Below are 144,179 nucleotides of genomic sequence, written 5' to 3'. Positions count from 1 at the left end.
CCTGATTCCCATCTTCGGGATATGCAGGCAATTTCATTTTGAAGTTCGACCGTAAACACCTCCAATTCAACTTTCCTGTCCATGTGTTGATCAGGTAATCTTTGTTCGTTCTTTATCTGAATGTTCGGTTGTAATCCTCTCTAAGAACCGGTTACAGTACTGAAGCAATGTTATTCAGTCAAGGGGCAATTTATTATCTTTGGATTCGGGGTTGTACATCTTGAGGATAGATTTCGTGTGTGTTAAGTGGTGATCCTTATCGAAAATGGTTTTGAAAAGTTTTGATAAAAGTTGATTTTTGTTCAAATTTTACCTTTTACAACTTAGACCACTTTTGAACCAAAAGGAAAACTTTTAGTGCTCATAACTTTAATTTCATTGATTTCAATACAAAGTTCTCCGACTCTCGATACAAACCAAAGTTGTATTTATTACATTCTTAAAACTTGAAAAAGTAAGATCAAAGCAATAAACTAGGGGCATAGATGAGTCAGGTGTTCTTACGTCCCTTACTTATGCTTGTGGAAGCCTCTGATGCTAAAGTGGGCCCCGTTTGTGCCTCATGTTTGAGCCAAGTTAGGCACTTGCCAGAAAGTGCACAGTTAAAACTAGGGGCAGGGGCCAGAAGTTCTCTCGTCCTCCAAGCAGTGAGGTACCTAGCCAAATATGAACCTCGGATGGGGAATAAAACCCGGTACTCTTCCCCCTCCTCTAGGCAAGTCTGATAATGTCCAAACTAATGTTTAAACCAGAACAGAAAGTAAAATACACAGTGTGTAAGGCCAATCACCTCAATGCTAGGTTGTCGTGTTATGCTGTAGCTCATTTTGGTCAGATAAAACCAGGGGCAACACCAAGCAATGTCAACAGCAGATTTGTTGCACATCCAGTGGCACCACTATCTTTCATTCGGGAAATCTACTAGCTTCTGGCGAAAAAAGTACCCTTAAGCTTAGTATGCGGGGCAAGAGTCCACCACCTTTAGCTTGCCCATTAACCACACCTGGGGAGGGATAAAAGAAATGAGAGATTAAAGAATAGAGAGATGTATCTTGAGCAAAAAGTGAGAAAAGGGCTTTGAGAGAAAAACAGAGCATGAATGCAGAGAGATATGAGAAACACATATTAAAGAGGGTGGGAAACATTACCTGAAGAAGTAGTGGATTCCCTGCGAATTTGTTTGTCTCTTGCCGATGGAAGGTGTCTAAGTCCATCAAAGTCTCGGCCAATGCCAAACCAATGCAACTCTTGCCCTTTTTCAAACCTTGGGCCACTTCAATTAGCCAAATGCTAGACCCTCCGAAACTAGGAGCAAGAAGGAAATGTGCTTGCATGCACAAACAAAAGGCGTGTTGCCGAAAACCTCACCAAAGAAGATTACCTCGGTCGCCAATTTCAGAAAATTGATGAATCAAACTGGGAATGTGCAGCTCTCCGTTGTAAATCAAAGATCGAGCCTCACGTAGAGTGAGCCCACACATCCTCCTCAAAGCTTGGATGTGGCCCGAACGGGGTTGAGGTATGATTTCCTCATCGCGCCGGGATTCCATTAGTGCCTCAAATTTTTCTATTGTCGGGCATATCTCTTGTCCCTCGAAGCTAAAGATGTGTGTACTCGGGTTCCAGTATCTAGCCGCGACATGAAGGAATGGAAAACAAAGCGAAGAACGGCTCAGCGGGAAAAGTGCATTTATGCCAAAACCCTAGAAATTCACCTTTTCCGAGCCATCCAAAGTCGCAATCCAATTTGAGAGTTTTTCAGTGAAAAAATGGCTTCATTTGTGAAGAATTTGCTGCTAAAATGAGGAAACTACGAGGTCCAACCTTTTGTAGCAGATAAGGCAGTGAGTGGAAGCCAAGTGTTAACAATTTGGAGGTTCTGTACATCGATGGTCGGCAAGGCTCATTGGTGGCCGGCAGGCCACCTCACATGGCCTGCAATCACCACTCATGGTCGGTAGTCTCTCACTTTAACCTTCTGTCCTCCTTGGTGCTGGAAAATGCTGAAAGCATGTGTTTTGTTCTGTTTTTTGTGTGTTTTAGAGTCTTGTTTTGAGTCCTTTTGGGCTTTAGCATGTTTGTTAAGGTCTATTCATTTTTGTTTTGCTTATCAAGTTGTATTTGTGTTGTTTTTGTTTATCGAGTTGTTGTTGTGTTGTATATTGAGTTATATATTGTTTTTATTTCAGTTGTTGGTCGGTTCATTACCTGATTAAGACTGTTGTGCCAATACAAGTATTCAATTTTCAGTATCGAGTTCAACCTCATTTTCGTGCAATGTAGTGCTCATGATACAAAGTATAACACTTTTTCAAAGAAAAACTGGTTTCCATTCCGATCATGGTTGTTTTACAAAAGTGCAGTACAAGTTTTTAAAGAAAATAAAATATGTCTAAAGCTGTACAATCTGCTAAAACTAAAAAACAAAAAAGAAGGTAAGCAAAAATACAAAAAAATCAGCGCTGGTTGCTTCAGGCCCGAGAAGCCCTCTTCGTCCTCTTCCTCGGAGGAGAGGACTCTGGGGCACTGTCTCCGTTGGCGCCACTGTCTAAATCTGGACCAAAGTTTGAACTGGAGCCATCTCCGCTCTTCGCCTCAGAGCTCGCCTCGGCATTGCCCTCGCTCTAAGAACTCGAGCTGCATCATCATCTCCCCTCTCAGATGACTCTGAATACTGACTCGCTGCCTTCTCAGAGTTGCTCGTCTTAGCATCATCATCACTCAGAATGGGCTCTAAAGGGCCTTTCCCGTCTCGGGTGCCTTTGGCTCTACCTCGGCCACGTGTCGGAATCTGTCTATCTCTCATCCCTGCTGCTGGAGGAGACACTGCTGGTGCAGGTGCTCCAGCTGCCGCTGGCGCCGTTGGCATGGGTGGGATTTGAAAAGACAATTGTTGCATATTAGTTATAACATGTGTATTAGATGCAAGTATAGTATGTAGCATGAGTATATGCAGAAGTCAGATACAGTGTGTGAATACAGTATGCAAGTGTAGTGTGTCAGATGTGGTCTATTGATGCAATGTATCAATGTAGTTTGGGAATTTTCAATGTCAGTGTCAGTGTGTCAGTGGAAAATTGATGCCTGGAATGGAAAACTGAAGAAATTGCCTTAGCACCATATAGGTTGCGTAGCGTCTCTCTCCTCTGTATCATTTCCATCAACAAGGTTATCAACTCGAGGGCACCTCCCATATACTTGATCGATGCGTGCAAATGTATTTAAATGATTAGTATATGCCGTAGATATAATTGAAATGAAATATGGAGTGCAAGTGCTAAAGTGTGGTTCATACCAAAGTCGGGCCTCGGATCTCGACAAGCTCATGACTAGTGGCTGCGAGCTCAATTGGGATCTAGTAGGCCTCCCCTGTGTGTTGCTAGTAAGTCAGCGTAGTGGGGAGCTCTGGCCAATCAGCCCTCCACCCTACTCGGGAAGCCCCTTTGCCGTAGGCCTTGCTCGCCCGGGTCACTCTGCGCCTCGCTCTCGCGGCAGGAGCCCCTGCATCCTCATCTCCACAGACACCCATTAGGGGTGGCATCAGGTGTGTCAAGATGAAATCCGCATAATCACCCTCTGCTCAAAAGAAGTCAATGTCGAGGCCTACCATGAAATGGATGATCTCTTCAACAGATAGGCTCTCTGTGGACCGCATGGACTCTGGTGGAGCCATCGGGACAACTGGGTCCGGTACACCCATAATCTGGCGCAAGAAGTGCTCACTCAAGAACCAGGCTTCGAAGACTGGACCCTCAAGAAGAGTATGATAACGAGAGACTGCCCAGGCGCTAGAAAACTGGTCCCGCACCCCCTTGGCATCAAGGCCTATGACTTCGATGTGATCTGCAAACAGAAGTTGTACAAATTATTAGTCATTGTCAATTGTTAATGAATAGTTCCAAATCAAAAATGAAATGACTTTGTTTCGGAGTACCTCATGGGCATCTACTGTGTCGAAGTACCACCTGAAAAATGTGAAAGGCTCGAAGGTTCTACGGCAAAGCAGACCGTTGTATATCTGCGAATAGGGTACCGTCAACAAAAGCACCACTACAAGCTCCGGGGCGAGAGTCAGGAAGTATGCGTATACCCATAGCTACAGGGAAAATGCAATGGTATGTGATCAAGTATAGTTTTTGAGCAGATACAGAAAATGCAAAATAGAAAGTACAGTGTATGAACAATTTTTGAGCAGATACAGAAATATGAAGCAGAAAGCATGTGTTGAAGTAGTTGTGCAGAAACAGTAAAGAAAATATAAAGTACAAAGAGGGAACTGAGATGTGTACCTCTCAAGCATGCCAGTAGCCTCTACTCAGGTCTCCCCGCAGACGAGAGGTAGAGCTCATATATCCATACAGAGTGGTAAGGCCAGCTTTGCCCTAGTCATAGAAAGAAACCCGTGGAAGGGTCACCAGGACACTCAACAAATATAGGCCAACGGTATTCCACCTGTTCAAAAACAAGGTGGTACCGAAGATAAACATCAGGAAGCCCCTGGCATACTGCTCAGTCTCCTCTACCGTCTCAGGCTCGGTTCCTCTAAATCGCTCTGTGAACCAAGTATATCTCATTATCCCCGTTCGGTATATGGATGGGTATGTCTCCAGCAACTCGAACCAGGCTACCTTCCACTCCTCCATATCTCTATCAATAAGGATCGGATTGCCCCATATGTCTATGCCGGTGATCATGGCAAAGTCGTAAGGAGTCATCGTCATCTCCCCTACGGTGGCAAAATGGAGGGAGTTGGTGGTATCCTACCACCTCTCCACCAGTGCTCCTAAGAGGGGACAACTCACGATGACCCGAGTCAAGTCAGAGCAAAAGAGGCCGAAGCTTGCCTCGTCGATGATGTCTCGAACTCTAGCTGGGAGCTCGTCGTACTAGTCTCTAGCGGTCGTATCACCATAGCCTCTGAAGACGCGAGACTCGCCCTGTGGCAGAAGACAACACATTAGATGTAAGGTAGTGCATAAAATGCATCAGATAAAGGCAGTGCATGAGATGCAGTTAGATACAGGGCAATGTATGAAATGCAGTTAGATAAAGGCAGTGAATAGTCAGATAAAGGTAGTGAATTGTCAGATGAAGGCAATGTATGAAATACAGTCAGGTGGATCCCAGTACAAGGCAGTGTAGAAATTATAAGTAACTAAAGGCAGAAATACATAAAAACAAAGTTCTTACCTCGATGGTAATGGCTGACAAGTGAGACTCTGGCTCCCTCAACAAAAGGTCCTCCAGTGCACCTCGGGCGAACTCGGTGAAGCGTCTGATGCCTCCGGAAGTGGGCAGTATATGTGTTTGTGGACGATATCTCGCCGGGTCGAAAGGCTGTACCCTCAGTGGTAACAGCTATAGATCGGCCTCGGGCTTGAACTCTGCCTCTAAGTTGGCCTCAAGATCAGCTATCTACTCCTCTACCCCCGGCACAAGTGGAACTACTGAGGGAATCTCCGGAGGACCCCCGTCATGAGGAACCTCGTTTGCCATCTGAAAATAGATGCGAGATGGGTAAAAAGTGAAGAAAAATGAAGAAAAAGGGTAAACTTGGAAAAACCCTAGGAGAGAGAAAATAAAGAAAATAGAGAAAAATGCCAAAGCCGGGAAAAATGCACAAACTCGAGAGAAACTCGAGGGGAACAAGCCTAGAATGGTGGAAATGAGGAAAGGAGCACCAAAATCATGTTTCAATCGGTTCAAAGTGAAGAGAACAAAGAGGGTTTAGCGAATTAACTTCGCGTGGGGCGTTGGAAAATGCGTAGAAAGTAAAAATGTAGAGAGAATGAGGGTTTAGAGAGAGAGGGAGATGATTTTCGGACAAGGGGAAGTGAGGAAATGAGCCATAGTGGCTCATACTTAAAGGCCCGAGCTGAATTGCCCACTTTGCCCTTGCTCTGCCATCAATGGCCGGCAAGGCTCATCAATGGCCGACAAGGTCTACCAATGGTCGGCACCTGGCCGGTGGCCTTCCCTCATGGCCGGCAGGTGGCCAGTAGCTCTCATTGGGTTCTTAATGCTGTTTTGTGTCCTTGTTTTCCAAGAGGTGAAGGGATTGTCCATTGTTTGGTTCAGAATGTCTCTGCGGAAGCTTAAAACAGTGTTTTCGGTGCGCGATGTTCATCACTTGTCAACATGAACGGAGTGTATCCTTTAAGTACACTATAATTCTTCCGAGAGGTGAATCGGAAGTTGCCTTTGAGTTTGTTTTCATCAAATCATGCTTTGATATTTTGCAAAGAACATGCATTTCTTATTCGTTGTTGCATAGAACATGCACTTCACTTTGTGGCATAGAATATGTATTTCACATACGTTGTTGTAATATGTGCATCTCGCGGGAATTGCATGCGCGTCTTGCGTTCGCTCTTGAATCATCCATGTAATATGCATACGCATAGAATATGCATTCGTCTTCATGCATGGAATCTACATCTGCTTTTACGTATAGAATATGCTCCTGTCACGAATCATGCATAGAATATGCTTATGCTTTTGTTCCTTGCATAAAACATGCCATTAACATTGTATCTCGATTGTTTATCTTGCATGGAACATGCATTCTTACTGTATCGCATTTGTTAAGTCTCTTTCTTTCACATGCACGATATTGCATGTACGGTTCATTCTACGGAGTTCCAGGTTAAATCATTCGTTCCATTCGAATCGCATCCTTTTACCTCTTCCTCTTCCCGCGTGAGACGCGTTAGGATTTTTTCTGTTAAAAACATTCGGGTACGCCTGGTGTTCACACCACCCTTCGATTAAAAACATTCGGGTACGCTCGGTGTTCACACTACTCTTCAGTTAAAAACATTTAAGTACGCCCGGTGTTCACGCCACTCTTCGGTTAAAAACATTCGGGTACACCCGGTGTTCACACTACCCTTCAGTTAAAAACATTTGGGTATGCTTGGTGTTCACACCACCCTTCGGTTAAAAGCATTCAGGTACGCCCGGTGTTCACACCACCCTTCGGTTAAAAACATTCGGGTACGCCCGCACCACCCTTCGATTAAAAACATTCGGGTATGCCCGCACCACCCTTCGGTTAAAAACATCCGGGTACGCCTGGTGTTCACACCACCCTTCAGTTAAAAACATTCGGGTACGCCCAGTGTTCACACCCCCCTCGGTTAAAAACATTCAGGTACGCCCGGTGTTGCCACCATCCTTTGGTTAAAAATATTCGGGTATGCCCAGTGTTCACCCCACCATTCGGTTAAAAACATTCGGGTACACCTGGTGTTCACACCACCCTTCGTTAAAAACATTCGGGTATGCCCCATGTTCACACCACCCTTCGGTTAAAAACATTCGGGTACGCCCGGTGTTCACACCACCCTTCAGTTGAAAACATTCAGGTACGCCTGGTGTTCACACCACCCTTCTGTTAAAACATTCGGGTATGCCTGATGTTCACACCACTCTTCGGTTAAAAACATTCGGGTACGCTTGGTGTTCACACCACCCTTCAGTTAAAAACATTCGGGTACGCCCGGTGTTCACACCACCCTTCGGTTAAAAACATTTGGGTACGCCCGGTGTTTACACCACCCCTTCAGTTAAAAACATTCAGGTACGCCCAGTGTTCACACCACTCTTTGGTTAAAAACATTTGGGTACGCCCAGTGTTCACAACACCCTTTGGTTAAAAACATTCGGGTACGCATGGTGTTTATACCACTCTTCAGTTAAAAACATTTAGGTGCATCCCGGTGTTCACACTGCCTCTTCGGTTAAAAACATTCGAGTGCGTCCCGGTGTTCACACCACCCCCTTCGGTTAAAAACATTCGGGTGTGTCCCGGTGTTTGCACCACTCTTCCTTTTTTCACGTGAGACGTGTTAGAATTGTTTGCATTGGTTAAAAACATGCGGATGCGCCCAATGTTCACACCATCCTTTCTATTTTCGCTTGCAACGCGGTAGAACCTAGGTTGAGACCTTGGGTGTACCCGACGGTTACTTCACCCTTCACCTTTCTCGCGTGTTGTGTAGTTAAGCTTGCATAATTTTCTTACATCATTTCTGCATGAAATGTAGTTTGGCTTGTGTTTCTCGTGCGTGGCCCATGGTTTTCTTTTTATGTTTGGAATTGCTATGCCTGGTTTCAGTTTGTTTAACTGTGGCATTTTCTTTTCTTTGCATAGCATTTGCATTTAAAATGTTTCATTGTGCAGCCTTATTGCATGATCATAAGTTATGTTCTTGTATCTTGCATATCATTTGCATTTTGTCCAAGAACTACGCTGTTTTGATTCCTTGCAAAGGGATATGTAGGCAACCTGCGGGCGCAACCGTTTATTTTTGTTTTGATTGTTTGTCCAAGTCCTACGGACTTGTCAAAATGGGTCGTTTCTAGGCTTTGACATTCACTTACGTCATTTCATGACTCCGAGTTTTGTCAAAGAGGGGCAACTGTAAAAATCCCATTTTTGACGGCCCTTCAAGACTTGGATGTTCTTGTAGGTACATCTGATGATGAGTCTGTTTGCTCAACAAGCGCTCGAAGTCCTTGGCATAACACCACAGGTTTGAGCCTTTCAAACCCTGCATCAATTTTGTCTCATTTTTGAGCCATGTCTTGGTCTTTCCCTCTTGTAGTCTCTGGTGGCCTGTCGGCCTTCTATGAAGGCTACCGGTCAGAGCTTCTGGTTTGTCGACCATTGATGTGCCTTGTTGGCCATCAATGATGCCTTGTCGACCATCACTGATCCTTGCCGACCATCACTAATGGTCGGGCGGCCACCAGTGTTTTTTGCAGATATTCTTGTGCCAGCTGTTTGCACAGATGCTTGCATCTAACCACACGTGGAGGGCTGGATCTCCTTGTATAGAATTCATGTTTTCTATATATATGGTGTATCCTCCCCTATTTTTGAGGGTTAGAAATTTTGGAACAAAATTCTCTCTCTCTCTCTCTCTCTCTCTCTCTCTTGAAATTTTATGCTTAGTCGCTTAGATACACTATACTTTTTCATATCAATTCTTAACCAAAGTGGTTTGTCTTGGAGTTGAGATTGCTTGAAGCTATCTTGGAGCTTCTTAAGTGGGTTTTGGCTTGGTTTGTTGCCTAGAATCACTCTTCTCTTCTAGAGGTATAACACTAGTCTATTAACTTGTTTTGATACATTTGTTTCTCTATCTTTTCCCACTGTTTTTGGGCTATTTTTGAGCTGTAAAACCCTTTGTTTTAATGGGCTAAAATTGGTGTTTTAAGCCATTTAAGGTTAGGGGGGTGTCTCACCCTTCTTTATTCCTTGCTCTTAAAGCTTTTGCACCTTTGTTTCCCACTTTCAAACCAACTTTTTTGGCCTTTTAACTATTGAATTTCAGAGTATTTTTAGTGACAAAAAATATGTTTTGAAGTCCAAAATTGAAGGGGTTAGCCTCCCCTCCTTGTGTCTTGTTTGCTAGCCTAGTTAACTCCATATGTTAGCATGATTTTCTAGCTTTTTGAAGCTATATTTCAGCATGTTATTGCTTTTGTTTTAGACTACTTTAGCTCTGTTTTGGACTGTTTAGGTCAGTTGAGTCTTGCTTTGCATGGTTGTAGTGTAATAGTCCTCACAGGTTTGGTGTTTTAGGCCATCAGGCACCACTTGTTTGAGTTGATTGCATGCTCTGGAGTTGTTTTGTACTTCATTTCAACACTAATCAGCTCTGCAACCTCCCTCCTTTCTTGGTTTTTCTTTTTGCTTTAAAAGTTGTTTCAAGTCATTTGTTTGCCTAAGTATGGAATTGAGGATTTATACTTAATGGTTTAATTCCTCTAGGGGTTCATTACCAAGGTATGAGACTTTTTTCATACCCAAAGCAACTTGTGTTTTGAGCCTTCTTTCTATTGGAGGACTCTAACTCACCTTTTGGACTTAATTGGACTAAGCAATGGTTGGTAAGTCAAAATGAGTAACTAACAACTTGGGACTAAAATTGAACAAGATAATAACTTGTGTGTTGTGTGTTCCATCGGACGTTAATTGAACACAAGGAAAATTAAGATATTTCATACTCGAAGTGATGAAATGTCTCAAGTTTCCTAGGTCTCCATTGCCCTTGATCATGCATGATAGGGTGATGGTTCTTGAGTGTTTTGTTTTGCATTCATTGAACTTGTACACCTTGAATCACAAGCCATCATGCAATGAAATTGCTTAGATTGGTGGTTTGTGATTTAAGTTCACAACTCCTTGGATTTGTCCATGAAAATGAGAGGTGAATTGTGCTGACAATCCTTGGAAAAACCCTCTTTTCACTCTATTTGTGCTCTGTTGCAGCATGGTGATCCAGTACATCAGTGACTGGTAGGCCACCATCCATGGCCGACAGTGCACTGTAGATGGCCGACAGATAGCAGCATTCATCCATGACCGGCAGCATTCATCCATGACCGGCTGGCCACTGATGTAAACCTCAGCAGAATTTTGGTACGGTGGAGCAAAAAGGCTCTGGAAATGTTCAACTCTGCAAATGGAGGCATTCGAGAGCAAAACGGAGGTCTTTTCGGGCGGAAACCGAGCATGTGCATCTTCCACTTCCCGAGGCGGAATAGTGGCACCATAATTAGGAATATTAATTGCTTAGTTTACTTACATGTGTATTGTAATTTAATTAGTTAGCTTACTAGTTAATTCATTCAAGTGTTGTAATAATTAATTAATTAGCTAGTTATTTATTCGGTTTGTAATAATTAGCTTAATTAGATTAGCTTAGCTTAATTAGTTAGTTAGCTTTATTCATTCGGACTCTCCTTTTCGAGAGCAAAATGTAATGATGTGTATGTCTTCTAACCCCACGTCTTTCTCCTTTTTACTTAATCGCTTTTGATGGTTAGATTAGGGACATGTTTCAATTAGCATACCTTATGCTTACATACATTCATCTTGTATTGCATGCACCGAGGCTCAGCGCATCATTCAAACTGCATTGTCATTTCAATTATTTTCTTTGAATATGTGCTTAGACCACATGTCTTAGATTGAATCATATGCCATATTAGTAGCCGAGCCTATTAATCGCATTTTTCGCGTGTGTTGCATTAGTCATTTCGCATAGTTAGGAAGCATGCATATTTTTCTAACTCATATTTTCCTAACTTTGAGTACTAGGTGAGTTTTAATACTTTAGCATACTTGCATGAGTGTGAGTGTTGCCATGACTAGCATACTTGCCATGACGCTAAATGCTTATTTGTTAAACTGTTTGAATGCCTGTGGATGATGGCGTGTTGTTTGAATTGAAATGATTCAAGGATTGTGCGTTTTAAGCCCACTTTATTGAGTGGCAAATCAGTTTTAAGCCCACTACGTTTGGTGGCAAATTCGCAAACTTTAAGCCCACTTGAGGTGGCAAATTCATACAATTTTCGCAAACAAACATGAATTGAATTATTCTAAATCTTCTAATTTTAGTCTATATTTGCTTGTGCGCAACACATAGTAAAGCTAGTCTAATAATCGAAATAAGAGCGCATAATGTATATAAAAAATCATATCATGATTAGTAGATGCCGTTCTTTGATCGGGCGAGCGAAGGTACTCAATTCATGACCTTCCCTTCTCGTACCTAAGTTCCCAAGCCAATGCAACTTTAGTGATGACGGACACGTGGCTTTTGGCATGAGTCATGAGTTTCCTAAATTTTTCCAAAAATAAAAAATATTTAGGTGGAGACTCTGTATTCGGCAAAACAGTCCAATTTTGGCATTTTTTTATTCAAAATCGATTTTCCAAAATGATTTGCTGAATTTGGACACTTTAATGTTTATCAATTTCACATTGCACTTGTGAGATTAGATTCAGAATCGCGGGAGTTCAAACTGTGGGGCTTTTTTTCAAAACTTCCGAAAAAGGGCGCGCGAAAAGACGAGCTACACCAATATTACTTTTTTTTAATTTATTTTTAATTCAATAAATTCACAAATTTATTATGAGGTTTTGGATCTTCCACAATACTCCTAACAAAAACCTCCTTTTGGGTGTGTGTCCTTTTGGGTGTGTGATTCATTAATTATTATTTTTTTAATTGGAAAACTTCTTTTTTGTTTCATTGTAAGGAAAGAATGATTTTAGGGAATGATTTTAGGAATGGAAGATGCCTTCTTTGTTTAATTTGAAAAATTGAAAATGAGAAATTATATATAAAATTGAGTGTGGGATTTATAAATTATTTTTTTTAATTGAAAAATTAAGAAATTGAAATTAAGCATGTGGAGTTCTTACATCCATTCTCATTAGAAATTTCATTTCCTTAATATATAAAATAGATGAATGGCTACTCTTAAAATTATAATTGTCGTTTATTTTTTTAAATCTATTGGGATTCAAACAAATAGTCACTACAACAAATAAGAGTTTTAAAGACCAAATTTTTTAGTCTCTAAAAGTAAAAATTTTGTTGTAAAAGACATTTAAGGATCAATTTTTATTGTCGTGAGGATAGTCGCTAAAAGGTTGTCTCGAAAAGTCAAAAACAAGGCTTTTAACGACAAAATTTTGAAAATGTCACTAATAAATAGACTTTTAGGGATAAAATAATTTGGTCTCAAATAGCTTATTTTTTTAGACAAAAAATTTGGTCCCAAAAAGATAATAATTCATTACTAATATTCAATTTGCGTTGTTAAAAATATAATAACAACACTTTTCGCAAGAAAAATATTTGGTCTCTAAAAAATAATTTTGTCCCTGAATTTTAGTCTCTAAAACCTTAATTTTTTGTAGTGAGCTATCGATATCAGATTATCAGAATTTTTAGTATGAATATTTCACTCAACAAAAGTGAAAAATTCAGATCATTAAAATCAACTCCAAAATGAACCAAGCTCGAATGCTCTATAAAGTTGGATGGCCAATTTAAGATAATCTAATCTCATATGGTAATACAATTTTTTGATAATAACGTTTATAATAGTGTCTTGGACGTGCATTTTTTTGCTTTATTCACAACACATTACTCGTTTTAAACATTATTCACATTTCTGCAATCTAAATCAATTATCACTAGGCACGTAAAATAAGCCCACACGTCCTTGGACTAAATTCAAATGCCTGTCTGGTAACTTTGAAGTTTGAATAATGCATCTTTTAAGGTTGTGTTTACACCATAAATTTGAGAAGAGATTTTGAAAAGAAAACAGAAAAAGTATACAAAATATAAGTGAAATATTGTTATATTTCATTTAGATTTCACTTATTTTTTTCCTTACTCTTTTCCTTTATCTTTTCAAATTCTTACTTAAATCTATGAACCAAAGGCAACATAAATAGTGACAAAGGTGCAATTTTGGTTATGTAGTTACGAAAATAATACCATCGTTTGATGAAAATATCTTCCTAGTTCTTTCACATGTGGCCAATGTGAATCCTTCCTTATCCTTCACCTACATTGGGCAAGGGGATGAGTGAACTTTCTCAATGAATGTTAATACTAAATATCCCCGATGACCAAGTCAGTCATGTCCTCTGTGCCGACTAAAAATTGGATATTTGTCAAATTAATATTTTATGGACAAAAATTTAGAAACATCAAATTAAGAATCAAATATTTTAATTGATAATAATAATGTCGTTATATTTTTAGCTCATATGTCTGATCAGTAACTTAAAGTTTGAATGCATACTTAAAAAGTGATTTTAATGTTGTGTTTGATTGGGAGATTTGAGAAGGAATTTGAAAGAAAAAATAGAAAAGGTAGGTGAAATTTGAATAATATCTATATTGTACTTAGTTTCACACACATTTTCTCTTCTTCTTTTTTCTAATTTTGCTCCCAAATTCTCCAACCGAACACAACATAAATGTGCAATTTTTTTATATGCGATTCGTTTGGGAATTAGCTAACGTGTAAGAATATAACTAGAAAAGTTGACTTTAATAATAACTTTTTGATTATTTTTTCACTTTCAAAATAATCCCGTGGTTACGAAAATAGAATGATGAAAATATCTTACTTGTTCTTCCATTTGTGGCCAATGTGAACCGTTCCTTGTCCTTCACATACAATGGACAAAGTGGAGATGAGTGAACTTTCAATGAATCGGAAGACTAAAATATCGCAGACGACCAGGTTAGTCATTTCCTCTATCCTGACTAAAAATTGGATATTTTTCAAAATTAATATTTTATAGGAAAAAAATTTAAAAAAGAACTTTTTTTTATGGATGAAATATTTTAATTGATAAAAATATTCTTATCATATTTTTAGTGACAAAATTATACATTTAGTAAATAATTATTATATTTTTTTAATCAAAATTTTCATTTCAAAAAGTAAACCTTTTTTATATGAAATTATTTTGTTACTAAGAGTGTATTTATTTATTAATGTATTTACTACAATCCCTAAAAATGCATTTAACTAGAGAGGTACTATTGGGCTTAGTGAGCTCACTTTTAAGCCTCATTTTGATGATCTGAACCGTTAATATTTTAGGATTCGTCGAGTACAAAAAATCAAGTGGATCAAATAACGACAACCACGTGTTCGAATCAGTTTTGTATTAAAAAATGGATAGTGAAGAAATAAACGGTTCATACAAATTTAATCCGAAAATGTGATTTTCGTTATCTGAGGGACTTATTTTTTGCAAGGATGTTGCACTCGACAAAACCTAAAATGTAAACATTTTGGATCATCGAGATGGGGCTCAAAATCAGCCTACTGGGCCAGACTGCGCCATCTAATCCAATGGAGGACAGAAGATAATCCAAACTCTTCCTCAAACTCTTATATTTTGTAGTGAAGACATCACATCATGATAACAATAAAATAAATTGTAAATTACAATTACCCCTGGAGATTTTCGATAAATACATTTGAATGCCTAAAGTTTCAAAAAAAAAAAACATGTTCCACCCCTTGAGATCTTAAATAACGTAATTGTGGTGGGTAAAAATTGCACCACTTGACTACGGTGCTACAGCAGTTTTGTATCGCTTTGGACCTGAAATCACTCACAAAATGATGAAGAGTCTGGCTGGGGAGTAGCATGGGGACACTCCGATGCCTAAGTTACTAAAACAATAGACAAAGGTGTAGAATATGTGAGTAAATGTTCAAAACACTACAAGAAAAGTGGGTATATGAGACGGGACTATTTGCGACGGCACACTTGCCGTCTCAAAAAGTCACTTTTTGCGACGGCAGAAAATGCCGTCTCAAAAAAGCAGAATATTTGCGACGGCACCATTTGCCGTCTCAAAAAAGCAGAGCATTTGCGACGGCACAATTTGCTGTCTCAAAAAATAAGAGCATTTGCGACGGTATTTTCTGCCGTCGCAAATACTCTAATTTTTTGAGACGGCAAATTGTGCCGTCGCAAATGCTCTGCTTTTTTGAGACGGCATTTGGTGCCGTCGCAAATACTCTACTTTTTTGAGACGGCATATTCTGCCGTCGCAAAAAGTGACTTTCGTGTTTTTTGTTAATTTTTAGTGAATATTTTTAAAATTTTGAATATTTTTTTTAGATGCACCTTAGATGTATCTAAAAAAAAAATTATGAAAAAATATTTTTAAAAATTAATAAATACATAAAAATATAAAAAAAAAAGTATTGAATTATTGTATTTTTGATATTTAGTGAATTTTTAAAAGATTTTTTTTACAATTTTTAAAATTTTTAGGTGTATTTATGTTAGGTGTGTCTAAAAATTAAAAAAAAATACTTAAAATATTAAAAAAATTCAGTAAAAACAATATAACACGGAAACACAAGAAAGTATAATTTTCTCAAAAGAGTTTTTGGAAAACTCTAACCTAGCATAGTGATTGTTGTTTTGAGACAGTTTCATATATATACAGTCACAAAATGGTTTGAATAAATTCTAGTACTTTTTTCTGTCGCAAAAAAAAATTAAAAAAACAATGTCTTCTTACTCTTTTGATATAACATTTCTCTTTTCATTCATTTTTTCATCTTCATGTCTCTCTGTCTCTATCTCTCTCTCTTCTCTTTATCTCTTTCACTTATCACTCTTTTTTCTCTGTCTGTCTGTTTCTCTCTCTCATTTTCTTTCTATGTCTCTCGCCTATCTCTCTTCTCTCTATCTCTCTCATCTGTCTTCTCTCTCTGTCTCTCTCGCTCATCTCTCTTCTCTCTATCTCTCTCATTTCTTTTCTCTCTCTCTTTTATCTTTCTATCTTTCTCGTCCATTTCTCTTCTCTCTCTGTCTTTCTCTTTTTCTGTGTCTCTCTCTCGCTCATCTCTTTTCGCTCTATTTCTCTCTCTTTTTGTCTATCTCTCGTTCATCTGTTGTTTCTCTCTCTTTTTCTATCTTTCCCTCTATCTCTATCTCTATCTCTCTCTCTCTCTCTCTCTCTTGCTCTCTCTATCTCTTTTTCTGTCTATCTCTCTCTCCCTGTCTCTTTCTTACTCGGCACTCTTCTCTCTCTCTCTCTCTACTTGTCTATTTGTCTATTTCTCCCTCACTATGTTTGCCTTGCTCACTCTCTTACTCCCATCTTCTCTATTTATCGAGCTCCTTCTCGATTTATCGATCCACTATAAACGACGTCGTCTTACTCTTTTGAACATTTCTCTTTTCACCCATTTTTTCATCTTCCTATCTCTCTGTCTCTGTCTCTCTTCTCTTTTCCTCTCTTACTCATCACTCTTCTCTGTCTGTCTATCTCTCCCTTTCTCTATGTGTCTCTGTCTCACTCATCTCTCTTCTCTGTCTGTTCGTCTCTCTCTTTCTCTCTGTGTCTTTGTCTCTCTTCTCTTTCTCTCTCTTACACATCACTCTTCTCTGTCTGTCTGTCTGTCTCTCTTTTTCTCTGTGTCTCTCGTCCATCTCTCTTCTCTCTATCTCTTTCATCTATCTTCTCTCTCTGTCTCTCTCTCTTTTTTTTTCTCTCTCGCTCATCTCTTTCTGTCTCTCTCTCGTTTATCTCTTTTCGCTCTTTTTTTTTTTCTCTTTCTGTCTCTCTATTTGTCTATATCTTTTCACCAATTTTTTTATCTTTTTCTCTCTATTTTCTTTCTCTCTCTCATTCATCACTCTCCTCTCTCTGTCTGTCTATTTGTCTCTCTCTCTCTGTGTCTTTCATTCATCTATCTCTTCTCTCATCTCTTTTCTCTCTCTCTTTGTGTGTGCCTCTCACTCATCTCTCTCTCTCACCACTCATCTCCTCTACCACCTTCACCACTACTGCAAACGCCATTTCACTACCACCACTACCACCACGGTCGCCATTTCACCTCTACGACTACCATTACTACTACCATCGCCAGCACTTCACTACCACCACTACCACTACTACTACTACCTTTACCTCTCTTTCACCCCTGCTACTCCATCTACTCTACTACTACCACAAATTTACCACTAATCTCCTTTGTCATCACCACCACCACCACCACCACCATCATCTCTTATCCACCACCTTCACCACTACTGTCGGTTCCTCTTCTCTACCACAAAATATTATCTCTCTTCTCTCTTTCACTCATCACTCTTCTCTGTCTGTCAGTCTTTGTCTTTGTCTCTTTCTCTTTCTCTCTCTCTCTTTGTCTCTCGCTCATCTCTCTTCTCTCTATCTCTCTCATCTCTCTATCTCTCTTCTCTCTTGCTCATTTATCTTCTCTCTATCTCTCTATCCGTCTCTCTCGCTCATCTTTCTTCTCTCTTCGTCTCTCTCTTTTTCTATGTCTTTCTCTCGATCATCTTTTTTTGCTCTCTTTCTCTCTCACTCTGTCTATCCCTCACTCATCTATTGTTTCTCTTATTTTTCTATATGTCTCTCTCTATCTGTTTCTCTCTCTGTCTCCCTATATCTTTCTCTATATCTCTTTCTCTTTGTCTCTCTCTCACTTATCACTCTTCTCTCTCTCTTTCTCTCTCTATGTTTGTTTGTCTGTCTTTCGCTCTTTTCTCTCTCTCTTTCTCTCTATGTGTCTGTCTGTCTGCTTGTCTCTCTCTCCCATTGTGTTCACCTTGCTCACTCTCTCCCTCATCTCTTCTCTATTTACCGAGCTCTCCACTACAAGAAAATGCACTTTTAGCGACCACTTTGTCTCTCTCTCACTCATCACTTTGTCTCTGTCTATCTGTCTGTCTCTCTTTCTCTCTCTCTATCTCTCTTCTCTATCTGTCTCTCACTCATCTCTCTCTCACCACCCATCAATATTATCCCTACTTCTACCAAATAAAAAAATAATAATAATTTTTTATTCATTAAAATAAATATGAAACAAATAAATTTTCAACCTTACAAAATGAAAAAATAAAAATAAAAATTCATTAACTATAAAAAAAATTATTTTAATAAAAAATAATTTTTTTAAGCAATGATATCTTTTGCTGCAAAAAAAAAAAAATCATTTTATTATTTAAATATTTATTTGTAATGAAAATAAAAAAAAAATCCAAAAAAATTTCCAAACCCCCCCCCTCTCTTCATTCCCGCCCGGTTCCCCCCTCCCTCTTTCCATTCCCGCTCCCCCCTCCCCCTCCCCCCCAAATCCCCAATCTGTTCAACCAAAATCCCCAATCGGGTTCTCGCCGAACCCATACGTTTCTCATCCGCCCCTTCCTTCTTCAGCTACCAAATCCACGGCCTTCTTAAACTCTCACAAATGGGTACGTCTCTCTCTCTCTCTCTCTCTTCCAAAACCCTAATCTTTTCATTTTTTATGGTTTATTTTTGTAAAATGAACTACTGTTTGGTTTGGATATGTTGATTTCAGGCAGGTTCCGGTGCGGTTCACTGCCAGTTGATGGATGCGGCTCATCCCGGAATCGTGCCAATGCACAAAGTCAACTTCGATGCCAAGAACGAGTACGAGATGATTCAGAACTACAAAGTTCTTCAAGATGTCTTTAACAAAATGAAGATTACCAAGGTTTCATTTTGTTCACCCCCAATTTCTCTTTGTTTTTATACTAGGGTTTCATATCTTTAATTTAATTATTATTATTATTTTTTTGATTGCTTGTGTAATGTGGGTACAGCACATTGAGGTGAACAAATTAGTGAAAGGAAGGCCCTTGGATAATCTGGAGTTTATGCAATGGATGAAGCGGTACTGTGATTCGGTTAGTGGAGGGGTTCTGTACAGGTACATTTCAACCCTGTTTCTTTCCTCTATGAATTTGTCTGAGCATTTTTGTGCTTTCTTGTTTATTCTGCAAAACCCATAGAGAAATGTAGTCCGTTTCTGGTGTAATTGGGTCTTTGAAGAAGATGGTTCATCGTACACAAATCTTTAATAGCAGTTTACATATTTCTACTGTGTAATCTGAAATCTGATCATATTTCTACAATGTACGAGTTTGTGGAGACAATGAATTTGGATTAATTGGCAGCCTGATACCAGTATCGACTCAACTGCTTGCTTTGAATTAATTGGCAGCCTAACTTGGTGTTTTGAGCCTCTTGACTAAACAAATTTGTTTCAAACAAAAAAAATTAGTTTGTATCCAGAATCCCTAGATTATAGGAGTCTCAATCTCAGTCTCGCTAAGGACCTTAAACAAGAATTGAGTAGGTTCTCATTTTTAGTGTCTATGATATGTGGCTTTGTTTTGTTTTAGCTAATTTATATACAAGGGGAAGAGGGAAAACTTGGCATGGTAGAACCAAGAGCAATGAGGAATAGTCCAAGCATAATGCTGATGATGAACCAAGAGCAATGAAAATTATCTCTTCCTGTTAATTACAATAAAACACAAATGAAAATTAATTACCAAGAGACAAGGGATGAGCATCATATGATTCTTTTAATGAAATTTTTGCTTATTTTTAAATTGCAGTTTGCAAAACATCCATTCCTGATCTCTTACACACATTTGAGAAACCAGACCCCTGCCACACTGCGAGGATTTTCAAGGTGAGTATAAGGCATTTACAAAGTTTGGTATTGCCTTATGCATCAAATTACAATGAAATCAGATTACAATGAAATCAGCTATTTGTGAATGGATTTAGAATGGATTAGATCATGTATTTTTATTATATATGTGGTGCATTTATGACTTTCGTTGTGGTCCAAAAGAGCCTTCACGTTTATAATAGACCAACACAGGTGATGTTTGGCAACAAATATATAAGGTACAATAGGACCTTTAGCCCACAAATTTGTATGAAACAAAAGTATGATTTCATACTTGATGATGCAGAGCCCAAATTCAACTTTGTTTTGTTTTAGTCGAGTAGTATTAACCCAAGATGTGGTTTGGACTTTCTTTTCTTGCGTTTACCTTTTTTTCCTTTTCTTTTCTTTTCTTTTCTCTATAATTTTCTTGTTTAAGTTAACAACATGAACATGATGGAGTTGTTGTGATGCTTCTTCCATGGCTTTGACTCAATTGGTAAACAGTGTTTAATTAAATAATCATAAGTGAACCTTTTTCTTCTATTAAAAAATCTAATGGAAAATGGAAAGTATAAGAATTATTTTTATTTTGTATTTCATAAATTTTTTTGTTTTGATTTTGATAATTAAAATGATACAAAATGGAAAGTATAAGAATTATACGAATTTGTATTAAACTTACATCTTTTTGTGAAACTACTTATGTAAGTTCATGAAAATTTATGTAATATTGTGTAAAGTTGTATGTGGTGTACAATGCACACTCAAGATTTTTCTGTATAGGTAATTTATCTATTTTTTAAATATATAATATAATGCTAAAATTATCTATCTAAATACAAAAGAAATAAAAAAAAGAAAACGACATCAAGAAAGGTTGTTTTGATGAAATAAAATCATTATTATTTTTTCCTACTTATCCAAACAAGAGGATTTCAAAAACAAATTTTGAGTTTTCAATGTATATTTTTTTTATTGAACATTTTTTATATTTTAATCATTTTTTTAACTTTTAAAATTCATCTAATTTAAATATACTTAAAAAGTACAAAATTTGTATTAAAACAAAATCTTTAAGCAATTCACTAAATACAAAAAATTAGAATATTTTTATATTTTTTTGTATTTATTATTTTTCAAAAAAGTTTCTTCACAAATATTTTAAATTTTAAGTACATTTAAATTAGATGTATCTAAAAATAAAAATAAAAATTGACCAAATATTAAAAAATTTACGAAAAACAAAAAAATACCAATTGAAAACTCAAAACCAGTTTTTGAAAAACTCAAAACCAAACAAAGTAATTTTTTTTTTTTTTTTCTCTTTCAACTTAAGAAATTCTTTCAAATCTCCCCTTATTTCCACAAAAAAATACCAATTGAATCACTAAGTTTTGTTACCAATAAATATGTGCATATACATCATTTACTGGTTGTGCCATGAGATTTATTGAAGGTAAGGAAGTTTTAAGTTTAGGTTCTTAGATGAGCTGATTTTTCCCATGTTATAATCAGTCTTTGCCTTCTTATTATATGAAGATCCACCAATGTGCTCTATAATGATGCTCTGTGGTATGGATCGGGTCTAGGTGTATGTGTAGCCTTACCTACGGATTTTGGTGGGGGATATTGTAGAAAATTCAGTAGAGCACCCAAGACCCTAGGCAAACCTAGGTGATTGTATTATTATTTTTCCTTTCATGTGCAAAATTTATATAATCGTTGCTCATGCATGAATTTACAACATATAACATATATTTGATGAGATCACATTGTTAGTTTAGTGCCTTGGAGCTGAATGATACATGAAACTAAGTATACCTTAATCTATAATTGAATGATAATAATTGATGATGATGTGATAGTGAAATATTGGTGTTAACTTTGGTTTGTTCTTTGTGATGTTCAGGAGATAGTGATGTCACAGAAAAATCAGTAGACCCGATTAAAGTTTACTCTGAGAGATATGCAGTTGTTCCTGATGACAACGTAAGTGTTCTTTCCACAGTTTTCATTGTCTTCATTACTGGTGTTTAAATAGTTGGTTTCTCCAAAAGATTATAATTTGCAACTGTTATCTATTTATTTGTAGGTCAAAAGGATAAATTTTGCCGAGGGGAAGATCTGATTCTAGAAGTAACTCAAAATTGAGATCTTGTTGGAAATTTTTTATTTTTTTATTTTTTGTAAGAGCATTTAAATATCCAATGTGCTGATTGGTGAATTTTAGATTTTATTTTATTATTTTATTTTTTTTAGGATTTGGGTGAATTTTATAATTTAAATATGCTTCTATGAACATGTACAGTTTAATTATTCTTTGTAAAATATTGAATTTGATGGTTTGATCAATTTTTATTTTTATTTTCTGTTATAATGTTTTTGTGAATGGAATGTAAATAATCAGCTCTTAGAGAGTGAGAGACGGCACCACCGTCGGAAAAAATAGAAATTTTTAATATTTTTATTAATTTTGTTATAGGTTTTATTTTTTGCGACGACATTATACTGTCGCAAAAAATAGAAATTTTATTATTTAAAATAAAAATTTTATTATTTTTTAATATTTTTTGCGACGGCATTACACTGTCGCAAAAAATAGAAAATTTCATATTTTTTATACTTTTTGCGACGGCACCACACCGTCGCAAAAACAGTATTTTTTTTAAAGAAAAAGACTATTAGCGACGGTATTTTATGCCGTCTCAAATAACATTTTTAGCGACGGTAAAAATAAGGCCGTCGCAAAAAAGTCAAGAAATTTCAAACGTTATTAGCGACTGCACGGTGCCGTCGCAAAAAGGTAAAAAATGCCGTCGCAAAACATTAGCGACGGCACTTACCGTCGCAAAAACTCTTTTGCAACCCCTGCAGTTGCGACCCCCCTCTTGCTGTCGCAAAAAGTCATTTTGCCGTCGCAAAAAGTATTAGCGACGGCATTAGGAGTATTAGCGACGGTATTTTACCGTCGCAAAAAGTCAATTTTTTTGTAGTGAAAGGAAGTGATTGTGTGCCTTAAACTTGGAAATTATCTTTATTTATAACCTGCTCCCACTAGCCGTTGTGGGTTGTTAGCCCTCTTCCCACTCCTCACATCAAGCCCTTTTCTCCAGGGATTGTGTTACACTAAGCGTGGATTTCTAGAAGTTTGTTGGGCCTAGAGTTTAGGAACACGTCTTGACTGAGTCTGCTCCCCTAAGGTATGCTTTATGCTCCTCTAATCTTAAACCTAAATGTCTGGACCTAAACCCCCAATTTTGATTCTGGACTTCTAGTTTTGAACTTTCACGCTAGATCTAGTCCACAAAGACCTGAATCTCTAAATTTCTGAATGCTTCTGGCTTGTCAAGAAGTTATCCTGACCATAACTTTTGGTCCTGCTCAATCACAGCTTCTTTTAGCCTTCCATAGTAACAAGTATTTTATTTTGGGTTAAGTAACAAATTTTGATGATTTAGTAATTATTTTTTTTTCAAAATATCCATTTTAACTCAAGAATAATATCATGCATTTATCATTAATTTACGTTATAATCTAATTAGAAAAAATAATGAAAAATGCTATAGGCCCCAAATTACAGACCCCACACCCATATGAGACATTTGGTCATTTATTTGGTAAAAAATTTGATATCCCTAACATTACCCAAAAATAATTTATCATTTGTGATTAGAGTAATTATTATGACTACTATGCTATTATTGAACTTCTCAAAATAATGTACAAGCCTCACCAGATTTAAGCAACTGTAAATTATTTTTCCAACAATTAAAAAAGAAAAAATCATATACAAATATGCTACTTAGACCTATTTTCTAAACTCAGAGATATGTCACGAAATTGATCAGTTGATAATTAGAGAATGTTTAATTATCAACCAATTATCTTCTTAACACATCACTAGGTTTAAAAAGTGAGTCTAATTTTTGAGTCTGATTAGCAACGCTCTTAAAAAAAATTAGATAAAAAAACCTAAAATTCTTGAGATTGTGATTTGTAATTATGATTCAATATCGACAATGAATAACAATCCTCAAACAATCAATGATAGATCTAATCCAATCAAGAGTGAATTGAATTAGATCTAATATCAACCAACAACCATGGACAGGGACAGAATCACAATTTTTATTACGGAGGGGCTGAGATCTGAATAAATTTTTTCCTTTATATATCAGTTGTTATGTATTTTTGTTATATTTCAATTCAAGAATGAGAAATAACTAAGATTTGATACTAAAATAATACGTATAAAAAATATATTGTATTTAGTCTTAACATGATCAAAAGCAAATTCATAAATATTTAACTTAAACATATAAATAAAAGAGAATTTAGAAGTTAATTATTTTTTGTATATGCCAATTAAATTGTCTATTAAAGTGAAAGTCAGTGGCTTTTTGTGAGTTCAAATTTCAAAACTTTTCAACAGGTCTCATGTGCATCTCATTACTTTGGTATTATCATTAAGGGTGCTGTTATGGTGTGCAACCCCTTAAGGTTGCACATCATATGCAACCAACACAAAAGGTGTAAGTGGAAGGTGTAAACATAAAACAGGACAGCAAACAGAAAGGCGTAAGTGTAAAGTGTAAGTTGCACACTTAAGAAAAGTCCTATCATTAAACCCGTGCTATATGTTGAAAGTCAAACTCAATTTGAGTTTGGACAAGAAGGTTGCAAAGAATTCCAAATTAAAGAAGAGGAATTCAATTTGAATTTGAAGAACAAAAGAAGAAGCTGGAGCTTTGGAGAATTCATGAAGTTTCTTCTTCATTCTAGACTCTCTTCTTCAACTTGAACTTTGGAGCCTCCAAATTCATGAAGTTTTTTTTTTTTTTTTTTTTTTTTTTTTCAATTGAATTGATTTAGTTGATATGGGGAACATAACACTAATTTAAATTTGAGTAATTCTATTTACACACCATCAATTCTCTCAGTACACACCATTTAACCAATAAATTTATATAATAATAATATTCTCAAATAAAATGACTATTAAGGACAATATGGGTGTGTATATACTCATTTCAACAATTTACATATGAAAACACAAATATCTCTATACGCACCATTACCTAGAACAAATCTCTTTTCTATTATTTTTCAAACTCAAAATATTATTGTTTTGGAAGATTTAGGGTTTTAAAACATTGAAATCAATTGATTTTAAAATTTTACATTCTATGGATGACATTGATTTGGAACAAAACAGTAATGAAAATGTCAGTTTACTTTGCTACTTATCTTGTTCGTATTAATTTGGAGCAAAAGGCTGCCGTTTATCTTTACAACAATAACTTATTCATTTTGTGTGCACATAGAGTTAAACATTTACAAAATGTTTAATTATTTATGTTTGAATAGAATCATTTTCTTCATATTATTAAAGCTAATCAAATGTTAAACTTTCATACATATATAAAAAATTGGACATTTTGATTTAGTTTGAATATAAATTTGTGAACTTATTAAGTTTTTTCAATACTCTATTTATGAACAATACTAAAACTATTTCTTTGTTTAAATTTTTGCAAAATACCACACTAATTGTTTCGTCTTCGTAAAATTTCGGCCCGCTGTTTGATTCTCCCTTTTGCTCTCACGTTGCTTTCATATATTCAACAAATATCGGGGAGAGATAGACACATAGCAATATAAAATTACCGTGAATTACATTTTAGACCATTTTGTCTTTTCAATATTGATGGTGTGTACATCATCTTGTGTTAGGGTGTGTATTGTGTTATGTGGGTTAAGCTAAAAGAGTAATATTATGGTGTGTACATTGAGTGAAAAATAAAAAATTCAAAACATTATTAATGTGAACTAAATGATGATATATACTGAGAAAATTAAAAGTGTGTAAATAGAATCACCCTTTAGATTTAGTTGAAAATTACATTTCATGGAGAAAAGTCGTGTGAGAATTTTGTATGTAACGTGAATTTTGTGTGTCTATGACATCTATTTTTGACATTTTTACAACATTGTTATGGTATATGTACATGAAAATGGAAAGACTATCGTGTATCAGTCACTCTTGTTCTTTCGGTGGGACCAATTCTAGGTTTTATTTTGATAACATGAATTGTTCTTTCGGTGCGACGAACTTTAGGTTCTATTTTGATAACATAAATTGTTATTTTTTAGAGTGTTATGTAAAAAATTAAATTGCACAGAAATTGATAACAATTGATCGAATCATATTTTTATTCAAGTTGACATTCAAACTCACATCTACGTTTCATTTTATTAGATACAAATGTGTTTTGATTAAAAGGTTACTAATATCCGATTAACTTAATTTTTTACAAAAATATTGTACTTGACGGACTCTAAAAATTTAACGGTTCGAATTATCAAAATAAGATCACTGAAAGCACAACCGTGATTGTTGTGATTGTTGTACTAGAAAATAACAATCACCTAACATCCTATATATACCGATATTTATAATGTATTATTTATGGTATTTATACACTTATCAATGTGAGACCATTTCACACATTAGATTTTGCACTTGAATGTCTGCACTGAATTATTCTTTCACAACAATGAAAGGTGAATCATTTTATGGGTTTGATTTACTGTAAATCTTAAAATTTGTGTATCTATATTGAATTGGATGTTGATTCGAATAATTGGAACAATGTACTATGTAAACATTCATAATAGATATCTTGTACACCTTCGATTTGGATCCTAAAATGTTTTGTGGTTTTTGAATGTAAATATCAACATTAAATCTGGATGCCCTATATCTACATTGAATCAGATGTTTGAAACATAATGTTGATGTTTGGTGTTCAAGGTTTGCTTTCTTTGTGGCTTTTGTGTTGGCTTATTTTTGTTTTTTAATGAATTTTTTAAAAATATTTTGAATAAAATTTTAAATTTTAAAATTCTATTCAACGAGATGAAATGAAATGTAACATACTTTCTGTGTGAGTGATTTTCTGACCACACTGCCCGCTTAGTAACCAGCTGGAGAGCACCGGCAGAATAGATGGCACCTGGCTGACCTGCAACAGAAAAAGAAGATTTCAGCGGTGGTTCGTCCACCCGGGGGCACTCCGACAATCAAGTCAGTATATCTCTCAAAGATAAATCAAGTGCTAAACTCACAAGCTTGAGTATCAAAAGCATACCTTAGACCCAAGGGGGTGCCTTTCTTTTATAGTCAACATAAACCTAGTCCCAATAGAAGCCTAACTTCTATAGACTCAGGATTACTGCTAATCTTGGACTCCCAGTAAGATTAGGATAAACTCTCTAAGAGTCTTATCTTAATACAAACTGAAGTCTTCTCTCATTCTAGGACTCTTGCCCCTCATCCGCTTATCTCAGATTCCAATATCTTCGGAGGTAACCTCGGCCTATCCGAGATGACCTTGGCATAACAACCAGGATATGTGGCACCTTGGCTGACACGTCGACATCACCTTGGCCACGTATGGGTACTCAGAAAATATATCCCCACAACTGCCCTCTAGATTCTATTACCTCGGCATTTTGATGTGATGGAACCTACACTGTTCGTTCATCTATGCCCCTCTGAGATAAAACTCGCCGACCTCAAAATTCCCTGGACTTTACTGTCCCCTTCTGTCAAGTATCAAGCTTTATGCTTTCCAAGCTGCTCGTGATCACACCTCCTAGCCGAGGTTCTTGTTCCATTAATTCGTAAACTCCAAGAGCTTTGCAACTGTTCCACTCACATTCTTCGGTAGGTTCCCGACTTCCAGTCATCTATTTGACTCCGGCGATTTTCATATCGACGTTCATTTCACTTGGTAATTCAGCTATTCTTTACTTGCTTTTATAACTCTTCTGTTTTACTTCGAATCTGTTTATTTGCCATCTGTTGCCTTCTGTTTTCGTCTGTCTTAAAGTTTTGAATTGTTTATTGTTTGAATGCCTGGCACTGTTCTTGCAATATCCGCTTTCTGTTGCTAGCATCGTGTCTGGGTCATTACTTTCTTGTTCTTCACATACTTACTTAGTGCCTGTGCACTTGGCTTTATTCTTGAACTTTGTAGTCTTCTTGACTCTGATTTTTCTCTTTTTTCATTCAATCTTCTGGCTTTTTGTCTTTCTAGCTCTTTTGCTTAAATCCGTCATTGTTCCAAGCTTTCAAGCTCTGCAACTGTTTTCGTTCCTCTCCTCCGGTGAAGCTTACGTCATTCTGTCATTTTCGCATCCATCGTCAGACTTCGGCAATTCTCATTCCGGCTTCCCTCTTTCTGGTAAGCCACTATTCCTCCTGGTTTTATTTCTTGTTGCTTTCCAAGAAGCTCTGCTTCATTGTTAATCACCATTGCTGTTTTACCCGTTGTTTCCAAATCATCTTCTTGAATACACACAGTTCACACATCTGTTGATTTCTGCCACTGTTCTTGGCTTGACGCACTTGTGCAATCTTTTTGTCTTGATTTCCTGATAGCTTTATCACCATTCTTGATTACGAATTACTTTCTTGTTTCTATTTTCTGTGTCTTTTTCCAGATTCTTGCTTTCAATCATTGCCTTCAAACTCCGAGGTGCCAATCGCCGAGAAGAGCTTTGATCAAACTTTTCGGGAGATCGATGCTGAGCTCGAGGCCGAGAAGGCAGCTGAGAAGTCTTCCCAACTGTCTTCTATATCCTGCCATTGATGCCAAGTAGTTTTGTTTCCTTCTTTTACTCCTTGTACCTTGTACCTTGTACTTTGTCCTTCTTTGTATGCTTTTAATCCGGTCGACGTGCCATTTTTGTAGTCTGAATAATTTATTTTTCAATATTCAGGCCGAAGTGCCTTCTTTCTTCTTTAAATGCATTTCTCTAATTTCTTCTTTGAATGAATGTCTTCTTTTTTCTGCTCTTGTATGATTCTACATTTAGAATAATGCATGTCTTCAAAGTACACATTGACTATGCAATCTCTTCGGGTAAAATACCTCTGTCACAACTTCTAATCTTGCTCATCTCGGCCTTGTCCTAACACTTGAAAATATTGTAACAAATATTTTCACAAGTGTTGCTTAGGACTTGTCACTTTCTCAATGTCTTCTATCAAGACTTTAGTTTTCCATATTTCAAGTTTTGACAACTACCATTTCAAGTTTTGACAACTTGGTAGTCTCGGCAAGTACGCAGATATTTCTTTGAGCTTGACTTTAACTTGTAAATTTTTCTCAAAAATTTCAACAAGTGTTTTATCCATCATCCCTTATCATAACCTCGACTTAACTTCAGCTTGTAAATTTTTCTCAAAATTTCAACAAGTGTTAAACCATCTTCCTTTCGATATGACCTCGGTTTAACTATAACTTGTAAATTCACACAGAATTTCAACAAGTGTTAAATATCACATCGGTTTAACTTCAACTTGTAAATTCACACAGAATTTCAACAAGTGTTAAATATCATCTCGGTTTAACTTCAACTTGTAAATTCACACAAAATTTCAACAAGTGTTAAATATCATCTCGATTTAACTTTAACTTTGTAAATTCACACAGAATTTCAACAAGTGTTAAATATCATCTCGATTTAACTATAACTTGTAAATTCACACAGAATTTTAACAAGTGTTAAATATCATCTCGATTTAACTTTAACTTTATAAATTCACACAGAATTTCAACAAGTGTTAAATATGACCTCGGTTTAACTTTAACTTGTAAATTTACACAGAATTTCAACAAGTGGTAAAACATCATATCGGTTTAACCAACTTGTAAATTGTCCACAAATTTCAACAAGTGTTAAATAATGATTTCAGTTTAACTTCAACTTGTAAATTCACACAGAATTTCAACAAGTGTTAAATATCACATCGGTTTAACTTCAACTTGTAAATTCACATAGAATTTCAACAAGTGTTAAATATGACCTCGGTTTAACTTTAACTTGTAAATTCACACAGAATTTCAACAAGTGGTAAAACATCATATCGGTTTAACCAACTTGTAAATTGTCTACAAATTTCAACAAGCGGTAAACATCATATCGGTTTAACCAACTTGTAAATTGCTACAAATTTCAACAAGTGGTAAACATCATCTCGGTTTAACCAACTTGTAAATTGCTACAAATTTTAACAACTGGTAAACATCATCTCGGTTTAACCAACTTGTAAATTGCTACAAATTTCAACAAGTGGTAAACATCATCTCGGTTTAACCAACTTGTAAATTGCTACAAATTTCAATAAGTGGTAAACATATTCTTCTTCTCTCTGCCCCCTGCATGGCTTCCACATACTCCTTTGCGAACCTTATAAAAGGTCTTCAACCTGGCTAACTGCAGTCCAACCTTGTGTGTTTTCTTTTTTATCTTCTGGGATCTGAGATTTGCTCACTGAGCTCTTCTCTTTTCGGACTTAAGTGCCGAGATCTTATTTGCTAGAATCTTGGATCTGCTCACTTAGGTTGAGCTCTTCTCTTCTTAGACCTACTCATCTAGGCCGAGATCATGTCTTCTAGGATCCGAGATCTGGAATCCGGGATCTGCTCACTTAGGTTGAGCTCTCGTCTTCTCGGGCCTACTTGTTTAGGTTGAGATCATGTCTTCTCGGATCCGGGATCCAGGATCAGGAATCTGGGATCTGCTCACTCAGGATGAGTTCTTCTATACTCAAATGCTATCTCCTTAGAAGCGCTCATGCCCCCTGTCTTTGCATCCCTTCTGGAAGGGTCTTCGTTCCTCCGCAGGTATCTATCCTTCCATACCTGGAGGTCATCTTCGTTGTAGTATCCGCTTCGATCTGTTGTCTTTGGTGCGTCACCTTCCTGGCCGGCGTCTTTCACTCCGTGACTTTGGTCACGAGTTTCTATGTTGCGGTTGTCCCCTTCAACGTCGAGGTTGATAGATCTCCTATTCCCAGTAGGAGCGTTGTCTCCAGTCTGATCCTTCTGTCCGTCATTGGCCATCTATTCTTCTTTCTTTTATTGGCCATCTATTCTTCTTTCGATTCCCACAGACGGCGCCAAATTGTGTGAGTGATTTTCTGACCACACTGCCCGCTTAGTAACTAGCTGGAGAGCACTGGCAGAATAGATGGCACCTGGCTGACCTGCAACAGAAAGAGAAGATTCTAGCGGTGGTTCGTCCACCCGGGGGCACTCTGACGATCAAGTCAGTATATCTCTCAAAGATAAATCAAGTGCTAAACTCACAAGCTTGAGTATCAAAAGCATACCTTAGACCCAAGGGGGTGCCTTTCTTTTATAGCCAACATAAACCTAGTCCCAATAGAAGCCTAACTTCTATAGACTCAGGATTACTGCTAATCTTGGACTCCCAGTAAGATTAGGATAAACTCTCTTAGAGTCTTATCTTAATACAAACTGAAGTCTTCTCTCATTCTAGGACTCTTGCCCCTCATCCGCTTATCTCGGATTCCGATATCTTCGGAGGTAACCTCGGCCTATCCGAGATGACCTCGGCATAACAACCAGGACACGTGGCACCTCGGTTGACACGTCGACATCACCTTGGCCACGTATGGGTTCTCAGAAAATATATCCCCACACTTTCCTTCTAAAATGATGCAGCAGATTGGTTTTTAATTACACTGCCAAAACAGGTGATACGGTTTGAATGGATTGTATTTGGTCCTTTTCTCTTGCGGAGAGAGACATTCTCAATATGGGATTTGTGGGTAAAAAAGCACATAAAATTATATAATTATAACTAATCAAATTACTCTAATACTTTCCAAAACTAACATTCAAAAGATAAACCAATTAAATGAAGAAGGGTCTTGCCATGGCGTCCGGATCCTCTAGAGTGATCCTCTGAAGTGATCCTCTAGAGTGGTCCCTTAGGGTGCAACACGTGTCCCATTAATGCATCCAACGGCTGAGATGATCCCTCACCAAAACGGCGTCGTTTTGGTGAGCTAGACCAAAAAAAAAAAAAAAATTGCAGAGCTGCAGATCGAGTCGAGAGAGAGGAGAAAGAAGAAGAAAATGGATTTGAAAGGAGGAGGAAGAAGAAAATGTAAGAAAACTGGAAGAAGAAAATGGATTAGAGGAAGAAAGAAAAGTTTTTTTGATGTGTTGGGTTAATGGGTTTGGTTTGATCGCTCAAGAAGTTCATCATCGTGGATGAACTTCCATTTTCTTCTGTGAGCCAGACCAAAAAAAAAAAAAAAATTGCAGAGCTGCAGATCGAGTCGAGAGGGAGAAGGAAGAAGAAGAAAATCTAATTTTCTTTCTTCCTCAAATCTATTTTCTTCCAATTTCTCTCAATTCCATTTTCTTCCAATTTCTCTTAAATAAACAAAACCCAAAAAATAAAAATAAAAATAAAAATGAAACCCTAATTGGCAAAATAAGTGTTGCAAATTTGTAATTTGTATACATTCTTTGCAGCAGCAGTAAAGGCGTCTCTGTGGCTAATATCTGGATTTCTTGCTTTAATGCGTTGAATTTCATCCCTGTAGATTGATACAACTTTGATTCAGTAGAGAGAGAGAGAGAGAGAGAGAGAGAGTGTGTGTGTGTGTGTGTTATTGAAGGTAGTGCTTGATGATTACTCACTTGATGAAGCGATTGTACGCAGAGGGAACTCTCTGCCTCTTCTCCGAAATAGATTTTGACCATTTGCGTCTTCCTCAAATCTATTTTCTTCCAATTTCTCTCAAATCCATTTTCTTCTTCTAGTTTTCTTACATTTTATTCTTCCTCCTCCTTTCAAATCCATTTTCTTTTTCTTCCTCCTCCCTCTCGACTCGATCTGCAGCTCTGCAATTTTTTTTTTTTTTTTTTTGGTCTGGCTCACCAAAACGACGCCGTTTTGGTGATGGATCATCTCATCCGTTAGATACATTAATGGGACACGTGTTGCACCCTAAGGGACCACTCTAGAGGATGACTTCAGAGGATCACTCTAGAGGATCCGGACGCCTTGCCATGAGCCACTGGCCACAAAGCTACCAAACGATCATGTCCATATAATCTGAATCCTTGCGGACCACACCTATTGATTTAATTGTTTATGATGACTAGTCTTTTTCATGAACACAGACGAAACGGTAGTGATACTGATGTACAAATAAAAAAATTAATATAAAATTTATATACATAATAATGTAATTTAATAGTGACTTTTCATTTTAAAATAAAATATTTATAAAGATAATTTATATTTACAACAATATTATTACAACATCATTTTTATAATATATTTTGTATAAATAGAATTTTCAAGTGTTGCTTGATTAGCAAGATTAATAGTGAAGTGATTAATAATTCATAAAATTAGTATAAAATTAATTATCTAATTGAATTAGTTGGATAAATAATTCAATTTTGCTCACGTTTATTCTGCAATAGATATAGAAATATATAATCCTAATTATACGTTAATGCTACATTATTAGTTGTACAAATTAAAAACTTCACTAATTTTATTAAATCGAATATCCATGGAAATCCCAAACATTCAAATATGTGTCACAAGATTAATAATCTCATCCACTCAATCAAACAGCCCTTACAGTCCAAAATGAATAATACTATTATACATTAATTAGTGTACTAATTAGTATATCAATTGATGATGTGACATAATTTAATATATTTTTTATATTTATAATTTGTATAATAAGTGAGATTAATAATAATGTCGCAACTAGTGTTGGTACACTAGTTAGTACACTAATTGTTGCATGTAGCACCACCAATCCAAAATGTGACAATCATCTCGATTGAAAAGTTGACTATTTTATTTTTTGATTATTTTAATAGATTAAAATTTGTGTGTTTGAGAGATGGTTAGATTTTTTATAATCGAATATGATATTTATGAGAAAAAAAAAATATGAGTTTGATATAATATTTTGACATATTGACTATTTTAATTTATTTTATTTTTTTCATGAATTTTAATAAATAAATAAAAAAAATCAAAAACCCATCCTGCCAAAGCATGTTTTATAATTGGGATTCGAATACTTTTCCGTGGACCAAACTTAGCAATGGCTGATCTCACCGACTACGTAATGTCTCGCTGATTTCATCGACTGCCCATTCCAGTCCTCAACTGGTATATATATCCACGGAACCCAAACGACAGACCCAACACATGTCACTGCTTTGCACTACTAGCCAATAGCATATCCCTCTTTTTGTTCTCTCTCTAGATTTCTTAACATTCTGTTCTCTTTCTCTCTTTGTCATGACAAAATTACCTGCTGAGCAACAACACCCAGTGGAGGCCTTGGGATGGGCAGCCAGAGACACATCTGGTGTCCTCTCTCCTTTCAAATTCTCCAGAAGGTATATTACTTTTTTTTTTTTTTTTTTTTTTTCTTTTCATTCGATTAATGTATAATATATGGTTGTGTTTAATTGGCAGTATGTTATTTTATTAATTGGGTTTTCGTGTGGTATAGGGCAACCGGAGAAAAAGACGTAACATTCAAAGTATTGTATTATGGAGTTTGTCCTTATGACCTTCACACAATCAAGAACGAATGGGGCAACACCAACTATCCTTCTCTCCCTGGGTACCACTTCATGCATCTTTCATTCTCTCTCTCTAAACATTTTAAAAAAATACAAGAACCAAACCAAATCAATCGGACCATTATCAGTTGGGTTGGTTGGGTTATGTCAATGCATTGCTCTGTTTTTGAGTCTAAAACCAGAAGCTATACAATTTCAACCCAAAACAAGAAGCTATAAAATTTGATTTTTATTGAGATGCCTTCATTCATATATTTGTATATTCGTTGTAACTAAAAAAGTTTGTTGTTTATATTAGCATTCGTGCATACATATATTTTACTTGTATAAATATCTTGACAATGCAATCTTCATTTTTAATTTATAATGTTGAAACATGTTACTTTGTATCTAAGTCCATTGAGTCTATTAGGTATTTCTTACTTCTTAAAATTAAAAATTGGTTCCAATTTTCAGAAAATTCTACTTTTTTATTTTTCGTATTTTAATGTTTTTGATGAATTTTTTTAATATTTTAAATTTTTTTTTTAATTTTTAAATACACCTAACATAAAAACACTTAAAAAGTATAATATTTGTGAAAAAAATATTTAAAAAATACACTAAATACCAAAAATTACAAAAAAAATACACAAAAAAATGAAAATTTAGTTCATTTTTTGTATTTTTTTTGTATTTATTAAATTTTTAAAATATTTTTTCACAAATATTTTACTATTTAGATACATGTCTAAAAAAGTAAAAAAATTTCTTAAAATTTAAAAAAATATTCACTAAAAACAAAAAAACACGAAAAATAAAAAATTCAATTTTCAAAAAACTAAAACCAAACACACTATATAGTCTTTTTTTTTTCCTTGTTCTTTGTGTTTTTTTATAATGATTAGGCTTGTTTATTGCACTTATTTATTTATTTATGTATTTCTTTTGATTATGTGGCGGTGACATTTTTATAATTAAATGTCATTTTAGTGGGCATTCTCTTTTAAAATAACAATTACAAATGAAATTATATCATTTAAATATATAGTTTTTATTGGTATATCAGTACTAAATTGTTCTTACATCCCATTAATAGAAATTGGTGGTTAGATGATGAAATTCTAACCACTTAACATATGAATGGATTTAAAATTGCCAACTCCTTAGTTAGTACGATATGACATGTTTCATTTGAATTGACAAATGCAGGCACGAGATAGTGGGTGTGGTAACAGAGGTAGGTAGCAAGGTGCAGAAAACTTGGAGACAAAGTTGGGGTGGGATGTTTGGTTGGATCTTGTCACTCTTGTGACAATTGTGCGAATGATCTAGAAAACTATTGTCCTAAAATGTTATTCACCTACAATTCCATCTACTATGATGGAACCCCAAACTATGGAGGTTACTCTAATATTATGGTGGCTGATGAGCACTTCGTGATTCGCATCCCTGACAGTCTTCCTCTTGATGGTTGTGCACCTCTTCTTTGTGCTGGGATCACTACTTATAGTCCTCTAAAACACTTTGGGCTTGACCAGCCTGGTATGCATGTGGGTGTGGTTGGTCTTGGTGGGCTTGGTCATGCAGCTGTAAAATTTGCCAAAGCTTTTGGTGTTAAAGTGACTGTGATTAGTACCTCTTCTGGCAAGAAGAAAGAAGCTATTGAACGGCTTGGTGCTGATTCTTTTTTGGTTAGCCGTGACCCAACTCAGATGCAGGTAACCATTTTTTTCCTTATTAGCTTTGAGTCTTGTTATGATCAAAAGTTCATGAGAATTCTTGATTGATAACTTTTTTTCTTCTTGTTATGATGTGTCGAATGTAATAGCTTGTTATGGGCACAATGGATGGTATCATTGATACGGTTTCTGCACCTCACCCTCTTCTACCATTGATTGGTTTGTTGAAATCTCATGGAAAGCTCATCTTGGTTGGTGCACCAGAGAAGCCACTTGAGCTTCCAGTCTTTCCTCTGCTCATGGGTAAGCATTTAATTTGTTTTGAGGAATGTATGTAAAAGCACACGACACTTCTATGTACACAAATTCTAAACATAGAAAAAATACAACAAACGTTCATACGGTTCAACCATAGAAAAATACTCCCAACGCTTACATACACCCGTGTGAGTGCTCGTATTTTTTGGGGTTGAATTAGCTACCTAACTGTTCTTGAGCAAAATATAATGAAAGGCTCCTTGGCTTTGTAAATTAGAAATTATATGTACGAAAGGCTCCAAACGCTTAATACACAATGTTTGAATGGCAGGGAGGAAAATTGTGGCTGGAAGTTGCATTGGAGGCATAAAAGAGACAAGAGATGATAGATTTTGCAGCAAAACACAACATAACGGCAGACATTGAGGTGATACCGATGGACTACGTGAATACTGCAATGGAGCGCCTCGTGAAAGCTGATGTTAGATATCGGTTTGTGATTGATATAGGGAATACATTAAAAATGGCTTAAAGTTTTTGCGTTGTGGATCCTGAATTTGGCTTTTCTTTTTGAACTGACTTGTGCTGTTGGATAGGGGTATCTCACAGATTGCAAGTCTTAGAAGTTCTGCACTTATTTTTCTTGTTTTGTTGCTACTGGTTATTTATTTCTTCTTGTCATTCAAATTTCCAACAGTGTATTCACTTTTTCATTTTGAATAAATGATAGTGGTCAATTTTGCTAGAATAAAACTGTCTGCAATTTATTCTCCAAAATAAAACTCATAGACGCTACATTGATAAGTTTATGTAGTTAATGAAAAATGTAAATATTAGTAAGTTAAGCATTGAAAGTATCCGAGAGGCATACTATCAGAAAAACTTCTTAACCAGTTGGGTAGTTTAAGAAAACAATAGTGCTAAAATGAAAAGGAAGGTGAAATGTGAATTAAATACAATTACATTTCACACATATTTTTCCTTCTCCCATTCCTTTTTCAAACGCGTCTCCAAATTTATAAACTAAATACAGCCTTGGAGTATCTATCTATATCTATACCAACTATAATTGCAAAACATTGTGTTGTTGCCTTTAACAAACCCTAGATCCAATTTTTTCATATTTTCAAATTTAAATAAAAAAATAAAAATACGCATGTCGCAATACTATAGTGTGTTTGGTTTGAGTTTTTTGGATTAAGTTTTTTGAAAATTGTGTTTTTTGATTTTTGTATTTTTTTGTTTTTAGTGAATATTTTTTAAATTTTAAATATTTTTTTTTTTACTTTTTTAGATGCACCTTAGTTAGATATATCTAAAAAGTAAAAAATTTGTGCAAAAATATTTTTAAAAATTAATAAATACATAAAAATACAAAAAATGTACTGAATTCTTGTGTTTTTTTTTATATTTTCGGTATTTAGTGAATTTTTAAAAGATTTTTTTTACAATTTTTTTACTTTTTAGGTGTATTTATGTTAGGTGTGTCTAAAAAGTAAAAAAATTGCTTAAAATATTAAAAAAGTTCAGTAAAAAAAAAACACGGAAAATAAGAATGCAGAATTTTCTGAAAAGTGTTTTCTGAAAAATGAAAACAAGCAATTTTTTTGAAATTCAATAGGTACTAGTTTTTCTTCATTTTTAATAATTTACTTCCCAAAAATATATGTTTGGAAATTAAGTCAAAATCTTAAATTTGGAAATTTAAAATTAATGTGTTATTATTAAATCTTTCTTTATATAACAATGATTCAATTATTATTATTTTTAATTGTAGCCCTCCAGAACATTTAAAATGAAAAATAAATAAATTTTAAATTTGGTATCTAGAATTATGTTTTTTCAAAAATATAAGGTAAGTTACACTTTGCCCCCTTTATGTTTGGTCACTTTTCCATTTTGGCTCTTGAAATTTGTTTTTTTTTTTTTTTTTCACTTTAGCTTTTCATGTTTCAAAATTTTCTCAATTTACTCTTAAAGTCAAACAGAAAATGACACATTAACAATTACATGACATAAAAATATTTTATTATATGCAACTCACATCTCTAACATAAACTTAAATTCTAATATAATAATATATATTTTTTTATGTTATGTGACAGTTATTATGGGCTTTTTTGTCTAATTTTGAATAGAAATTAGTTTTAAGAGTAAACCGAGAAAAACTTGAAAAATATAAAGGGCCAAAGTGAGAAAAAATAAAATTTAAGGACCAAAGTAGAAAAGTGGTCAAACATAAAAGGGACAAAGTGGGATGAACTGTGAAGGCAAAGAGGCTGAAGTAATTCAAAGAATAGTTCAGATGGAGCAACAAGATGAAGAACGATTGGTAAAGGAGATAGGGGGTGTGCTGGGTCAAACTTAATCGACTAAAAGCTTGGGGGTTTCTTTGGGGGATTAAATAGTTATAAATGAAGATAATGTCTTGGAATGTCAGAGGGTTGGGTAGAGCAGATAAACGGCGGAGAGTTAGACAGGTTATTCGGGATAGAAAGGTGGATGTCCTGCTTCTTCAAGAAACAAAAAAAAGTAGTATGGAAGAGATGTTTGTTCGCTCATTTTGGCCTTGGGAGAGGATGGCGTTTATGGCGGTTGATTCTGAAGGTAGTGCTGGAGGGCTATTGAGCATATGGAATCCAGAGGAGTTTCAACTACAGGAGTGTTGCGGTCATAGAAATTTCCTGCTCTTATCAGGTGTAACTCTTAATTCCTTTGAATGTGTCTTTTTAAATGTGTATAGGCCTAATGATGTGTCCAAAAGAGCAGAGTTATGGGACACCTTTGGTAATATTAGAACTAGTTTCCAAAGGCCCTGGTGTATGGGAGGGGATTTTAATGTTATTAGAAATATAGAGGATAGAAGAGGCTGTGTAAGGAGAGACAGAGGAATGGTAGAATTTAATACTTTCATTGACCAAATGGAGTTGGTGGAAATTCCTTTGTTAGGCAGAAGATTTACGTGGTGTAACTCCATGGCGGGAGAGCGGTGGAGTAAGATTGATAGGTTTTTGCTGGACGTAGTATGGTTGGAAAAGTTCAGGTTTCAGATGTGGGGTCTTCCCAGATTGGTATCTGATCACTGCCCACTTCTGTTGATGGGAGATGAGAGGAATTGGGGGCCTAGGTCATTTAGGTTCCTTAATGCTTGGACATTGCACCCTGGTTTCATTTCAGTTGCTCAAAAAGCTTGGTCGAAGAATCAAGTTCAAGGCTGGGCTGGTTATAGACTGCAAAGAAAGTTAGGTGGTATGAAAGTTGAATTGAAAAAATGGAATAGTGAAGTTTTTGGTCTGGTAGAGGAACAACTAAAAAAAGCAGAGGAGGAGTTGCATGAATTTGACCTGTTAGCAGAGTTCAGGGAATTGACCTCCGTTGAGATTGAATCTAGAAGGGAGACAAAACATTTGGTTTGGAAGCTTAGGGATAAGAACACAAGGTATTTTCACATTTGTGCCAGTAAGAGGCAAAGAAGAAATATGGTGGACTCAGTGGTAGTTAATGGGGTTAGAATTGAAGATCCTGAGCTTGTGCGGCTTGAAGTGGTCAGATATTTCTCAAAGGCTTTTGCTGAAGAGTGGCCATCCAGGCCTAAGATGTCTGGAAACTTTGCATCAATTAGTAATGCTCATAGGGAGGAGGTTCTTGAACCTGAGTTTACAATGGAAGAAGTCTGGGAAGCAGTGAAAGAATGTGATGGGAATAAAGCACCAGGGCCAGATGGATTCAACATGGCATGTATTCAGAAATGTTGGAAGCTGATGAAGAATGACTTGTTTGACTTTATGAAGGAATTCTACCATCATGGTAATCTGGTTAGAGGACTAAATAGTTCCTTCATCACATTTGTCCCAAAAAAAGAGTGTCCCAAAGGTTTGTCAGATTATCGACCTATTAGTTTGGTGGGGGTTGTCTATAAAATCTTAGCAAAGGTGCTTTCGCGAAGGTTGAAGAAGGTGTTACCAAAAGTCATCAGTGAAGTTCAGACAGCTTTTTTAGGTGGAAGAAACATTTTTGATGGAGTCATGATTGCTAATGAGGTTGTGGATTGGTGGAAGAAGTCAAATGGGAAGGGAGTCATTTTAAAGCTTGACTTTGAAAAAGCTTATGATTCAATTAATTGGGAGTATCTACTTTCCATGATGGCAAATTTAGGGTTCGGAGAAAGGTGGATTAGATGGATAAAAACTTGTGTTACCACAGCTAGAGTTTTTGTCTTAGTTAATGGTTCTCCTACGAATGAATTCTGCCCCCCAAAGGGGTTGAGACAGGGTGATCCGCTGTCACCCTTCCTGTTCAATGTTGCAGCAGAAGGGTTGAATCTGCTGTTGGAAAGGGCTAAGAGTTTGGGTGTAATAAAAGGAGCTACTGTTGGATCTACAGGGTTGAAATTATCTCACCTCCAGTTTGCAGATGATACTCTCTTATTTTGTGCAGTAGAGTGTGAGGAGATTGTTAATGTCAAAAGAATTCTTAGATGCTTTAAGGTGATGTCAGGGCTGACAATTAATTTTCATAAAAGTGTGATGTGTGGTGTAGGCATAAGTGATGATCAGGTTCAGGTATTTGCTTCGTCTATGCATTGTGTAACTCAGAAGTTGCCTATCAAGTATTTAGGTTTACCTCTTGGTGCAAATCCTAGAAGAACAAAAACTTGGCAACATGTGGTAGATAAGGTTAAGTCAAGATTAGCTCTTTGGAAAAGGAAGCTCTTGTCTTTTGCTGGTAGGCTAACACTGGTCAAATCAGTTATGGATAGTTTACCGGGGTACTATATCTCCATTTTCAAGTTGCCCAAAGGAATAACAAAGGAAATTGATAAGTTGAAGGCTGCTTTTTTATGGGGCAGTTCTGAGTTACGGAGGAAGATTCATATGGTAAAGTGGAAGGATGTAACACTTAGTAAAGATAAGGGAGGGCTGGGTATAAGGAAGGCTAAGGAATCAAATGACTGCTTGTTGCTAAAGTGGTGGTGGAGGTATGGGGTGGAGGATGAGTCACTATGGAAGAGGGTTATTGTCAGCAAGTACGGGGCTGATGGAGGCAGGTGGCTCCCAATACAGAATGGGGAAGGTAAGGAATCTGTTGTGTGGAGTGATATCCTAAGTGTGGCTGCATTAAATCCTGAGTTGTACCAATTTTTTGTTTCAAAACTACAGATTGTGGTAGGGAATGGGAGTAGGATTCTGTTTTGGCATGATAGGTGGTGCATGAATTTGAAGTTGAAAGAGGAATTTCCCAGGTTATTTAGGCTTTCTATGGAGAAAGAAGAAAAGCTCAGTTACTTTATGCAGAGGAGGGGTAGTGATGGTCCTTGGAGTCTACAGTTTAGAAGACCTCTGTTTTCTTGGGAGGTAGAGGAGGTAGAAAAGCTGCAAGAGTTAACTAAGGATGTCCCCAGGTTGGATGACAATCTGTGTGATGGTGTAAAGTGGACAGCATCCTCGTCTGGTGTGTTCACAGTGGCATCTGTGAGATCTTGGCTTCAGAAAAATTCTGGAACTAGCTTACAGGTTCCTAAGATGATATGGAATAATCTGACACCACCTGAAGCCCAATTCTTGTGTTGGCTGGCTTGGAGAGGAAGGGTAAAGTCTGCAGTTGTTCTGCAAAGACTAGGGGTGTTAGGGGGTAATGCAAATGTTGCCTGCCATTTCTGTCTTGCTGCAGAAGAATCAGTAGATCATCTGTTTGTGCAGTGTCCTGAAATATGGAAGGTTTGGGGAAGGTTGCTGCAGTGGTGGAATTTATACTGGGTCTCTCCTGCTACTGTGGATGGAGTTCTTTCCTGGTGGTTGGGAACTAAGCATAGGAAACTAGTAAAGAAAATCTGGGTGATGGTCCCAGTGGCAATGCTGTGGTCAACATGGAGGCTTAGGAATGAGATTGTGTTCAAGGGTCATCTACCAGATATGTTGGAGCTTGGTGAGTTAGTAAAAGTGAGGGTGGGGTTGTGGGTTCGAGCTTCATTGCCTTCTGTCCATTACTCAGTGCATCACATAGTGGAGAACCTGAGTCAGGTGCTGTTATGCATCTGAGATATGTGGAGAATCTACGGATCATGTATGCTGTATCCCCTTGCTGATATGATGGATGGTTGCTGTGTTCTGCCCCTTCTGTTATATGCTGCTTTGCTTGTGAGAGGATCTGCAGGGGGATGGCTGCTATTTTCTGGTGTAGGAATGGATTTCGGTGGTTGCTGTGGAATGCTGTATATTAAGCTTATTTTGCTGGACTGCCTTACGCAGTGGGTATGCACCAGTAGGTTTGTTTATGAGAGGTGCAGTGGGATGTTAGGTGTTATGCTGTTAAGTTCAAATTTTAGTTGCCTAGTTTGTTTATCAGTTAGGATCAAGCTCACTAGCCAGGTTTGTTTCTGATTTTGAGCCAGTTGAGGTTGGTCTGTTTTGGGGCGGTTGGTTTTCTTTGTTGTTCTCTTCTTTTGTTTCTTTTCTTCTTGGGTTTGATTCCTCACCAAACTCCTGGAGGAGCAAGCTTGCTGCTCTTCCCTCATTTTTTGATGTAATCCCTGCTTTTGTATGGTTTTTGCATCAATGAAGGTTCTCTTTGGCTAACCAAAAAAAATAAAATAAAAGGGACAAAGTGTAATTTACCCAAAATATAAATATTTATTTGTAAATACATTATTAAAATTGCCCTAAAATTTTAATGAACTAAAGATTAAATTACAAATACATTCCCTGAGTATACTTAAAATATGGATTGTCTCTTATAATTTAGAAAATTACAAATACCCCTTCTCAGAATTTTTTTATTTAACAGAATTAACTAGAAAAATGAAATTCCTAACTGCAATCCTATATAATAATAAAATTACCTGAACTATTAATTGAAATATATTTATGATATCATTAAAAATTGTTAATTGACTTGATAATTTATTGATAAAATGGTCCACTTGTTATAAAATTAGAAATTTCAAGGGATAGAATGTAATTTTTAAAATCACAAGGGATAATTTGTATTTTAAATAAATCTAAAGAGATGTATTTATAATTTATCTTTTTTAAAAAATATTATAATTGTCCCAAATAAATATGTCAATTTTTTAAGGTGCCTCTTCGAAATTATATATGCTAACTTTTTTTTTCAATACGATAATGTGGAATAGGTGTAAATGCGGCCTCATTTGAGCTTCTTAAGCATGCTTGAAAGTATGAAAGAATCAACCCCACACCAATAACTCTGGAATTTTTGAATAATTTCTACAATTTAGCCCAAGAAATAGCAGCTGTGATAGGAATAGTGGTCGAAGTTCTTATGCCCACCGAATAATGGAATTGGGGTGGCAGTTGTCCGAGTTGTTGTGCTGTTTATGGGGTTTGTTTTGAAGTTTATTTTGATATTTTAATTGTAGAATATATTTATAAAAATTTTAATTGATCGATCTCATATTCTTATTATTGAATTTTATTTGTATTTACAAAAGTAATAGTAAATGTGATTTAAAAAATAAAACTGAATACAAATATAATTTGACGAGTCGATTATCGATATTTAATCAATTTAGTTTTTACAATTATATTCTATTCAATATACCTTAAAAAGTGAACAATTTAAATTATAAAAATAATTCCGAAATCAGTGACTATGCAGCAGCGGGTAGTTATTCAGTAATCTCGGAATATGGATACCTAGTATTCCGTAGTATTATGATTGGTGGAGAAAGTGGGGAGGTGAAGTATTGTATTAGGTGATTGAAAAATATGAAAGAATATATTAAGCCATGGTTTGGCTAACATTTTAGAGCTAAACAATCACAAAAAAGACAAAATAGGCTATGTAAGTCAATAAGACAAAATACTACTTTTTTTTCATAATCATTACGCTTTTTCTCTCACAAAAATAAAAAAAAAATCCCAAAACAAAACCAAACGAGGCTAAAAACGTCACGCTAAAAAAGTCTCAAGATAAAAAAATTGGCTAAAAAAGCCAATATCAAACGAACCATAAATGACGATTGATTAGAAAATAAAGACACATTCTATTGGGAATATTGAATAATGAAAAAAAATTGGAAGCTCTAAATTAAGGGGGTATTTGCTTGGATTTTTTTGAGCCAACTTATAATTTTTAGCTTTGGAAAAGTTATTTTGGACTGCTTGGTTAAACTTATTTCAAACAATTTTTGATGCTAACAACTTATTTTAACTCAAAAAAACTGATTCTGAGAAACTGCTCACCCCTTACTTCTAATTATCAGCTTTTGCTGTGGACATCTTAATTTACGATTATACTCTTAGATTTTTTTTTATTTTTTATTTTTTAAAAAATAGAAAAAGACTCAAATGGATTGTAGATTATTATTATTATTTTTTATGAAAAATGTAGACAAGTAGTGAATAATAAAAAATAAAAGTTAATTGAAAAATTTACTTCATAGCTTATTTAACAAACACTACTCAGCAACTTAAATCTATAATCTAATAGTTACAGCAAACAGATTAACAGTCTTTGATTAAAATCATAATCTATAATCTGTTAAGTTATAATCTATAATTAAGTAATAATCAAACTAAATAAATCATACTGTGAGATGGCAACCGGTGGTGTGAAGGAAGTAAGAGGATGGCAACCAGTGGTGCATGGGAGAAGGAAGCAAGTATGAAGGTGTGAAGAGATTGACAGAAAGGATAATGATATTTACACAGTTTTTGTTGATAACATTCCATGGTCCATGACTCCAAAGGGTCTTTACTCTCTGTTTGGAAAGTTTGGGGTTGTAAGTGATGTGTTCATTCCAAACAAGATAAGTAAAGTTACAAAGACAAGATTTGGCTTTGTTAGATGCGATTGTCGTGTTGCAGTATCTATGGCGATCAAAAAAGGAAATGGTTTGTGGTGTGATGACAAGGCGTTGAAGGTCAAGGAAGCAGAGTTCGGGAAAGATCCAAGGGAAAAACTTAGGGGTACAATCCAAGTAGTCACCAATGGAGGAAGGGGAAGAAATACCGTAGGAAGCTTAAAAGAGTAAATGGATAAGACAGGGCTAAGGAGTACAGGATTTAAGTCCTATGCTGAGGTTGTGAACAATGACTCATGCAAAGTGTATAAAGAACACACAATTGTCGCTCATGAAGTGGGGAATGAGTGGCTGTTTGACAGCCTCTTTGTGAAGTTAAAGAGTTATCACGCTTTTTCCATTTTTCAGAAAGCAGTTCTTGAAAAAGAGACAAAAGGTGTCCTTGTCCAGAAAGGGAGGGGAAGGATGGTTGTAGTTTCATTTAGCTCACCGGAACACTTAAAGGAGAATCAAGTTTTACTCAAAGAATGCTTGCAGGAATGGTGTGAATCTGTCTTAGGATGGAGTGAGGGTGCCCACGTAGAGCAAGAAAGGGGAGTATGGCTTTGTTGTTATGGTGTGCCGTTTAACCTCTAGAGTACTGATAAGTTCACAAAGATTGGAAAACTTTGGGGCGAGGTAATCAAGCTTGACGAAAAAACATCTCGACAAATTTCCTTTAGGTGTGGAAGAGTCAAAGTGGCTACAAAATATATGGATTCCATCAATACAGTTATTCAGGTTTGTCGTAAGGATAGAATTTTTTCTGTCAGAGTTTGTGAAGAGCAAGTCATGGTACCTAAAGTGGTTAATGTGGCATATATGTGCACCATGCATGTTTGTTCTAGCTCATACAAACTGGAAAAGCTGGGAGGCAGCCATGGCAACAGCTCGGACGATGAGACTGATGGGGTGGTTGGAGTAGAGGTGAATGATGTGGCAAGATCACAATAGAATGAGGTGGAAATTGTTGACGAGGTGGCAATGATCGAGTTAGTACGGGAGAGAAGGAGAAGAACGGTTCTAATTCCTCTTTTGTGGGAGAAACTGTTAGTAATTGTTTCAGAAACATAATGGTTTCAGAGGCATGCAAAACTCAGACAGTTGAGGAGGCACCATTTACTAACCAGAGGAGTAATGATATTAAAGAAAGTTCAAGGATGGAGAAGGTTACCACGTCTGGGTTTATGAAAAGCCTAAGTGGGAATGGGTGTGAGGAGCCTGGAATAAATATTCAAATTCTATTGGGTAGGGTCCAATTAGCAAACAGACTGCCTAAGCCCAAGTCTACGCCAATAGTGATGTACCATAATCACAGTATTAAGAAAGGCAATCAGGCCCTATTAGGGTCTATTCTCTCATCACCTAAACCCCAGCCCACATCTATGCATGGGCTATTTGTGGAGGAATCAAGCAAGGCCAAACTCCAAAATAGCAAGATTTTTAGATCTAAGCAAGCTTTTGCTCCAGCAAAATGAAGCAGGGGAGGAAGGTATGCCCGGAATAAAGGGAAGGGATTAAGGGATGGAGGGATGTCAATGATGAATAATTTGTATAAAGGACCAGTGTTTAGAGTGACAGCATCAGCTTTTTCTCGTTCAAGTTCGAGTGAGTAGCGTTCAGCTAGAGTGATGAGCATATTAGCGGAGGCTAGAGAAACTATAAAACTGGGTAAAGATCTGGGCATCGATTTTGATAACAACAATGAAGAAGCTATAAAAAGAATTGTTGAGCTCGAAGAAGATGATGCTCTGAAAGTTGCGCAGGAGAATGATGTTATTCGTAATTGAATGGTATTATATGGTGGTCTCGGTGTTTTTCTCAAGTTTTAATGAAGCTATTGTCGTGGAATGTAAGGGGTTTAGGGAGACCGAAAAAAAGGAGGTCTGTAAAAAATCTGGTCAAAGAAAGAAGAATTGATGTTGTGTTTTTGCAAGAAACAAAGAAATCAGTACTGACGTCTGACATAGTTAAATTGCTATGGCTTAGTGATGATATGGAATACATGTCGGTAGATGCTGAAGGTTTGGCTGGGGGACTTTTGTGCATTTGGAAGTCTAGTGTATTTTCACTTTTACAATGTTGCAGCACAAGGAATTTCATTCTTTTATCTGGTACGTTTCATCCAGATTTTCAATGTGTTTTGATTAATATTTATGCTCCTAATGATGTTGTTAGAAGAAGTTATCTATGGAATGTACTAGTAAATTTGAAGTCACAGTTTAAAGAGCCTTGGTGTATAGGGGGGATTTCAATGAGATTAGAAAGTTGGGTGAAAGAAAGGGGTGTTCAAGGAAGGATAGAGGAATGAGGGCTTTCAATGATTTCATTGAAAGGCTTGAATTATCCGATTTACCAATGCAAGGTAGGCAATTTACATAGAGTAATTCAAGTGATGGAGGAAGGTGGAGTCGAATTAACAGAATTTTACTCTCAACAGAGTGGTTGGAAAAATACAATTTTAAACTTTGGGGCCTTCCGAGAGGGGTATCTGACCATAGTTACGGGCCAAGACCATTTTGTTTTATTAATGCATGGGTTTTACACCCTCAATTTTTGTTAGTTATGAAGAACTCCTGGTTGGATTCAGTTGTCTCAGGTTGGGCGGGGTATGTCATTCAAATAAAGCTTAGGAAGCTCAGATTGAATCTAAAGAAATGGAACACTGAGGTATATGAGAATACCACTCACTCTATCAAGGCCGCGAAGGAGGAACTACACAAGCTTGATTTATTGGCTGAGCTTAGGGATTTGTCTGTAGGTAAAGTTGAAAGAAGAAGAGAGATCAGAAAAGAATTATGGTCACTAAACAAAAAAATGAATGGATGTGGCTCCAAAAATCTAGAATGGATTGGGGTTTGAAAGGGGATAAAAATACGAGATTTTTTTCATATTGTGGCTTCCAGGCAGGCAAACACAGAAATCTATTAAATTCGATATCAGTGGGAGGGGTTCTATTTGAAGATCCACACAGGGTAAAGCATGAGATATTTAAGCATTTCAAGAATCTATTCTCACAAGATTAGAGGTCTAGGCCCAAACTGACTGGGCATTTCACTTCTATTGGTAGTGATTGTCTTGCTGAAAATCGTGAAGCCAGGTTCACTGAAGGGAAATATGGGATGTCGTCAAGAGTTGTGATGGTAATAAAGCTCCGAGTCCTGACGGGTTTAATTTATTGTTCTTTCAAAAATGTTGGAAGATTCTCAAAGATGATATCCTTCAATTCTTCAATGAGTTCCATGAAAATGGGAAGTTAGTAATGGGTATTAACAGTTCTTTTATCACTATTCTCCCTAAAGTGGATGGACCACCCAAAATTTCTGATTATAGACCAATCAGTCTAATTGGGTCTATGTATAAAATTCTAGCCAAAGTTCTTACTAATAGGTTGAAGCTAGTGGTCCATAGAGTGATTGGAGAGGCACAATCTGCTTTCCTTGGGGAAGGAATATTATGGATTGGGTATTAATAGCAAATGAAGTGGTTGATTGGTGGAAGAAAAATAGAAAACAGGGCTTGATTCTAAAACTTGATTTTGAAAAAACGTACGATTTTGTCAGTTGGGAGTGTTTGCTTTCTATGATGAACAAATTTGGTTTTGGGGGTAAATGACGAAATTGGATTAAGGAGTGCCTAACCTTATCCTGAATTTCAGTCCTTTTCAATGGGTCTCTAACTCTTGAATTCACTCCAGAAAAAGGTCTCAGGCAAGGGGATCCAATGTTTCCTTTCCTCTTTAATCTTGTAGCTGAAGGTTTAAATCTGTTGTTGCAAAAGGCAAGATCAAGAGACCTAATAACAGAGGCTGTGATAGGTCATGGTGAAGCCAAAACAACGGTAACCCATCTTCAATTTGCTGATGATACGATAATTTTTTGTGAAGGAGGTGGGGAGGAGGTGATGTTAATTAAAAGGATTTTAAGATGCTTTCAGTTAGTTTCAGGCCTGAAAATAAATTTCCATAAGAGTATTGTGTGTGATGTTGGAGTGCTTGAGCAAGTGGTGGAGGAGTGTGCAACTAGACTTCACTGCACAAGACATAAGTTACCTATTCTTTGTCTTGGGATGCCTCTAGGTGCCAATCCCAGAATGAAGAAAACATGGTGACCTGTCATTGATAAGATGAATGCTAGATTAGCCTCTTAGAAAAGGAAGTTGCTGTTTTTTGGTGGGCGGTTCACCCTCATTAAATTTGTTTTATCTAGCCTTCCTGTGTACTATTTATCTTTATTTAAGCTATCACAATCAGTAGTGAAGGAAATTGAGAGCATTCAAGTAGCTTTCCTTTGGGAAGGATCTGGTTTAAAGAGGAAGATCCATCTTATCAAATGGGAGGAGGTTACCAAACGAAAGGATCAAGGATGGCTGGGCATTAGAAGAATCAAAGATGTGAATGACTGTTTGTCAGTTAAATGGTGGTGTTGTTTTGGTTCTGAAGATAGTACTCTGTGGAAAAGAGTCCTATATAGTAGGTATCAGTCTATGTGTGGGTGTTGGCTTCCTTGTACAAACTATAGTGGCAGCTATTCATCATTATGGGGTGAGATTTTGAATATTGGTCAGTCAAACCCTTTTTACTGAGCCTTTTTCTGGATAATTCACAGATAGTTATGGGGAATGGGTGTAGAGTTCATTTTTGGGATGATCATTGGCTGGGGAATTATTGTATCAAGAGTGATTTTCCTAGGCTCTACTGTTTATCATCTCAGAAGGATTTGTCTTTGAGCATGATGATTAAAAGGAGAAGGAACTTGGGTAGTTGGAACCTCAATTTCAGAAAACCCTTATTTGTTTGGGAGTCTGAGGAGTTGGCAAGATTATACTCTGTTATGAATCAAGTGGAGTTGATGACTTCAAGTAAGGAGGATCATTTGAAGTGGATGGCATGTCAATCAGGTCAATTTAGTGGCTCTTCCCTCTATAATTTGTTAGTTCCTACAAATTCTGTGCTAGTTACTAAGCTGCTGTGGAATACTGTGGCTGCACCAAAAGCCCAATTCCTTAGTTGGTTGGCTTGGAAGGGGAGATTGAAGATTGCTGGGTTTTTACGTCACATTGGTGTGCTGAATCAGAATACTTCTGTCAATTGTGTGTTCTGTGGTCAAGCCGTGGAAATAGTAAACCATGTTCTTCTTTGGTGTCCTGTTGTTTGGAAAGTGTGGTCATGCCTCATGAATTGGTAGGGGATGCACTGGGTAATACCTGATAATGTTAATGGGCTACTGCAGTGGTGAAGGGGTTATAAATGGAGAAAGTTCGAAAATAAAATTTGGAAGGCCATTCCGATGGCTGTCATGTGGTCATTATGCGAATTATGCGAATTAGAAATGATGTGGTCTTTAACGGGAGAATCTTCCAGTTGGATGAATTATGCGAATTGATTAAGGTGAGAATTGCCTTTTGGGTTAAATCTCTATCAAAGGAGCCTCCGTATTCAGTTTAGGATATTATTATTAACTTGCAGCATATCAGAGCTATCGGTTACTAGACATTGTATCTGTATGTTGGGGGTGTGGGTGTTCTGCAAGGTAAGTATGCAGCTATCTGTCTATGCATTGTTCTGGTTTGGAAGTATTGCTGCTGTTTATTCTGAGTATGCTGGTTTTGCGATTTCAAGACCTATTTGTAGAGACTCATGAGCTGTGGGTGTTGAACCGAACTGTATTTGTTGTTTTATAAGGTTTGCTGGTAGCATATATATGCTATCTTTCCTTTGGCATGGATCTCCAATTACAAGCATATGCTCTTTTTATGTCTTTGTAATGTTAACAGAGGATGCATTGGTGGAGGTTAAGATGGTTTTGAGCTTGGGAGTGAGGCTGCTGTGCCTATGAGTAGGGTGAGCTGCAGTGGAGGTTAACACATTGATGGTCAGGTATAAATATGAAGGACAAGGTAATGGAGGAATTTGTGACATAGGGGAGTTAAGTTGCTGTTGTATTTGAGGCTACTGTATTTGTAAGCATTGATGCAGGCTTTGTTATCCTGTCTTCTTCCTCTCTTCTTTTTGGTTGCTCTTTATTGGTTCCCATCGGAGAGGTGCAGGTTCAGCTGTTGTTTAGCTCATTGGTTCTGGTGCTGGGATTGAGGTGTTGCTGATGCAAATATGTTGTTGAAGCTGTTGTACTGCTGTTGTTTTCTCTAGCAGTGTTGGTGTATTATTGCACTGCTGATGGTGTGTTGTTTATTTATCTCGTTTTGGTTGCTTTTGATTGGTTTCTCACCAATCTTGGGTTGCGCTAGCATATGATTGTGCTTCCTTTGCGGTGCCAACCTAGTTAGGATTGTTGAAGTTAGCTATGATGCTCTGTGCATTTCCCCGCTTTGTTGATGTAAACTTTGCGTGTATATTGTTTTTTATCAATAAAGCTTTTTTGCTGATAAAAAAAAAAAAGAGAAGTTATAATCTATAATCTATTTTAACAGCTACACTAAACGGGGCCTAAAAGTTCTAATAGCTCTAATTGGTGTGTGAGTCTCATATAATGTGATGTTTTTTTTTCTTTTTTTGCATCATTAGTACACTTTTAAAACTTTCAAATTAGAGGAATGTATTATTTCTGTTAAATAATTTCCCTGTAGCAGCACATGGTTGGCCTTGGACATCAGCATCAATCAGTGACTGTGCAGCAGGACATGGTTGACCTAATGGCCTTGGATATCATCATCAATTCAAATGGTATCAAATTGTATTGATAATTAAAGTTTCGTTTCACATTGGTTAATATAATTTATTTATTTTATATTGAGACTTTTTTAATTTAATTTTTTTTAATCTTATTTAGTTTGAATTTTTTAATTTTTATGAAAGAAAAAATATAATGATTGTAAGTTGAATGTGATATTTTATCTTATTAATTTATTTAACGTAAATTATTATTTTATACTTTTTTAACCCAAAATAATAGCCACACCAAGGTTCAAGTAACAAAGGACACATGCTTCAAGGATGTCATATTTCTAAAAATAAATAATAAAAAAATAAAAAAAGTAACTCAATAAAGTCTGGATGGAAGTTACGATTTGTTTTTTAATTTTTATTTTATGGAAATTATGAACAATGAAATTATAATGTATATTTTTAAACAATCCCGCTAGGTAGTTCAAAAAATTAGAGCTTTGAGTGGCCTGAAATCACAAAGCGACGTCATTTTGCCTTTTTCTTTTTTTCTTTTTTTATTTTCTTCTTTCTTTCCATAACTCGCAGAAGAAGAAGAAGAAGAGAAAGGAGAGAAGAGGAAAGAAATAGAGCAGAGAGATTTAAACCCAAAAATCAAAAATCAAAAATCAAAACCAATACAAATCAAATTCACAAATCCATGAAAGACACACACACACACACACATACATATACAGATCCGGAAAATCAAAAGCCAAATTCATGAAACACACACACGCATTTATACCTATATATACTTATCCATTTATACCTATATATAAGGAACATAAAATTATTAAAAATAAAAAAAAAATCCACACAAATTGGGTCATCCATCCCCTCTTTGAGCAAGAGCACAGAGATGACAAAACTCAAAAGAGAAAGAACATATTAATTTATAACACATACTAGTAGGAAGTTGTATAGTATTAGACATTCGGCATAGCATAGCAATATGTCCATAGCCTTCTCTCAGCAAAGCTTGCTAATCAATGCTCTCACTCCATCCCACAAACCCAACAACAAGAAGAACTTGATTCCTTTGAATTCCATACCCATCCATGAAACATACACACACACACACACACACACATATATATAGAAAAAGAGAAGAGAAGAGGAGAGAAGATCGCCGACAGTGTAGCAGTGACAGAAGAGGAAGAGGCGACGGCAGCGACGTGAGAAGATCAGCTCCCCCTCCCTCTTCTCTCTTCCTTTCTTCTTTCTTCCTCTCTCTTCTCTTTCACTCTCTCTTCCTCCCTCTCTCTGTTTCATAGATAAAAGAGAGAGGGGAAAAAAAAAATCAAAACGACGTCGTTTTGAATTTAGGCCACTCGAGCCTCAGAAATTTCGAGCTTTGAAACATTTTTCATTTTTAAAATTACGACGTTGGTAGATTAAAAAATAAAATTTCGATTTAATTAATCTAAACTAAAGGTTCCTATTAAATTATGAATGTTTAATTAATAATTTAATATTTAAAAATATGATAAAAGTACAATTTAAGGTAAAGCATCAATAAATTTTAAAAAGTGATTTTATGAACTGCTTAGTTATTCTTTTTTTCTTATGGATTCAAAAGTTTCATTCTAATGTGAATTACATAAATAGTCAAAATGTGAGTTTTTTCATAATATTGAAATTATTAAACGTAACACTTCAAAAAAACTTCATAGTATACTTTTTCCAAGCGTGGTACTCTAATGTAACACTCAAAAAATATAACACTCTAATATAACACACTAAAAAAATTTTAACATGCTTTTTCCAAATGTAACATTCCAATCAATGAAACACACAAAAACTGCTTACCCAAACGTAACACTCTAATATAACACACTAAAAAAACTCAATGCATTTTTTCCAAACGTAACACTCTAATTAATGTAATACTCAAAAACTCTTTAATATACTTTTCTCAAACATAATAACATAACATTTTTAAAAAAAAATTCTTAATATGTTTTTCCCAAACGTAATATTACAATCAATGTAATACACAAAAACTCTTTAGTGTATTTTTCCCAAAAGAAACACTCTAATGTAACACACTAAAAAATTCATTAGTATACTTTTTTCAAACGTAACACGTAACATTTGAAAAAATTTCTTATTATATTCCCAAACGTAACACTCCAATCAATGCAACACATAAAAACTTCTTAATGTACTTTTTCCAAATATAGCACCCTGATGTAACACTCCAATATAACACCATAAAATCACGCTACAGAAAATATAGATTTTCATGCTCGACAACCAATACTTCAACCAATAATTCCTCCAAAAAGAATCTTTTACACCGTACCTTCCCATTTCCATGCTAAAAATGAAAAAATTAGAAAAATGAATCATAAAAGGCATTCACTTAAAGTCAAATGGTACCAAATCAAATAAATATGGCTTTTCAAAACAAAAAAGACTAATTGATTCATAAAAAAAATTTCAAGACTAAATGGATCAACATTCTCCCATATAAAATTTATGAATAAATTTTCCTACTATTTAGTTAATGTGTTGCTGTGACTGGTTTAAATTTTATTTTGTATTTTAAGTTTAATTTTTTTTTAATTTTATTTTGTTGTAATCTAGATTTATTAAATCATAAAGCAATAACATGTATTTTTAGATTTTTTAATTATTATAATGCTTTCTTTATATCTTGATCTATATATAAATAAATTTAGTTTATAGGAGTAAAATACAAACATACCTCATAAGATTTGTTTAAAATACAAATTTTTTCCTATAATTTTGAAACTACACTAATCACCGGTTTTAATAAAAGGAGTATTAGTAATTTTAAAATTATAAGAAAAAATTTGTAGTTTAAGCAAATCTTATGAGGCATGTTTGTATTTTACTCCTAAAATTATACACTAAATTTATTTATATAAGATATAAAGAAAGCATTATAATAATTAAAAATCTAAAAATACGATGTTATTGCTTTAGATTTGTGGGACATTCAACAGAACCATCAACAAATTGCAGTAGATTTGTGGCTCTGAGTATATTTTGGAATTGATTCTTCCGAACAATATAATTCGATGAATCCAACTTGACAGTAACAAAAGAATTCAGATTCAAAATCAAGAGTGTGAGATTCAAAGGAAGAGGAATTGAAGAATCCTCCATGAACGCCATTGAAGCTAAGCTCGTTAGAGCACAAGCTCTGATATCATGAAGAAGATATGAAACTATTCATTCATTATTTCAAAAGAGTATACTCACTCTGTTTATATACATCAGTAAAGAATCAATAACCAACTATATCTATTCTATATCTAACACACTCTAATTAATTCAGTTACATAAACAGAATAGGGCTTTGATATGCTACAACACAGCCGTATCAGTTCTGATACTCATCTTGAGATGCACTTGATTTCATAATTCTATCAATTAGTACCTCTCCTGGCAAAAAGAAAAAAGCTACTGAACAGCTTGGTGTAGATTCATTTTTGGTCAGTCGTGACGCAGATCAGATGCAGGTAACAGATTTTTTTTTTTTAGTCACCTTTTTTTGTTATCACTTTTTTTTTTTTTTTTTTTTAGTCACATCCAAAAACAAAGGATAAAATTCTCGATTTATACTAATAAATGGGATTCTTGGTCACTTTTTATTCTATTTTTTACGATTGTTGTTATGATTAAAAGTTCATAGGTAATCATAATTACTTTGGGTAGAAGTTAAAAAAGCCAGTTTTTTAGCTTTTTAGTTTTTTAAGCCAAAAAAGTCAGTTTTTTTGCCAGAAAAGTCACCCAAAAGACTAAAAAATCAAAAGTCAGCTTTTTACTATTTTCCTAAAACATTACTAGGTGATTATTTTTTTTTTTGTTTTGTTTGGTTGAATTTAAATAGGCTGTTATGGCCACAATGGACTTTATCATTGATACTGTCTCTGCACCTCACCCTCTTGTACCATTGGTAAGCCTGTTGAAGTCCCATGGAAAACTCATCTTGGTTGTTGCACCAGAGAAGCCACTTGAGCTGCAGTCTTTCTTCTGCTCATGGGTAAGCATTCAACGTAACTAATTGGTTTTGAGGAATGTGGGTAGAAATAGCAGTTCTACGTACACAAAATATAACCATAGAAAAAAACTATGCGAGTATTCGTTGCAATTTTTTGTGTTAGAATTTCTTGTACCTAACTTTTCTTGAGCATAAATATATTGAAAGGCTTAATCGATGCCTTAATTTCTAGGATGTCATGCCCATGTTTTTAGTCTCTTTAATCTTTATTAGTTCTTCAAATCGCGAATGATATGTAATAACACAATGTTTCAATGATAGGGAGAAAGATAGCGGCTGAAAGTTGCATTGGAGGCATGAAGGAGACACAAGAGATGATAGATTTTGTGACAAAACACAATATAGCGGCAGATATTGAGCTGATACCGATGGATTACGTGAACACTGCAATGGAGCGCCTTGGGAAAGTCGATGTTAGTTATCGATTCGTGATTGATGTATGGAAATCTTCTAGCCTTGGCTTTTGAATTTCGCATTTTTTTTAGGTGTGTCTTGTCTTGTTAGATAGAGTCTTTTACACTTATTTCCCATCTTTCGTTCTTCCTGTGATTTAGCACTCCAAGTTTTAGTAGTTTATCTCATTTTGAATAAATCATATTATGCGGGTAAAAAATCATACCAAATTGAGAACTGTTTTTCTTGAGGTTGAGAAGTGACACTGAATATTTTTTTTTTTTTTGATAACTGAGTGTCCGGGCCAGCTTTCGCGCACCTCGACTAATCTCAGGGCCCTGAAGTTAACGACCGGGCAAACCTCCAGTGGCCCCAAGGTGTGACTCGAACTCGAGACCTGTGGATTTTATCCTCCAAGCTTTACCGCTCGGCCACCTGCCTTGGGGTTAAGTGACACTGAATATTAAGAACAATGATACATTTTTTAATTTTAAAATTTTAATTAAACTCTAATGATATGACAAGGAATAAAAAAAAATTAAAAAATAAGATCAAAATATCACATCACAATAAAATTTACTTCTATTAGAGTTTATTAAAACTTCCTTATTAGAGTTTTCAATCATTTATTTTTTATTTTTTTATTTTTTTATTTTTTTGTTGAATATTAAATATGAATGCGCAGAGCTCTTCACCAACAAAACCAAATTCCATAATTGCCTAAGTCAACAACTCACTCAAGAATATTTAGCATCCGTTTGGAAAGTAGGTTGACTTTTTAACTTTTTAATTTTTTTAATTATTTTATTCTGGGTTAAAAAATTTGACTTGAGAAGAGTTTTTTGACTTTTTTAACTTTTTTGTGAGAGAAGAGTATAATGATTATGAGTTAGATGTGATGTTTTGTTTGTTATGGTTAAAATAACATATTTTGTCTTTTGTAGCTAAAATAGCTACAAAAACCCTTGCCAATTGCTCTAATACTGAAAGCTATTGAGCCTTTATATTGGTTATTTTGGAAATATGTTTTATGATTTTTTTAAGTCATATTATTTTTTTATTTTTTATACTTTTTTTTAAAAAAAAATTTAAAAAAATTAAAAAATCAACTTTTAATTTAATTGTCAAAAGAAGTCATAGTAGTGTCATTCATCCATTTAGGTTTCGTCATTCATCCATTTTGGTTTCTTTTTCCATATAAGAATGTACTTGCCTAGAAACTATTCTCTATACGGGGCTCCTTTCTTAATTGGATTATGTTAGGTAGTTCCTTATCACATTGGGATTACTCAATCTAAAGCACCGTTAATCTCAGTGATTCATATCATTTCATTGACACCTTTGTTTGAGCTCTTGCCACATCAGCTGACATCATTAACCCATCTAGTCCTACTTAAAATTTTTCCAAGATAAAGCTTTGCAATTTATTCTCCAAAAAATAACTTGTTAGTGCTAGAATACTATTCTAGTTAGATTTGTTAATTCCTTAGACTCATGGAAAATTTAGCAAAAATTCTTCCATTGGACCATTGTTTAATGAAAAAGACAGCTTAATTTATTTTGTTTCATAAACTCCCTAAGAATAAAATACGTAGTGTTTTGCAAAGTTGGTAAAAAACTAACTTTTTAGATTTTTTGGTGGCTTTTTTGGCAAAAAGCTGGGTTGTTTTAGGTAAAAAAAACTGATTTTTTTGGCTTAAAAAACCAAGAGGAGTGATGGAGACCCCCTCCAATCACCACCCTCACCACCTCCCACACACATGTGGCAGGTAGTGATTGGAGGACAAGGGAAACAAAAAAAAAAAAAAGAAAATTCAACCAATGAGAGAGAGAGAGAGAGGGGGTCAAAGGGAGTGGGAAAAAAAAGGTGTCTTAGACATTTTTGAAAAACTAAAAAGCCAAGAAGCTAACTTTTTTGATGTGTTCCCAAAAGAGTAAAGATAAAATAAAATATCTTCTTTTTTTTTCTTGGACAATATTGTCAGAGTAACATGTTACTGTTGTTTACATCAATTTTGATGGTAATGATTTTTTTTTAAAAAAAATTTATAGTCAACATGAATCTTATTTGATAGATCTTGATAAGAAAATTTTAAAAATATTAATTTTATTAAAAACCGACATCTATATCAAAAGTTATATTATTTTAAAGTTTAATATTTTGATAATAATGATATGTTCAAGGAAAACTTTTTGTGATTATCCTTAATGCATTAAAATTTAATTATGAAGGAGTTTGGCCAAATCCCCTATATATTAGCTATAATTGACTATTTGAGTCGTAATTATTTTTAGAATCTATCTTAGTTGGGATCATCTTGGAAGAATGCAAGCTAATAAAATAAGAGCAAATCAAACAGATGTAAATGGATTTGTTGATATTTCAATTTGCACTTTTATAGAATACACAACCAAAAAAAAAATGTTAATAAATAAAAAATACATTTCGTGGTGTGTATAGCGTGGGTTCACTGCTACTAAAAGGAGAATGAGTAATTATGGTAAGTAATCTAACTTTATGATTTTCTTATAATAATTTTTTTTTTTTTTGCCATTTTTGGTGATACGTTTAAAAAGTAAGATTTTTGTTATTTTACATAATAAGTTAATATGTTACAACTTCTTAATGTTAACCCCAAAAAAATAAATAATAAAAAAAATGCATATGATTTTAAATTTTGAATTAAAAGTTAATTTATAATAGGAGTATTTTTATAATAAAAAAAATTATTTATAGTATTTATGTTCCAACTAGTGATCATTTATTCTTACGAGTCTCTCAAATCCGTTCAAATTCATAGCATAACTTGAAAAAAAATTCAATCTAAAATCCTGTGACTAGTTTGGGGGATGTTTGACCTGATTTGGCATTAAGCTTTGCTATTGTGGAAACAATTAGATCTTTATGAAAAATGATTTGAAGCTCTAATTTTTGAGTTCTAAAAGAAGCTCTAATGAGTTGACAGTTGGCTCCACCCACACTGATGTGATGTTTTGGTCTTGGTTTATTTTTATTTTATTTTATTTTTATTTATTGCCATGTCGTTAGTGCTCCATTAGAGCACCAAAATTAATGGTATGAATCATTGCTGGATCTTTATCTATCTAAAGACTTGTCTTAGTATCTTGAAGTCTTGCGTATACATATGCCAAGTGAAAATTTATATTCCTAAATTACCTTTTAATCTCACTTAGTAGTTATCACACATTAATAAAGGTTAATACAATTTTATTTTACACATAAATTAAATTATGAAAAAAATCTATATTAAACAAATATTTATATAATACATGCATTTACATATAGAAACACTAATTATCTATACTATTATCTAAAACAAAGTTTTAAACAGGTCTATTAAAGTCATATATCACGTTTTTTCGGTTGATTTGATACCTATTATGCTATTAATATCTATTAGTAAAAATTTAGTTTAACAAACACAAAAGATGAAACTTTAGTTGAGTTTTATATTTTAAACAGATTAAAGATTTCTTTAGAAGTAGTTAAATGAAGAAAAAAAATTAGAACAAAATAAAATATGTATCATTTAAACAAATTATCACTTGTTACAAGTTACATGAACTTAAACCAGAATAAAAACTAAAAAATACATCAATTTGATAGAAGAAAAGAAATAGGAGTTGAAAGAAGTTATCATTGATTCACTCTTATAATTACTAATTTGACTATTCCTAATAGAAACTAATATCACGATGTATAAATGATTTGATTTGATTGTTTTCTTTTTCTTATTTATATAGGCAAACTCTCTCAAAAACAGCTTTCTTAATTCATGTGCCATCTTCTACAATGTTTATCATAAACAGTCACCACTTTTGCCTATTGATCAAAGTCACGTATCCTTCAATGTAGTGTGTCTATTTGGTGCAGTTTAAAAGTTATTTATTTTAATTTTTAGTTTAATTTAAATTATTTTGATGTGTTTGATTTAATTTAACAATACAGCTTATAGCTTTTTGTAAGTCAAAAATCAACTTATTCTTTGAGTGGGACATGAAATGCTTAATTTATAAGTCAGAAATCCCCTTATGTTCATAGTTATAAGCTATAAGCTATTAAGACATAAGGTATAAGTACTTTCCCACAATTCTACTAAATAGGGCCAGTAACTTCCTCTACTTTTTCGGAAGATTATTTTCTCTAATTCCTTAAAATTTGCACATTATCAATTGACCATAACTGTGTCCTATTTGTGCTCCTTTTTTGCCATTCAATTTGAAACTCATGATTTGTCAAGACCACCATCATGTGTCACTCATGGCTTGCTTTGTTTATATTGACAGATAATTTACAAAATGTGTGCAAAAAATAGGTTATTGAGATGAGTTATGTTAGAGACCTCAATCAAATTATCAAATATTCTATCAAATCTTTCACATAGGTGTGGGACCCACATACATATGAAGTTTGTAGGTCCCACACCAATGTGAAAGATTTGATAAAATATTTGGTAATCCATTTAGGTCCATAACATTTTCCTATTAAGATATGACTTGTATAATAATTGTGTGAGTGATTTTCTGATCACACTGCCCGCTTAGTAATCAGCTAGAGAGCACTGACAGAATAGATGGCTTCAGTTATCCTGCAACAGAAAGAAGAGGCTCCGGCGGTGGCTCCTCCACCCAGAGGCACTCTGACGATCAAGTCAGTATATCTCTCAAAGATAATCAAGTGCTAAACTTACTGCTCAAAGCATAAATTGCGTACCTTAGACCCACGGGGGTGCCTTTCTTTTATAGTTTACTTAATCCTAGTCCTACTAGAAGCCTGACTTGTATGGACTCCTGTTCAATACTTACCCTGGACTCTTCAAGAGATAAAGATAAACTTTCTAAGAGTTTTATCCTTATCTTGGCTAAATCTCCTTTTTATTCTAGGACTTTTGTCCCTTATCTTTTATCCTCTTATTTCGGATTCCGATATCTTCGGAGATAATCTCAGCCTTGCCGAGATAACCTCGGCGTCACGACCAGGACACGTGGCACCTCGGCTGACACGTCGGCGTCACCTTGCCACGTGTTGGTACTCAGAAAATATATCCCCACAATTGCCCCCTAGGTTCTATTACCTCGGCATTCTGAGGTGATGGAACCTATATCATTCAGTTTTTCCAGTATGTCAGTTTCCAGTATCTCAGCCGAGATCATTATGTTGGCCGATATCCTTTTATTGAAGAACAAGAATTTCAAGAACCCTTCCACGCGTATGAGCTGTCATACACCATAATTCAACCGTTTTTAACCACGCGTTTCTTTCTTACTGGTTCGTACCTGTGACGCGTCCATAAGCCGTCTCTTTCTCACGCGCGCCGTCTGACGTATACATTCTTCTAGGCGTATTGATTATTTTTTGCCGCCGTTTTCATTTTTGACAAAATCTTTCTCCCTTTCTTCATTTTTCCACTTTTGCATCTGATTTCTCTTGTTTTCTCTCTCTCTAAACTCTTTCTTTCGAATCTGCCATTGCTTAAGCTCCAAGCTCTGCAGTTGTCTTCCGTTCTCCCTTCTTGTGAAGCTTTCGTCGTTCTCGTTACATCCGTAACTATCGTCTGACTCCGGCAATCTTCATACCGGCTTCACTTTTTTCTGGTAAGCTGTTGTTCCTTTCGTTTTCAATTCTGTTGATATTCTTCATTACTTGTTGCCTTTACTGCATCTGTTGGAACTTTTTATTTACGATTCATACACCTGAATGTATCCTTTCCATAATTTGCCTTTGCCCATATCTTGAACACACGCATTATTTCACTACTTCCCTGTATCTTTGTCACTAATCTTGGCCCTGTATTTCTTGTATTCTTTATGCTCTTGATAAACCATCTCTGTTCTTGATTCTGAAATTCCATTCTTGCTTTCGGTTTTTTATGTCTTTTCCAGATTTGTGCCTTTGATCTTCATCTCCATAGTTTTAGGTTTAGGATTTGTTTGTAGAACCCACGATTTACGGCAAAACTGAAACATTCCTTACAAATTTTTGTACCAGCTCAAACTTAGGTTTTTGCCGAGGTCCCATTAATAAGAAACATATTCTTTCTGAATTTCAACCCTTCTAATTCAGGCCGACATCATGGGTATGTGGAGACATAGGGTAGATACCCCAACCAAACTTGAGTACTTTAGGCAAGAGTTCTCCATCCCTGCCGATGTCCATCTGAGACTAGCTGGGGATGATGACTCCATCATGCCTACAGAAAACTCCATGCCCTTTCCCATTGTAGCTTTTACTGAGTGCGGACTCCGGCTCCCACTCAACATCCTTTTTCGCGAGATTCTTCACTATTATAAGTTGAACCCCATGCAACTGGCAATCAGCTCCTATCGAGTGATCTTTGGTGTCATAGCCTTAGCTAAACAGGAAAACGTTAGGATCACCGTAGCCGATATCCAGTATTACTATACCATGTGTGCCCTTAATTTGAAAGAAAAAGGCTACATTTATTACCTTAAGCCGAGGTCTACAGAATTCAAAATCGTAGCCGACCTCCCAAACTCCAACAAGGGGGCTGGAGATGACTATCTTATTACCTCGGGAAATTAGGAGTTTGCTCCAGATGAGGACATCCATCTTTACCCTCTTCTCCGATCAGTTTTAGAGGGCAAGGGTAAGAGCCCAATATTCAGTTTTTCCTGTTTTCTTTCAAAATCTTAAATACTTTGTCTGTTTTTGACGTTTGTTCTTCTTGCAGCTGTTCGTCAGCCACTGAAAAATTTTTGCCAATCCTTTGTTCCCAGCAAGGATTTGAAGAAACTTCTGGACTTGCCAATCCACAAAAGGAAAGTGCCTGTGCTTCTCAATTTTATTCCATCATACAAGTCAACTTTGCCCGACGTTCCCAAAAGGAAGAAAAAAGCCTTTCTCCACCCTCTGCTACAACCCTGTTGACTGCATCTACATCACGAACAGATCAAGGATCAACATTTGATCCAGCTGATCAGCCATCCACTTCGGCTCCATACCTGGTCCCAATATCAAAGCGAAAACGTCGGCAACGACTTGTCCTTACTGTCGAGATGGGTCGCCCTAAGCCAGTTGCAAAAGATCTTTTGGCCAGTATTCCATCATCTATTGATCAGCAGCCAGCACAAACCCTTCCTCCACCTAAGCCAAAAAGAATTAAGAAGGCCCAACCAAAGGTTAAAGTTACTCAGACTGAGTCTGAGGATACCCTGCCTATCTCAAGGTTGGCGGAGAGTGACAAACCTCAACCCTCTGCTGGGAAGAGGCGCTCAGAAACCTAGCCATCAGAGTCCCCAAAATCTAAAAAGCCAAGGTCTTTTTCCGCTACGACTTCAGGATCTAAGAAGAGCGATGCCCCCTGGTCCCCAAAAATTACTTTGGAGGATAAGCTAGTCTTGGCTACTGATAGTGCCGACGACATCAATGTCGGCGTAGCCTTAAGCACAGCTATGCTCCTTCCTGGCAACCTTGACCGCAACGCCGAGTTGAGCGAGTATGAGAATTATACGTTGATGCTTCAACGCTCCGTTCAAGTAAGTGTCTTCTTCTTGGTAATTTTATTTTTTCTGTTTTGTATTTAGAAAATTTTGTGCTAATTTTTGCCTTGTGTTCTTTCAGGCTATCCAGTATGCCCACTCATTTTCTGTTCAATCCTTTGAAAATCGGAAAAAGTTGGCCGACATGAAGAAGGAGTTCTCTTCTCTCCAAAATATTAATAAGGGCCTTGAATAAAAAATGAAGAAGCTGGAGGATCAAGCCGAGGCTGCAATTAAAGCTCAGAACAATGCCGAAGAGAAGGCTGAGGCTATCAGGAAAGTGGCTGAGTCCCAAAGAAAGGAGGCCGAGGAGAAGATGGCCCAAGCCAAGAAAGAGCTTCAAGAAGCCTTGGCCACCAAAGAGGCTGAAATAAAAGATGCTGATGAAAAGGCATATGCCCAAGGCATGGCCGACGTTACAGATGCTTACGAACAGCAAGTGAAGGAGGCATGCAACAAGGGTTTTACCCTTGGTTGGATGTCCCTTCTAAAGAAACTTAACGTCCCAGAGGACTCGCCGTTAAGAAAACCTGATGCCATTCATCTGCCATTTCTTCCATTTCAACCTCCAAATCAAGATGTCGGCGAATCCGAATCTGAGGAAAATGATGAGGATGAGGATCAGGCCTTGGTGAGAAAATCCAAGGATGCCGATGGGGCCAAGTCCCCTCCCCAGAATGAGCAAGTCCTAGACTTGACTCAGGATGAGGAAGGTGATGAGGTTCCCATAGAAGCTGTTCCCGAGAATGCACTAGCCGACATCTCTTCTGCGGACAAGAGTGTTGAAGAAACTCTGCAAGAAATTGATACCGAGATAACGGCAGATAAGGCTGCTGGGATGTCTTCTCAACCAGCATCTGATCTTCAAATTCAACCAACTGATGGAGAGGAGTCTTAGCTTCATGTTTTTCTTTTGCTTACTTGTATTTTGTTGCTTCTTTATCTTTTGGAACAATGTATGCTTTTTGTATGGCCGATATGCCCTTTTCTTGGTGAATGAATATAATTTTTCTTTTCTTGTCTTCTCTTTATTGCTTTGTGCATCATTCTATACTTAGAACATTTTGCATGCCTTATGTACTCTTCCTTCTTTGTGCAATCTTCTCAGGGTGACACACCTCGGTTATCTCACCTGACGATTTACCTCGGCAAGCACCTGTCCTGCAAGTTGCTTATAACTTTCAACAAGGATAAACATATACTGGTTTAATCTCAACTTTATAAACTTTTCTCAAGTTATAACAAGTGCTAAACAATGATCTATTTGTAAATTGTTACAAATTTCCACAAGCGTTAAACAATATATATTGGTTTAACTTCAATTTGTAAATTGCTACAAATTTCAACAAGCGTTAAGCATTACTTCGGTTTAATTTCAATTTGTAAATTGCTACAAATTTCAACAAGTGAAGATAAACAATTATCTCGGCTTAACTTCAACTTGTAAATTGCTACAAATTTCAACAAGTGAAGATAAACAATAATCTTGGCTTAACTTCAACTTGTAAATTGCTATAAATTTCAACAAGCGTTAAGCATTACTTCAGTTTAACTTCAACTTGTAAATTGTTACAAATTTCAACAAGTGAAGATAAACAATAATCTTGGCTTAACTTCAATTTGTAAATTGCTACAAATTTTAACAAGCGTTAAGCATTACTTCAGTTTAACTTCAACTTGTAAATTGCTACAAATTTCAACAAGTGAAGATAAACAATTATCTCGGCTTAACTTCAACTTGTAAATTGCTACAAATTTCAACAAGTGAAGATAAACAATTATCTCGGCTTAATTTCAACAAGTGAAGATAAACAATTATCTCGGCTTAACTTCAACTTGTAAATTGCTACAAATTTCAACAAGTGAAGATAAACAATAATCTCGGCTTAACTTCAACTTGTAAATTGCAACAAATTTCAACAAGCGTTAAGCATTAATTCAGTTTAACTTCAACTTGTAAATTGCTACAAATTTCAACAAGTGAAGATAAACAATAATCTCGACTTAAACTTCAACTTGTAAATTGCTACAAATTTCAACAAGCGTTAAGCATTTGTGTCTTCTCTCTGCTCCCAATGTGAACCTAAGTTCCACTTGGGTTCTCATTATTAGAAATAACATGATGTATCTTTTATCAATTCACAAGTCTTTGGAAAATTCTACTAAGATTTTATTGATGATGTCGGCAAAAAAATAACAACGAACATCTAATGATAGAAAATTTTCAAATTACAAGTGTTCCATGGTCTTGGCAATGCTTTGCCCTCATTGTCTTCAAGCCGGTATGCTCCATTGCCTAATACCGAAGTGATTCTGTAGGGTCCTTCCCAGTTTGGGTCAAGCTTGCCCTCTCTGGGGTCTTTCTTGTTGCCAACAACTTTTCTATGGACTAGGTCGCCGACCTGAAAATCCCTTGGATTGACCTTCTTATTATAAGCTCTAGCAAGCTGCTGCTGGTACGCTGCGAGTTGAATTGCAGCTTTCTCTCTTCTTTCTTCTAAGAGATCTAGATCTCGGGCTAGAAGTATGTCATTAGTCCCATTCTCTACTCCCTGGGTTCTAATCCCTGGGATGCCGATCTCCAGTGGGATGACTGCTTCTGTGCCGTAGGCCATGGGAAAGGGGGTTTCTCCTGTTGATCTTCTCGGCGTAGTCCGATATGCCCAAAGTACGTTGGGCAACTCGTCTACCCACTTTCCTTTTGCTGCCTGCAGTCTCTTCTTTATCCCATCCAAAATTACTTTGTTGGATGCTTCTACTTGCCCATTGCTTTGGGGAAAACTTGGTGTTGAAAAGTAATTCTTTATTTTGAATTTCGCACAGAAGTTCTTGATGAGTTTGCTGTCAAACTGCGTTCCGTTGTCGGCAACTATTGCTCTTGGAATGCCAAATCTGGTGATGATGTTTCTCCATATGAAGTTCTTGACGTCCACATCTCGGATTTTGGCAAGAGGTTCTATTTCTATCCACTTCATGAAGTAATCTGTTGCTGCCAGCAAGTACTTCCTTTGCCCAGTTGCTTGGGGCAACTGCCCAATGAGATCCATGCCCCATTGGGCAAATGGCCATGGACTGGATACAAGGTTCAGGTCAGCAACTGGCTAGTGTATCAAAGGTGCGAACCTTTGGCATTGTTCACACTTCTTCACGTAGGCTTTTGCATCTTTTTGCATGTAGGGCCACTAATACCCCTGGGTAATGGCCCTGTGAGCCAGTGATCTGCCCCCAGCATGGCTTCCACAAATCCCTTCATGGATTTCATATAGAAAATCTTCCACCTGCAAAGGATGTACGCACCTTAAAAAGGGGCCAGTGAAGGACCTTCTGTAAAGATGTCCGTCCGCTGTCAGATTGAATCTTACCGACTTCAATCTGACCTTGTGTGTTTCCTTATGGTCTTCTGGCAGCTTTTCCTCTTTTAGGAATGCAACAATTGCATCCATCAAGCTTGGTCCCAAGTCCACACACATTGCTTCTTGTTCTGTGATCGGTTGTTCTATGCTCGGGCTTGACAAATAGTCAATCATTATTGTCCTTGTTTTTCCAGTTTGCATTGAGCTTGCCAAGTTGGCCAACGCGTCGGCGTGGCTGTTATCATCTCGGCTAATTTGAAGAAGTCGGCAGTTGCAAAATAAGGCTGCCAGCCTGATGACTTCCTTTGCGTATGCCGACATTCTCTCATCTCGGGTTGCGAACTCTCCTGTTGTCTGATTTACTATAAGTTGTGAATCACAAAAAATTATTACCTCATCTACTTCTGCTGCCACTGCCAGCTTTAGTCCTACAATCAATGCTTCATATTCTGCCTTATTATTCGAGGCCTTGAACCCTAATCGAATAGACTGTTCCAATATCTCTCCATTAGGAGATATAAACACTACTCCTGCCCCTGCTCCTTGCCGGTTTGAGCTCCCATCAACAAACAGGCGAAAGGAGTCGCCGATGTAAATGCTACAGGGTCTGAGTTTTTCCTTTTTTTGTTTTTTTACCTTTGGCTGGGTTTCTCCTTGTTTGCTTAGACATTGTTCATCTTGGCTCAACGGAGCCCGATGTTTGATGGATTCTGGCGTGAATTCGGCCACGAAGTCGGCCAAAACTTGGCCCTTAATTGCTGTTCTCGGCTTGAACTCCAGGTCGTACTGGCCCAAGGCCACTGCCCATCTTGCTATTCTTCCTGTTAAGTCTCCTTGTTGTAACAAGGACTTCAGTGGGTGCTCTGTTAGCACTATAATCTTGTGCGCTTGAAAGTAATGGTTCAGTTTCTTTGAAGCCATTATTAAGGCCAGCATCAATTTCTCTAGTGGTAGGTACCTTATTTCTGCATCGGCCAAGGTTTTGCTTACATAATAAACAGCCTTTTGCTCCCATTTTTCCTCTCGGATTAGTACTGCGCTTACTGCGTGTTCTGAAATTGCTAAATACAAAAACAGTTCTTCTCCAGGTTCAGGTGTTGAGAGGGCTGGAGCCGTGGTCAGATATTTCTTTAGGTTGGACAAAGCGGCTTCACATTCCTCAGTCCATAGGAAGTCCGTGGCTTTTTTCACCAGGTTGAAAAAGGGTTTACATTTGTCTGAGCTTCTGTTGATGAACCTGTTTAGGGCAGCGGCCCTTCTAGTTAGCATCTGCACCTGTTTTGCCGATGTAACAAGCCCGCGGGGGACCTCGCTACAGCTCGGACTCGACTTTTGTAGTCACGGTTCTAAGTCTGAACCAAAGAGTCCAAATCCGGCAAATCGTTTTGAGAAAACAGATTTTTGAAAGAAGTGCCAAACATGGACTGCTTTGCCAGATACAGAGTCGCCACCTAAATGTTTTTTAATGGGAAATTTAGGAAACCCTGACTCGTTGCCAAAGGCCACGTGTCCGTCATCACCAAAGTTGCCTCGGCTCGGGAACTTGGGTACGATTGGGGAAGGTCACTTCGTGAGCACCCCCGCTCGCCCGGTCATAGACCGGCCTCTACTAACCATGACATCTATTTTTGAAAACATTGTGAGTTCTTATTCCGGTTATTAGCCTAGGTTACTATGTGATGCACACAGCATATAAGTATAGACTGGGTCGCCCGAATTGAAACAAAACATTTCATGTTTGTTTTTTGAAAGATGGCTTGCTACTCGCAAGTAGGCTTAAAATACAGATTTTGCCACCCTCGGGTGGGCTTAGAAAAGATGGTTTTGCCACTATCAAGTGGGCTTAGAAAAGATGGTTTTGCCACTATCAAGTGGGCTTAAAACTCACAGTCAATGATTTGTTCCAATTCAAACAACCCAACCTTCACCCACAGGCATTCAGGCAGTCATATCATATAAGCATATAGCCTCATGGTAAGCATGCTATTCATGGCAGTCACTCACACACATGCAAGGATGCTAAAGCATAAAACTTACCGAGTACTCCAAGCCAAAACAGAAACTTCATTAGAAATCATGCATGATCCTAATTATACAGAAATGCCTAATGCAACACATGTAAAATGCAACTATAGCAGGCTCGGCTATTCTAAGATGGTATATGAAATGCTACAACTAACATGTATTCAATTTAGAATTGAAAATACAATGCAGTTAGTATGATGCGCCGAGCCCGGTGCATGCAATACAGATGAATGATGCAAACATGTTATCATACTGTATGCTAATCGAAATATGCCCTAATCTAACCATCGTAAGCGGATAAATAAAAGGGAGAAAGACGTGGGGTTGGAAGACATACAACACACACACGCACACTTATTATAGTTATGCCCTCGTGCAGAGGGTCTGAATAAATATACAGTCCCGAATAAAAGAATATTACAATCCAAATATTACAGTCCGAATAATGTACAAATTCCTAATTAATTTACAAATTAACTAAGAAAGCTTAATAAAACTGGCATGCGAGCCAGGGACTGCCTTGCTTCTGATGGATGATGCATGTCCGGGTTGCTTGCGCGGAAATCCACCGGGATGCCCCAATTAGCCTCTGTTTAGCAGTTATTCTTGGAAAGCGTGCCGAGCTCCGAAAAGTTGTTGATTCTTCATTTTGCTGCAACAGAGAGCAGGAAATGGGCATAACAATGTATTTCACAAATATATGCATGCCTCGATCCTCGTGCCACCAATCACGCATATCGAGGCATGATGGCCGAGGAGTCGAATTGCACAACTCAATATAGAATGAATGCACGTATAAACACAATAAAACCTAACTCCATCATGGATAATCCGGAGTGTCGGTGACTGGAGAATTGAGATACGTTCCGTTACTCGGAGTACGAAATGCACCTCGTTTCCCGTGCCCGGGCTAACTCCTATCCCGGATACGATGCAATATGCATGACATGCATGAAATGCAACTAAGATACAATTCTAACATACACAATGCTATGAAAGTGAGATGCCTCGAAATGCGTGCACACGGGCATGCAAACTGAGAAAATGACAGAATGCAATCTAAGATACAACCTAGTATGCACTATGCTATGAAAATGAGATGCCTCGAAATGCGTGCACACAGGCACGCAAACCGAGAAAATGACAGAATGCAATCTAAGATACAACCTAGTATGCACTATGCTGTGAAAATGAGATGCCTCGAAATGCGTGCACACAGGCACACAAACCGAGAAAATGACAGAATGCAATCTAAGATACAACCTAGTATGCACTATGCTGTGAAAATGAGATGCCTCGAAATGCGTGCACACAGGCACGCAAACCGAGGCAATGGCATACGCAATGCAAGTGACTAAAATGGCATGGAAAATGTAACATGGACTTATACTAACATGAGAGAGCCTCAGCCACACTCACATAAGAAGCCGGTAGATGAAAATGAAGTGCCTCGAAGTGCGTGCACACGGGCACGCAAACCGAGGCAATGGCATATGCAATGCAATATGGCAAAAATGGCATATAGAATGCAATATGGACTTATACCAACATGAGTGAGCCTCAGCCACACTCACATAGGATGCCGGTGGTTGAAAACGAAGTGCCTCGAAATGCGTGCACACGGGCACGCAAACCGAGGCGATGACAAAATGCGATGCAATGACATAGAAATGGAAAGCAATCATTCTAATAGAATTTCAGCACTAAAATATGGGGGAAAACAGTCCCGAGATGAGGCGAAATGACACTAAATGCATGGAATTGTCCCGAAATACGAATTTAGGCACCCGAAATGGCCTATAGCTATGCCAAACATGCACAATATGGACATGTAATGCAAAGACAGAAGCTAGGCAGTCCCAAAAAAGGCACTTTCATAGTTATAAACATGGCCAAACATCAAGCATAGGTAGGGCAAAAATGGCATGCAAGAATAGGGGCCAAGAGAGGGGTAATGAAGCAAGTGATATAAGCAAAATCCAAACTGAAAAATTTCCTTCTACAACATTGAAGAGGGACCAAAAATATGAATATTTACAGTATATGGCGAGCCTCAAATCAATATACAAACATGCTAAAAAATGCAATGCAAAATGAGGCTAAAAAATGGCTATAACATGAAGTATGCAAAATAATCACCAAACAGCCAAAGACCTTAATAAAACATGTAGAATGGGACAAAATAGGACTATTTCCAGAACTGTAAAATGGCCAAAAACAAAAGCATGATAGGCTAACTAAACATGCAAGAATGGGGAATAAAAGAGAGATATAACATGAAGTGGCATATGGAGGTCCCAAACCATGAAAGGACCTAAATGAAACATGAAGAATGGACCAAAATAAGCACTTTTTCAGAACTGTAAAATGGCCAAAAATAAAAGCATGGTAGGCTGCCATTGCATGCAAAAATGGGACCAAAAGAGGAGTATAAAGGTAAGTACAACATGGAAGTCCCAAATGGTGTTGATCCCTTCTTCAATGTTGAAGAGGGGCTCAAAATAAACCTAATATCAGTTTACAACATGCTCAAAAACAGATTGCTCATGGGCAAAAAATAGCATGCAAGACTATGACATATAAGAGGATCAATGAAGCAAGTGCATCATGGAGGGCTCAAACAGGGTTGAGCCCTTAATGAAAAGTGAAGATGAGCTCAAAAGAGGGCCCCTTTCAGTTAGGGCCGGAGCTTGAAACAAAAATCACGTGGGGCTTACAAATAGATCAAGAAAAAGGGTCAAAGAGGAGAAGTGTTACTCACCCTTGAAGATCAAAGCTTTTGTTGCTTCTTGGATCAATTTGCAGCTCCTTTAGCCTTTGAGAAGCCTTCCTTGTTGCTGAAAATGAGGTGGTGGTGGTAGAGCTTGGTGGTGTAGAAGAAATGGTGCTTAGGGACTTAGGAATTTTCAAGGAAATGAGAGGTATAGAAAGGGATTTGTGTATGGAAGCTTGAAGAACAATTTTTCTAACCCCTACAAGTGAAGCCACCAGCTGGTTATAAGGGCCAAAAAGGGGGTGTAAAGGTGGGGGAAAAGGAGAGCAACTTTCCCCCACAAAATATCCCCCGGATAAAGATATTTTCTGGGGGATAAAGCTCCACAGCTGTAAAGTGCACAGTGCAAGGAACTCGGCCGGCCTGTTACTTTTGCTGCAGGTGGCCGGCCGGCCACACCCCCTAGCCGGCCGGCTAGGGGTCAAAAGGGTCAATCAGATTTAGTGGCCGGCCACCAACTGATGGTGTCTTCCTATCTGTGTACAACACAACCCTGTGGTTAAAAGTCCAAGAAAGTGGGTCCAAGGGGTTCAACATTAGCTCGGAAAGAGGGGTTCAAAAGGGTCAGGTGGAATTACTGGCCAGCCACCAACTTTTAGGGTCCTCTCATGTGTGTACATCACAAATATGTGGTTCAAAGTTCTAGAAAATGGGCCCAAGGTGTTCAACATTAGCCCGGAAGGAGGGGGTCAAAAGGGTCAAGTAACATTAATGGCCGGCCACCTTTTTTTAGGGCCCTCCCATGTGAGTACATCACAAATATGTGGTTTGGGTTTGAAGAAAATGGCTCCAAGGTGTTCAACATTGGCTCGGAAGTGCGAAAAACGGGCGTCGGAGGGCGCCGGAGGAGTAAAAAACTGGTTGCTGCAACAATTGCTGGCCTCCCACCCTTCTACGGCCTTCCTAGTGATAAAACAGAGGTACCTGCCAAAAATGAACGAAAACCAATGCAAAACGAATGTTCGGGGGCCAAAACACGCAGTTCGAGGTCTCGGAAACTGCCCGTTAAACACCGAAAGTGGCGTTCGGCCACGAAGTGGGTTTCTCAGACCCCAGTGTCCCTTGAAAGGGAGAAAATAAGATGTGTGCCAAAATTTAGAGCAAACGGAGATGGTTAGGCGGTCCCGAACCGAGGCACACGGCCAACAGTCCCGAAAAACCGGAAACCGGACTCCAAAATGGGCAAAATGGCCTGTGGCCACAAAATGTAGCCCACGGCCACTGAGAGATGGTCTACGGGACCTCTCCCTCCCCTCAGGAAAAGAAATAGAGAAAACCGAGTCTGGTTCGCAAACCGAGACAAGGCATAGAAGAGGGTTCGGAAGTCCGGAGGCAGGGCTCACGGCCGCGACTTTGAAACTTCTGAACGAGTACAATATGCAGCGTCACCGAGCGCTCAATCGGTGATGTCTGAGTCTTAAGGTCGGTCAAAAATGTGGTGTCTACAACCGATGTCGGGCTCTTCAACTCTAGGATGGCCTTGATTTGATCTGGGCTGGCCTCAATTCCCTTTCTTGTTACCAGGTTCCCCAGAAACTTACCTGATCTAACTCCAAACGCGCACTTCGATGCATTGAGTCGGAGCCGGTATGTTTTGAGTATATCAAAGACCTCTTTTAGGTCGGCAAGATGACCCTTAGGTTCCTTGGTCTTTACGACTAGGTCATCGATGTAGACTTCTACTGTTCGGCCAATCAGGTGTTTGAACATTTTGGTTACCAGCCTTTGGTAAGTTGCTCCTGCGTTTTTCAACCCGAAAGGCATTACCCTGTAACAGTACAGGCCTTTTGGGGTGATGAATGCGGTTTTTTCTTCGTCTGGGGGGTACATGGCGATCTGGTGGTACCCTCTGTAGGCGTCTAGAAAACTCATTCTTCCACGCCCTGAAGTGGCATCTACTAACTGGTCAATTTTGGGCAGGGGAAAACTGTCTTTGGGACAGGCTTTGTTGAGGCTGGTAAAGTCGACACAGACCTTCAATTTACCGTTTTTCTTCTTTTCTACCACTGTATTGGATAGTCATGTTGGGTAGTGTACTTCTCTAATGGCCCTGGCCTCCAGAAGTTTGTCTACTTCTTCTTCTACTGCTTCGACGTGTATCAAAGTCGGTCTTCTGGCTCGCTGAATTACAGGTTTGGCCGACCTATCAACATTCAGTTTGTGGCAAGTGACCTCGGGGTCAATGCCAGGCATTTTGTAAGGTGTCCAAGCGAACACCTCAATATTTGCTCTTAAAAAAGTCTCCAACTCTTTTTCCTCTTCTTTGGCTAAGCCCGAGCTGAGAAGAAAGAAGCGTTCTTCATCCCCATTCTGGACGAGGATTTTCTTTAGCGCCTCTTCACTCTTCTCGGCTGGTTTTTTGCCGACGTCTTCTAGGACTTCCAAGTCCTCATCTTCAATTTCTGCATTCTCTGGCTCTCGCACGCTACAGGTAGATTTCATTGCTGCCATGGAGCAACTCTTCGCCTGTAGCTGATCGCTTCTAACTTCCTCTATCCCATGCTCTGTTGGGAATCACAGTAGTTGATACAATGTTGAAGGAACTGCCCCCCATTGCATGCAACCATGGCCTTCCCAAGATGATGTTATATGGCGAAGGCGTGTCAATCACCATGAATTCTGTCCTGACCTTCTTAGTGCCGGCTTGTACTTCCAAGCTTGTTGCGCCCAGTGGCCACGTCAGCATTCCATCGAAGCCGACCATCGGGCCATTGGATTACTCCAAGTCATCAGGATGAAGGCCCAGCTCCTTGTAACATCTAACATACATGATGGCGCAAGAGCTACCTTGATCAATCAGGATGCGTTTCACTTGACACTCCCCAACCTGGAGGGATATTACCAAGGCATCATTATGTGGATGCTGGACTATCTCTAGGTCGGCTTCAGTAAAGGCTATCGTCGGTCCCTGGCATTCTTCAGGCCGAGGTCTTTTATGTCTGACTTGGTTTACATGTTGTAGGTGTTTTACCTTCTGGGTCTCCCCTCGTATGTCGTTTTCGTTCACTTTTGAGTGAATTACATTAACCACTCGTGGTTCTCCTGCCTGTGGTTGCTGTGCTGGGGGAGGCGGAGCTGCTGGTGCCTGAGGCAATCTTGCCTGTTCTTCCCTTGTCCTGGCCTCATCGACAAGGTCCCTCAGATGACCTTGCCTCACCAAGTCTTCTAGGTATGCTTTTAGGGCTCTGCAACCCTGAGTTGGGTGCCCTTCTTCATTGTGGTAAGCACAACGCCTACCGACGTTTCTTCTCATAAATTTCCCTGGTGTTCTTGTCGGTCCTCTCAAATAGGGTTGGTTTCGTATTTGATCCAGGACTTTGTGGATCGGGACTCGGAATACAGTCGTTACTGCCTGCTTAGCCCTCAATTCCGTTTCTTGTTTGATCGGTCCATTATTACCTCGGCTTCGCTTCGACGAGTCGTTTCCTTTCTCCTGCTTTGTCTCTTTGTTTCTCGACGTATCTTCCTCGGCTCTGGCGTACTTCTCGATTCTCGCCATGAGTTCTTCCATGCTTTTTGGCAATGTCTTTGCCAAAGACTTCTGTAGTGGGCAGTCATCTTTCAGGCCGTTCTTGAAAGACACGACTGCCACCTCTTGGTTGCATTCGGGTATTCAATTGAACACCTCGTAGTACCTTTTGCGTAGGCCCTAAGGCCTTCATCCTTGGTGATTTTTAAGGCCATCAGTGCGTTGACCCTTAAGGGTTGTAGTTTATTTGTCACAAACCTGGCCACAAACATCTCGGCCAGGCCTTCCCAAGTCTTTACGCTTCCCTTCGATAGTTTATGGAACTAATCTGATGCAATTTTCCTGAAGGATGAGGGGAATACTTTGCAGAGCAATGGCTCGTTCCCACTATATAATGCCATTGAATTTAGGTATAGTCCAACGTGAAAGTTAGGATCTGACTTACCATCATATATTTGGAACCTCGGCATACTGAATCTCTTTGGTGCTTCAAATTTGTCTAGTTCCACCGAGAATGGTGTCTTCGACTTAACCGGGGAAGTTACCTTGGCTTCAGCATTCTGTTGCTTCCTCTTGAGGTAATCTCTCAAGTCTTCTTTACTCCTTCCTGGAGCTCGGCTATATTTGGACTTCAATCTTTTCGGCACACTACTTTCGGCCTCGTGGTGAGCTCATTTTGATCTTTTTCCATGGGTTGTGTCAAAGTAGAGCGCCTGTCCTTGAACATGCCGATGTTCTTTGGGCTCTGGGTCCTTCGTGTGGTACGTCCTTTGGGACTCCTCTTGTCTCAGCTCCTCTCGCCCGACTTCCCTAGAAGGTCGGTGAAAGTGCCTTCCACTTCTGGTGTGCTGAGGGGCTTCGGGGATTGTTTTCCTTCCTCCCTTCTGGGTATTAGTTGCTGGAATCGGCGTGTCGTGCAGCGGGTATGGTGGCTGCATAACATTGTTTTGCCTCATGAAGTTGGCGACCGACTGCAGGTCTGCCAACTTATTTGCCAATTCTTTTACTTCCTCATCCCTCCGAAGGCACCTATCCCTCCATACCTGGAGGTTATCTTCGTTATAGTACTTGTTTTGGTCTGTCTTCTTCGAAGTGTCGCCCTCCTGGCCGACGTCTTTCTCTCCATGGCCCTGGTCATGAGTTTCTGCATTGTGGTTGTCTCATTCAACGTCAAGGTCAATTGGTCTGCCACTCTTAGTAGGAGTGTCGTCCCAAATCTTTTCCTTCTGTCCGTTACTGGCCATTTATTCTTCTAAGTTCCCACAGACGGCGCCAAATTGTGTGAGTGATTTTCTGATCACACTGCCTGCTTAGTAATCGGCCAGAGAGCACTGGCAGAATAGATGGCTTCAGTTATCCTGCAACAGAAAGAAAAGGCTCCGGCAGTGGCCCCTTCACCCGGGGGCACTCCAACGATCAAGTCAGTATATCTCTCAAAGATAATCAAGTGCTAAACTCACTGCTCAAAGCATAAATTGCGTACCTTAGACCCACGAGGGTGCCTTTCTTTTATAGTTTACTTAATCCTAGTCCTACTAGAAGCCTGACTTCTATGGACTCCTGTTCAATACTTACCCTTGACTTTTCAAGAGATAAAGATAAACTTTCTAAGAGCTTTATCCTTATCTTGGCTAAATCTCCTCTTTATTCTAGGACTCTTGTCCCTTATCTTTTATCCTCTTATCTCGGATTTCGATATCTTCGGAGATAATCTCGACCTTGCCGAGATAACCTCGGCGTCACGACCAGGACACGTGGCACCTCGGCTGACACGTCGGCGTCACCTTGCCACGTGTTGGTACTCAGAAAATATATCCCCACAATAATAATAATAATATGGTCATAATCACTTAAAAAAAAATAATTTATGATTTGTGTTATAATATCTAAGAGAGAGAAAGAGAATATTATATCGAATATTGTAATAATATATACAAAACTCTTTTATATAAGAGGAGAAAAATCTAAATATGATAATGAATATAATATAACATATATGATAGACAAAATATACAATTATTATATTTAACATTCCCTCAAATTCAAGTAAGGATACCAATTTAAGTTTGGAGAGACAAACTAAACATGAAACAAAACTAAAAAATAAATAAAACATGGATAGATCCGAGGTAAATAGATTGCAAAGTTCAAATGAGAGTGCAAGGGTGCTTGAGATAGATCAAATGTCAAAGTTAATGCTAGGAGACAGTGTATGGTCATGTTGGACCGTTGTAGAAGAAGAACGGGTGTCCAACCAGCAAATGTGACACACACATAACTTATTTGAAGTAAAAGGAAAGGCAGGGTGGAGCAAAAGCACACCCAAAAAAAAAAAAAAAATTGCGAGTAAAAAAAATATGATAGAGATATTTGAGATAGAAATAAACCGGCAAACAAAGGAGATCATCAAGAAATGAGACTGAAAGGAAAATATAGCAGTGGAATGTGTTGAGATTCGGCAGGCGGCCAAAGCAAAGTTGCCGCCCGCCAGTAAGGCAAAGAACATCAAGAGCTTAATCTATAACTCTGATACGATGTTACAATATGTAAGAGAGAGAAAGAGAATATTATATTGAATATTATAACAATGTATACAAGACTCCTTTATATAAAAGGAGAGAAATCTAAATATGTTAATAAATATAATATGACATGTATGACAGACAGAATATATAGTTATTATATTTAATAATTTGAATTGACAGACCACAATAAGATTAGATTTGATCACAATTAATTGGGCATAATCGACATGAAAATTAAAATATGACGTCAACAATACCTTTATTATTATTTTATTTTATTTTTATTTACTTGAATTGTACACGTTAGGCAACAACTTAATTATTAGAGTAACTCCAACGCTACCTTTTAGTTTTTATTGCTAAAGTATAAAAAATGAATGCTTTTTATTTTATCTAATTAAATTTTTTATTTATGTGCTTTAACACTGCTCTTTATTTTACTTATTTATTTACTTAAACTGTACAAAGAATCTTTTAAAACTCTCCAAATATAACTAATTTAAAAAACTTTTATTAAAATAGTTACTCCCTTCGTCCTAAAATATTAATCCTTTATTCTATTTTTTATTGTCCCAAAATATTAGTCTCTTTTCAAAAATTAAGGACTAAAATAATATGAATTTCTTATTTTGTTTTTTTTTTAAATTCATTAATAACACAAAAAATACAATTATAATAATTGATATTCTTAAAAAAATATACTATCAAAAAGTAATTTTAAAAGATTAAAATATTTTTAAGTACAATAATTGTACTAAAAAAAGTTAAGTCCTCAAAAAAAAAAAAAAAAAAAAAACTATTTTGATGGAGGAAATAATAAATAATAATCAACGTATCTATTTTAAAGAGCTTATTACAAATACTCTTTTAAAAACATAGAAATCACCATTTCATACCTTCTACTCTAGACTAGAGGAGAGGATTCCTGATCCTCCAAACGAGTCTGGATCCCCTCCTTGCAAGCCTTCTTTGCAATCCTCCTTGCAACGGCTAAGCAAAGGCCATAAAATAAATAAATAAATAAAAAATAAAGAAATTGAATTTTCATTTTCTTTCCGCCCAAAGACACAGAACAAAGCCTACATAGATTTTGGTTCTATAGATTTTGGTTTGGAATCACACTCACAAAAACACACTCATTCCTTCTTCTCCGTCGAATCCACCCTCACCGACGACCCAGTCTCAGCCGCTGTAGATCCGATGACGGGGAAACACTCTCGACGCCATTACAGATTCTGTCTACTTGGCAAACCAGAGCTGTCATGCTCTTCTCTTCCACCTCACCGGCAGACCCTCGCTACAGCGACCAAATGTTAGTCTTCATTGTCTCTGTCTCTGTAATTGGTTTGCCGTCACTCCCCAAACCGAATCCATTGATGTCTGTAATAACATTGATGTCTGAAGACTGACCTCATTGTCTCTGTCTGTAATTGCAATGAGGCTGAAGACTAACCTCATTGTAATTACACTGTATAGGCTGAAGACTAACCTCATTGTCTCTGTCTGCAATTACAGAGACAGAAATTGAAACAAAAAAAAAACGTAGTCTTCATTGTATGTCTGTAATAACAATGAAATACATTCAATTTACACTGTCAATGGTATTTCAATGTTAAAAATATTGTTTATTTGTATGATTGTTCAGAATCAAATGTGTACCAGTGAAATACATTCAATGTTAAAAATACATCCAATTACATTCAATGGTATACATTCAACATTGTGTATTTCAATGGTTTTTTAGTGTTAAAAATACTGTGTCAATGAAATACATTCAATTTCATGTGAACCTATAGACAGATAAAAAAGTTCACTTGTTATAATTGATTTAATATTTTGTATTTTTATTTGTTATACATTCAATTCACTTGTTATACATTCAATTTCAGTGTTAAAGGTGACAAATTGTATTTTTATGTTATTTTGTATCCGTTGAGCTACAATAGGTTTGCCAAACCCTGTGTAGTGACCCAACCCAAAACTAAACGACTCTTGTTGCCCTTGAATCATTGTTACCAAAGGTACTTGGCTTGCATTCCTTTTCTTAGACACTTTAAGGAGAACCAAGTAGTTGGAGTTTGGGATTATATAGTTTAATTAATTTATTATTTGATCTTAATTGGGGCTGGCCATATGGTTCTCATTTCTTGTTTCTAGTTTAATTGATTTATTATTTGATCTTAATTGCATAACTTTTGTGTAGTTCTCATTTCTTAGACTCTTTAATTCATTTGTTCTTGTTTTCTTTTGTCTATGAAATAAATATATTATTTATGTAGCTAAGATTTTATTTATATGGGTTTTCAGTTGCATTTTGATATGGATATGGAACCTGAGAATGATTGTGCTTGGAAGCCAAAACATGGAATGACATTTGATTCTGAACAAAGTGTGTATGATTTTTATAATACATATGGAGGAAGAATCAGGTTTAGCATAAGAAGGGATTTTTGTAGGAAGAACAAGTTCACTAACCAACTTATTTGTAGACTTTTGGTTTGCAACAAAGAGGGATTTTGGAAGGTTGACAAACGAGACCCATTGACAAAAAACTCTAGAGCTGAAACTAGGACCGGTTGTGAGGCTCGACTTTATGTTAAATTAGATGAGGGTATTGGGAAATTTGTTGTGACTGATTTCAAAGAAAAACATAACCATGATCTTGTATCACCCGAGTGTGCCCACATGTTGCCGTCACAAAGAAAGATATCGACTACCCAAGCAATTGAGTTAGATTTGGCAGCACAATCTGGTCTTCGTTTAGGCCAGTCTTTTGAACTCATGGGTAAGGAAGCTGGTGGGAGGCAATGTCTTGGGTTTACAAAATTAGATCAAAAAAATTATTTGAGAACCAAAAGAAAACAAAGTTTAGCATATGGGGAAGTAGGCAATGTGTTGCAATACTTTAAAGAAAAATCTTTGCAGGATCCTTCCTTCTTTTATGCTTTTCAATTAGATAATGAGGAGCAAATAACCAATATGTTTTGGGCCGATGCATAAATGATCATGGATTATGCCCAATTTGGTGATGTTGTCACATTTGATACGACTTACAAGTTAAACAAAGAACATAGACCCTTTGCATCTTTTGTAGGATTCAACCATCATAGGGAAACAATTATATTTGGTGCAACATTGTTGTATGATGAGACCGCCGAATCGTTTGTATGGTTGTTTGAAAATTTTCTAGAAGCTATGTCAAGAAAGGCACCAAAAACTTTGTTCAGCAATCAAGATGCTGCAATGGCTAAAGCCATACCTATCGTTATGCCTGACACAAGTCACCGATTGTGTACTTGGCATTTGATGCAAAATGCATTAAAACATGTTAATTGTTTTAGCCATCAAGATAAGGGGTAAAGGGTTTACTAAATAAATTCTTCTTTGACATTGAAGATGCAAATCAATGGAAGTTAGAGTGGGCGGAAATGCTTGATAAATATGATGTGCGTGAAAACCATTGGTTGAAATTGACTTTTGTGGTGAAAGAAAAATGGGGCTGGCCATATTTTAGATCAACATGGGCTGCGGGAATGAGTACCACATAACTTAATGAATCTTTTAATGCTTTTTTTGAAGGATTACATTCGTTCTGATTTTAACTTAAATGAATTCTTCATGCATTTCGAAAGGGTACTTTACGAGAAACGATACAGGGAGTTAGAAGTAGGATATGCTTTGTGCCAAAGGTTGCCAAAGGTGAAAGCAACAATAAGAATGTTAATTCAAATGGGTAATGTCTACACAAAAAAGATATTTGAGGAATTTCAAAATGAGTACTTTCGATCCATTGAATCAGACATAGAAGAAATTGAATATGGCGATGCTAGTACCATTTACACAGTTGTTGATGTTGCTAACAAACATGCAAGGAAAGTGAAGATGGAGAGGGATGGCTCTTTGGGTTGTAATTGTACAGAGTTTGAAAGGGAAGAAATCTTGTGTTGTCACTCATTGAAGGTTATTAGAGACATATTGAAGTTGAAAGAGGTTCCTCCACAATACATTCTAAAGAGGTGGACCAAACAAGCAAGAGCCGAAACTGTGAAGGACATTAAGGGGAATGACATTCAAGTAGATGTGAAATTCCAACAAGCCTTACAGTATAAGACATTGATGACAGCATTTAGAGCACTAGCAAGTAGAGCTATTGAAACTGAAGAAACTTATGATTTTTGTATTGCACACCTTGTTACATTAGGTGCAAATGTTGAAGGCAAGTTAAGTGCTCATTTTGGTGTTGGAAATGAAGTAAGTAATGATGATGACACCCAAAGCTTTGAAATGGATTGCGAAGATATGAATCATGTTGTGCAACCAAAAGGATTGAAGAAAAATGTGGCAACTAGTAGGGCAAAATGAGGGTAAAAGGTGGATTCGAAGTGGCGTTGGTAGCGAACTCCAAAAAAAAATCCCGTGCTAACAGCTTGGCTTCGTCACAATCTATTGCAAGTCCAACAGTTCTACTTTCTCCATTATCTGTTTGAGGAGATATCTATGTTCGTCAACATGTTCCTTCTCTTCAACCTCTTCCTCTCCTTCATCCTCTTCCTCCATCTTTGCCCATGGGTGGTAATTCAATTCCTCCACCATTGATGTATCCCGCATATCATGTAAGTTTTACTTTAACATTGTATTTTTTGTGTAGATATAATATGTGACTCAAACCATGATTGCAAAGCCTAATATATGACATTGTTGTAGGCGAACAATTTGTGGGATATGTATGTAGTGCCAAATTCTTTGCCAAATTCAATGCCTCAACGGTATTCTGCGCAACCAACATTCCAGTCACTACTTCAAGGTTCATGTAGATATGACATTGGGTTTCGATATTCTCAAGAATCAAATAGTCCAATGTGTAGTCAGGTTCATCCTTGCTGCCTTTTTAATTTGTAGTTGCTGAAAATTCTTACTTTTTAGTTGCTGAAAATTTTGTTAGAACATGTATTTACTTGCCGAAAACTCATTTTAAAGTATGTATTTAGCTGCTAAAAATTGTGAAATATTCTGTCTTTTTCCGTTTTAGGCTATGGACAAGCAGAAAGAGAAGCAAACTGAAGTTGAAATTGGCCTGGAAAGTGAAGTCATAGCAGCTCAAATTGTGAAGCAAACTGCTACTGAAAAGTGATGTTGCTGTACAAATTGTGATGTTGCTGGAAAGTGAAGTAATGGCTTGTATGTGTGTTCAAATGGCTTGCTGGCTGGAAAGTGATGTTCAAATTGTGTGTTCAAAGTATTCAAATTGGCTGGAAAGTGATGTTCAAAGTGATGTTCAAACTGCTGCTGTATGTGTGTTCAAATTATGTTCAAAATGTGTGTTCAAACTACTGTTATATGTGTGTTCAAATTGTGTTGTTGCTGGAAAGTCAAGTAATGGCTTGTATGTGTGTTCAAATGGCTCGTGAAGTAATGGCTTGCTGGAAAATTCTATGTACTTGTGTGTTCAAATTTTAATGGCTTGTATGTTAATGGCTTGTATGTGTGGACCAATGTGTTAATTTAGATGGACCAATGTGAGCAAACTTCATTTGATGTTAATTTACACTTGATGTTATATTTCATTTTCTTCTAATTGATTTTTAAATGGACCAATGTGTGTGTTCAAATTTTTAGATTTTGTTTTGTGTGAAAGAACAGGTACATAGATTTGTAACAGATCTGCCAAATAGCATCCACAGATTTTCTTGTGTGAAAGAACAGGTACACAAATCTGCCAAATAGATGCTTGGGTGCAATTTTGTTTAGATGCAATTTTGACGCTAAACATATTTTCCAGTTGATGCAATTTTTTTTAGATGTTTGGGTGATGTTCACTTTTGTTTAGATGCCAAATAGCAGCCACAGATCTGCCAAATAACTTATATATGGATGCAATTTTGTTTACATGCAATTTGCTACAATTTTGATGCAATACAGATACAATTTTGATGCCAAACAGATCCGCTAGTTCATGCAATTTTGTTTACATGCTTGAGTGATGTTCAATTTTGTTTAGATGCCAAATAGCAGCCACATATCTGCTAAATAACAGTTACATATCTGCAATAGATTTCCAAACAAATCTGTAACAGATAACAGATGCAATTTGATGTAATACAAATGCAATTTTGATACAATACAGATACAATTTTGATGCAATACACAGAACTTGTTCATTAGAACCAAAGCATCAACAAACAGCATCCACAGATCTGCCAAATCTGTTTTAAACTTACTAACAGCTAATATTTGAGGCCACAGATAAGCGACAAACAGATACTAGTTGACATATAACAGATCTGCCAAATCTGTTCATTAGAAACAAACCTGCAACAGATAACAGAAGTTGTTCATTACAACCAAAATTCATTCACCCAAATAACAAAACTTGCAACAGATAACAGGCCACAGATAAGTGACAAAGCATCTACAAAATTCATTCATCCACAAAGCATCCACAAAATTCATTCACATAGCATCCACAAAATTCATCCACAAATAGCATCCACAAAACTCTAACAATGAGACCAATGTTTCCCAAATTTCACTCCATAATAAAATTCTAAGTTACATCATAATAACTAATAAAATTCTAAGTTCCATACATTCATTCCATAATAAAATTCATTCCACAAAGCTATTAAGTAAGTTACATAAGTTACATAAGTTACATCATAATAACATTTATTCCATAAACATAAGTCACAACATGAAGTACAATACAACCAAAAATGGTAGAAACTTTTATTCAATTTCTCAAAATACAATAAAGTACAAAAGTTACATGATAAAGTACAAAATGATAGAAAATATAATGAAATACATCATCGCTTTGATATTATTTTCTATCCTTTCAAGCCTTCGACAATAGTCATTTTCCACGTCATGAAGCCTCGTCCTTACATCGTTAAAGTCTTCTACTGTTATAGCATCACAAGCTCTAGTATTGGAACGGATTCTGGATGTAACGTCTTCATCATCTTCATCCACGAACTTGAAGTAATTGGAATGGGGAGTGAGAGTGTTACTCTACAATGCATGACAATCAGTTAGTTGAATAAGACAAATATTAATGTGACTACTAAAGGATTAAAATTTCCAATACATACTTACATATTTTGATGGGCAAACAAAGAACAAACGCCTTTGATTTCCATTCTCATTGGTTCTTACAATATATATGGCAGCGGTTCTTCCACAATTGCACAGCCTCGGTAGTAATCTTATGTTGCTAATGTTAGAAGAAGAAGCTATTTTTTAAATTTGCATACATGAGAAACATCTATTTGTGTATGTTCCATAATGTTATGTTCCATAATAAAATTCTATGTTGCTAATGCTATGCTTGTGTTTGATAGGGTTAATAGAAATTCTATTTGAATTTAAGGGACAGAGTGTATGTCATTACTGTTAACAATGTATTTGTTCAAACTGCCATGTTTAATAGCATTTGAACATAGGTTACACAGACTAAACTATTAATAGCATTTTAACAAACATGGCAGTTTAATGTCAGTCATTTTCTTCAGTTTTAAATATAGCATTTGTGATTAAGACTGAGCAGAGGTCATTTTCTTCAGTCATTTGAACACACATAGCAACTTCAAACTGAACAAACATAGCAGTTTTATAAACATAGCAGTTTAATGTCAATTCAATTATCAATCACACATGTTACACAAAATTATGCATCTTGATAATTATCAATCTACATAATTATGATTCCATGTTATCAATTGGCATAATCAGACTATTTATCAATCATACTATTTATCAATCTGCATAATTATGATTCCACAATATGCATATATGATTTCAAAATTTAGCTACTGTAGTTCCACATTTTAATGATATATGTTCCACTATTTATCAATCTGCATAATTTGGCTCCGAAATGCATATATGTTTCTCAAAATATGTTCCATATTTATCAATCATACTATTTATCAATATGCATAAGAGTAATTTTGAAAGCCCTAATTTTCAAATTTCAAATCTATTTTATCAATCACAACCCTAACCTTTTGATTTCAGTGTTTCGAGGACGAACTAGGTTCATTTATGGCCTGAAAACCCACGTTCTTCTTAACAAATTCCTTCGCTCCAGCCGATGATGGTCGCGGTGGAGCTATGGTTTGCGAAGCAGAGAAAAAGAGGGCTACAGCGGTGGGTTGGGTTTACGAGTGGGTCGCTGTCGGGAGTGGTCACCGGTGAGGCTGGGTTTGGTGCAGGAGGAGTGAGTGTTAGAGTGAGGGAGATTGAGAGTGAGAGTGAGAGTGAAGCATATACTCTGTATAACCTATATAGCAAAGCGGGAAAGTGAAAATTCAATTTATTTATTTATTTTTTTATGGCCGTTGGATGTGCAACGGCTATTGCAAGGAGGGCTGGCAAAGAGGAGATCTGGACTCTCTCGAAACAGCACCCAACCCCACTGACATCAGATAAGTACGCCCCCAGTCATACTCAATCAATGACGTCATCTTTTCCTTTATTATAGTACCCTTCTTTCAAGTCTCTAGAACTCTCTCGCTCTCAATACCCAAAAAATAGAAGTATTAAAAGAGCTGAAAATGACTTCATCTACTATTATTCAATGAGAGGAAATGATAGTACTGACATGTGCAATTTTTTATTTTTTTCCCATTTTCTAGTAGCTATAAAGTAATTACGAAAGAGAGTGGTCTCTCTGGGTTTGCTCTCCATCTTTAAGCAAGATATTCATCATCTACGCAGCCAAAAGCAAGCGATCGTTTCAAATGTCTACAGGTATGTTTTTGCTTGTATAGCCTTTATTATTAATTAATTGGAACATGATTGTATTATAAGGTTTGTTTAACAAAAATTAATCGGATTTTTAATTCTAACAGAGCACCCTGTTAAGGCATTTGGATGGGCTGCCCGTGACCCATTCGGAGTTCTGTCTCCCTTCAACTTCTCCAGGAGGTAAGGGTTTTTTTTTTTTTTTTTTATTTTTTTAATTTTTTAATTTTATTTATTTCTGACTTGGAAAATATTTATATTAAAACAACAACATAGAAACAAGACTAAAGCGTCATACAAACATGTTGTGTTTTGAGAAATTGGTAAAAAAATATTTTTTAAATTATTTTTTGTGATTTTTGGGCTTTTTGTGTTAAAAGAGTTGGCTTTTTTTTTGTAATTTTTTTTTTGTGTAAAAAAGTTAAAAAATTATCTTTTGTGGAAGTGCTCAAAACACCCCATATAAGCAAAATGGAAAAAAAAAAAAAAAAAACAAAAACAAAAACAAGCAAAAAAAAAAAATAAATTTGTCCAAAAACAAATCAGTTACGATATAAGAAAAATATCGATCTTTTTGAAGATGTAGTCCGGAAAGTAAAATGTACATCAAATCAAGCAAGATCTTGAAAGCCCACCGACGTCGATACGTCCCTCGTCACAGCTGCCAATTCCTAATTCTTGCCACTTTTTTTTTTTTTTTTTTGGGTTGAATAATTTGTTTGGGGAGTTGATAATCATTTCTATGCTTATAAAATCATTTGGAACACTCCGTTTGGATCAACTGATTTGATAAGAAATAAAGAGGAGAATTTAAGGCGTGCGAATTGATGAAAAATAGTGACATTTTGTAAGAAAGAGAACCCTTCATAATACTCTGTTTATAAATTATAGATTTCATTTCTCACCAAAGTGGTGAGATTATGAACTTTTTCATAATACTCAGACTGCTCGTTAAAATGCAAAACATATAAAGAAAAAAAATGTCACCCATATTCCAATTTAAATATAAAAAAATGATTCATCTCCTAATTTTGTCCCCAATTTCACCAAATGATGTGGAATTAGAGGGGTTAAAATGGGAGAGAGAAGTGTGGGACCACATCATTGGGGTGGAATTAGAGAATGTAGCGGACTGATAAGAAAACAGTATAGTTTTTTACCAAATCTCTCGCATAAGTGTGGGACTCACACAAAATTTGGTAGAAAATTTGATAATTTATTTGGGATCCCTATTATCACTTGGACTGATAAATATAATAGTGAGAAAAAACGTAGTTTTTTTTTTTTTTTTGGTCATTTAGACAAAAGACAACTATCATTCATTTTCTTTTTCTCATTCCGCGATCCAAACATTATTAGAGCATCTCCAATGGAGCTGCTATTCGACTTGTCAAAGCTAAAATTTGACAAGAATGACAAAAAGAGGGTTTCCAATTGCATGCTATTCTATTTGCCAAAGATAGCAGATGCCATTTCTGTTCTCAAATTTGGCAGGCTGAATAGCAGCTGCCAAACTTGCCAGATCAGCAAATCTCAACAGATTTTTGGCACCAAATGCAGTTGAAGAAACAAATTTGAAACAATATAAAACCCAAAAAATTCAGAATCAAACTCAAATATCAGAATCAAACCCAATTTACAATTTTTTTTGCCAAATTCACAAATTTCAGAATAAATTTGACAAACCCAAATTCAGTTTCTCTTAAAAAAAAATTTTTTAATCATTTATCACCAAATCAGTCAATCAAAATAGAGTGTAAAAATTAGATGGATATTATCACAATAAACCAAACCAAAATAGGCTTGAGTTGTTTGAAAATCAAAATAAATATCAAATTAAAATCAATGGATGAACAAAAATAGGATGAACAAAAATTAAACAAAAAATCAAAATAAATAATTACGAAAAATCGGGGAGTACAGACCTGAGTTCTTTGAAGAAATGGAGATGATTGAGTTTTATGAAGATCTGGTTTGACGCCATCGCGAGACTTGAGTTTGAAAAATTGCGATCACCTCCACATCAACAACCAGAAAATAAACAAAAAATCAAAGCATATATATATGAGTATGTATATAGATGGAAATCGTACCAGAGACAGAGGGAGAGAGAGGAAATGGGGGGCGAAATGAGAGAGAGAGAGAGAGAGAGAGAGAGATCAGTTTGAGGAGAGAGAAGACAGTGAGAGGGAGAGAGAAGACAATGCGAGAGTGAGAGTGAGAGTGAGAGATTGGTTTGGAAGAGGGAAGACAGTGCGAGAGTGAGAGAGAGAGAGAGAGATCGGTTTGAGAGAAAAGACAGAGTGAGAGGGAGAGGGAAGACAGTGCGAGAGTGAGAGATTGGTTCGAGAGGGAAGACAGAGTGATGAGAGGGAGAGAAAAGATAGTGTGAAAGTGAGAGGGAGAGGGAAAGGGTTGGATGATTCTAGAGAATCATCTCAACCATTGAACATATAGACGTGGACGGTTGTGATCTCCCCTCTGCACTTAAAACGGACGTTGTGCTCTGCTTGTTTTGTTTTTTTTTTTTTGTAAAAATAAATAAATAAATAAATAATTTTTTGTGACAAAAGCTATCTTCAAATAATTTTTTGTGTATTTTCTACAAAAGAATGTAATATTATTTTTGCAATGTATAATGTTGACTATTTTTTAGTATAATTTAATTTTTTTCAATAAAGTATAATGAAAAAATAAATATATTTTTTCAAATGAAGGAAATGAAAAGATAAAATACATTAACTGACATTAAATGAAGATATTTTTATTATAATAAAAAGACATTAATGACATTAAAAAAATTGGTGATTGTTTATTTTTTATGTGTAGTTAAAAAAATTTATTAAATATGTAATAATATGTTTTTCGGTAGGGTGAATTATATTTAATTTTTTTTTTCAATTTTTTAATTTTTTTAATTTTTTATATTTGCCTAGTCAGGAATAATATAAATATATAATTTTTTTTACAAACAGTTAAAAAAAGTTCAAAAAAGACAAAAAAATAAACAAAAATAAAATCACAAAAAAACCTATATCCAAACAATATTTACAAACTTAAAGGAAAAGTTTGTTGAGATTTGCCAAAATAGCAAATGACTATTGGAACACTATTGCTATAATTTGGCAAAATGACACTATTCATTGTCAAATTATAACAATAGCAATGACATTATAGCAACAATGGTTGGAGATGCTCTTAGTTTGGGTTTTATTGTTGTGGAGGATGTTGACAGTGATGGATATGATGATGTTGACGATGATGGTTGTAGGGCGACAGGGGATGAAGATGTTAGGTTCAAAATTCTGTACTGTGGAATCTGCCATTCCGATCTTCACTGCGTTAAGAACGAATGGGGCATCTCCAAGTACCCCCTTGTCCCCGGGTATGTTTCCAAAAACCCCTCTGTAATATATTTCTTGGAGTGTATTAGTTTGTGCTTTGGAGGATTCTGATGCTGATCCTTGTATTAGTCTCTTCATATTTAAATTGCTGATACAATCAGCAGAATTTTATAGAAATTAGAACTGATAATTCGAGATTTATTGGTGTAATTCAACAAGTGTACTTAATTGTGTAGTTGTGTACGCAAACTTGTCCTATAACTGAAAAGAATTTGTGAAGAAAATGGTGCTCTCTCATACACTCAACTCAACATACCTTTGTCACTATTACTTGTGGAAAGCACTAGGAATTCAGATGCAACGCTTATTCATGGAACTTATTTTTCCCATGTGTAATCGAATTGGAAGGAGGACATAAGAACAAGCGAAAAAAAACTAGAGCTGGCTTTGTTGTTTGCTAGTCTATCGCGTGACAATGTCTCATTCTTTCAGTTTCCATGACCTGTGTGGACATTTTTTTGCACTGCAGACTGCTATTACAAATGCATATTAGCTCACTTATAATGGAATCCTCAAATGTAACTGCCAAATGGTATAGATATTGGTGGTTGTATTATTTATGATATTTATTAAAGTTTTTAAACTACACACACACACATATATTGGTTTTATATCTAAAGTAAATATAAAATTTGCACCTCTTGATTTTTCTGGCTCTGCCATTTTTAATAAATCTACCCCTGTTTTGACTCTGATTCACATTAAGATGTCAATGTTACCACATTGATTTTTTATCCTACTCCTTTAATTACACCTGGAAAGATGTTCTGATTTTAAATTTGGAATAACTCATTTAATCACACTTCGACATACGTGTGTGAATACAATTTATATATGTAGGCATGAGATTGTGGGTGTAGTGACAGAGGTGGGTAGCAAGGTACAAAAGTTCAAAGTTGGAGACAAAGTTGGTGTTGGTTGCATGGTTGGAGCGTGTCACTCATGTGACAGTTGCAAGAACGACCTTGAAAATTACTGTCCAAAAGTGATTCTCACCTACAACTCCATATACTATGATGGAACCATGACATATGGAGGCTATTCTGATCACATGGTTGCTACTGAGCGCTATGTGGTTCGGATTCCTGACAATCTGCCTCTTGATGCATGTGCTCCTCTCCTTTGCGCTGGGATCACAACTTCTAGCCCCCTAAGATATTTTGGACTTGATAAGCCTGGTCTGAATTTGGGCGTGGTGGGTCTAGGTGGGCTGGGCCATGTAGCTGTGAAGTTTGCCAAGGCATTTGGGCTTATTGTCACTGTGATCAGTACCTCTCCTCCCAAGAAGAAGGAAGCTATTGAACATCTTGGTGCGGATTCATTTCTGATTAGCACTGACCCTAATGAGATGCAGGTAACCATTTTTCCTCCCTTATGTATGATATTATAACTTCATGGAGATTCTTGAGTGTTTACTGATATGTTGAGTTACATAGGCTGCTATGGGCACTTTGGATGGAATTATTGACACAGTCTCTGCAGTTCACTCTCTACTACCATTGCTTGGTCTGTTAAAGTCTCATGGAAAGCTCGTCTTGGTTGGTGCACCAGAAAAGCCATTTGAATTACCAGCCTTTCCTTTGCTTATGGGTAAGCATTTGAGATTGCTTTAATAAATAGGAAAACATATATTTTACCTAAGCAATAGAGGCATTGCATTCCACATTTAGGTTATTAGGCTGGTAGTGTTTTTGTTCTATACAAAGAAAGCAGAAAAATTATTGCTTGGCTTAGATAGTGTGGCCCTGTACTTTATTTTATATATGTTGAAATGCATATATATACATCCCTTTGATCCTTTCTACTGTTTAAATAAATAAATGTTAGCTAATATGGGATTCGGAATGACAGGGAGGAAAATAGTAGCGGGAAGTAACATTGGAGGTATGAAGGAGACACAAGAAATGATTGATTTTGCAGGAAAACACAACATAACTGCGGACATTGAGGTCATCCCAGCGGACTATGTGAACACTGCTGTGGAGCGTCTTGCCAAAGCCGATGTTAAGTACCGATTTGTCATTGACATTGGAAACACACTGAAAGCTGCCTAGTCTTTACCCTTATGCTTCCTGAATTTAGTTTGATGTAGTGACATGGTCACCAATATTAAGTTGTCTACTGTCTTTATTTTTTTTTTGTAATGTCGGGCTTTTTGTTACCAATGTTGGAACATCTTTTCTACCGGTTACATCCTGTGTCTCCTAGCCCAACTTAATTTTTAAGTGCACTTTTGAAGATCTCAAATGCATTGCTACAAAATAGTTGACTTCACTGCTTGACATTATATAAAGAGTGCGTGAGAAGCATTACCCAAAAAGACAAAGTCTTCACTCCTTCGTAATCAAATTAACCATGTCTGCATCTGTAGGTAACAATGTCAATGTTTGGGGTTCCATTTTTTATGCTTGAATTCTAATTGTGATATTGTGGTTAGGGGTAGTGATAAGGGGTTTGTAGAGGTGGCATTGGTATCTACCAAGGTATTCTTGGTACTTAGAGCCCCAAATGTGCTGATATCATAAGATTCTATCAACAGTTTAATGGTTGATTTAACAGAATGGGGGTCTTATATATTGTTTGAAAAAATAGGAAAAGTTAGTGTAATTTTTAAATTACAAGTGGAGTCCCTGCAATTATGCAAAACTTCATGGGAGGTAGATGTAATAAATTTATCTAAGGTAGTAGTACCCAAAAGTAACCACCACCCTCGCTATCCAATTAAAAATCATTTTCAACATAATCTTCATTAAGTTCCTAACATATAAGAGTTGAATAATGAAAAAAAAAATAAATAAATAAAAAAAGTCATTTGGGAAGAAAGGTTTTGGCTAAAATAGTCAAATAAAAATAAAAATTTATTTTTTTTACATATTTTTTCAAAAAAAATCTAAAAAAATTGAATTTTTTTTTTATAAAACTTTTCAAAATAGGCCAAAATAGGTTAAAATAGCTTAATAGAACAAAATATCACATTCAAATTATAATCATTTTATTCTTTCTCTTACAATCATTAAATGAACTAAAAAAAATCAATTATTTTCTCAAATACAATTTTTTTAACTAGACTAAACTAATAAAAAAGTCAATTAAGTTGCCATTTGGAAGCAACTTTTTTTTGCCTAAAAAGACAAAATAGAATAAGGCCTCGTTTGGGAATATGTAATTTTAGTAACTTTTTTGCTTTTGAACTAAAATATGAGATAAAAAAAAAAACTAATATGTTTATAATGACTTTTTGATTTTTTACGAAAAGATATGCAAAAAGTAGAGAGAATGAAATCTTTGGTAGTGTTTGGTAGAGTTTTAGAATTATGATTTGAGAATAGAGTTGTATTTTGAGTTTGTGGGTTTTAGAATTATGATTTGAGTGCGAAAAATTTGTTTGGTTATGAGTTTTGAATTGAGTTTGAAATTTTTGATGTGATATATGATATTTAATTCAATTCAAAAACTTACAATTCATAACCAAACACACAACTCAAAATTCTATTCAAAACTCATAAAAAATTTTAAAAAATTCCGAAAATATTTTTTATTTAAAATATAAAAAACAACATATGCCAATTTTCCAAAAAAAAAAAAAAAGAAAAGAAAAGAGCATCGTTCCGATCAATCGGCCGGATGACCGGGTAGGCCAAATTTCAAAATTCAAAACCCCGCTTGAAACAAGTTTGCAAAAGTGGGTGTAGAATTAATTTTTGAAAGTTGTATCCAAACACCGCACTCAAATATGAGTATGGAATCATGATTAGAACTGCATACCAAACACAACCTTTGACTTTTTAGTATAAGTTATAGGTTCTTTGGTTTTTTTAGTAACTTTTTGACTTTTAGGTTAAAAGTGTTGCATGCCAAACGAGGCCTAAATAGCCAATAAAATAAAATGTTACGTCTGAATCATAATTATTTCACTTTATCTCTCACAATCATCACATCCAAACCCAAAAAAAAAATTCATAATTTCTTCCCAAACGAAGCTAATTTAGCCAAGTTAAATTAGCAAAAAAAATCAGACTAAATTAGCCAACTTCCCAAACCAGTCTAACAATTGATCTATCTATTATTTACAACAATTTCACTGACTTTCAAAATATTTTGCAAATATTCAAAGCCATTGACAGAGTGGCTGCATTTGTAGTTGAGACCTGAGATGCAACACCAATTTGATTACATCTTTATTTTATCCATCTATCCACACACATTGTTTAAGAAGTCTCCCAATGCTCTTCAAATGTAACTAAACTGAAAATTTTTTGTTAAAATAACTATTGTCCTAACTAGTTCATTGGAGAAAGTTAAATAGAATGATGCTAATTATAATAGCCAGCGAGCGCATGGGGATGCTCTAAGTGGGGATCAGCCAAGGCATTAAAATCTGAGAAGAATGTATGAACCAACAGAAAATCCAGTTTAAACTCGTATCAAGCACATAATGTAAAAATGTTATATTGCTCATCCCAATTCACAACTAGAATTTCCTCAAAAAATAAATAAATAAAACCAAAGTTTACCAAGGTTTTTTCATAATTTTAGAACTGTATTGCAGTTGTAGTGACACATAATATGCAAATACTGAAAGAACCAAGACATGGGATGGGAAAGAAAAGAATCCAATCAATGTTGTAGATCCTTATTTTTGCTGCACATGACCGAACTTGTTTCACCAATTTCACATGACCATATGGTAAAAGCTGGCACAAGGTCAAAAGAATTCAATCAAATATAGAAATATAAAATCAACCTTGTTACATGCATATTTAGGGAGGTTCCTGCGTTTTGATTTTGACCACATTTACATAATAGCCATGTGACAAAGCAGTCAAAAATCAAGTCTCCCATTGCTGGAAATAGGGGTTTAGAGGCGTTTAAAAAACGACGCTATAGGTCTCAAAAACGACGTCAAATCTTTTGGTGACGTTTAGCACCAAACGTCGAAGATGCGGCCGTCGCTATAACTTTATGGCGCTTTTAAAAGCGCCGCTATATTACTATAGGCAGCGTTTTCTAAAAAAAAAAGATTTTGAACAGATTGGGATCCCTGGCTTAGTCGACCCAGAACAGCTACCAGACGTGCCATAAGAACTCCCACTTGAACCATCTATGGGGGCTTGATTTAGACATTCTAAAACCAATGACCTCCGCTTTTTCAGCTTCATTGAGAATGTTGTTGCCTCCAAAATAACTGGAACCTGTGGATAAGTTTGAATCAACCAACTGCAATTGAAGTAGATAATTTCCCAACAGATTAAATTAATTATTCGGCAGATCCAATAATTTGTGGGTAAAAAATTGTATTATTTCACGCTCGTACAGTTGGCAATGAGTAAAATGATAATAGAAAATAACATATGAAGTAGAAGAGAGCACTAGTGCAAAACACACTCATCTCCTACCTGGGTGTTAAGACGGGCCACTTTGTGCACATTGAGAAGGCCAACCATGTCCTGATAACCAGTGAGAAGGTTTGCCAACTCCTTGTCCTCATCTGATACAAACCCCGGTTTAAGGATTAACATTCAGATAGTAAACCTAACAATGCTACTAAGCCAATGGCATACCTGGAATTGCTCTGACGGATAGTAAGGTGTCAGCCAAATGCTGCCATCTCTTTGCAATGGATGGTGAAACAAGGGAAGGTGGAAAGGTTATAACAGCAACTGCATTTGAAGACCGAACCATGCTTTTCAAAGATCTGATAAAGGAAAGCATTTCCCATTCCTACAATGATTATGTGTGAAAAAAGATATTGATAATGCTCATTGAGATAGCAGCAGCAGCCGCTAGAACAAGTGGTAGAAGCCAATCACTAGGATTTCCATTAGCAAAGCATAATGAAGCAGGTTTAAGCCTATTTAAGTAAAAGAAGACATTTTAGAAAGAGAAAAGGGTATAAGAGACTATTAACAATGCCACCAGAATCTCTTCGGGGTCATTCTGTTTCCCCACACCATTTTTGTTTCCACACTACAAAGGAATTGAGAAAAATTGGCACATGGAAATAGAATCTCCCATCTCTTTGCCACTAACCATATTGGAATATTCACATTGTGGAGCACAGAATGATTGAATGGTGATGCGTCCAGCAGATTTTATGTTGCCATCAAATTTGGGAACAGAACAAAGAGATGGTCAAAACAAATATGAAAACAGTTGCTTAGATAACCCAAACAGATTCCAACCACCAAAAGCAGTTGAGCAAGATGGATTTTTTAACGGAAAGCATGTAATTTGTGAAGAGATATGAGGGATTAATTGAATCTGTTCCCCAATAAATATAAAGAAATATCCATTCATGTTTTCACCTTCTCCATAAATCAAAAGTGAATCATAATTTGGCAGAAGCTGCAAAACACGTGAATATTGTTTTCATACTGCCATTAGCAGCTCAAATGCATATGGGAGACCATAAGGAACTAAGAATTTTTATTTTTTATTTTTATATAAAATTACATTAAAAGAGGCACCAAGGGGGTGCAACCCTTGTACAATAGGATCTATACCATCTATATATCAAATGTCTACTCAAAGGCCTCTAAAAATCCAAAAATTGGATCAAAGACAGATAAACAGCTCCCGAATCCATCTTGAAAAGTAAGCAGATTCTAGCTTGAAAAGTTTGTCCAGCATATGAAATATAATAGAATTCAACAGAAGTACAAATGCAAAATCAAGGATTGTAACCTTCAAAAAGGAGTGGTGAATTCCATCCAAAACAATTGAAGCATAGTAGAAAGTGAAGCATCTTTGTTCTAAATCCTTTCAATTTTCTATGTTTTAGAATTGATGGGGAGTTTGACATCAAAAAAAAGGAAGGAATATTTTTCCCGTCTCCCCTGAAACTGTTTTTTGATATGAAGCTGCATCTCACTAGATTCTTTCTTCCATCATTTTTTTATTTAACAAAACTGTACAATTTCCATCATCATAACAGATTACATAAGACTGCTGAGTTGGGGCAACCACATACAATTGGAAGAACAATTACACAAGACTACTGAGTTGAATAACTATGTGGCAGTATTTAAATTCAACTGCTTATGCATGCTGAAACTTTCATGCCAGGACAGGACAATGTAGAATGGTTTAGGGAAAGAGAGAAACGAATTGGCCACAACAGATATCTCATTTCAATCTCAACGAAGAAATGAAAACATTACTGTTTGTGCCAAAACCCTAATTATATTAAGAAACTAGTTCCTAAAATATTGGAAACAAAATCAAAATTCCTTACTAATATTTGTCTAAATAATAATGTAATTTACCAATTACATTTATTGGCCCAAAAAATTCTTTGGTCCACACAATGGAACCACAGGCTTCACCTTAGGCTTCCAAAGCGGATAATGGGCCTCCAAAGAGTTAAAGGTTGCACCATCAATTCTCCTACACTAAAAAGAACTCAATTCCAGCAAGTTAGCAGACCGACCAAGGATTCCATCAGAACAAGGAGTTGTCGGTGGGCACAAATAAGGGTGTATTCTATAGAGCCATCAATAAAAGAGTAGATGTTAGCACGGACCGCATGAGTGACATCACAGCTCAAATCTATGCCTGAAGAATATGACAGAGCTTAAGAGGCAAAACATCACATATGACCATCTCTTTGTGCTTGTCGATGTTGAATGTCACGTGACTGATTAAGGCCGAATTGTGCAACACTGAGGCTGTTAATTACAATCTCTTAACTCTACTTGCTTGTCAAATTATATATTTTATGCATGTTTAATGTCAATCAGGTTGTACATAGTGGGAGCATAAAATGAGCAAAAATGCAAGACTTGAAAAGTGTTTCCCGCACGTGCGTTGACTTTTCCCGCACGTGCGGCAGCACCTCAAAAATTGTGCCGCTGTTTTAAACCTGTTTGAAAGACAGCAGAGGTATAAAAAGAAGAAAGGGAGGATGGATTAGGGTTCTGAAATTTTGAAGGAGAAAGAGGAGGCTAGGGTTTGGAAAAAGGTGATTCTCAATCTTCAAAGCAAATTCCCATGGAGGGTCCCATCTCTTTCCACTCCTCCGTGAGTGGCTAGGCTCTTCTTTTCTAGGGTTTTGATGAAACCCTAGCTATGTAATTAGGTTTTCTTTTTGGTTTTTGATTATGTAAAGGCTTGAACAATTGTATGGTGTTTTAGAAGTTTCATATATGTATTTTTTACTATTTCTTCAAGTATTCGGCTTTCTGTGGTTGTTGAATGCTTTCCATACAATAGTTTTCTATTCTTTCATATTCAAGGTATGAGACGAACCATACCACGAGGGACGAGTCGTGTCGTTACCATAGTTTAGAGTGAATGATTCATACTACTTGAGATGGTTCGTGCCCGTACATTGAACGTGATGATTTTCTTGACAAATGCTTCGAACTTGTAGTTGCGAAGTATTATTCTGTTCGAACCATAGCATAATTGATTTCAAATTGAAACCTTATTTACGTAACTAGTGGTGAACTCATCGCCCTAGGTTTTTCCCCAAATCAGCAAATTCATCTTTATTTATAATGGCTAATTTATTAGCTTATTTAATTTAATCATTATTAGGTTATGAACAATCAATCTTTTTTATCAAAATTAATTTAGGAATTTAACAATTAAAATTAGTTTAATTTCCCAATTGTCCCTGTGAATCGATACTTGGACTTACTATTATTCTAAGGAATTTGGTATAATTTAGTGTTTAATTTTGGTGTGTTGACCTTGAGTTTAGTATTGAGGAAAATTAAGTTCAAGATACGACTCCATTTTCAAACCCAATTTCTTCACGGCTTCTTCAGACACAACATTAGTGCAACTCCTAGTATCAATCACCAAAGAATACACTTGATCACCAATTCACCCTTGTATCAAAAATCTTGACTCTTTGTAGCTTTCCGGGTTCTTTTATGGCTTGTTTTGTAGAAGCCAACAATGGTCAAAAAATACCAAACATATCATTAAGGAGATCATCATAGGATTCCGAATCAAGGGGGTCAACAACCTGTTCATCAAGCTTTGTTTCTCAGTTTTTTTTACCTCCCAAAGTCTTCATTTTCAATAACTGGTTTAATTGGCACATTAATCTTGGGAGAAAGGCAATCTTGAGCTTGATGTCTAAAACGTGGACAATCAAAACACTTGGACTTAATGTTATCTCAATACAAAGACTGAAAAGGACTTGGAGTAGAATGGGAAGGCCAATCAGGAAGTTTTCTATAAATGAGTTTCACAAAAGTCTTCCATTTGAAATGCTACTTGGATTGCATCTTCTGTATGTAAATTCTATTAGCAGCCAATCCACCAAAGAGTTTCAGATTGAGTTGCGGATTGAACCCCTAACAGTACATGGAAATCATGTCATCTTCAATCGATGAGAACTTGGACCTGGTAGCCAAATTGTAAAACAACCAACGGTAGTTATCCATGGACTTAATCCCAATTATGTCTAGCTTCATTATGTTTTCACTGATATTTAGCCTACCAAATTCTAGATGTTCACTTCAAATTTTCTCCCACAAAAAAAATATTTTCTTTCCTCTGTCGTGTGATACCGACAAAAAAAAAAAAAAAACCTCTTGAAACTGTAAGCTGCATATCATAAGAGGAGATTTAGTGTGGCCCACATACATATTAATATTTGTAAATTATATATATTATATTTTATTTATATATTTATCCTTATATGTATATTTATCTTTTGATAATTATGGGTAATAATTATTGAAGTTATATCAAGAACTCTAAATAGTGGTTTGGCTAAGGCCTATCAATTTCCACTAATTAAGTTTCCTTGACGGAAAGAAACTAACAAGGTTTATCTGATAATGTATCTATCTGATAAGGGTCCCTGACCTAGCAGTTATAAATAGGCCTGTGGTTTTCCATCAATGAGGCACTCAAGTTCTACATAGGTTAGAAGACACTTTATTCATAAAGTGTAAAGTGAGTGATATAATATTGAGAGGTTCATAAGAATTACACACATCACACAACTTGATCAACAATGGCTGGAGGAGGTTAGTATAAATTTTATTCCGCCGTATATCCATACATATATGATTATATTATATGTGTATGATTTTCCAACATTGTGGTATCAGAGCTTATCTCCAAATCCATGTTGATCAGTATATAGATTCAATATATATATATATATATATCTCATTGACGGTCTTATAAACTTTTTTTTTTTTTTTTTTTTTCCGGTCAATCCTGTTCTTGCAATTGTATAGATTCAATATATATATATATATATATCATTGACGTTCTTATAAACTTTTTTTTTTTCGTCAATACCGTTCTTGCAAATGTGTAATTGTCTTCATCATGACTAGGATGCAAGCATAGCTTCAGCTTTAAACTGTCTTCATCTGTGTATGTGTGTAAATGAGAATGCATGTGCACGTATGTCAAAGGGTAATTAAAAAAAATAAAAAATAAATTATGTAAATAGTTGTGGAACGATATTTGGGTTTGTTTATAGAAATTAAATATCTTGGGACCATTATATTTGAGTTTGTTTTCTGTTCTGTTAAAGGTTATATGGTGCCGAATTTATAAGATGGTTGAGCACTATAGTAATTTGAGAATAGCCACAGCATCTTAAATTATTGTTATGTGTATAAAGTTAGAAAAATAATTATATTAGATGACATCGTATTACTTGCATTTAAATTAGTAAAATTAATTATTTTACCCACAGGAAGATAATTGTTTTATTAATTTATTTGGAATAAGATAGTAACTTAAATATCAAAATAAAAAAAATTCTATGTCCACAGATAATGGAATTATTTTATTTTGTGAGAGATATTTACTAGTCTTATTGATAAAGTTAAGTAGATTCGATGCAAGTTGCAATCTTTACCCATATGGAGATTAGAATTTACTTTATTTTTTATTTTTTCCGTAGCATGATTTGTTCTTGGTTGTTGCAGTCATTCCTACTACATTATTGAGTTCTAAATCATCTCATATTCCATTTTTGAGTGGTGAAAATTTTTCTGACTGGAAAGATAAGATTCTTTTGACTTTGGGGTGCATGGACCTTGATTTGGCGCTTTGTGTGGACGAACCACCTGTTCCCACGGAATCAAGTACACTAACTGAGAGGGCTTCTTATGAGCTGTGGGAACGATCTAATCGCTTAAGTTTAATGCTCATCAAGCCCCATATCAGTAAGGGCATTAGGGGTTCAATCCCTGACTGCGACAAGGTTAAGGTCTTCATGAAGGCTATTGAAGAGCAATTTGTGACATCTGATAAAGCATTAGCCAACACCCTAATGAAGAAGCTCTCAGGCATGAGACTTAATGGTTCTAAAGGTGTGCGTGAACACATTATGGAAATGCGGGACATTGTAGCTCAACTTAAAACATTGGAGACAGAGATTTCTGAGTCATTCTTAGTACATTTTATCCTTAACTCTCTTCCTATGGAATATAGTGCTTTCAAAATTTCCTATAACACACGGAAGGAGAAATGGTCAGTAAATGAACTTTTGGCCATGTGCGTTCAAGAGGAAGAGAGATTAAAGCATGAAAAACTAGAGACTGCCAATCTTGCATTTTATGGAAAAGGAAAAGGCCGAAAGGACAAAACTGTTCCACAACAGAAAGTGCAAATGAAGCATTATGGCAATAAAGGTGAATGCTTCTTTTGCAAGAAAAAGGGACACATGAAGAAGGATTGTCCTAAGTACAAGAAATGGCTCGAGAAAAAAGGTAATCTATTCTCTCTTGTGTGCTATGAATCTAACTTTGTTAAAGCTCCTGATAATACATGGTGGATTGATTCTGGTTCTACAATTCATGTTGCCAGTATTGTGCAGGGCTTTCTCATCCTAAGGAAATCGACAACAAGTGAACAAGGCATCTATTCGGGAAATGGGATGCGTTCACATGTGGAGGCTGTGGGAACTTCTGGATTGATTTTAAATTCTGGCTTTGTTTTGAATCTTGAAAACACTTTTTATGTTATATCATTTTCTAGAAATTTAGTTTCGATTTCAAAATTAGTACCTTTTGGATATACATTTAATTTTGTTAGTTTGAGTTTCAATTTATTGAAAAATAATGCTATTATTGGCAATGGTTTTTTAATTGATGGTTTATATAAATTTAATTTGGATCTTTCATATGAAAATAGTCTTATAACCTTACATAGTGGAATTGGCATAAAGAGAAGAGTTACCAATGAGAACTCCTCTATGTTATGGCATAGAAGATTGGGACATATCTCAATGGAAAGGATAAAAAGATTAGTAAATGATGGAGTTTTAAATACTCTTGATTTTACTGATTTTGGTACTTGTGTGGATTGCATTAAGGGAAAGCAAACCAACAAGTCCACTAAAGGTGCCAAAAGAAGTTCTAATATTCTTGAGATCATACACACAGTCCTCTGTGGACCATTTACACCACCTTGTTTCAATGGTCAGAGATATTTTGTCTCATTTATTGATGATCATACACGATATATGTATCTCTATCTTTTATTTGATAAGGCTGAGGCACTTGATGCTTTTAAAGCCTATAAAGCAGAGGCAGAGAAACAAATAGAAAAGAGCATTAAAATCATGAGATCAGATAGAGGTGGAGAATATTATGGAAAGTACACAGAATCTGGATAAATACCTGGTCCATTTGCTAGGTTTCTTAAAGAAGAAGGGATAATTGCCCAATATTCAATGCCTGGTACACCACAACAAAATAGTGTAGCTAAAAGGAGGAACCGTACACTCATGGAGATGGTAAGGAGCATGCTTAGTTATTTCAATGTTCCCATAAATTTGTAAAGTGAAGCTTTGAAAACCGCTGTGTATGTCTTAAATCAGGTTCCATCTAAAGTTGTTCCTAAAACACCTTTTGAATTATGAAAAGGAAGGAAACCAAGTTTGAGACATTTGCACATATGGGTTGTCCATTTGAGGTAAGGGTTTATTACCCACACTTAAAGAAATTGGACCCAAGAACAGTTAGTGGTTTTTTCATTGGCTACGCTGAAAACTCCAAAGGTTTTAAATTTTATTGCCCTTCACACACACTTAAAATTGTTCAGGCTAGAAATGCAAAATTTCTTGAGGATCATGGGTAAAGTGGGAGTGGTTTTTCTCGTGTCATAGAATTCGAGAAAATAAGGGACCCTATTGAGAAACCAATTGGGGAATTGGTTATTGTTCCAAGCGTTATTCCAAATATCATTGAAGAACAACCAATACCAGAACAACCGCTCCATGAGGAACAAATCAATACAGAACCTCTTATTCAAAATTTAAATGAACCAATAGGAGTAAGGAGATCCACAAGAGAAAAGAAATTAGCTATTTCTAGTGATTACCTTGTATATCTACAAGAATCTGACTTTGATGTTGGACCTAAAGCTGATCCTAGTTCATTTTCACAAGCCATGAATGGAATTAATTCCAATTTATGGTATGATGCTATGAAACAAGAAATGAAATCAATGGCCAAAAACAAAGTTTGGGATCTTGTTGAGTTACCAAAAGAAGCTAAGGTCATTGGCTGTTAATGGGTCTATAAGACCAAAAGGAATTCTTCTGGTAACATTGAACGATATAAAGCCAGGCTTGTAGCCAAAGGTTTTACCCAAAAGGAAGGAATTGATTACCATGAGACCTTCTCTCCGGTTTCTAAGAAGGGCTCATTTCGAATAATCATGGCTTTAGTAGCTCATTTTGATTTAGAGTTACACCAAATGGATGCGAAAACGGCTTTTCTTAATGGGGATCTTGAAGAAGAGGTATACATAGTTCAGCCTGAGGGATTTTCCTCAAAGGATAATCACTTGGTTTGCAAGTTAAAGAAATCTATATATGGACTTAAACAGGCCTCCCGCCAATGGTATTTAAAATTTCACAACATTGTTACTTCATTTGGGTTTACGGAGAACATTGTTGATAATTGTCTATAGCTTAAGGTTAATGGGAGTAAATACATATTCTTAGTCATGTACGTAGATGACATTCTACTTGCGAGTAGTAATTTGGGTTTGCTACATGAAACGAAAGAATTTCTTTCTAAAAACTTTGAAATGAAGGATATGGGCGAAGGCTCATATGCCATTGGCATAGAGATTCACAGAGATAGATCTTGTAAAACATTGGAACTATCTTAAAAGGCCTACATTGAAAAGGTTTTGGAAAGATTTAACATGAAGTCTTGTTTACCTTCTGTAGCACCTATTGTCAAAGGAGACAAATTTAGTCTAAATCAATCACCACAAAATGATTTGGAGAAAGAATAGATGAAAAACATACATTATGCATCTGCAGTAGGTAGTCTCATGTATGCTCAGGTTTGTACAAGACCTGATATTAGGTTTGTGGTAGGAATGTTAGGCAGATATCAAAGTAATCCAGGCCTTGAGCACTGGAAAGCTGCTAAGAAGGTTATGAGGTATTTGCAAGGAACTAAGGACTACAAGCTTACATATAGACATGCAGATTCACTAAAGGTGATTGGATATTTAGATTCAGATTTTGTTGGATGTTCTGACACTAGAAGATCTACTTCAGGATTTATATTTCTTCTTGCTGAAGGAGCTGTATCTTGGAGAAGCATCAAGTAGTCCATAACTGCTTCGTCTACTATGCAAACAGAATTTGTTGCATGCTATGAAGCTACAACACAGGCCTTATGGTTAAGAAATTTTATCACAGGACTAAGGATTGTTGATTCCATATCAAGACCACTAAGGATTTACTGTGATAATTTAGATGCAGTTTTCTTTTCTAAAAACAATAAAAGTTGCAGCCAAAATAAACATATTGACATAAAGTATCTTGTTGTTAGAGAGAAAGTCAAGATGCAAGAAATTGCTATTGAGCACATCGACACTGAGCTGATGGTTACAGATCCCATGACAAAAGGATTGCCGGCTAAAGTACACAATGATCATGTGGTTCATATGGGACTGTAGACACCCCATTTTTGACCGTCCTCAAGACTTGGACGTCATCGTTTGAACACTCGATGATCATCCATGCTCGTGTTCGTTTTGAGTTTCTGAAGGTCTCGGCTGCGCACCTTGCCTTGGAGCCTCTCAACTTGTCTGTTTTGTGGTTGGTTGTGGACCAAGAGCTTGTGGTTTTGTTTCTGAGGGAAGATGGTGGTTTGTTGGCCAGCTCTACAACCCATCGGCCAGGCCTCATGCCTATCGGCCATTCCTTCCTTCCATCGGCTATCAGTGTTGCTTGGTCGGCACCTTTTTGGCCGGTTGGCCATGTTTGTTGGCCGAGGCCTTGTTATTTGCTTTTGCAGATATTTTTGTGCCAGCTATGACAGCTGGTGAGCATAGATTTCATCCTCCATACACGTGTATTGAGGGATTGAACTAAGCCTTTAGCTTGTCCAACAAGCTTAGGACTTGAATTTCTATAAGAAGGGAGGTCCCTCTCCCTTTCCAGGGGTTCTGAAAATTTGAGATAAAAAACATATATCTCTCTTTATATTTCTCCCTCTCTATCTATATTTGCACTTGTTTGTGCTCAAAAGTGCCATTTTTTCACACTTTTGCACACAAACACATAGTGAAACACCTTTGCTTTGGAGCTGAGGCACCTTGAAGCTAGTTTTGGAGTTTTTGGATTGCTTTTGGTCCAAAAACGTTGCTGGAGTTGCAACTTTGAAGTTGTTCTTCAAGGGTGAGTTTCTAACCCCTTAAAGCTTTATTTTTTGATTAAGCCTTTGGCCCCCTTCGCATGTTGATTTAGGCCTAACTTTAAACTGCAAAAAGTTTTGATTTTAAGTTCTTAACATGTTTGTTTAAGGCCTCTTTGGTGTTGGGGGTGATCTACCCCCTTTGGTGCCTTGTTTGGCTTTGTTTTGTGCCTTCACTTTAGGCTTTTGTTTTAGCCTTTGCATGACCTTTCTACTACTAAATTCCAGAGGAATTTCAGTGGTGGAAAGTCTGTTTTGAGGTCTCAAATAGGAGGGGGTCGCCCCCCCTCCCCTACTCTTGTTGGCTTGTGTTGATGGCCAACCAAAAGAGCATGCATTTCTATCTTCTTGAGGCTTTGTTTGAGCTCATTTTTGTGACTTTCCAGACCTGTCATAACTCTGGTTTTGGTTATCTTGGTCACCCTTTGCATGCTTCCTATACTTGTAGTATAATCCTACTTATAGCTTTGCAAAGGAGCATGTCTTTCTAGCATGTTTTGGCTCTATCTTAGCATGTTTAGGGCCTTATTCTAACATGGTATAACTCTGTTTTGGGTTGGTTTGATTGTCTCTTGCATGCTTAATACACTTGTAGTGTAATCCTTGCAAACTAGCCTCATATGCTTAAGGTTTTGGCTAATCTTTCTAGCATGTGTTGATTCCATTCCAACATGTTTTTGGTTATTATTTAACATGTCATAACTCTGATTTTGGTTGGTGGAGTCACCTCATGGTTGGTTTTGGTAGGTGTAGTGTAATCCTCCTTGTTGGCCTTACATGCTCCATGCTTTATGTCTTCATGCCTTCATGCTAGCTTGTTTTGGCTATACTCCATGCATGTTTTGGTCTTGTTTTGACCTGCCTTGGGACTATTTTAAGTCACCTTGGCCCTTTGGGGTTTGCTTGATATGGCTATGGTACAAGTACCTTTGCTAGCCATAAGTTTTGGGCCTCCTAGCATGCCTCATTTGTCATATGCGCATGTTTTGGCATCATTTAACATGATATTTCAGAGCATATAGTGTTGTCACACTTTCATGTTTTTCACTCTTTAAGTGCTCTTGAGAGTTGCACCTTAATGCCTTATCCATGAGCCAATTAGCATGCATGCTTGTATACGTTTTTGGACTTCATTTTTCAGAATGTTTTGGCCATTGTCTTGGCATGCATGAGGCTTGTTTGAGGTTGGTTTGGTCCATTGAGTGTTGCATTACATAGCCCTTTCCATGTTCATGTTGTTTGCATGTTGTTGCATTGCATTGTTGTTTGCATGTTGTTGCATTGCATTGTGTTAGCATGTTGTTACATTGCATTGTTGTTTGCATGTTGTTGCATTGCATTATTGTTTGCATGTTGTTGCATTGCATTGTGTTAACATGTTGTGTGCATTGCATTGTGTTAGCATGTTGTGTGTTGCATTGTGTTTGGGTTGGACGTCAATCCAAACACGAGGAATGTCGCACGTTTCATACTCAAAGTGATGAAACGTGCCTCATTTCTTAGTCACCGACACCTTTGATCATGTATGATAAGGCGGAGATTCATCGAGTCTTATGTGGTATTTGTGTGCATTCATTGACATTGATTTGTGCAACTCGGTCTCTTTGGCCATCATGCATTGAGATGTGTGATTGATGGCTCGAGAGCTGAGCACTACACTCCTTTGAGCTTGAGAAATGATAGGGAGGGTGGTTGTGCACGCATACCTTGCAAATACACTGCTATGCCCTTGTTTGTGCTCTGTTGCAGCAAAAGGAGAATATGCAGGAAGTAGTGGCTGACTGGCCATCCGAGCTGCCGATCGACCACTTAGTTTGCCGATCGGCTATCAAAATTGGTCGATAGCCATAAACTCTGGCCGATGGCCACTCCTCTTGGCCGACCAACCCTCAGCATGGTCCTAAGGTGGATCAGAAGCTTCTTGGAAGTTGGTATAATTTTCAGAAGTACAAAAGAGTGCAAACAGAGGCATCACGAGGCACGGTAGTGGATTTCTGAGCGAAGTCGACCGAGCATGCATACATCCCTCGCCCGCGAGGCCATTTTACCGCTTTATTAGCTAGTTGTAGTTAATTACATGTGTTGTAATTAATTAGCTTAGATTAGGTGATTATTTAATTTAATTTGATTTGTAATAATTAATTAGCTAGAATAGTTAGTTAATTAGTTGGTTTGTAACAGTTAGCTTAATTAGCGTAGCTAGTTAGCTTTTGTTTCATTCGGACCCTTCGTCGAGAGGGCGAATTTTGTAATAAATGTGCGTGTGTGTGATGCATGTCTTCCAACCCCCATTTCTTTCTCCCTTTTACTTAACTGCTTTCGATGGTTAGTTTAGGACATATTTCGATTAGCATACCTTATGCTTCACATGCGTGCATCATTCATTTGTCTTCCTTGCACCAGGCTCGGCGCATCATTCAAACTGCATAGTATTTCAATACCAATTTGAATACATGTTATCAAGTTGCATTCACATGACATTTTAGAATAACTGAGCCTATCTTAGTTGCATTTCGCATGTGTTGCATTAGGCATTCTTGACATAGCTAGGGTCATGCATTGATTTCTAACTAGCTTTTGTTTTGGCTTGGAGTACTAGGTAAGCTTTTACGCTTTAGCATACTGCATGAGATGTGTATGTTGCCATGTATAGCATGCTTGCCATAAGGCTAATTGCTTAAGTGTTTAACTGCATGAATGCCTGTGGATGAAGGCTTCATTACTTGAATTGGAACAATTCATCAAAATGTGCATTTTAAGCACACTTGAAGTGGAAAATCACCTTGTTTTTCTAAGCCCACTTGAGGGTGGCAAATCTGCGTCATTAGCCTACTTGCGAGTAGCACCTTCAAACCATTTTCAAACAAACAAACATGAGATGTTTTGTTCCAACTTGAGCGATTTAGTCTATACTTGTATGCTGTGCGCATCACATAGTAATTCTAGATTAATAACCGGAATAAGAACACATGTGTTTTCAAAAATGACATATCATGTTAGTAGAGGCCGATCTTTGATCGGGCGAGCGGGGGTGCTCATTTCAAGACCTTCCCTTCTCGTACCCAAGTTCCCGAGCCAAGGCAACTTTGGTGATGACGGACACGTGGCCTTAGGCACGAGTTAGGGTTTCCTAAATTTTTTCAAAATAAAATATTTAGGTGGCGATTCTGAAATCTGGCAAAGCAGTCCATGTTTGGCGCTTTTTGATTAAAATTAGTTTTCCAAACCGATTTTCCGGATTTGGACTCTTTGGTGATTTATCAGTCTTACATTACACTTTGTAAGATTAGATTCAGAACCGTGACAGGAGTCCGAACTGTAGTAGCTAAGAACTACGATTCGCGCTCTTGCGTGCGGAGTGGAGTTCGGGGCGGTCTACAGGGACTAACTAGCACTTTTGATGTATGAAATTACTTTCTCATTTTGAGGGATTCACTATTGAGAACAATATTTATTTAGAATAAATACATGACCTTTATTGTGCACTTAAAGTATTTGTCATGTTTGTTATCCATTGGGATAAGTAAAGTAGGACCCGAATGGCTATTTATTAGTCATTTGTAAATTGAAGTATTTTATTTAGTACTCATTGAAAAGTGTTATACATTGTAATTTATGGAAGGAAATGTCCATTAAATGAGGCATAACCGCTATGATTCGTGTAGTAACACTTGGCAATGGAGTGTGAGGATTTCAATATTAAAGTTTAGGCAAAGTTTAATGGCCATAATTCAGTACATATCACCCAATACAGTATTTATATGATTTGTGGACCAAGTGGGAGAATGTAAGCTGCGTCTCCTAAGAGGAGACTTAATGTGGCCTACATACATATTAATATTTGTAAATTATATATATTATATATTATTTATATATTTATCCTTATATGTATATTTATCTTTTGATAATTATGGGTGATAATTATTGAAGTTGCCTAAAATATCAGGAAGCCTATCAATTTCCACTAATTAAGTTTCCTTGATGGAAGGAAACTAACAAGGTTTATTTGATAATGTATCTATCTGATAAGGGTCCTTGACTTAGTAGTTATAAATAGGCATGTGATTTTCCATCAATGAGGCACTCAAGTTCTGCATAGGTTAGAAGACACTTATTCATAAAGTGTAAAGTGAGTGATATAATATTGAGAGGTTCAGAAGAATTACACACATCACACAACTTGATCAACAATGGCTGGAGGAGGTTAGTATAAATTTTATTCCGCTGTATATCCATACATATATGATTATATTATATGTGTATGATTTTCCAACATAAACTACCTAACCAATCAAAAAATACCTCTGGATCATGGTCCTCATTAAAATCTGCAATTTACAACTTGGCACTCTTGTCTAGTCTACATCAGACAAGCGATGATCCTCTAGCATTCGTTCGTGTTCATACCCAATATCATGAGGCAGAGAAGTACTCAAAGGTGCAATAATCATACCCCTATCCTTTCCTTTGTCTTTCAAAACTAGACTTATTCAAAGGTAACTTGCACTTGGGTCAATGTCATCTTCAACTCCTTGTGGTATTGGTATAGGGCTTCAATTTTAAAGTTTAACTCAGTGTTGGTCAACGTGTCTTAGGTAAGGAGGTTTTGGGCTGGATGGAGCTTAATTTTGGGCTTAAGTCATAAGCTTTGAACCTAGTAAATTTGATTGTGGGTGATGTATGTGGGTTGGTTTGGGGTTGAAGCCTTTGGTTTTTTAAAAATATAATGGATTGGGGTAAGTTTTAAAAGTTAAGGATAGGTTTTGAAGGAAAAGGATTTAGGTTGGGTTGTTTGAAGAATCTGGGTTGGTTCTTGGGATTAAATGACTGGGTTCTGGTGGGCTGATTGGTTCGGTATCAGGTTAAGCTATCAGTTAGGCAAAAAGGTTGGATTATAGGAAATACACTAGGATAATAGTTTTGGCTATAAAGCAGGGTTAGACCACAGAGGTGTTAGGTTGGGGCCTCAAGTTTTAGATTTATGGTCGGTTTAAGGGTGATGGGGAGAGGGCCGAACCAACGGGTCTTGAAACTCTACTTGTCTCGTCTTCTGTCGTCATTCTCAATAAACAACGTTGGTGTGATGCTGACCTACAAATTACAGCAAGGACGACGAGATAGGAAAGCTTTGGTTGTGATCTATGGCAGTCATGAGGGAAGCTTCGGTTGTGATCTATGGCGGTGATGATGATCTCATCTTTTATTGATGATGACGACAACAAAAGAAACAGTGAGAAGAAGGTGTTGGAGGACTCTAATGATGTTGACAATGACAATGGCTGACAATGAAGGTGGTACCATTGTCGATGACGATGGCTAACTCTTCCAACGAAAAAGGATCAATGTAAGATTTGATACCAAATTGATGTAGAATGGTGGGGGGCAGAGAGAGAGAGAGAATTGGCCATGGCCAATGTCTCCAATAATATTATGAAAATTTAGGCCTTGTTGGGGTACTTTAAAAAAGTCAAAAAGTTACTATTTTATTTAAGACATATTATTTTATTTAAGTCACATCACTTCTCTATCACATCACTTTAAACTCAACTTATACACAACCCATATTTCACAAAAGGTCAAAAAGTGCACTTATTTAGATCATGCCAAACCATCCCTAAAACCTCTCTCCAATGGACCATTGTTTGGTGAAAAGTACAACTCAATTTATTTTTCTTCATAAACTTTCTAAGGAGAAAACACATAATTGAATAGACAAAGTAAAATCTAATTTTTTTTTCTTTCTTGGACAATATCACCAGAGTAACATATTACTGTGAGACAGAATAACATGTTGCCGTGAAATAGAGTAACATGTTACTGTCAAACAGAGTAACATGTCAAATTTTACTCAATTTCGGATCCATTTGATAGTAAACCAGATACAAATTTTCTTTATAAACACAGTATTATTACACACTATTAAAATTAGAAAATTTTAAAATACTAAATTCATTATAGAATTTATGATATCAAAGTATGTTTTGACACCTTATTTTTACCAATTTTAAGAAAATAATAAATAAATAAAAATATTCACCTTATTTGGTTTAAATTTTCTTAATTGATTTTTTTTTATTTTTCCTGTTTTTTAATTTTTAGTTGATTTTTTTAATATTTTAATATTTTTTAATTTTTAGATACACTTAATATAAATACAATTAAAAAGTATAATATTTGTAAAAAAAAAAATTAAAATTTCACTAAATACCAAAAATATATAAAAAAAATATGAAAATTTAATATATTTTCGTATTGTTATATATTTATTAATTTTTTTAAATATTTTAACTTTTAGATTGATCTAGGTTAGGTACATCTAAAAGTGTAAAAAAAAAATTACTTAAAATACTAAAAAAATTCACTAAAAAAAAAAAAAAATTCAATTTTCAAAACATAAAAATTAGAGCCAAACAAGGTGATTTATATTTCTTATTATTATTCTTTAATTTTACAGGATAAAATTGGATTTACAGGATCACATAAAACATTTCATGCATAATATGGGAGTTTTATGCATAGCTCTATGGAAAACTTAGAATTGTACAACAAGCTTGTTGGGTGAATATCCAAATACATGCCGAACACACATTCAATACCGTTATCCAAATGTCACTTGTGTAGCACAAATGCTTCACTTATTTAGAAGAATTCATTTAAGATAGAAAAAGAGACAAAAAAAGAAAAGATGAAATTGAGATAAGGAAGCAAATTTATGCTCTTTTGTTTGAATTGCACTAGGTTGGTTCAGTTCATTAATGTGTCACCATGATGATATAGAGAGATTGAGGAATACATGTTAATTTCCTATTTTCTGTTTCTGGTAATATTGCAGTTTATTCTAACAACATTGACTCTTGATTTAGGAGTAGTGAAGCTGATTTACTAAATTGTATGGATAAGGTGAGGAAATCTTATAGGATATTTAAATTTTGATTTGCTTTTGATTCTGTGCTTTGTTTTGTAGTTCAAATTCACTAGCCATGAGTTTTCATATGTTGGTTACATAGTTTGGTGTGGGAGTCGGATAAAAATGGACGCAGATAGGCCGAATACACATTTAGATAATCGGTACATGTACTTGCCCGTCTTGTACGTTCTAGATGTCGACTAGCTTAGTCGGCCGCACAACCAGCCGAACGAGGGGCCGATTGGAAGTCGGGTTACGACGAAAGAAGGGTCGAGTGAGCAATCACACGACAGATTAGTAGTGGGCCCCATCCTGAGGAATGGGAGTGTATATAAATAGAAGAACAGCAACCAAAGAGAGGTATGTGAGAACTATTACGCTTAACTTAAGATATAAGTAACTAAGAGAGAATACACTGACTTAACCGTCAGAGTGCTAATTCTGGCACCCCCAACCGGAGTGTTCATCCCTTTTCAAGTCACTAGCTGAGGATCTCGAGCATCCCAGTGGATCAAAAGAGTATTTCCAAACCACTTCCCCATAATTGGTGCCGTCTGTGGAAATACTCAACTACATCCATAGCGAACGTAATGGAAGACCCTCCAATAGTCACTGACGAAACCACACAGAGAGATGACCTCACTCCAACAAACATGCTTGGACCAGAAACTATCGCCGCAAGACGTGCCTTGAACTTCGACTCACTTGCCCAGAACTCATCCTCTACTTCAGCACATGAGACAATGCAGGCGATCATGGAACAGGCGAAGCAAATCGAACAGAGGATGGAAAACATGATCGCTGAGAACGAGCACCTCCGTCAAGATTTGGCCTTAGAAGTAGCAAAATCCAAGCAAGCTGCACGCCAAGATTCCAGACGACCTCTGAGAGAAGATGATCGACAACCTCGAGTTCGAAGATAAAAAAGTGACAGTGATTCTGACTCATTATCCCCGGAACCCAAAAGGAAAGGACGAGTTGAAACCACCAGTTCCTTAGAAGAGAGTCTGCGTGCATGCCATAAGCGAAGGCGAAATGGTTTAGGCAAAGAGGACCAGCATAATCCCTTTGTGCGACGGATCGCGATGGCAGTACTACCCAAAAAGTTTAAAGCCCCATCGTTTACCCTGTATGACGGGAAATCAGACCCCACTGATCACATCCGACATTTTAAGCAAGCTATGACGTTGCATGCGGACGACGAGGCCCTTATGTACCGAATATTTCCTAACAGTTTGGGACCGTTGGCCGTCAGATGGTATTATAAATTGGAACCGGCATCGATTAAGAGCTTTCATCAACTCCAAAAATCCTTAAGGGCAAGGTTCATTACCAATGAGGTCCAGCCGAAGCAGACCGATTCTCTCTGGGCAATGCAAATCCAGTCAGGGGAAACATTACAGGCATATTCGGCGCGCTATTGGGAATGCTTTAATCTTGTGAATGATGCCTGCAACGACTCCATGGCTATCATCGCCTTTAAAATGGGGTTGCATCCTGATAGTGCCCTCCGCAGTTCCTTGACTAGAAGGCCCCCTAAAACAGTTTAGTCGTTGATGAAGAAAGTCGAAGAATATTGCAAAGTTGAAGATGACGCAATGCGGGTTAAAGTCGGGTACCAGGCCATCAAGACGGCCCCATCTGAAATTATTCAACCGATAAGTTCTGTACCATCACGGAGCCCTGAACCACAGGGCCGGGCTAAACGAGATAAGATAAATTCATGCCGATCAAACGACCAATGCTCCCGCCATGCTAATGAACAACTTCAAGTGGATGACAGATGTGCAAGACGCGCAGCCAAGAAATATACGGAGTTGTCGGAGCCGATCAGCACGGTTATGACTAAAATTCAATATCTGCCATTCTTCAAGTGGCCGCCCAAGATGGTGGGACCTCCCGACACATCGAGACGGGATAGGCGGTGCGAATATCACAAAGATCACGGTCATGATACCGACAGTTGCTATGCTTTGAAAGACCACCTTGAGGAGTTGGTACAAGACGGTCAGCTCCAGCAACACGTCCGAAAGAACAACTCAACCAAAACAGTTGCCCTAAGACAGGATTTACCTCCGCTCGACGTAATCCATATGATATACAACCTGTTGACAGCCCTCGCCGTACATTCAATTCAGTCTCATCCTGGCCCCCAAAAGCAAATCACACCAGCAAAATGGCCCTATGAAGCTCCGAGTATTACCTTCAATGATTCTGATTTGATCGGCGTAACACTCCCCACATTGATCCATTGGTCATCGAACTACACGTAAATCGATTCACCGTTGAACGCATTCTCATAGACCAGGGGACTACCTCGGAGGTTATGTATTACAAGACCTTCATCAAACTCGGGTTCACTGAGTCAGACCTGTCTCCGGCTCCTTATCCGTTTTTCGGCTTCAATGCTAATCCAGAATACCCGTTGGGCAAAATCACACTACAAGTTCGAGCGGGCTCCCGAACATTAGATGTGGAATTATTGGTTGTCAAGCTGCCTTCGCCGTATAATCTTATCATGGGACGAACTTGGCTGCATGCCATGCATGCCGTGCCTAGCACCTATCATCAACTGCTCCGCTTCCCGACTGAACAAGGCATTGAACAAATCCGTTGTTCCCAGAAATCGGCACAAGCATGTTATCTTCTCGCCGCAAAGACACCAAGAGAGCTGGAGGTGAACTCTATTGAGGTGCCGAATCATGAGAGCCTAGACGATGTTGGACGGCTCCCAAGTGAAAAGGCCACGGAAGCCCTAGACCGAGTTGAAATTGACGGGGATCCTGACAAGTTCTTCATGGTCGGCGCCTCCTTAAATAAAACTAACAGGCAGTAGTTAATTACCTTTTTGCTCGGCAACCTTGATGTATTCGCATTGTCGCCGTATGAGATACCGGGGGTAGATCCATCTGTTTCTGAGCACCGTCTGAATGTTGACCCCAAATGCATGCCGATCATTTAGAGAAGCCGGCGGTCAGCCGCAGAACACACTGCTGCCAAGTTGACCTGTTGCTTGATGCCGGGGCAATCTGGGAAGTGACCTATCCTATATGGCTGTCGAATACTGTGGTGGTAAAGAAGAAGAATGGAACTTGGCGTATCTGTGTGGACTTCACGGATTTAAATAAAGCTTGCCCTAAGGATTGTTTTCCTCTCTCCAGAATTGACCAAGTCGTAGATGCCACGACACGTCATCAACGTATGAGCTTCCTCGATGCCTACAGAGGCTACCATCAAATCGCCATGCATTTGGAATACCAAGACAAAACTGCATTCCTTACCCCAAGAGGAACCTATTGCTATACGGTTATGCCTTTCGGGCTGAAGAATGCAGGGGCAACTTACCAAAGACTAGTCACTACCATGTTCAAGGAGCAACTCGGCCGTACTATGGAAGTGTACATTGACGATATGGTGGTCAAGTCAAAAGAAGAGCAAACTTATCTGGCCGACCTGGAAGAGACATTCGGCATTTTACGCAAGTACAAAATAAAGCTGAACGCTTCCAAGTGTGCATTTGGGATTGGATCCGGCAAATTCCTTGGCTACATTGTCAATCACCGAGGAATCGAAGCCAACCCGAGGCAAATCACAGCAATCTTGGAACTCGGCTCCCCTTGATAGGTGAAGGAGGTTCAAAAGTTGATGAGGATGGCCACCGCACTCAACAGGTTTCAACGGTCTGATGACCTACCTCCGATCAGTTCCATTCTTGACAACACCTTCGGTAGGTGACCCGCTCATTTTATATCTGGCAGTTTCTGACCGGGCAGTCAACGCCGTACTGTTAAAGGAAGAGCTTGGGGGAGCAGCGGCCAGTTGTACTATGTGAGCAAAGCAATGGTTGATGCCGAAACACGTTACCTTCCGTTGGAAAAACTCCTCCTAGTCCTCGTCACGGCAGCAAGAAAGCTGATGCATTACTTTCAGGGGCATACCATCGGGGTACTAATGAACCACCCCCTTCGGTCAGTACTCCGTAGGGCAGAAGCATCAGGGTGTGTTTCAAAGTGGGCTCTTGAACTCGGCCAGTATGATATTCAGTTTCTGCCTAGAACCACAATCAAGGGGCAAGTGCTTGCCGACTTTGTGGCCGAATTCACTGGGGGTCTTGCCGACTTCGAGTCTGATGAAATACAACCTAGGCCGAACTGAAGAATTTATGTTGGGGACATTTGGCAGCTGTACTGTGACGGATCGTCCAATCAACGCGGCAGCGAGGCTGGAGTAGTAATCATGGCTCCTAACGGAGCAATAATCGAACAGGCTATCAAACTCAGCTTCGAAGCGTTGAACAATGAAGCCGAATACGAAGCCCTGCTAACCGGCTTGCGGAATGCGCATCTTCAGGGTGCTCGACGTCTACTTATATTTTGCGATTCAAAACTGGTGATCAATCAGCTAAAGGGGGAATACGCGGCCAAAAACGACCGTATGGCCGCTTACATGAAAATGGCAAATGCCTTACTGGCAAAATTTGACCGTCATGAATTGAACCAAATAACCCGTGATCAGAACACACATACAGACGCCCTGACTTTCTTAGCCTCCACCATTAACTCAAAGATTAAACGGACAATTAAGGTGGGTTTCATCCCTAATCCGAGCATTGGCCCTTCAGAGGAAGTCCAGATCAATGTCATAGAGTCAGGTCCGAGTTGGATGGACTCCATTGTTGCATTCTTATATTCCAAACAGCTCCCGTTGGATAAGAAAGAAACACACAAGCTACGAAACAAAGCCCTGCGATACTATTTGGATCCGCAAGGAAAACTTTACAAAAAATCCCTTTCTGGCTCGTACCTAGAATGCGTTCATCCGGATAAAGTCGAGGGACTCCTGACTGAAATACATGAAGGTAGCTGTGGTGCCCATTCTGGCAGGCGCTCTTTGGCCCACCAAGCTGTGACACAGGGGTATTATTGGCTGACAATGAGAGCTGATGCCGAATGTTACGTGAAGAAGTGTGAACAGTGCTAGAAGTTTTCTCCCTAAACCCATCTGCCTACTGAAGAGTTAAGCTCTATAACTAGTCCTTGGCCGTTTTTCCAATGGGGACTTGACACCGTTTTTCCATTTTGGACGACATCAAGAAGAGGCTGGAGAAAGCTAAAGGCAGATGGGTCGAAGAATTGTCGAGTGTATTGTGGGCTCATCTCACTACTCCGAGACGTTTCACTGGGAAAACGCCGTTTGCTTTGTGCTTCGGAAATCAAACAATCATCCCCTTGGAGATCAGCCTCCCAACCTTGAAATCAAAAGTTTTTGATATAGGCCGAAATGACATGATGTTGGCCTTGGATTTAACTCTGATTGAAGAACGAAGAGACCGTGCCCTTGCGTCCATGGCATGGTACCAGGAGCAGCTCACTAAGTCATATAATCAACGTGTTCAGCTACGCCGCTATGTACTAGGCGAATTGGTCCTGAAGAAAGTGCTTCCAGTTGCCAGGAATCCGACTGATGGAAAATTGGGTCCTAACTAGGATGGCCCCTATCAGGTCGACTCAATCGCAAGAACAAGGGCATGTCGGCTCAAAGACATGTCTGGGAGGAGTCTGCCACGCCCTTGGAATTCCCGCATTTGCATAAATTCTATCATTGAACCCGACCTGTGGGACATGATACTTGTTTTGAGTGATTCACCATGTAAACATTTTGCTTTTGCAATGCAAAGTTTCCTATTTTCTGTGTGAAACTCAGCTCAAAAGTATGTTGAATAAAGACTCCGGATTCGGAGCGCCCTTCATGGACCTAACGATTGGCCAAGATAAAAAAGCCTCCGAATTCGGAGCCCCATCCATGCAGGTCACGTTTGGGCCGAAAAAAGACTCCAGATTTGGAGCGCCCTTTGTGGACCTCACTATTGGCCAAGATAAAAAAGCCTCCGAATTCGGAGCCCCATCCGTACAGGTCACGTTTGGGCCAAAAAAAGATTCCAGATTCGGAGCGCCCTTCATGGATCTCACGATTGGCTAAGATAAAAAAGCCTCCGAATTCGGAGCCCCATCTGTGCAGGTCACATTTGGGCCGAAAAAAAAGACTCTGGATCCGGAGCGCCCTTCGTGGATCTTACGATTGGCTAAGATAAAAAAAAAAAACCCTCCGAATTCGGAGCCCCATCCGTGCAGGTCACGTTTGGGCCAAAAAAGGACTCCGGATTTGGAGCACCCTTCGTAGATCTCACGATTGGCCAAGATATAAAAAAAAAAAAAACCTCCGAATTCGGAGCCCCATCCTACAGGTCACAATTGGGCCGAATAAAGACTTTGGATTTGGAGCGCCCTTTGTGGATCTCACGATTGGCCAAAATAAACAAGCCTCTGAATTCGGAGCCCCATCCGTGCAAGTCACGTTTGGACCGAATAAAGACTCCGGATTCGGAGCGCCTTTCGTGGATCTTACAATTGGCCAGGATAAAAAAAGCCTCTGAATTCAGAGCCCCATCCGTGCAGGTCACGTTTGGGCCGAATAAAGACTCCGGATTCGGAGTGCCCTTCGTAGATCTCACGATTGACTAGGATAAAAAAGCCTCCAAATTCGGAGCCCCATCCGTGCAGGTCACATTTGGGCCGAATAAAGACTCCGGATTCGGAGCGCCCTTCGTGGATCTCATGATTGGCCAAGATAAAAAAGCCTTTGAATTCGGAGCCCCACCCGTGCAGGTCACGATTGGGCCGAATAAGGAATCTGAATTCGGAGCGCTCTTCGTGGATCTCACGACATACGGCGAAAATTGAAACATGCCAGCATTCAAAATGAAATGTTTCATTAAATTGATCGACTGGCATAAAGTGTATAAACGTAAGTTGAAACATGCAAACATTCAAAATAAAGTGTTTTATTAGATTAACCAATAAATACGTAATTTACATTCAATTTGCGTTTGAGCATTACAATGTCTACTTTTATTCGGCATCTCCCTCATCATCGCTCTTCTCGACTTCGAAGGCTGAAAAGGGACAATGATGACCTTGATGTAGCAACGATGCCGAATCAACGCCTGCTGCCTAGAGAGCGTCCACAACCTGAAGTGCCTTGATCTAGCCGTGCTTAAATCCATGATTTTCACATCGGCAGACCTCTTCGGCAAGTTTTTCCTTGGTCTTGTATATCTCGACCTTTCGGCCGTCGTGAAAGCCTTTTTCATAGGCCCTGGACTTGGCAATCTTAATTGCAAACATGCTAGCCGTATCTCGATTGGCAATCGCATGACTTATTAGTCGTTGAGTCAGCCTTTCCTCCACGACCGGGTTAGGATGGCTGGCCGATTGTGACTCGGCAGTCTTGATCTTACTTAGTTCGCGCTCAGCCTTCTCCACGCGAGCTTCTAAGCTTCGGATACATTCGTCTCTCTGCTCTATATCCCGCCGTGCGGCACGAAGACGCATGTCGATTTCATAGGCGGTGTACAGCCCTTTCACCGCCCCATGAACGCCTTCCCGAAACACTTCGAAATCCTGTGGACCTACCATCGACTGCTGGACTTCAGGTGGAAAAATCTGTCGAGCGAACTCGACTGCCACATTTGGGTCACGAACGATTGAATCCACTTCTGTCATTGGTCTATTCCCCACGAAGACCGCAAAACTCAACGGGCGCGGTGTCGCTTCGGATTCTCTTCCGGGGCAGGGTTGAGGGGATCTACCCCATTGCTGCTTTTCCCTCCCAGGTGACCTACTTCAACGACAAGGGGATTAGCGTCTCTCCCACTCCCTCGAAGTCCTACTTCCCGTGCGCACAAGTTCGCCACTTCGATTCATTTCTCCTTCCAGGTCAGCCAATGTCCTTCCCTCTCCTCTACTGTTGAAGAACAATCTATTTGACATTCGCACTTGTCTAACCTTCCTCAACAGACTGAACTGAGTTGTTGAGTCTGAACACATAAACAAGACCTACGTGCACGAAGCACTTGCCCCATTTATTCCTCACGGGGCAGCAGCCTCGAGGCGTTATCATTAATGCTAAACTTCAAAGCCTCACGCGACAAACTAACTATTTTCGGCGTCCCAGTTCAAGTGCTGGCTGGTGCAAGGGTGGATTTATCAATCTATTCGGCATATCTATCAAAGCTCAGCCGAATTGCCATTGTGCCCCAACAAGTTACTGAATTGCTGTTTTCAGTCTGTCTTGGTTCATTAACTTGCTGGGGCAATGGCAAATTAATCAATCCATTCGGCATAACTATCAAAGCTTAGCCGAATTCCCGTTATGCCCCAGTAAATTACTGAACTGTTGTTTTTAGTCTGTCTTGGTTCATTAACTTGCTGGGGCAAGGGCAGATTAATCAATCCATTTGGCATAATTATCAAAGCTTAGCTGAATTTTCGTTGTGCCCCAGTAAATTACTGAACTACCGTCTTTGGTCTGTCTTGGTTCAATAACTTGCTGGGGCAGGGGCAGATTCATCAATCTATTCGGCATATCTATCAGCGCTCAGCCGAATTGCCATTGTGCCCCAGCAAATTACTGAACTGTCGTTTTCAGTCTGTCTTGGTTCATTAACTTGCTGGGGCAAGGGTAGATTAATTAATCCATTCGGCATAACTATCAAAGCTTAGCCGAATTCCCGTTGTGCCCTAGCAAATTACTGAACTGGCGTTTTTAGTCTATCTTGGTTCATTAACTTACTGGGGCAAGGGTAGATTAATCAATCTATTCGGCATAACTATCAAAGCTTAGCCGAATTTCCGTTGTGCCCCAGCAAATTCTTGAATTGCCGTTTTCAGATTTTTTCAGTTCATTAGTCTGACTGGTTCATTAACCTGTCGCGGCAAGGGCATATTCACTAGTATATTCGGCTAAGCTGCAACACTTTACAGTTATTTTTAATTCAGCAACTCTTTTCATTCATTTCATGATTTTACATCTTACTTGGCTGCTAACAAGCACATTTAATGAGCACAAAAGGCAAAAATAATTTCCATTCATAAGCTACGTGCAAATAGCAAAAACAATTTTCATTCGTAAATTGAGCATGAATAGAATTCATTTTACAAATGAAAACTACACTATATCAGTTTCTCATAAAAACAAAAACCTAATGCATACAACAAAATCTACATACACTTAGTACCCAAAGCAAAATAGAAAATATTCAACTATCTTCGGGGTTAGACTCCAGCGGCTCAACGTCTACCTGCTCATATAGAATCGACTGTTCCAATGTCACGTTAGCGGCAGCCAAGGCCTTGAGCCAGCCGTGTTTGAACCCCCTATTTTCAAATTTTGGCACTTCTTCGACGTAATCCGCCAAGGCCGCATTCTTGCTAGACTAGAACGACTCGGAAAGAGTAGACTCGGCGTTCACTTTCGCCCGCCTAGACTGTTCCAGGTTAGCCTCCAGCTTTGCAATCATTTCATTGGCTAGTCTGAGCACCTCTTCATTCGCTTTCGCCTTTTCCTCAGTGGCCATTTTCAGTGCGACAGCGGTCCTGGCTTCATTTGCTTCCGTATCGGCCTAGCTCTCTCTTCCGCCGCTTTTGCGGCCTCAGACTCAGCTCGGAGTGAGGCCTCAACTGCTCTCCCCTTCTCATTTTCTAATTTGGCTGTAAGAAAGCCGATTTGCTCAATTGCGTTGTGTTGGCGACATCCAATCTCGGCTATTCTCCCTGCCGCCTGCAAAAGAAGGGACCAGTAAGCTAATATAGAAACTCCTGTTTAAGCCTTGCAAATCTGTAAAGGAGTACATACCAGTATCGCCGATTGAGCGGCTAACGCGATAGCCAGCAGATCAGCCTCTGCCCTAAAAGTCGCTTTGTCAGTCGGCAGAGAAATGGAGGAAGCCAGGCTCAAGGCGACAGCTGGGTCCCTTATAGCCGTTGAATCAGAGCTAATCGACAAGTTTTTTTTATCTTTGGTTGCACTGTAAACGGCACAACCAATTTTGATTCTTCCAAACGTGGCTGTTTATGTATTGGATCTTCCGAATAAACGGTGTCGTGATCGGCTGGGCGCTTTTCACCCCTGTACTCCGTCACTTGAGCCTCCTGTTGATTGACAATAATTTCTGTTTTGGCCATTTCACTCTGAGCCACCTCTTCAACAGGAACGGGTGGAGTTTCTTCCCTGGCGTCAGGCGGAAGGGGCGGAGGTTGGTTTTGCTCGGCTTCAACCCTTCTTCGGGCGGCCATCCTCTCGGCGTTCCTCCGTTTGGCCATTTGGGTGAGCGACTTGCCAGCCATGTTATCAGGGTAAGAGCCGGGCAAGTCCCCTAAGTTTGTAAAAATGTCTTCGAAAAAGTCCTCTTGGTCTGAGGCGGGCAAAGGGTCAGACGAATTCAATCCGGCCTCCTCAAAAGCTGAATTAAGTGCTTCTTCTATCTCGACTTCCGACTGGTTCAGGTTCTCGGCAACCGGATCGGCTGCTTGTTATTCCTCTTGTTCCGATTCAGAGGCTTCTAAACCAACCTCCTTTATGTTTTTGAAGTTGGGGAAGATAAGGGTGGTAAGATGATCTTCACCAATCAGAATTGGAATGTGTTCGGCCACCGAAAAAGTAGAGTAAGTCGGCGCGTATCGCAAAAGAATATGGGCTGCCCTCGCTTGTTTCTGCAAGTTTGGATGGCCAATGAATTGAAGAGCGACTCTAATGTCTGCAAGTACAGCGTCGTCGGATGAAAGCAACACTTTCTTCAAATTGCTACCTGCAAAAACAAAACGGTAAACACATGGATGGCGAGCCGAATACAAATAAGGTAGACGGAGAAACTAGAGCGAGCTATTCAGCCACCTGGTTCGCCTTTTCGCCTTGGCATGGGATCTAGGCGATCTTCACCCTCGCTGAATTCCCAGTTGCCTCGGACAACGACTATGACATCGTCAACGCGCTTGCCAGAGCTGGCAAGCATAGTCATTAGGTAATGTTCGGTATTTTTGGCCTTGAGAAAATAGCGTCCCAGCCGGCCAGTAGACTTGGCCAAGGCATAACAATGCCGAATTGCAGGTATACCTAAGATAATCCTAAGACGACGGTTCAACTCTGTAATGCCCATTATGATGTGAAAAAAATTCACATTGGGCTAGGAAGGAATTAGACCCGAATGTCGAAGGACGGCTCTTAAAAATGGGTGAAGGGGAAAACGGACTCCGCCCTCAGTAATCGATAGGAGAGAAAAGATGATTGTACTCTCATCGGTCTTCTCCATATCAGTGGTGTTGTCTGCCACAAGTGACAGATGGACGTCGTCGGGAATGGAATAATGGCATCGGAAGCCGGAAATTCGATCCGCAAAAAGGAGCTCTTTCAAATTTTTTGCCATCACGGCCGACCTAAAGATTATGCAAGACTGAAAGTAAACAAGGAAATGGCGTTGGGAGTGAAGGAGAAGAAAACTTACAAGGAGCAGGAGATATAATGAGAAACAAAAGGAAATTGTAGGGGTCGCAAAGTGAAGGAGTTGAACTAGAAGGTGAGCCAGAAACTTTGAGTATTCAGAGTATACATTTGAAGAGACAAAGTTATAAATCACATTAAATGGAGGACGCGTGCGAAGAGGCGGGAATTCATAATGATGACCAAAAAACGTGTGCGTTCTGACACACGTTGGAATGAGGTTAACCGCTGAATTTTTGACTTTTCAAGTTCGAAACCAAACACCCAAACATGCCAACTAACTAGGGCTAGTGGGGTGTTTGGGGGGCAATTGTGGGAGTCAGATAAAAATGGACGCAGATAGGCCGAATACACATTTAGATAATCAGTACATGTACTCGCCTGTCTTGTACGTTTTGGATACTGAATAGCTTAGTCAGCCGCACAACTAGCCGAACGAGGGGCCGATTGGAAGTCGGGTTACGACGAAAGAAGGGCCGAGTGAGCAATCACACGACAAATTAGTAGTGGGCCCCATCCTGAGGATTAGGAGTGTATATAAATAGAAGAACAGCAACCAAAGAGAGGAATGTGAGAACTATTACGCTTAACTTAAGATACAAGTAGCTAAGAGAGCATACACTGACTTAACCGTCAGAGTGCTAATTCTGGCACCCCCGACTGGAGTGTTCATCTCTTTTCAGGTCACTAGCTAAGGATCTCGAGTGTCCCAGTGGATCAAAAGAGTATTTCCAAACCACTTCCCCACATTTGGTTATGTGTAGTTTGACTCATACGGAATATATTGAGAGATGAGTCTTGGTTTAAATTTAAAAATCAGTAATTTTACCAATTCACGCAAAATTAATTTTATTTAGAATTAAATTATGTGATGAAAATTAAATTAGTATAATGTAAGTTCTACGTATAGAATAAATTTAAATCATAGATTAATTTTCTATGTAAGATTGTAGATAAAAAATCTAGTGCTACTTAAAATGGATAGTAGACAGTAACGGGCTAAATGTGTCGTTTAGTTAGCATGTTACAAAAGAATAATTGATTGGGGCCACGAGATGAAAGTGGAAGGAAAGACTTTAATGAACGATTTTCATTAAAAATATAAATTTATAATTATTTTAAATTTTAAAAATTATTATACTTATCTAATACAATAGGCCTGTTTGGTAGAGCTTATAAGCTGGTTATTTTAATTTTTAGTTTAATTCAAGCTAAAATATTGTGTTTGGTGCAGCATAAGTTAACCAACTTATAACTTAAATCAAGTTATTTCTCAGCCTATCTCAAAAGCTGGTCAGGGAATGCTTAAATTTTTTACTTAAGCGCGTAGCTGGTGTTGGGGGGCTAAAATTACTTAAATGCCTTCGTCAATACTCAAATATTAATATTATTAATTAATATTAATTAAAAAATAAAAAATTGTATATTTCTGAAGAAAAACAAAAAAATCAATATTAATTGAAAAATAAATTTAATTGTTATTAATTATTAATAAATTCATATTGTATATTTTTATATTAATTAAAAAATAAAAAATTGTATATTGCTGAAGGAAAAGAAAAAAAATCAATATTAATTGATATTAATTATTAATAAATTAATATTGCATACTTTTGTGATGAATTAATTATTAATTGATACTAATTAATAACAATTGTTGATTATTAATATTAATTGATACTAATAAAAATTAAATATTAATATTAATTTATATTAATTAATAATTTTAATATTAATTGAGACTAATTAAACCATTAATTGATACTAATTAATACTTTTAGTATTAATTGATACTAATCAAGAAATTAATTGATACTAATTAATTTATAATGGAAAATAATTGTGACAATAATACTTCTATTACATTTTTAGCAAATGTATCAATTTTTATATTAATTGATACTAATTAATACTACTTATATTAACTTTTATTAATGAAATATATTTTTTTAAAATTAAAACTGAAAAAAATGACAAAATAATTATTTTTATATCATATAAGGGTAGAAAGGATAATTATACAGTAAAAAGTTATTTTACAGCTTATTAACCAAACACTACCCTGCTGCTTAAATGCATAATCCCATAACTGCACCAAACAGGTTAACAGCTTATGTGCATAGGTATAAGTCATAATATGTTAAGTTATAATGTATAATCACTTTTCTACGGCTCTACCAAACGGGGTCAATAACTGAACCGAGAGCACCCCTTGCTTCTTCTTAGGCACCAACTTACCTTCAATGCTGTCATCAGGATTGTAAAAATTGAGACCTTGAAGCTCTACGTGGGCAAAAGCTTCAATGTAGTCCACTACACGGTTGTTGCAGAGAAGCTGAGGTTCACCCACAGTGTTGTGCACAACCTCCCCAGCAAATGGGTAGTAACAAACTAAAGCTTGAGACATGGCCTTCTTCAAATCACCGACCATGGAGGCAAATGTGAACAGCATTAAGCCCCCTTCTTTTCTAGCGAGTCCTGTGGTGGTGGTGGTGGGATTCTTGTAACAGAAGAACACAGTGACGTCGACAGGAGGCAAGAGCAAGTCAAGGTTGGAAATAATTAAGTATATTGATGTATGAAAAAAATTTATAATACTAGGGTCGACCTAAAATATAGAGTATGTTCTAATCCTCCCTTGGGCTCGATTTAAAAATTGATTAGGTAATTAGCAAAAACAGTTAATAATAATCAATTTCAGCTTATGTTTAATAATTTGTTAAGTTATGATGGGTATGAGCTAATAGTAAATCAAATACTAAAAGAAGTGTAGAAATTGAATTTGGTTGATTTTTATGTTATACATCAATATAATTTTTAGATAATCATTTTGGTTCATGCCCAACAATCACATTGCCCACTTATTTATTTTTTAAAATGATAAAAATATTGTAAAATGTTTTATATCCAAAATAAAAAAATAAAATGAATATATATATTTGGCATATTTATTAGTATTCTAAAACTTCAATAAAGAAATTATATATTTATTCTTAAAATATGTCTAATATTAAATTATATTTACATCTGAAAGAATTATTTAATATCAGATTAAGCTAGTTCGTAGATTTTATTTTTAGTATAGAACTTGATTAAAAAGTGAAGCCTCAAAACAAATTATAATTTTCAATTTAAACTTTATGAAACTTTTATTTAATACAAATCTTCTCGTAAAATGTTTTAATATTTTAAAAAATAATTAATTATTTGTGAAATGAGTTACCATTATAAAACACTAAAAAAATTGTCTTTTAGTAGTGTGAAAATTAATTAACCAAAGAATTAAACTGATGAGATATAGAATTTTTTTTTTTTTTTTGAAAACAAAATCAATGAATGTGTGCTTATAATCATACACACTTAATTTCTTTTCACACCCATCACGTGTATTAAAAAAATTATAATTTAGGCATAGATATTAGTACATATGAGTGTACAAAACAAATCGAAAAAGAAAAAAAATATATACAAAAGAAATTAAATGTGTGTAATTAAATCTTAATATTTTGGAGGTTCTGAATTTTTATCATGAATTTTAAAGATTTGAGAGCAGTTATATATGGTATGAATAATATATTAATATAGTAAAAAGCAAGTTTTAATTTTTTTTTATTATGAAAGGAATACAAGTAGTGTTTCCTTTTGAAAACTATAAATTATGGAGTTAATAATATTTTGAAAACTATTACTTTAATGGATTAGCCAATATTACTTTTTAAAATTTATTTTTAATTTAATAAATTCACAAATTTATTATGAGGTTTTGAATCTCTCACAATACTCCTCACGAAAACTTCTTGTTGCTTATATAATATAGAGATTTGCTAACCAAAATATTTTTGAGTGTGATTTATTAATATTATTTTTTAATTGAAAAACTTCTTTTTTGTTTGATTGTAAGGAAAGAATGATTTTAGGGAATAATTTTAGGAATGGAAGATGCCTTCTTTGTTTAATTTGAAAAATTGAAAAAGAGTAAAATTATATATGAAATTGAGCGTGGGATTTATAAATTAATTTTTTTAATTGAAAAATTAAGAAATTGAGATTGAGTATGTGGAGCTCTCACATCCCTTCTCATTAGAAACTTCATTTTCCTAAATATATAGTATAGATGAATGGTTGCTTTTGAAATTATAATTGTCGTTCATTTTTTTAAAATTTAATGGGATTCAAACAAATAGTTATCAATTATCATAATTTTTAGTATGAATATTTTACTCAACAAAAGCAAAAGATTTAGATTATTAAAATCAACTCCAAAATGAACACACCAAGCGTGAATGCCCTATAAAGTTGGATGGCCAATTTAAGATAATCTCATCCCATACGGTAATACATTTTTTTGACAATAATGTGTATAATAGCGTCTTGGGCGTGCATGTTTTTGCTCTATTAAAGAGCAATGATTGAGACCCCCACCTTCACAAGACCCCTACAAATCTGAACCACTCATAATGTGGATCTTATACATACATGAGTGAGCCTCACACATATACGGAGGGCCAAAATCACTTTGAGGGTGTGAAAGTCATCCCCAAAGGGGGGTTCCCAACATTTTTCTTCACAACACGTTGCTCCTTTTAAACGTCATACACATAAATCAATTATCACTAGGCATGTAACACGTCCTTGGACTAAATTCAAATGCCTGTCTGCTAACTTGGAAGTTTGAATAATGCATCTTTAAGGTTGTGATTACACCATAAATTTGAGAAGATATTTTGAAAAGAAAATTAAAAAAATGTGTGAAATATAAGTGAATTATAGTTATATTTCATTCAGATTTCACCTACTTTTTCCCTTATCCCTTCCCTCTCTCTGTCTAAATTCTTACTTAAATGTATGAACCAAAGGCAACATAAATAGTGACAAAGGTGCAATTTTGGTTACGTAGTTACGAAAATAATACCATTGTTTAATGAAAATATCTTCCTAGTTCTTCCACATGTGGCTAATGTGAATCCTTTCTTATCCTTCACCTACAATGGACAAGGGGATGAGTGAACTTTCTCAATGAATGTTAACACTAAATATCCCAGATGACCAAGTCATTCATGTCCTCTGTGCGGACTAAAAATTGGATAATTGTCAAATTAATATTTATGGACAAAAATTTAGAAACGAAATCAAATTAAGAATCAAATATTTTTAATTGATAATGTTAGAATTATGTATCAAGAAAGAGAGAGAACAAATTGTGTATTGAATTGATGTTTATGTATATTGAATGTGTATTTACAATGTTCAGAGAAGACTCTCCTTTACAGGGCAAAGTGTGTACAGAGGGGCTAAAAGTGGCCAAAAGAAGCAATGCACTAAGGAACAACATGATGAAAGCTGGTTAGTCGACAGCTCATATACAGCTGGCTAATATACTACTAATATATTCTAACATCCCCCCTTAAACTCAAGGAGGATAAGTTCAAACCAACTTGAGTTTGAAAAGAGTAACAAAATGGAAAAATAAAATAAAAGAGGATAGAAGACACTGTATGTTCGTGTCAGACTGGTGTTGAAGATACTGTGTAGTTGGGTCAGACCATTGTAGAAGACACTATGTGGTCGTATCGGACCGTTGTAGAAGACACTGTGTGGTCATGTCGAACCGTTGTAGAGGACACTGTGTGGTCATGTCGGATCGCTAAAGAAAACACTGTGTGGTCGTGTCAGACCGATGTAGAAGACACTGTGTGGTTGTGTCAGACCGTTGTAGAAGACACTGTGTGGTCGTGTTGAACCGCTGTAGAAAACACTGTAAGGTCGTGTCGAACCATTGTAAAATACACGGTATGGTCGTGTATATAGGCTGCCCAAAGATATGTACATATATATATATGTCGCACCTTTGTAGAAAGTCATGCCCGAACCTTCAAAAGTCACGCCGGACACTGTGGCATCGAGCGTCGTGTCTAGCGTAGTTCACGTGACCGACAGAGCGTTGTGTCTACCTCGGGTCTCGCGCCCTCTCTGTCTTCTTCATCTTTTTGTTCTCTTTAAATCGAGGCTGAGACTAGATAGAGAGGCAGAGCAAAACAAAGTGACGAACCAATCTGAAATCACTCTGCAATCCCTTTCTTCCACTATGCTACCCCTTGCTTGTGCATCCTCTGATATGGCCTCGTCTTCCCAGGGTTCGCTTACCCTCTTTCCAGACCTGAATGAACTGATAAGCGCTCCTGGACAGAGTGCCCCTGTCCCTGCTTTTACTACTCTAAACTTTCCTATGTTGTCAGTTAAGCAAATAATGGCGGCTCAATCTGACATTGAGGCCAACCATTATACGCTAAAGTCATGTGTGGAGACCATGACTGCGGTCACTAACTTGTCTCACCGGCTGCAGAATAGGATAAGTGAGGTACAACAATTAAATGCCTAGCTCTCTCTACTGCAACGCATGTACAAGGATGCGCGAGCAAAGATTTACGCGCTGAAAGTGGAGAACAAAGAGCTAAAACAGAAGGCCACCGTCATGGTGCGATTCGGAGTGCCGCCGTACTCTGCGGTTGAGGAGCAGCAGGGAGGCATGGCGCTCAGCGGGCTTGGAAGTACGGAGGCAGGGCTCTCAAGGGTCGCTCAAGATGAAGGCAAGAGGAAGAGATCAGTAGCAGAGGCGAGTAAGTGAGGTAGGCGGGATGGCCGTCATCGAAAAAGAAAATAAAGCCCTTGTTAATGGTGTTTGTGGTTTGGTTGTTATGTTTTGCTTTTCTTTGTGCCTTTTTTTTTTTTTGGTGGTGTAATTGAAAGTGGAGCTATTGAAGATGTGTTATTTACATGGGAAAGTAGAGCAACGTGGGTGACAGTTGGCTCATTGGTTTGGTGAAAACCAACGCATGGTTTTGGTTTGGTGGTGGTGTTTATTTGTTTGTTTGTTTTTTTTTTTTTTTGGATAGTGGGAAACAGGGGTTTGATTAAAAAATAATAATAATAATAAAGAAAAAAAGAAAAGAAAATGGGTTGTGTGGGGACATATTTTTTGGGTAGTAACACGTGGCCAAGGTGGCATCGAAATGCCAGCCGAGGTGCCATGTGTCCTTGACTTGACGCCGAGGTAATCTCGGTTAGGCTGAGGTTATCTGCGAAGATACCGGAATCCGAGATGAGCGGATAAGGGACAAGAGTCCTAGAATGGGAGAGGACCTCAGTCTGGATAAAGATAAAACTCTTAGGGAGTTTATCTCTATTTATTTGGGAGTCTAGGATAAGCATTGCATCAGAGTCCATTGAAGCTAGGCTTCTACAGGGATTAGGTCAGTGTTGGCTATAAAAGTGAGGCATCCTTGTGGGTCTAAGGTACGCTTTTTGTATTATGACTAGTGAGTTAAGCACTAATTATTATCTTTGAGAGATACTAATTGCTGACTTGATCGTCGGAATGCCCTCGAGTGGAAGAACCACCACCGGAGTCTTTTTTTCCAGTGACAGGTTGTTTGGGCGCAATCTATTCTGCCGGTGTTCTCCAGCTGAGAACCTATTTGGCAGTGTGGTCAGAAAAACAACATACACAATTTGGCACCGTCTGTGGGAAAGAAGGGAGAATAGATGGCCAACGATGAAAAGAAAGAAAAGGTTGGGAACGACATCCTTACTGGGAGTGGTAAGCATATTGACCCTAACGTGGAAGAGGATAACTGCAATGAAGAAACTCGAGATCAGAATGCTAGAGAGAAAGACGTCGGCAAGGAGGGCGACGTACCAAAGAAGTCAGATCGAGGTGGGTATTATAATGAGGACGACCTCCAGATATGGAAAGATAGATGCCTGTGGAGGGACAGAGAGATGAAGGGAATGGCGAACAAATTGGCAGACCTGCAATCGGTCGTTAATTTCATAATGCAGAACAACGTCATGCTGCCACCGTTCCCATTACAAGGCTCGCCGATTCCAGTAGCCAAGAACAATGCACAGAAGGAGGGGCAGAAAACAACCCATGTAGTCCCCTAGCACACCAAGACCAAGGAACACTCTCACCGACCTTTAAGGACAGTCAGGCAAGGAGAGTCAATGAAGGGAGATTCTCGGAGGACGCATCATACCAAAGAAGCTGACCCCAAAGAACTTTGTTTCGTTGTAACGAGCAGAGAGAGGTCCAAGAGAACTCATAACGATACTGGGAGTAGCGCACCGAAAAGGATAAAATTCATTGATAGCTGAGCTCCTGGACAAACAAAGGAAGATCTAAGGGATTACCTCCAGAGGAAGCAACAAGATGCCGAGGTAACCTCACCGGTCAAGCCGAGAATGCCGTTCTTGGTAGAGTTGGACAAGTTTGAGGCCCTGAAGACGTTCCGCATGCCAGATTCCAGATATACGACGGTAAGTCTGACCCTAACTTTTACGTCAGCTTGTACCTGAACTCGATGGCACTGTACACCGGGAATGAGTCGTTGCTCTGCAAAGTGTTCCCCTCATCCATTAGGGAAATCGCATCAGACTAATTTCACAAGTTGTCGAAAGGAACTGTGAAAAGCTGGGAAGGCCTGGCTGAGATGTTTGTGGCCAGGTTTATGACAAACAAACTATAGCCGTTAAGGGTGGACTCCCTGATGGCTCTGATAATTGGTGAGGATGAAAGCCTTAGAGCCTATACCAAAAGGTATAATGAGGTGTTCAACCGAATACTTGGATATAACCAAGAGGTGGCGGTCGTATCTTTTAAGAACGGCCTGAAAGATAATTGTCTGCTTCGAAAATCACTGGCAAAGACAGTACCAAAAAGCATGGAGGAACTCATGGCCAGGATAGAAAAGTATGCTAGGGCCGAGGAGGACACACCGGGGACAAAGGCGTCAAAACAAGAGAAGAGAAACAACTCACCAAAGCGAGGCCGAGGTAATGGTGGGTACAACAAGCAAGAGACAGGACTGAGGGCTACACAGGCAGTCACAACTGTGTTCCGAATTTCGGTCTACAAAGTCTTGGAAAGAATCCAAAATTAGCCCTATTATAGAGCACCAGAGAGGATTCCTGGCGAATTTATGGGAAGAAGTCAGGGGAAACACTGTGCCTACCACAACGAGGATGGGCATCTAACTCAAGAGTGCAGAGCCCTAAAGGCACATCTGGAAGACTTGGTAAGACATTGTCATCTAAGGGATCTGGTAGATGAGACCAGGACAAGGGAAGAGCAAGCAATATTGCCTCATGCACCGGCAACACCACCTCCGCCAGCACCGTAACTGCAAGTAGGCGGACCTCGAGTGATCAATGTGATTCACTTGAAGGTCAATGAGAACGAGATATGTGGGGAAACTTAGAAGGTAAAACACTTGCAACATGTGTATTAGGTCCGACAGAAGAGACCTAGGGCAGACGAGTGCTAGGGACCAGTGGTATCCTTTACTGAAGACGACCTAGAGATGGTGCAGCATCCACACAACGATGCCTTGGTAATATCCCTCCAGATTGGAGAGTGCCAGGTAAAGAAAATTCTGATCGACCAAGGCAGCTCTTGTGACATCATGTATGTTAGATGTTAAAAGGAGCTTGGTCTTCACCAAGATGATCTGGAGCAATCCAATGGTCCAATGGTCGCGTTCAATGGAACACCGACGTAGCCCTTGGGAGCAGTAAGTTTGGACGTACAGGCTGGCACCAAGAAGGTAAAAACTGGGTTCACAATAATTGACACTTCGTCTCCTTACAATGCTATCCTAGGAAGGCCATGGCTACATGCAATGGGGGTTGTTCCCTCAATATTGCATCAGTTGTTGCGATTCCCAACAGAGCATGGAATTAAGGACGTTAGAGGGGATCAAGTGTAGGAAAAGAATTGCTCCATGGCAGTAATGAAATCCATCTGCAACATACAAGAAGCTAAAGTAGCAGAGATTAAAGATGAGGACATGGAGGTCCTTGAGGACGTCAGCAAGGAACCAACCGAGAAAAGTGAGGAAGCCCTGAAGAAGATCTTAGTGCAGTAAGGGGATGAGGAGCGCTTCTTCCTCCTCGACTCAGGCTTGGCTGAGGAAGAGGAAAGGGAATTAGAATCATTCTTGAGAGCAAACCATGAGGTGTTTGCTTGGACACCGTACGAGATGCCTGGCATTGACCCCGAGGTCACTTGCCATAAACTGAATGTGGACAAGTTGGCTAAACCTGTCATCCAGTGAGCAAGAAGGCCGACGTTGATGCATGTTGAGGCAGTAGAAGATGAAGTGGATAAACTTCTAGAGGCCAGAGCCATTCGAGAGGTAAATTACCCGACATGGTTATCAAACATGGTGGTTGTAAAGAAAAAGAATGGGAAGTGGAGGGTCTGCGTGGATTTCACCAGCCTGAACAAGGCTTGTCCCAAAGACAGTTTCCCACTACCCAAGATTGACCAATTGGTGGATGCCACTTTAGGGCATGGAAGGATGAGCTTCCTGGACGCCTACAGAGGCTATCATCAGATAGCTATGTACCTCCCAGATGAGGAGAAGACTGCATTTATCACCCAAAAGGGTTGTATTACTACTGAGTGATGCCTTTTGGGTTGAAAAATGTAGGAGCAACTTACCAGATATTGGTGACTAAGATGTTCAGGCATCTAATAGGCAAAATAGTGGAGGTATACCTTGATGACATGGTCGTGAAGACCAAGGAACCTGAGGATCATCTGGTCGACCTAAAGATAGGCTTTGATATCCTAAGGACATTTTGGCTCCGACTCAATGCATCGAAGTGTGCATTTGGAATGAGATCAGGGAAATTCCTGGGATACTTGGTCACCAGAAAGGGCATTGAGGCAAGCCCGGATCAAATCAAGGCCATCTTGGAGTTAAACAGCCCAATATCGGCAAAGTAAGTGCAGATGTTGACTGGAAGGGCTACAACCCTAAATAGATTCATAAGCAGAAGTTCTAACAAATGCAAACCTTTATTCAGTTTAGTGAATAAAACCACAGACTTCTTAAGGACAGAAGAGTGTGAAGCCGCCTTAGCTGACTTGAAGAAATACTTGACCACAGCTCCAGTTCTCTCAAATCTAGTACCTGGAAAGGAGCTGTTCCTATACTTAGCGGTTTTCAAAACATGCAGTAAGTGTAGTAGTAATCAGAGAAGAAAAGAGAGAACAAAGGGTAGTTTACTACGTGAGTAAAACCCTAGCAGATGTAGAGAGGAGATACCTGCCCTTGGAGAAGTTGACACTGGTTTTAGTGATAGACTCCAAGAAGCTAAATCATTACTTTCAAGCCCACAAAATTGTGGTATTAACTGAGCATCCTTTGAAGTCCTTGTTGCTGCAAGGAGATCTGATAGGTAGGATAGCCAGGTGGGCAGTGGTGTTGGGCCAATATGACATGGAATTCAGACCCAGAACAATAATCAAAGGCCAAGTTTTGGCCGACTTCGTGGTCGAGTTCACACCAGGTGCCATCATACATCGGGCTTCGTTGAGCTGAGGTATACGATGTCCAGATGAACAAAGAGAAACTCAGCTAGGGATAGCAGAACAGAGGAAAGAAAAAAAACTCATGCCCTGAAGCATTTATGTCGGCGACTCATTCCGTCTGTTTGTTGATGAAAGTTCAAACCGACAAGGAGTAGGGGCAGGAGTAGTGCTAGTATCACCGGATGGGCAGATGTTGGAACAATCCATTTATTTGGAGTTTAAGGCCTCAAACAACGAAGCAGAGTATGAAGCACTGATAACAGGTAATGGTCTTCTGTGACTCACAGCTTATCTTCAACCAGGCAACATGCGAATACGCAGCCCGAGATGAAAGGATGGTGGCCTATGTAAAGGAGGTGGACAGACTGATGGCATTGTTCCAAAATTGCCGACTACAGCAAGTCGACCGAGATGACAACAGCCATGCTGATGCCTTGGCTAACGTAGCTAGTGCAATGAAACCAGGAGAGGCAAGGACAATCATGATTGACTATTTGTCAGGTCCAAGTGTAAAATCACTGAACACAGAGCATGAAGCAATGTGTGTGGAGATGGGACAAAGCTAGGTGGATGCAATAATAGTATTCCTTAAAGAGGGAAAATTGCTAGATGATCATAAAGAAGCACACAAGATAAGACTGAAGTCGGCAAGATTCAGTGTGACAGCAGAAGGGCATCTCTACAAAAGATCTTTTACTGGACCCTTTTTGAGGTGTGTGCATCCTTCACAAGTTGAAGACTTCCTGTATGAAATACATGAAGGAGAATGTGGAAGCCACACTGGGGGCAGGTCACTTACTTATAAGGCCATTACTCAGGGGTACTGGTGGCCCTACATTCAGAAAGATGCTGAACCTTATGTCAGAAAGTGTGAGAAGTGTTAGAGGTTTGCACCTTTGATACACCAGCCAACAACAGATTTAAACCAAGTATCCAGCCCTTGGCCATTTGCCCAATGGGGCATGGATCTTATTGGACAACTGCCTCAGGCAACTGGACAAAGGAAGTTCCTACTAGTGGCAACAGACTACTTCACCAAGTGGGTGAAGCTGAACCCCTTGCAAAGATTCAAGATGTTGATGTGAAGAGCTTTATATGGAAGAACATCATCACCAGGTTTGGGATCCCAAGGGCAATAATAGCAAACAATGGTATGCAGTTTGACAGTAAGGTAATCAAGAGTTTCTGTGTAAAGTACAAGATCAAGAATTATTACTCTACTCCAAGCTTCCCTTAAAGCAATGGTCAAGCAGAAGCATCCAATAAGGTTATCTTGGATGGGATCAAGAAGAGGCTGGAAGCAGCAAAAGGAAAGTGGGCGGATAAGCTGCCCAGTGTACTCTGAGCATACCAGACTACGTCGAGAAGATTAACTGGGGAATCCCCATTTGCTATGGCTTATGGCACAGAGGCAGTAATCCTATTAGAAGTCGGCATCCCAGGAATCAGAACCCAAGGAGTAGAGAATGGGACTAATGATGCATTTTTAGCCCGAGATCTGGACCTATTGAAAGAAAGAAGGGAGAAAGCAGCAATTCAGCTGGGGACATACCAGCAGCAGCTTGCTAGGGCTTACAACAAGAAGGTCAACCCACGAGAGTTTCAAGTTGGAGACCTTGTCTTGAGAAAGGTCGTCGGCAACAAGAAGGATCCTAGAAAGGGCAAGCTTGGTCCAAACTGGGAGGGACCTTATAGAATCATCTCAGTCCTGGGCAATGAGGCATATCGGCTTGAAAATAGTGAAGGCAAAGAATTGCCAAAACCTTGGAATACTTGCAACCTGAAGTTCTTCTATCGTTAAGATTTCATTTTGTTTCTTTCTTTAAACTCTTTTGCTATTAGTCGAAGTAATTAATAAAATTTTAGCTCGATTTTTTATTTCAAACTTGTGTAAAATGATCGACCAGTCACTTGGTGATGTTTCTGATTGAAACATGATGAATAACTTAGACTTATTATATGGCAGAGTTGAATTATACTTGCATATAATAGAGTTGAACTAAGTTAACGATGTTTCTGATTGAAACATGACGAATAACTTAGACTTATTATATGACAGAGTTGAATTATACTTGCATATAATAGAGTTGAACTAAGTTGGTGATATTTCTAATTGAAACATTACGAATAACTTGGACTTATTATATGACAGAGTTGAATTATACTTGCATATAATAGAGTTGAATTAAGTTGGCGATGTTTCTAATTGAAACATGACTAATAACTTAGACGTATTATATGGCAGAGTTGAATTATACTTGCATATAATAGAGTTGAACTAATGTTTCTAGTTGAAACATGACGAATAACTTAGACTTACTATATGGCAGAGTTGAACTATACTTGCATATAATCAAGTTGAACTAAGTTGAATTAACCTAGATTTGCTATGTCGACAGAATGAAAACTTTGAATGACACTAAAGGAATATTAGTTAGATTAACCGAGACCGAGGTTGATAACCTCGGCCAGTCTCTGTTTGAATCTGATCTCGGTGACGAGGTCATAGGTACATACTTAATGTGAACATAAGTGAAACTTAAGTTCACATTAGGGGGCAGAGAGTTGGAAAATAATTTACAAGCTAAAGTTGGTTTACCACTTGTTGAAATTTTAAAAATTTACAAGTTGAAGTTAAGCCGAAGTCATGTTGAAAGAAAATTGGTTTAACACTTGTTGAAATTTTAAGAACAATTTACAAATTGAAGTTAAGCCAAGGTTATGTTGAAAGAAGTACCTACGTACTTGCCGAGATTACCATATTGTTAAAACTTGGAAAATAATGGAAGACAAAAGTCATGATAGCTGAAAACTTTTTTACAATGTTTTTCAAGTGTTAAGACAAGGCTGAGATAAACATTCAGCAGATATATCCGAAGTATTGAAGACATGCAAAATATTCTAAGTATGGAATCATACAAGACAATAAAGGAAAGACAAGCATTCGAACACTTAGTCAAAAAAGAAGACTTGCATTCAAAAGGAAAAAAGGCACTTTGACCTACAAAGAGACTACTTGATCAAATTACAAAAGTGGCACATCGGCCAAACATAGAGCTAACATTGTTTAAAGACAAAGTATTACAGCTAAAAAGAAACAAAAAAAATACAAGAAAAGCAGAAATATCCTAAGTACTAGAATTAGCTTCGTTGGCCGGAGGTGTTGCACTTTTGTCAGCCTCTACCTCAGCATCAATCTAGTGAAGTGTATCATCAGTGCTTTTGCTGGCAGCCTCGACCTGGGTCTTTTGGACCTCGTCCTCCTCATCCTAAGTCAAGTCTACTTGCTCATTCAGAGTTGGGGACTTGGCCTCAACAGCTTCAGCCTTCTCAGACTTGTCGGCCTCGGCATCTTTTTCGGACTCGGCTTCGGATTAGCTAGGAGTGGGGGGAAATGGCAGGACGAGGAGATTATTATCTCGGAGAGTTGAGTCCTCAAGGACAGCTAACTCCTTTAAAGCAGCCATCCAACCAAGGGTGAAACCTTTGTTGCATGTCTGTTTCACTTATTTCTTGTAGTCCTCGCGGACGTCGGCTGCCCCCTCGGCGTATGTTTTCTCGTCCGCCGCTTTGATCTCAGCGTCCTTTGTGGCCAAGGCAGCGATGAGCTCGGCTTGGGCTTCTGTGGTCTTTGCTTCAGCTTCTTTCTTTTCAGCTTCAAGGACCTTAGCAACGGCCTTAGCAGCATTTGCCCTCTCCTCGGCCTCGTCTTGGGCCTGTTTTGTTGCTTTGGCCTGATCTATCAGTGTCTTCATCTTGACCTCGGCTCTGTTCACGGTCTTTAGCAAGCCAGCAGCCTCCTTGGTCTTGTTGACCAACTCCTTCTTGATGTCGAAGGCCTACATCGCGAAGGAGTAGGCATGCTGGATCATCTAGAAGAAATGGACAAAACAAAAGTTAGTAAAATTCTCTAAGTATGGAAAAACAGAGAATGAAAAGTACCAAGTGTTAGGGACTTACTTGTACGGAGTGCTGCAACATCAGAGCGAAGTTTTCATACTCGCTGGCCTCGGCGTTACGTTCGAGGTCTTTTGGGAAGAGCAAGGCAGTAGAGAGGGCAACGCCGACTTCAATGTCAGTCGCACTATCGCCGACTCTAACTGGCTTGTCCTCAATGGTGATTGGAGGGGCCTAGGGGGCATCAGATTTCATGGACCCCGAGGTTGTCACAGACTCTGACCTCGACTTCTTCGACTGGGTCGATTCAGAGGGAGCAACCTCTGCGGGCCTCTTTTCGGCGGCAGAGGTACTTTTTTCCACCTCAGCCATTTTTGAGATTGGCAAGGTATCCTTAGAATCGATCTAAGTTACCGTTGCCTTCGCTTGGGCTTTCTTCAGCCTTTTTTACTTTGGCTTTGGTTGAAATTGCGATGGTGATGATGTTGGGGATGTCGGCTAGAAAGTCGTCTGCTATAGCCTTTTACAACCTATCTCGTCGGTGTCTACGACAACAGTGACCTTAGTGCTGAAATGGATGGCTGGAAGTACAGTTGGGGGGTTGGCTAGATCGTATGAGGACGCCTCGGCACTTTGGCGTCTTTGGCTTCGAGTTCTGCCTACTGGTGCAAGCAGTGGAGTTCGAAATCAGTGTTGGCGTTGAGAAGGTGGGATCAATTGTGGAGCAGAGGTTGATGGTTGCTTCACAAGACCAGATATTGATCCTTGGTCGGGCCTTGATGATTCGGCTTGGGGAGTTGTTGCTGAAGGAGGAGACTTGCTTTTTCTTGGGACGTCGGGAAGTACAAATTTGTACGTCGGGATGTAGTTGAGTAGCAAAAGGGCTTTTTGTTGGTCAATTGGCAGACCCAACAGCCTCTTAAAATCCTTGCTGGGATAAAAGTTTTTGCGGAAGTTCTTTGGAGATTGAGGAAGAACTGCAAAATAAAACATACAGACATTAGAGCATACAAAAATATCAAAGTAAAAAAGACTTGAGAAGCAAATAAAAGTAACACTTGGCTCTTACCATCTCCCCCTCTGAACAATGTATGGCTTAAAAGGTAGAGGTGAAGGTCATCATCTAGAAGGAACTCCCAGTTGCCCGAGACGATGAAGTAATCGTCGCCCTTGTTGGAATCAGCGAGGTCGGCAATGAGTTTGTATTCCGTCGACCTCGGCTTAAGGTAGTAAATGTAGCCTTTTTCTGACTTAAGGCTACACATGGTGTAACAGTACTGGATGTCGGCTAGAGTTACCCTAACATTTTCTCGGCTAGCTAAGGTGATAATACCGTTGATGACTCTGTAAGAGTTAATGGCTAATTGCATTGGGTTAAGTTTATAATAGTGAAGGACTTCTCGGAAGAGAATATCGAGAGGGAGCCTAAGTCCACACTCTACGAAGGCTACAACTGGAAAGTGCATGGAGTTGTCTTTGGGCATGATGGAGTCTTCCTTCCTAGTCAACCTGAGGTGAACATCGGCAAGGATGGCAAACTCCTGCCTAAAATATTCTAGCTTAATTGGGGTGTCTACCTTCCACCTCCACATACCCATGATGTCGGCTTCAGGGAAAAGTGTTGGATTTCAGAAGGGAGTGGTTTGTTAAGGTTTGAGGGACCTCGACAAAACCTAAACGTATGCTGGGGCAAGAGTTTTGAAGGATCTAAGGGGAATTTGTTTCAATTTTTCCTAAAATTTGTAAGTTCTACAACAAATCCCAAAACCTAGGATTGTGGAAACAAGAATTGAGGGCAAGAATCTGGAAAAAAAAGCAACAAGAAAACAGAGAAGAATAGAGATTCAAACTCAAGAAAATCATAAGGGGTTCAAGAACATTGCATAAAATATAAATGTGCACAAAAACAAGAATTGTGACAAGCTATCAAGAACGTCAAGTGTATGGATAACATGTGTGTATGTGTGTGTGTATATAAGCAACAGATTGTACAAAATCAGAATCATGAAACAGATGACAAATGGGGGAATTCAACACACAAATGACTATTTAAGAGCATGAACAGATTTGCAATGGCCATGTACAAGCATAGCAAAGTTTGAACTAAAACAAAAAATTGAAACGAATGGAAGCAGTGGCTTACTATGAAGAGTGATGTCGGTGAAATGAATGCCGAAGTTGAATGCTGGTGGTACAAGTAACAGAACGTTGAAAGCCTTGCCAGAGGGGAAGAATAAAGTAGTTACAGAAAGCTTTGAGAATGAAAATGGAGGATTTGGGAGACAGAGAGAGAGTTTGGAGAAGACGAAAATGCAAAAGTGAAACGACGAAGAGAGAGGGATGTGTTTTTGTCAAAACACGAAAATGCGACAAATCGCAATTAGTGTGCCTAGGACAACGTGCTTGTTAGGCGGTGCACGCAAGTGTGATGCAACTTGATGGTGTGTGTCAGGTACGGATCAATGGGAAAGAGACGTGTGGCAAGAACGGTTAAGAAACCATGCGTGACAGCTCATATGCGTGTAGAAACTCTTGGAGTTCTTGATTTAATAAAGCAAAGTTCTCAGCTAGGGGGACGATCTCGGTTAAGGAAACTTGAAAAAACTTGGTTATTGGTTCAAGGGCATTGATGCAAACAGACTACAAGTCTTGGTCATATGGAGCCGACGAGTGATGACCTCAGTAATAAATGATAGAGCCAGCTTAGCCGACATGCTATATGGTTTGAAGTTATAGGTTCCATTATCTCAGGATGTTGAGGTAATATAACCTAGGGGGCATTTGTAGGGACATATTTTTTTGGGTAGCAACACGTGGCCAAGGTGGCATCGAAATGCCAGCTGAGGTGCCATGTGTCCTTGACTTGACGCCGAGGTAATCTCAGTTAAGCCGAGGTTATCTGTGGAGATACCGGAATCTGAGATGAGCGGATAAGGGACAAGAGTCCTAGAATGGGGGAGGACCTCAGTATGGATAAAGATAAAACTCTTAGAGAGTTTATCTTTATCTATTTAGGAGTCCAGGATAAGCATTGAGCCAGAGTCCATTGAAGCTAGGCTTCTACAGGGATCATGTCAGTGTTGGCTATAAAAGTAAGGCACCCTCATGGGTCTAAGGTACGCTTTTTGTATTATGACTAGTGAGTTAAGCACTAATTATAATCTTTAAGAGATATTGATTACTGACTTGATCGTTGGAGTGTTCCCGGGTGGAAGAACCACCGCCGGAGTCTTTTCTTCCAGTGACAGGTCGTTCGGGCGCAATCTATTTTGCCGGTGTTCTCCAGCTGTGTACCTGTTTGGCAGTGTAGTTAGAAAAACAGCACACATAGGTTGTCCTACCAATAATAAAGTAAAAATATCTGAACTGATGCTCTCATCCTCACACACCACCCATGCCTCCATTATTGCTCCTTTCAAATAAAATATCAAAGTTGGTGATGATCTTTAATGGCCTTTGACAAAAGATGAACTAGTAGTGAAGCTTGATGCGTTGCACTACTTGTTTTCGCTGCCTGTGAAAAATCGTGAGCCTTTCAGCTATGGTGTGACTTTCTTAGGTGGTGGAAATTTGGGGTTGTTGGATTCATTCTTGAATGAACATTCATGTTTTTTTGTTCATCTTCTTCTGCTTCTTCTGCTTCTTCATCAAATTAGAATAAGGATCTAAATTGGAAGGAGTAAGCACCTACAATTTGGGAGGAGCAGGTTGGGATGAGAGAGTGGAAGAGTAGCGAGAGGTTTGACCTTAGATTTTGAGGTGAGAGTGAGTGAGTGGCAGCTGAAAATGGCAACTATCGTCAGACCAGCAGATGCTTTCGCGGCGGAAAGCAACGGTGACAGCTGGATTCAAATGGCCACTTGAGATGTTGGCCGCCACGGACACTCCAACAAAGAGTGCAAATGCATGGGCTACGGCCACTGCTACTAGCCCTGCTGGTTCCAATGCTGCTTCTGATGTCTTATTCGCCCGCTCGCAATCCATGAGTCTGCATAAGAAGCTTGATACGGTCAAGAGGAGCTGTGACGGTCTTCACAGCGGCGCCGACAATCATTCCGGTGGTGAAGAGTGCCACGTCTTTGGGCACCAAAATCCTCCACCATTGAAACAGAGGCAAACCTACAAACACTGACATCGGAGCCAGCAGGAGTGTCACCGGAGAACTGCAAATCCTGGAATGACGGTTCGACCTCGTCCTTGGCCTCGAGGAGTGGTAAGCAGCACGGAACTTGAATCAATCAAATGGCATAGTCTTAGGGGGCTTTCCACTTGTTTGGCCATAGCTGGTCGTGGGTTGGTTCGGCGAAGCCATTTTGAGGAGGAATAAGATCCGGAATGACTCGAAAGACTAGTATGGGTTTTTCAGTAGTCCCTTATGGTTGGTGGTATGGAGTTGTTGGTCACATTAAATCATGCGCAGGGAGCAGAACCCATTGAGGAAATAGAATCTCGAGTCATACAAGTGGTATCCGGGAGATATAGAATTTTGTTGGGTTGTAGTCGAATTGAGGAAATCTCCATAGCTGCCTCTGTAAAATTGTGGATGAAGAAGAAGATAAGGAAATGCGAAGAAGTTGCAAAGAGAGAAGGTATGTGTAGAAAATTCCAGCGGGCAGCGAAGGCAAAGTTGCCGGCTGGCTGCCCGCCGGTGAGAAAAAAATACAGGCCTAAATCTTATAGTTCTGATATCATGTTAATTTAATATACAGAGAAAGAGAGAGAATAAATTGTGTATTGAATTGATGTTTATGTATATTGAATGTATATTTACAATGTTCAGAGAAGACTTTCCTTTATAGGGGAGAGTGTGTACAGAGGGACCAAAAGTGGCCGAAAGAAGCAATGCACTAAGGAACAACATTATGAAAGCTGGTTGGTAGACAACTCATATACAGCTAGCTAATATACTACTATTATATTCTAACATATAAAAACAATGTCGTTATATTTTTAGCTCATATGTCTGATCAGTAACTTGAAGTTTGAATGCATCCTGACTTTAAAAGGTGCAATTTAGTTATATGCGATTCGTTTGGGAATTAGCTAACGTGTAAAAATATAACAAGAAAAGTTGACTTTAATAATAACCTTTTGAATATTT

The 144,179-nt window shown here is 37.7% G+C and overlaps 5 protein-coding genes and 2 pseudogenes across 7 annotated transcripts; 6 read left to right on the top strand and 1 right to left on the bottom strand.

The window, feature by feature from the left end:
* Positions 1 to 18,461: 18,461 nt before the first annotated feature.
* Positions 18,462 to 19,799, top strand: LOC145789681 (microtubule-associated protein RP/EB family member 1C-like). Its single transcript, XM_082866914.1, has 4 exons — positions 18,462 to 18,589; positions 18,697 to 18,852; positions 18,962 to 19,068; positions 19,763 to 19,799. Exons 2-4 carry the CDS (start codon positions 18,727 to 18,729, stop codon positions 19,782 to 19,784), a joined length of 255 nt encoding a protein of 84 aa, XP_082723040.1. The 5' UTR covers positions 18,462 to 18,589; positions 18,697 to 18,726; the 3' UTR covers positions 19,785 to 19,799.
* A 14,024-nt stretch (positions 19,800 to 33,823) lies between these two features.
* On the top strand, positions 33,824 to 36,955 carry LOC114311165 (putative mannitol dehydrogenase; annotated as a pseudogene). The gene is made up of 5 exons (XR_014327900.1): positions 33,824 to 34,094; positions 34,211 to 34,324; positions 35,475 to 35,983; positions 36,094 to 36,247; positions 36,534 to 36,955. The product of XR_014327900.1 is annotated as a putative mannitol dehydrogenase (transcript).
* A 26,977-nt stretch (positions 36,956 to 63,932) lies between these two features.
* LOC114310784 (protein FAR1-RELATED SEQUENCE 5-like) lies at positions 63,933 to 80,761 on the top strand. Its single transcript, XM_028256881.2, has 2 exons — positions 63,933 to 64,064; positions 80,069 to 80,761. The coding sequence occupies exons 1-2, from the start codon at positions 63,933 to 63,935 to the stop codon at positions 80,759 to 80,761; spliced, it is 825 nt and encodes a 274-aa protein (XP_028112682.2).
* Positions 80,762 to 80,767: 6 nt separating this feature from the next.
* On the top strand, positions 80,768 to 82,123 carry LOC114310775 (protein FAR1-RELATED SEQUENCE 5-like). The gene is made up of 3 exons (XM_028256874.1): positions 80,768 to 81,053; positions 81,158 to 81,243; positions 81,341 to 82,123. The coding sequence occupies exons 1-3, from the start codon at positions 80,768 to 80,770 to the stop codon at positions 82,121 to 82,123; spliced, it is 1,155 nt and encodes a 384-aa protein (XP_028112675.1).
* A 4,122-nt stretch (positions 82,124 to 86,245) lies between these two features.
* Positions 86,246 to 92,181, top strand: LOC114312875 (putative mannitol dehydrogenase). 2 transcript variants are annotated; one of them, XM_082866911.1, is made up of 6 exons: positions 86,246 to 86,512; positions 86,614 to 86,689; positions 89,742 to 89,891; positions 90,751 to 91,264; positions 91,347 to 91,500; positions 91,762 to 92,181. In XM_082866911.1, the coding sequence occupies exons 1-6, from the start codon at positions 86,503 to 86,505 to the stop codon at positions 91,962 to 91,964; spliced, it is 1,107 nt and encodes a 368-aa protein (XP_082723037.1). In that variant the 5' UTR covers positions 86,246 to 86,502; the 3' UTR covers positions 91,965 to 92,181. The 2 variants fall into 2 exon arrangements, with proteins under 2 accessions (XP_082723037.1, XP_082723038.1); XM_082866912.1 differs by having other exon boundaries at positions 86,263 to 86,512; positions 89,778 to 89,891.
* Positions 92,182 to 94,527: 2,346 nt separating this feature from the next.
* On the bottom strand, positions 94,528 to 96,020 carry LOC114312876 (elongator complex protein 4-like). The gene is made up of 5 exons (XM_082923854.1): positions 95,941 to 96,020; positions 95,472 to 95,631; positions 95,307 to 95,398; positions 94,940 to 95,102; positions 94,528 to 94,604 (listed from the first exon to the last, which is right to left on the bottom strand). The coding sequence occupies exons 1-5, from the start codon at positions 95,941 to 95,943 to the stop codon at positions 94,528 to 94,530; spliced, it is 495 nt and encodes a 164-aa protein (XP_082779980.1). The 5' UTR covers positions 95,944 to 96,020.
* An 8,128-nt stretch (positions 96,021 to 104,148) lies between these two features.
* On the top strand, positions 104,149 to 104,823 carry LOC145824228 (secreted RxLR effector protein 161 pseudogene; annotated as a pseudogene).
* Positions 104,824 to 144,179: the final 39,356 nt, after the last annotated feature.

Source organism: Camellia sinensis, chromosome 4, assembly GCF_055761805.1.
Source record: "Camellia sinensis isolate YWXY chromosome 4, ASM5576180v1, whole genome shotgun sequence".
Classification (NCBI taxonomy): domain Eukaryota; kingdom Viridiplantae; phylum Streptophyta; class Magnoliopsida; order Ericales; family Theaceae; genus Camellia; species Camellia sinensis.
The sequence above is the reverse complement of the archived record's forward strand: the minus strand, read 5'-3'. Positions and strand labels throughout refer to the sequence as shown.

Bases quoted from the DNA above. Each gene is read 5' to 3' on its own strand.
- LOC145789681 (XM_082866914.1), top strand. From the start codon at position 18,727: ATGGATGCGGCTCATCCCGGAATCGTGCCAATGCACAAAGTCAACTTC. The intron at 18,853-18,961 runs GTTTCATTTTGT...ATGTGGGTACAG, and splicing joins ACAAAATGAAGATTACCAAG to CACATTGAGGTGAACAAATT. The intron at 19,069-19,762 runs GTACATTTCAAC...TTTAAATTGCAG, and splicing joins AGTGGAGGGGTTCTGTACAG to TTTGCAAAACATCCATTCCT.
- LOC114310784 (XM_028256881.2), top strand. From the start codon at position 63,933: ATGGCCCAAGCCAAGAAAGAGCTTCAAGAAGCCTTGGCCACCAAAGAG. The intron at 64,065-80,068 runs GCATGCAACAAG...ATGGGTTTTCAG, and splicing joins ACGAACAGCAAGTGAAGGAG to TTGCATTTTGATATGGATAT.
- LOC114310775 (XM_028256874.1), top strand. From the start codon at position 80,768: ATGGATTATGCCCAATTTGGTGATGTTGTCACATTTGATACGACTTAC. The intron at 81,054-81,157 runs GTACTTGGCATT...TTGACATTGAAG, and splicing joins TGACACAAGTCACCGATTGT to ATGCAAATCAATGGAAGTTA. The intron at 81,244-81,340 runs GTGAAAGAAAAA...CTTTTTTTGAAG, and splicing joins GGTTGAAATTGACTTTTGTG to GATTACATTCGTTCTGATTT.
- LOC114312875 (XM_082866911.1), top strand. The intron at 86,690-89,741 runs GTAAGGGTTTTT...GGATGTTGACAG, and splicing joins CCCTTCAACTTCTCCAGGAG to TGATGGATATGATGATGTTG. The intron at 91,265-91,346 runs GTAACCATTTTT...TGAGTTACATAG, and splicing joins CTGACCCTAATGAGATGCAG to GCTGCTATGGGCACTTTGGA.
- LOC114312876 (XM_082923854.1), bottom strand. The intron at 95,103-95,306 runs GTAGGAGATGAG...ACTTATCCACAG, and splicing joins TGGCCCGTCTTAACACCCAG to GTTCCAGTTATTTTGGAGGC. The intron at 94,605-94,939 runs GTTCAAAATCTT...ACCTTGTGCCAG, and splicing joins TAAGCCAGGGATCCCAATCT to CTTTTACCATATGGTCATGT.